This window comes from Scleropages formosus, chromosome 13 (assembly GCF_900964775.1).
Source record: "Scleropages formosus chromosome 13, fSclFor1.1, whole genome shotgun sequence".
In the NCBI taxonomy this organism is placed as follows: domain Eukaryota; kingdom Metazoa; phylum Chordata; class Actinopteri; order Osteoglossiformes; family Osteoglossidae; genus Scleropages; species Scleropages formosus.
This window is the reverse complement of record NC_041818.1, coordinates 27,243,880-27,385,624: the sequence shown is the minus strand read 5'-3', so window position 1 is coordinate 27,385,624 and position 141,745 is coordinate 27,243,880. Positions and strand designations below refer to the sequence as shown.

General features: G+C 50.5%; 4 protein-coding genes and 1 long non-coding RNA gene across 13 annotated transcripts in view; 4 read left to right on the top strand and 1 right to left on the bottom strand.

Annotated features, from left to right (window-relative positions):
- Positions 1-1,989, top strand: part of arhgef37 (Rho guanine nucleotide exchange factor (GEF) 37) — a 15,419-nt gene extending 13,430 nt beyond the window's left edge. For all 5 annotated transcript variants that reach the window (XM_029257531.1, XM_029257530.1, XM_029257529.1 and 2 more), the window contains one exon: positions 1-1,989. This exon is cut by the window's left edge and continues 191 nt beyond it. In XM_029257531.1, the coding sequence (XP_029113364.1) occupies positions 1-19 (19 nt within the window). In that variant the 3' untranslated portion in view covers positions 20-1,989.
- An 18,655-nt stretch (positions 1,990-20,644) lies between these two features.
- ppargc1b (peroxisome proliferator-activated receptor gamma, coactivator 1 beta) lies at positions 20,645-64,891 on the top strand. Of its 3 annotated transcripts, XM_029257190.1 has the most exons (13): positions 20,912-20,968; positions 35,615-36,055; positions 51,945-52,133; positions 53,209-53,430; positions 55,539-55,661; positions 56,093-57,101; positions 57,930-57,975; positions 58,230-58,297; positions 58,662-59,223; positions 60,319-60,370; positions 60,546-60,664; positions 60,794-60,924; positions 61,522-64,891. In XM_029257190.1, the coding sequence occupies exons 4-13, from the start codon at positions 53,263-53,265 to the stop codon at positions 61,611-61,613; spliced, it is 2,370 nt and encodes a 789-aa protein (XP_029113023.1). In that variant the 5' UTR covers positions 20,912-20,968; positions 35,615-36,055; positions 51,945-52,133; positions 53,209-53,262; the 3' UTR covers positions 61,614-64,891. The 3 variants fall into 3 exon arrangements, with proteins under 3 accessions (XP_029113021.1, XP_029113023.1, XP_029113022.1); XM_029257188.1 differs by lacking the exon at positions 35,615-36,055 and having other exon boundaries at positions 20,645-20,968; XM_029257189.1 differs by lacking the exons at positions 20,912-20,968; positions 35,615-36,055 and adding an exon at positions 39,215-39,515.
- Positions 64,892-67,928: 3,037 nt separating this feature from the next.
- Positions 67,929-81,815, bottom strand: pde6a (phosphodiesterase 6A, cGMP-specific, rod, alpha). Its single transcript, XM_018733333.2, has 22 exons — positions 81,342-81,815; positions 77,283-77,435; positions 77,019-77,108; positions 75,212-75,352; positions 74,954-75,028; positions 74,442-74,506; positions 74,223-74,289; positions 74,051-74,098; positions 72,839-72,988; positions 72,368-72,511; positions 72,050-72,115; positions 71,814-71,960; positions 71,254-71,361; positions 70,593-70,702; positions 70,265-70,352; positions 69,915-70,015; positions 69,671-69,778; positions 69,403-69,466; positions 69,087-69,161; positions 68,741-68,824; positions 68,321-68,489; positions 67,929-67,972 (listed from the first exon to the last, which is right to left on the bottom strand). Exons 1-22 carry the CDS (start codon positions 81,813-81,815, stop codon positions 67,929-67,931), a joined length of 2,571 nt encoding a protein of 856 aa, XP_018588849.2.
- A 2,028-nt stretch (positions 81,816-83,843) lies between these two features.
- Positions 83,844-90,247, top strand: slc26a2 (solute carrier family 26 member 2). 3 transcript variants are annotated; one of them, XM_018733194.2, is made up of 4 exons: positions 83,844-83,948; positions 87,002-87,595; positions 87,813-88,552; positions 88,767-90,247. In XM_018733194.2, the coding sequence occupies exons 2-4, from the start codon at positions 87,026-87,028 to the stop codon at positions 89,539-89,541; spliced, it is 2,085 nt and encodes a 694-aa protein (XP_018588710.2). In that variant the 5' UTR covers positions 83,844-83,948; positions 87,002-87,025; the 3' UTR covers positions 89,542-90,247. The 3 variants fall into 3 exon arrangements, with proteins under 3 accessions (XP_018588710.2, XP_018588711.2, XP_018588708.2); XM_018733195.2 differs by having other exon boundaries at positions 83,866-83,948; positions 87,006-87,595; XM_018733192.2 differs by lacking the exon at positions 83,844-83,948 and adding an exon at positions 84,791-85,306.
- Positions 90,248-98,852: 8,605 nt separating this feature from the next.
- LOC108922878 (uncharacterized) lies at positions 98,853-117,598 on the top strand. The gene is made up of 3 exons (XR_001965171.2): positions 98,853-98,950; positions 116,710-116,853; positions 117,087-117,598. It is a non-coding gene; the product is annotated as an uncharacterized LOC108922878 (long non-coding RNA).
- Positions 117,599-141,745: the final 24,147 nt, after the last annotated feature.

The window sequence follows — 141,745 nt, the reverse complement described above, 5'->3', positions numbered from 1 at the left end:
CACAGCCCCTTTCTGCTAGACCGTCCCCAAGACCGTCTGGCTCCGCCTCTGCTTCTGGCCCCACCTCTGTTTCAATGTGTGGACTGTGAAGACAACTAACTGACAGGGTTGGGGTTGTGGCGCTTGTCCTCCTGGAGTGGCCCTGTTTGAGATGAGATGAGATGAGATGATTGCTGGTCCTGCTTTGAAACAGGTCCTGCTGAGCTGTCTTGCTGGGCCCGCGAGGCCCTGGATCGGCCTTCGTTTGCATGCTGCGACCCCGGTTCGCTCCCACGGGAACGTTAACGGATTCACTACCGCCTCGCCCCATTACTCAGCTGCTTTTTCACCGGCTGCACCGAGTGCCCAAGGGTTCGAACGTTTCCGATTCTCCTGCAAACAACGTCGATTTCCATCATGGCTGTGGTCGCTAGGGCAGGGAGTCATAAACTTCACTGAAACGGTCGAAGATGGCAGTCAGCATTTGGAAGTTGGACGCGTGGAATTATTTTTAGTGGCTTGGATGTAAACATAATTGTTGGAACAAAAGAACTTGAACGGCGGTCGCTGTGCACCAACAGCATTTCCCCGCATACTCTGATCTGATGGAACGCCATTCCCTGTGGCAAACACCTTTCCCCTCAAGCTCCAGTCGAGTACCTCGGAGACTCTTCTGTGCTGTTGGCACTGGTGTAAAGTCACAGCAACAATGCAAGAAGAGAGCATCCTCCCTGGGGTTCTGTTTTTGCTCGTGTATTGTGCCGCTCTTCCACTAGGGGGCAGCGCACACCCCTTCATTACCGCAATCAGTATTATTCCCATCCTCCTGTGTTGTGCAGCTTTAACAGCAAGAAATATTCATATTCACCTCATGATTGACCTTCTCTGCTGTGACTGGAATGCCAAAGTGTGTGCTTAGTGCGCATGTCTCATTCACTGTACCCCTTTACTGTACAACTTATTTAAGCTGTTTACTCCACGTTGCAAAGGCAGTTTTCTCCATTTTCACTGAAATGGGGCGACGTTTGATGTCGTTCTTAATTGCCAAAGAAGCTAAACAGTGTTTCATTGCACCGTTTGCATAAATGAAGGTCTGTTTTCGGCTGTCGAATGCTTGATAAAAAAGGCCGATCGATGTGAAGGATGACGGTCTGAGCTAAGGGAGCCGAACGAACGCAATCTTACTCTGTTTTTTGACATTTATTAGGCTGGTTCAGTTTTTGTTGTTTGCACACATTACTTTAACCTGACTTTTGTTTCAAGTGCCATGGTAATGCAATATGCAGGACGGCGTTCTGTTCCCCGGACAGCGCATCCACTCAGCACCCGCCCGCACTAACACATGAGCTGAAGGCGGCCCACTGCCAGGCAGAAAATGTAAACTTCCTGGTGCGTCTGATGTTCTGGAGTGAGAGATCTGAAAGTGCTATAAATAAATTCTTCTCTTCGATGAGCTAAAAATAGCTGTTTGGTCAAGCTGCTGGTGGGAGGACCCCTGTGGTTGAGTTCCCCCTGCTGGACACTCCTGTAACTGCAGCAGGATTGGTGGGCATCCTGGATGTGGTGGTGGTGGTTTTTGGGGTGGGTGGGAGCTTTGCCACTGGCCCAGTGAAGACTAGATCTGCATGGGGAACTCCGGCTAAAACTCCGGGGAGCGAAAGCACAGTTTACTTTGGGAAAACAGCAGCGGAAAAGGGAGCACCTCCTGAGCTCAAGGGACAGGGCAAACCGATCCGTTACCGGGATGGGTGGGGTGGACAAGGCAGACGTCCACCGAGAGACGCCGAGTGAGGCCACGTTCAAATTTTCATGCAAGTTCTCAAGAACGGAAGGGACGAGTGGCGTTTCCTGTGAAAGCAGCCATGACCGACGTCCGGCGTCTCAGAACCGAGCGCTCATTTGTGTCGCGTGGCACGTGTGTGAACCGCTTCCTTCCAGCCCTTCAGACGCACGTTAACCTTTCCGTAGGCAGACAGGTTTTATGATTTATTTATTGAATAAAAATTTTGATTGTCGGAAATGCTGAACGGAGAAATTTTTACCTGTCGAGTTGGACAGCGTGCGTAACCAGACACCTTTGGTGGGCTGCTAATCTATTCTGACCTGGAGGAAAAAACTTCACGAGGCAGATTTTCCTGGGACCGGAATGAAAATGTAGAGCTGCGGTCGCGTCTGTTTGGTTCCGCGCTTCCTCTCACAAGCAGATCACCCTCTGAGGGTAAACCCAAAACACACGCGCACAGATTTTTTTGATGAACCCATGGCGACTAGGTGAGCTCTCTAAGGTCCAAGAGAAGCTCCATTCACAACATGGAGCACATGGAAGTCTTAACCACCTTGCTACTGTTTCATTTATTCATGCTTTTAATAACCCTCCAGGTTATTAAAGATTAATGCTGATTTAAGGTGTTATAATCCCTGGGAGCTGGAGACAAAGCACCCGAGGGTCTCGTTCTGCCTGCTGCCGCCCTCCGTTGTTCCTCATAATTCACACGAGTGGACCGTGAAGCCGAACGCTCTTGTGTGCGTGCGCCGCCGTGTGTAAACCGTGACACGGCGAACACGGGTGTGGACGCGTAACCGTGGTTCTTGTACCAAGGGCCCCGCGACACCAAACCTCAGCGGCTCCGCGAAGAACGTCCGGTTGTAAAAGGGGGAACCTAAGGTGTGCGGTCGCTGGAGGAAAAGCACCTTGATAAACTACGGCGAACAAAAAGATGGAGATGGAACGAAAGTAAGAATGTTCAATTTGTACTGTGTTTCGTGTCTGAGATGGATTAAAATACAGCCCAGTCGGCTTTCGTAAGAATATTCTGTTACGTTACAAACAAAGCATTTTGTAGACATTTCATTTCACCCTGGTTTACTTACACACCTTGTAGTAAGTTCATGGTAAAGTAAGTCCCTGGGATAACCCAGAATATGCACTTCCCCCATGTGACCCCTTGTCGGTATCTCGGTAAATCCGGCTCTCTCTTGAGCCGTGTACCCGACGCCGCTATCGTTCGCACCGGTGAGACGGGCGTGAGAGCCAAAGCGCTGATAGCAAGTGATGGTTTGAGCAGCTTAGCACTTCCTGTTATCCTGTGCCCCACCCACCACCGCTCAGGAAGCCGCTTAAAGCCTCTGACCTTGAGGTCAGGAGCTCAGAGGGAACGGTCACCGGGTTCAGTCGCCTTGACAAAGCTGCCATGTGCAGACCCCCCGTAGGTGTTGGTCGGATCGAGTGCCAAGAACCGCCCGCTGCCCTTGGAAACGAGCGCCAAAAACCACCGCGGTTGCAGGCGTGAAGGCGCCGTGCCGCCAATCAACAGGTCGGGCTGTTTTTAAAGGGGTCCTGGGCGTTCGGACAGATGGTTTCTCATGGCGACGGCGGACGGAGAAGGAACTGGCTCGATGGAGAACGAGGATGCAAAACAAAACAAAACCATGGTGACCAAACCGCGCAGTCACACAGCACCATGGCGACACGGTTGCGCTGCTCCGCAAAAAAAAACCAAGGTGCGAAGCGGAGACTCGGAGCCACCGCGAAGAAAGCGAAACCTGTCACGAGGCCGCCGACCTACCCAGGAGCTCAAGGTCGGAGCAGCGGCGCCACACGGCCGTCCCGCGGCGGGGCAGTATGGTAAAAATGTCAACGGTTAGGGCGGGCTCACGGGCCAGGGTAGCGACGGGGTCAGGGGTCACCATACGAACCTCCAGAATGCATGGAGCTCCCCGGCAGCTGCGCTACTGCGCCACTTAACTTGCCCACAGCAAATAAAAGTGCCAAAAGCACCTGTTGTACATTAATGCAGCCCTACCCTCCTCCCTGTACGTGGGGGGATTTGGGGTACCTAATCCTGCCCGTTACAGCTGTTCCGGCAGACAGGTGTCCTTCACGCTGCCCGTCTGTCCCCCCGACGGTGTTTACAGCACTCCCTCCAGCCCACGTTAATACAGCTTGAATCTTTACATATAAACAGAGCCTGCGGAGGCTTTCCCACGGTAAACACGGGGTGCCGTAAACAGCCCGGCAGCAAAGAACAACGGAAACGAGAAGGAAGTTGTGCAGCTAACGGTTAGGAACGTTCGAAAAGCAAACACACTGCCTTTATTTTACATTTCAGGAATGTGGCAGAGCTCGCGTGACCCATCGTAAGTAGTGTATCTAGCAGTGTAAGTCACCACGGTGAATAAGGCGTGTGGCGGATAACGCTACAAGGCGTTCATTGGAAGTCGCTTTGAAGAAAAGAGTCTGATAAAAAAATGTAAATCAGCAAGGTGTCGCAGGTGAAAGAGTACGGTACGTAAGCGTGAGAAATTCCACATCCAAATCTGAATGTGCGCTGTTGTCAGTCACCACTAGGCGGAGTATAGTGCAATTTATTGCAAACTGTACAGGACAGATGTGTCCCATCATTCAAGCGTTTATGGCGGCCTAATGAGGTTCCATGGTCGAACGGGCAGTCAGTATGTTCCAGGACCGAATTAAGCAACGCGATGCGCTGAAAAGCTCTCAAGTTAACGACACTCGTTCGGGTCGTACGCTCGTCCCTCGTAGCCGTGCGGGAGTCCGTCTCCGAGGGAATGTCGGAACGGTGCAGCGGTACCGCGCTACAGCGTGAGATGCGCGAGAAGCTGCAGCCTCTGTCCTTGAGGCCCGAGCCGCACTACTCTCAACGCTTCAGCTGCACCCTAGTACAGGCAGTCCAGGCTACATCCAGCCAGGTACGGGCCGTCAATGGAAAGCTGCTCCGCACCACGGCCGCCCCAAAGGGCCTTAATCCTGATTTGATTACATCACAGTTGATTGCAATCGAGGCCAACTTTCCCTCTAGGGAACAGGTCTGCCGAGGCGAGCGCGGTAACTCTGGCGAACGGCACAGCCGTAGAGGCCCCGCGGGGGGGGGCTGCCGTCAGACGATCTTCACCCGGAAGAATCACTCTTTCATCTTGCCAAACTGCGCCGTTCGGAGGTAACCAGGGTGATCCTGCAGCGTTTCCAGGCCGACACCCTGCAAGGTGTTTGCAGGAATCAGATGCAGACAAACTCGTTTGGGTACCTCCTAGGTGGCAACGTGTGGCACATGATACATGCATTCAGTGCAACAGACAACGCGTCCCTCCCCCGGTCCCCCATCCCTTTGTCTGTCTTGTTGTAAACAAGGTGTGATGATCTTCCATTTACTGCTTGCGAAATCAATACCGAATTACTCTCGCTGACGGCCTGGGCCAACCGTAGGCTTTCGACAGGAACGGTATGGATTCTGGACACGTGATAATGGTGGTCGAGGGGTACTGGGCCACCGGGGGCGGGGCAGGAGGCACGGCTCTGCGGAAGCGATCTCTGCCCCGAGCTTCACTGGACGGCCAGGAGATGACTGTCACACGTGCTCGCTGTCCACCAGGTGGGATGCTGTGCACTTGCCATCGGAGCTTTATCTTCTTACCCCCGCACGCATTCTGCTTCCGTACCTCCCGTGCCCCGTGTCCGGGCACCGAGGGGCAAACGACCGCTGACAGATTCGCAGCCGGATCGTTGCGTGAGGTGCGAACAGAAGCGGCTCCGAAACGAGGAGATCGGCGTCCGCGTCGGCGACGCGTCCGCTGCCGGTCGTCATAGGCACCGGGCGCCGACGGGCACGAAGATGACAAACATGCATGAGGATGCACTCGATCGCACTCCCAAGTCAGAGCGGGATGCCGCGTTCCTGCTGGAAGCGTCCCGTGACGACGCGCGAGTGGCCCACGGACTCTTAGCGTGTTCTGCGAGGCAAATGCAGCCGTAACTGGTTGCTGAGCTACACACATTAAGCACGGCGCGGGTTAACGTGCGGCGCGCTCCACGTTTTTAATGTCGCTTGGACTCACGCGCGTCCTTCGTACTGTGGCTGCCGGCACGCCTCTGGCGTGCGTGTCCGTGTGTGCGTTTGCGTGCGTTTGCGTGCGTTTGGGTGCGTGTACTCCTGGCGCTGCACAGTTAGCGCAAGGCGAGCCATTATCGAGGTGGGTTTATCCTGTCCACCCCGATAAACCGGTCTTATAATCTTCTCCGTCTGGCTTCGTTAATCATTATATCTGCAGATAAGATGTAGGCACTGACCCTTTGGAGTCAAAGTCACCTGGAAGGAGAGTTTCCTCTTTGGCAGCGGGTGGGGGGGCGACTCTCTGTTCAGCGCAGGGCCGCCGTTACATGCAGTCAAGCAGGAAACGAGGCTTCGAGCTCGGTTTAGTATCGAAGATCGCTGTGGATGAGTTCCCGGGAACGAAGTGTCCCATACGAGAAGGTCTAAGAGCTCTGCGGTTGGCCTACCGTGGCCTGAGGTGCCCACTTATACCTTTACATTTTTTCTTTAATCCGTGCAGAAGACGCTTTTTTCCAAAGTGACATACAAGTGAGAATAAACAGAAGAGAATCAATGACAGGTGATGGATTTTTGGTGCAGGCGCGCGATTGTCGAAACATAGTCAGTGCGTCCAACACCACGGTTTTGCCGACACCCATTACGGAGTAGCTGCATATAGAATTGATATAGCTATTAGGAGATCGTGATCGAAGTCGGTCCAAAAAGGGATTGGATCTAAGACTCTAGTTGAAAGGGATTCAGCAGCTCTGAGGGGCTCATTTCACCAAACCGGGGCAAAAACCAAGAGCTTTCAGGCTTTACATTTTTGGACCCTTGTGAGTGAAACTACCAAGCGGCCAGAGATGGAGGAGGGCAGCATTTGGGCTGGGTGCAGGGAGCGAGCAGGTCCCGCAGTTACTGGGATGAAGATCCTTTGACCATCTTGTGGCCCTTATGGTGTCCAGTGAGACCTTAAGGCATCTCGCTGTGGGCTGAGCGTAAGGCTCCAGAGGTTGACCCGGTGTGGAGCTGCTCTGCGGCCGTCTGTCTTAATCGAGTCTTAATCGAGGCTCCAGCTCCTCTTCAGCGAGTCCGATTGGGGTTTCAACTTCTTCCTTCCCGGAGAAGTCGGGGGAAACGATGACACGGGTGACTCACCGCCGGAGACACAAGATGTGTCCGTCACGTCTCAGATATTACAAGACTTCTCTATATCTAATCTTGGACAGGACGAGTGACACAGCGTTGAGCGTCTGGGTGCGTGAAGGTGCGGGAGCTCAGAGAGAGTCGGCCTGCGGCTTCTCCTGAAGGGGTCTCGGTAGGCAGGAGGTTCAAAAACACAGAGACGCGTGCCCGTGCGTGTGGGACGGACGCTGTAGGGACTCCACCGTTCGTGTGTGACGTGGGGGAGTGCTGTAGCTGTGCTCCGCATTCGCTCTGCAGCCGTCTGCAGGTGGGGCCGGGTCCTCGCACCCACGCCTCGCCCGGGAGTGGGGTTCGCATGCGGCCGCGCCAGCGCAGCGTGACTGCAGGCTGAGCAGCGTTAGCACAGGGGCCTGATAAATCATTCACAGCCCAACTCTATTCTTATCTGTAACCTTTCAGTGGGCAGCAGCTCCACTCGGGCTGAAGGAGACAGGAGCACGGTGGGGTCTGGTGTTCGGTAGGTATTTATGGCGTTGGAAAGCACGCCGAGCTGAACCTCGGAGAGCCCTCCAGATGCCGTTCCTAAAGCGCAGGTCTGGGCCCACGACCGCCGCGTAACGCACGGCTCCTCGCCGGCCAGGTCACATGATGATGGGTCACACGGTCCACAAGCGCCGTCCCCCAGCGACTCGCTCTTTCTGCAATTATAAATACCCCGTGTGAATTTACACCGTCCTACATCTTCAGTGGGCTTTGATCCCTAGAACGCCATCCCCTCCTGGACCTGGGCGGTGAAACCATCCTCTTTGTGTTGAACGCAACCCTTCTCACGTTACCTGACCCAACTTCTCGGGCGGCGCCGGTGCGCGTCTGTTAGCGACATGCGCTACGGGAGACCGCGTGCCTCTCGCACAATCGTAAACGGGACCGCAGCGGTCACATGATCGTTTACACACCATGGCTGTCAAAAGGTGCAGCTCAGTGGCTGGAGGCAGGAAACCCTGGGGGCTGCTCCGCTGTTGAACCCTTGAGTGACGCACTGGCGCTGACGTGTGCGGGTAAGCACGCAGCTGCCCGGGTTACCGTCCCTTCGAGAGCAGCAGTATGAGCCCTGTCGTGTGGCGCAGCGGGATGCCAAGCTGCCGTGTCGCCGGAGCCCCGGAACGACCTCCGGACACACACACACTTAGAGGTTTTACTTTGTGACACAAAAGGTGGAAAACAAGAAGGATGGATGGGCTGCGATGGCAGCACCTGCCAACTGTGAAGTGTAAAGGGTTAAAGGGCATGAGGGCTGCTGTTTTTCCCCGCGCCATCCATGTGTGTGCGCTAAACACACAGAGACAGACTTAACCTTGTCACTTTGTTCTCAAAACAAGTGCACGGCTGGAGAAGCGCTTGGCGGCCAGGCGGGAGCACACGGGCCTCGTGGGGGTGGGGGTTTGTTTGGGATTCCTAAGAGGCAACTGTCAAAATGGGCAAGCGGGGGCGACACGTGCTCTGGATGTTGGCGGAGGGTCAAGGGTGGAGGTGACACGAACGTGTGTTCCAACCACGCAAAACACAGATCCTCCCAGTTAGTTCTCTGGACATGAAGGCTGGTCTGGGCTTTGACCGTCACTGAAGGCTCTGGGTCCAAAACCAACTCCTGCTGCAGTACCCTTGAACATGGTACTTACCCTGAACTGACGCAGTGAAAACTCCTCGGCTGCAGCAATGGGTAAATCACTGTAAGTAGCTCAGTGTACAGCCCCCACACTTTAGGGGCAGCATGTAGTGTACTGGCTGGAGCAACTGCCTTCAGATCCAAGGGTGTGCAGGTTCGAATCCCACCTCCTGCTGCAGTAATTTTGATCAAGGTACCTACCCTGAATTGCTCTGGCAGGAATTACCCAGCAGTACAAACGGGTAAATCGCTGGTGTATTTCGCTCTGGTTGCCGCCCACAGGTTAAAAACAGTAGCAGATCCGCTCCATGAGCCGCCTCAAGAAACGGTCAAGGCTGCTAAACAGTAGAGTTGAACCAGTCTCCTTCACACACGCTGCTGCACGATGTATGAACTTCGGGGACAGCGCCCTCTAGGGGAGCGGTGAAGCAGCCGTTGAGCCCCGCGAGAGGTCCCCTCCCGAGGCAGCTGCTCGTCACGCGGGATCGCCGCACCACGCGAATGCAAATGGGCCTTAAAGGTCACCCCGAAGGCAGCTGAGCCCCTGATACGGAGCGGCACCCTTGGAACGCGCGGTCGGTCGAGCGGAGCGAACCTCCCGCGGTCGCCGCTTGTCCTTGACGCAGAGGACATATGCTTTCCTGCTACGCCGTAAGCGGCCCCTCGTCGACTTTCGACCTCGAGCCGGCCTGCAATAAGTCGGCGTGGATGAGGAATAAAGCACCTGGAGGAAGCGGCGGCGACACGCTTGACTTACGTTAATACCCTTTAGCCAACGCTGCCGCTACGACGCGACCCGGTACGTTAACAGCACTCGGGTACAATGTAATACACAAAAATAACAGGCGGTACAGTTGTAAACTTCAACAAGCACAACGGTTTAAGAGTCGAATCATCCGATACTTTCTGCCTAAACAATGGTCTGGCAGCCGCCCTAAACTAATAAGAGTAGATTTGCGCTATTGGACAAATACATGTTGGCGCAGCGGGTGGTGTCGCCCTCCCAGAAGGCTCTCTGCTCTGGGAAGCCTGTTGCCGGACCAATGCAACCAGAGATAAGGGTGCAAGGGCAAACAGTTGGAGCGGGGGGAGCACCGCGCGCGGCACTTCGCCCCCCACGTCCGCCGGTAGCTCGGCCAATCGGCAGAATGCTCTCCGGCTCCCGGACCAAACGGGGCAGCGACGATGCTCAACCCTCTGTTATTCGCTCACTCGGACGCTTGGGTCTCGGTTAAATCGCTAATCCGTTCACGGGGAGAGGAGTGAGTGAGACTCTGTGTGTGTGTGTGTGTGTGTGTGTGTGTGTGTGTGTGTGTGTGTGTGTGTGTGTGTGTGTGTGTGTGTGTGTGTGTGAGATAGAGAGAGAGATTCCACCCTGTTGGATAAACGGAAAAACATCTGACTTTACTAACTAAGCATGACATTGCAGATAACCTCTACCTGGAGGCTAGAGAAGAACATGGCCATACGGTTAAGGAATTTTTCAATACATATAAGCAACAAGCGCATAATCAGTTTTTTTTTTTTCGGAATATAGCCCTTATTAATGCTCACTTTGAGACATCGATCTCGTCACAACTATCTACATTTTGCCATTATGCTTTTCTCCACATCCTCTTTGTGATTTACCCAGTTACCAAACATGGTAATTTTGTACGGTATCAAGTCCGGGTAAATGCCTTTCTCATGGGTACTACAGCAGGAGGTGGGATTCAAGCCCACCACCTCAGACTCCAGAGGAAGCACCTTAAACGCGCGCCACCGTTAGTACTCTTTAGAAGGTGGCAGCAGGTGGCGTAGCGGCTAGAGCCAGTGCCTAGAACTTGAGGAACTCGCATTCAAGTCCCCGCTTCGGCCGCCTGTCCTTGACCGAAGCATTTACCGAGTTGACGGAGTAAAAATTACCTTAATGTATAAATGGGTAAATCGGTGTTAGTAGCTTAACACCAAGTTGCGCTGGAGAAAAGCATCAGCTGTACGAGTAAATAACTAGCAAAATTTACTATAAAGACTACATTTAAGCAAAAGCATGCCTTCGCAGGAAGATCACACTCCCAACCGGCAGCCTGGTTTCACACTTCTGTAGAAGACTACGAGGACACGCGGCTGACTGAGCACACCACCACCGCAGCACAGACTTCCCACAAGGAAGTACACACACACACACACACATTTTCAGAACCGCTTGTCCCTTACGGGGTCACGGGGAACCGGAGCCTACCCGGCAACACAGGGCGTAAGGCCGGAGGGGGAAGGGGACACACCCAGGACGGGACGCCAGTCCGCCGCAAGGCACCCCAAGCGGGACTCGAACCCCAGACCCACCGGAGAGCAGGACTGCGGTCCAACCCACTGCGCCACCGCACCCCCTCTCCACAAGGAAGTAAGCGTGTAAAAATGAAACAATCGAGGGTTGTGCAATAACACATGAAAAGCAACGCCTGCATGATGCAATCTCTGCCTCACCGTTTGACTATTCTTCATTAACGGCTGTCCGTGAACCAGTTTTACAGTATTTGCCACCACGCTTTTACACTGCTGGACCACTGGTCCACATATTTCAGCCTGAGCACAAGCAAAGATGTTCGCACTTGGATGCTGCATTTCATAACCGCTGCGCCCCCCGCTGCCCTGCCAGGGTGGCGGCACAGAGGCCAAGGGAACGGGCCTCCCGCTGGTTGAACCTCACCGCTCCTTATAGTCTGCAACGATGGCACAACGCGGAAAAAAGGGGGTTTGGAGCAGGAGAACGAAGGGTGGAATCGGCTTTGGTTTGCAACGTTCGGCATCAGTCTCTCTGCTATCTAAAGAACAGGGTTTTACTTAACCGGAAGAGTGTAACGCTGTTTTTCCTTAACCAGACCGATCAGTCTGAATTTCCACGTCTCTCACATGGGTTTCCGATGATGGGATACAGATTTTTTGATCATACAGTAGAGCAGCTCATGGGTTAAACAGCATTCGTACATCCATCCGTTATCATAACCGCCAACCCAGAGCAAGGATGGGGAGGTTCAGAGGTAGGGTGTACCCTGGACAGGAGGTCTAGCCATTACAGGGCAGCCACGTACCCTCTCGCACACAGATTGAGTCACCGGTTCACATGAAACACGCTCCTTTAGACTGTGAGAGGAAACCAGAGCACCTGGAGGAAACCAAAGAGAACACAGGACACCGTGTAAACTCCTCACATGCTGAGAGGATGGAAGCCTGCATCTGAACGTGCGGCACAGGAGGGCTGAGGCGCCAGCGCTACCTGCTGCGCCGCTGTGCCACGCTCAACAACGTGTAATTTGGTAATAACACAATGTTCCAACACAATCGGAAAGCGAACGAGGACGGCGCCGTAGCAGGGTGTGACAGCTGCAGGGTCCAGCTGTGGTTCACAGCGGAGGGAAACGTGGGGAGCCGAATTTTGTTGTGTCTGCGTGACGGTGCAAATCCTGTGTACCTGGGGGCAGTTCCACACCCCGCGGAGATACATTCCGTACGGATCCCGACAGCTCACTCGCCCTGTTCCCCCCTCCGCAGACTGAAACAACCAGTCCGTCCTGCCGTGCGAACGCCGCGTGCTCCTCTATGGGAAGTCAGTAATCCCTGAAGGAAGGCCCATATTCCACCGTGGAGGGGAAACGGTTTTTTCTTTGGGGGGGGGGAGCAGGGCAGGGGGGGGCCCTGCCACTGTTTCTACGCAGATTGGGGAGGTGGGTCCACCAGCCACAGGTCATCGAGGGCAACACTCCTGACAGATGTTACCCCCTTGTGGGGGGTCCCGTGACCACAGCACTAATCGTCAGGGCCGGACACACGTGTCACAAGCAGTAACTCAGCACAGTAACACGCTCCTCTTTCTTGCCCCGTTTCCTTTGTCTCCTACAACTCCTGTCTTGCACACACACACACACACACACGTTCTCCACGCCACTAAACCTGTCCATCACCACGTTACCGCGGTCCTTCACTCTCTTTCACCTGCTCCCACATCTGCTTCTTGCCTCATCCTTTCCTCTTCTCCCCTCCCAGTCCAGCCAGCCCCTTCATCCTACCCCCTCAACCCTTCACCCCATTCCCAGGGAAAGATACCGGCTGTGGGGGGGGGGGGGGGGGGGGATGCACGCAAAGCCACAGCTTTGCCCCTCCCACTTGGTGGGATCCACACACTGGCGCTGCAGTGGCTCCAGCGTGCGAATCACAACATCCTCACGTTGTTTCTTGACTGTCGTGGCAACGGGGCCTGAAACCCACCCTCTTACCGGGAATATTATGAATCACAGCAGGGGGTATGGGGGATGAAGGGTTGCATTTTGTTGACTACTGTACTCCTCACTTGTGAGGATTCATATTGGTAATTCAGAGCATAGGTAATACACACACACACACACACACACACACACACACACACACAACATGGCACTATGCTGTCCTGGATTGGCTCTGGAGTATTGGGCTAACAGCTTTCTTTAGCATGACCTGGATTATGTGGGGACGAGTCACAAGAGTAAACGAATTTCAGATTAAACGACGCGGGTCACGGATATTCTCGCCGGAGGGGAATGACGACGGAGCGTTGTTGCGTCCCGATTTGGCGCCGCCGCTCAGCAGTTTGGTAATCGCCGAACGGCTCGACTCCGCTGCTCTGCACAAGGCCTTATATAAGAGCGTTACGCAAGCACGCTTATTTTAGCGGGCGCTTTTCGTTCACCTTCTCCTTTGAAGTAACCGGCGCCCCCTGCGAACGGCCCAGCCGCAGGCAGCGCATCTCCAGCGCCTCCCCTCTCCGCGATCGGACCGCGCGGCTCGGGATATATTTAGCCGCTGCTCGGCTTCGCTCGCTCCCTTTGTGAGTCTGGCGCAGCGACACGTCACGGTTTCATAATCTTTCGGGCAGCTGGTGACACTAGAGCGGCAGAGAGTGCCGACCCCCGGTCAGGACCGCAGGCGCGAGTCGGGGGGGTGTCCGCGTCGCTGCCTTCGATCGGTTCTCATCCCGGCCCGTTCAGGGCGCTTGCTCGCAGGTAACTAAATTAGAGATGGGAGGGCCTGCAGGGATCGGACAAAAGACGCGGCTTCGGAGTCCCGGTCACCGCGCACCCGCGTGCGCCCTGGGGGCGGGGCCTCCGTACCTGCATCCGGTGGTACGGTTAAGCAGGCCGAGGAGCAACCTCCTCTGATTGGCTGACTGCGCCCACTTCCTCGTTATCATTTACGCAGCGATGGAAGTGCATTCGTGTCACGGGGGTCCGGTTTGTTTTCCCTTCTGGGGCTCAGACCCTGCAGCAGCACGAGCCGAAAGGCCGGTTACACGGAAAAACGGTAGCGGCAGAGCGTCGGGGAGGGGAAGGGGTGAAGATAAAACAGAGCCACCTTGGCTTTTCTCTCCTTCCACCTACCATCCATCCGTCCGTCCGTCCGTCCCTCCAGATCCCCCCCATCTGCCACCCACCCAGGTGCTCCTGGCGCTTCTCAGCCTATATTTATCTAGGAGTGTCCACCCACCTACAGTCCTTGGAGCCGGAGCTCTGCCCACCCGTCTTTGGCGCATTGGCTGCGCTCTTGTGCATGCGAGTGCGTGTTGCCCGTTTGCATTTGTGCCGAAGGGATTTTTTGCGTGCGTTCAACCATGTAAAGCCTTCGAGGTCTTAAAGCTCACTGAGTGGGATCGCTGTTTATTACGGGATCCGCAAAGCATTCCCTCCCCGCCGCCAAGTCCAGGGACAGCGAAACGGGATGTAGCAAGAGGGGTGCGGGCCGCCACGAATCAGTGCTCCCAGCGGAGCCATGATGGAGATGGTATGGTGGAGGCAGCACAACTGGGAGCTCGTCCCTCCGTCCTGAACCTACTGGGGCCTGAACCTGGTCATCACACTCTGAGTGTGTGTGCGAGTGGGCTGCAAGCTCCACCCACTGCAGGGACACGTGGACCACAGGGCATCTCAGAGCCCCAGTTGAGGACTGTCCAGGAAAGGGTGTGACGTGGATATGATATTTCCGCGGCTCGTTCTGTACGGGCACACAAACAAACGTGGGATAAACAAGCCCAGAGGGGGTGTTATCTAGACGGCGGGTTCCGAGTCTGCTGAACGAAGTGCCAGAGCAAAGGAAGTGGGTGGGCGGGAACGGGAACCTCACCTTAAAGGCCTCCTTATAGCTCCACGGGGTGTAATCTGGACTAAAGTGTGTTCCTGTACCATCTCTGTGTGTGAGCGCAGACTTTGGCCTTTGCTGTGACAAACACGCCCTTCACAGGTCGAGCACGCTGACACTTATTTCACCTCGATGTCAACGCAACACCAGGCCGAAGGTGGTCCGGAAAGAATGGCCACAAGCCCCGCCCCTTTGGTGGCCACACCTCCAACCCGCCCACCCTCCCAGCACACACACAAACTGGTTCTAGGGGGTGTTCCAGGCCTCGTTCCTGCAACATGTGCCGCCCGCCCGGGAAGACGCCATGATGAAGGACCACCACAGCAAGGGACGGTTGCAGCTGGACAGGAAAGACTGAGAAGATGAAGAAAAACGAAACGATAAAGGTCAGGACCTCACGCAGCACTTAGCTCAGGTGCATGGCCTTCCTCGGTGTAGAAGCTCCACCCAGTAAAACAGAGGTGCCCCCCAAAGACGGAGCAGCTTTACACTCCCACTGCGGTCCACGTCTTCCCTTAATATAACGAGCTGGAGTATGGAGACACCAGGGACGATGGCAGAGAGATGCATGCTGGGACAGTGTGCTGTTTAGGGGAAAAACGAGCCCGCAGCACAGGGACGCTGGGGGTCTACGGACCTTACGCCAGAGGTTAAGGGTCACCAGAAATATGTGGCATGTAGAGTGGATCAGAGTAAACTTTGGTCCCCACGCTCCCCCCCGGTGTTTTTCCAGGAGTCGCCGACTTTAAACCCTTTATCACCTGAGAGACTCGGTGCCACGGTTTGTTTAACCAGCACGTCGGTTAGGGGTGTCGCGCACAGCGGAGCGAGAGAGTGAGCGGCAGCGAGAGGAGGAGAGCAAGTGGGTCACGTGATGCACAGGCACATGTTCGCCAGGGGTACGAGGCCCTCGATGCAGCCCGATGCGGGCTGACTCACTCTCTCGCTCGCTCGCTCTCTCACTCTCCTCGGGCTCAAATGCCCGGCCACAGCAGCCAATCACAGAGCTCCGAGCCCGGACTACTTTGCATGTCGGTTGTGCCGCCCCCAGTCCCCCACACCAGGCTGCTGCGGCTCAAACGTGGCTCAGCGGCTCCGTGAGGGTAAAGCGCTCTTCTGTGGACACGGCTTCTGCCGAGCCGTTAGTCTTCGCTCTCCACGTTCCTCTCCAGCTCATCGGTCCTCGATAAAACAGACTGCGTGTCGCTTAGCGCAGCAGGTGTGTGTGGCGATGCCCCTCTGCAGCGTCGCCGAAGCGCGTCCCCCTTCCAAACACCTGACACTCAACACTGGGATTAGAGATTCGGTGTCATTTTTGGCGCTGAATAATCACCCGCCGCCGTTTGACACGGGATGGAACCGGCGACTGACGGATCTGCTGTCAAACTGAACCAACGGGAGTTTGACAAAACAGTAACGGGGTCGAACTTTGGGATTTCAAAGCCCGAATAAACAGAGTCGCATTTGACGTGCGGATGAAACTGAATTTCCGCACAGCGGTGCTTAAGGGGGACATTCAGGCCTCTTACTCATCCAGCAGTGACACACAGACGCATGGAGTAACCGTCTGTCCCTCTGTCCCGTGTCTCCTTCCCTCTCTGACTGCCTGTCCTTCAGTCTCTGTCCGTGTCTCCCTGTCTCTCTCTCTCCTTCTGTCTCTGTCGCTCTGTATCTGCCTGTCTGTCTGCACCCTTCAGTCTTTCCCTTGGTCTCCTGCCTGCTTGTCCTTCTCTCTCTTTGTCCCTCTCACGCTCAGCCCACACCAGCAGATACAATCTCGCACCATTTATTGCAGCTGCCTTTGTGAATGGGACTATGCTGTCGTTTCCAGATGTCCTTTCGTCACGCTTTAGAGAATCTCCCTCTGTAGTCGGGTCTATTGCCACGAAGATAAAATGTTTCTGGTTATTTAAATGTGTGTAATGAGTAACCTAATATCATTTCTCCACACCCTTACTGGACTTTACCATGAATTTTCCAGGCCTATTATGGGTGACAGTGTTGGACTGTTGACTGCTGAGCGGCGCTCAGATGAACCTCGGCGGTGTTACACGATGCTCATCCGTAATTCCACAAACTCTTCGCCCACGAGGTACTTGCACGTACAAAATGACATCGCCTTGCTTTTCTGAAAGTGTAAAACAATCACATATTTAATGCCTGTAAAATAATTAAGTTTGCACGTCCTCAGTGCAGAAAGTAATACGTACGAAGAGCTACCGGTGACGCGCGGAAGCCAACAATGCTCATATTTCACATGGTGACGGTCAATCGAATGGCCAGATTGAATCCAAAAGCCGAGTTAGACCCCACAACCTCCACCTCGCTTCAGCAATGAACGCGACACAATTAGCAATTTACGTGAATGCAAAACAATCGCTCACAGCGCCTAGTCAATAGTCTGAATATCATTTACGTACATTAATGGGCGGCGACCGCTGGGTTGCGGTTAAACACGGTAGTTAAACGCAAACTGAAGGACACAAGAGAGGAAAGTTCCGGTTTAGCCTGAGGCCAACGTGAGAAGACGCACGTCTCAGGAAGAGCTCTGGTTTCAGCTTTCACTTATTAAAAAAAAAAAAAGAAAAAAAAATTACTCCTGCTAAAACATATAGGAGTGGGAATTTCAACAGCCGTTTCAGCTGACCAGTACTGGTCTGCGCGATTACATCACATGGTTCCCCCACCAAAACGGCGCTGTTCTTCAAAGTGCTGCACGCACTGAAAGTGAAACAAAGCGGCACGTTTGAAGCATCCAAACTTTCCAGAATAACGCAACGGCCCCGTCTGGAGTCCCTTCCTGAAGTTCGACAGCGGAAGCTGAGGTTCTGATCGAGCAAATACCGGAACTGACGGTTGCACAACCAGCCCTCCTATCTGCTATCTGCGCGCTCCGTGCGTTCACCCCAGGTGGACCAGCACTCGCTTCTCAGCGCCTGCCCATGTGAGTCGGTCCCTTTCCCAGCAGGTGTTTCTGGCCGGAACACGACGGGCTCGGGAACGAGGGCTGTCGTGCTTGTTAGAGCAGCGGCGCGCACTGATCAAACGGTGGCGGTCTCTCCTTCCTGGAATGAGGCGCGAGCGCTATCGACCGTTACCCCGGCCCCGCTAGGGCTGAGCGTGGTCGCCGTGTCGCTCCCGCCCTCCGAGCCTTTCCAGATCCGCTGACGTGACGGGCCGAACCGGGGTGTCGTGCTGACTGGCAACCGGCGCCGGTTCCAGGCAGAGGACTCATTGTGTGAAAAGTGGCCTGCCGTGGACGTCCAGGACGCGTCGCCGCCTAGGGCCACAGATGAAATCTCCTCAGCAGGGGGGCAGCCAGGTGACGAGCTCTAAAGAAAGTACCGGAAAGAGCTGGAAACAACTGTCGTTTGCGGTTTTTCAGTTTCAATGCCCAGCTGCGCAAGTTGATCTCGGAACTGGCGCCAACGGAGAACCATCTATTCCGGATCTACTCTACAGACGCTCCTCTACTTACGATGGTTCGACTTACGATTTTCCTAAGTTACGATAGTGATACGCATTCGGTAGAACCTGTACTTCAAATTTTGATCTGTTCCCGCACTTGCGATATGGGGTACGATACTCCCTCCTGATGCTGGGCGATGGCAGCGAGCTGCAGCATCCGCTCAACCGCGCTCGCGGTCTCTGTAACGATCACGCCAATGAGTGTAAACAACCGACACTGCGTTGGCATCGCTTTTTTTATTTTGTGTTTTCGCATCCCATCGTGTCTGCTAGACGCCCATGTGTGTCTCCTGCTTAAATTTGCCCAGCTGTAGGCCACGGTTAGAGTTCTGAGCACGTTTAAGATAGCCTAGGCTATGGTGTTCAGTAGGTGCGGTAGCGTATTCTTTTTCGACTTACGATTTTTCCACGGGACGTAACCCCATCGTTAGTCAAGGAGCATCTATAAATCATTACTAGCGTAAAAAAGTATGTTTTTTTTATTCTAGAAGTTTCTGCAGGAGGTCAAGACGCACAGTACATAAAGGACTGAATTAACTAATTACGTCTGCTTATTTATCTAACACTTCTCTCCAAAGCAATTTACAGTGTAAAGCTGACTACACTCATTTTCTCATTTACACAGCACTACAGGAACTACGGCAGGAGGTGAGATTCAAACCCAGGTTCTCAGAGTGCAACCTGCCTCCCTAATTAAATAAAAGGCTACAGGTACACAGTTCTAGGAGGGATCCTGCTGTTGTACCCTTACTCGCCATATAGCCGAACACACAACGTGCTGCTGTGGATTGCTGCAAAAACCTGCGAAACAAACACCGCCAACTTTAATGCTCTGGTTTCCTTCACCATTTGAGCGCACTTCCTTCTCGTGCCCAGTCTGTTAATATCACGACGGATGTTTACAGCCCCGTAGTCTGGGTACGAAGCACCAACGAGAGCGGGACGCACTCAGCGCCACGGCGGCTAATCTGAGCCGAGGGGTCGGAGCGCGAGCGCGGCAGCTCGCCCAGCAGAGCACCTCCACGCGCCTCATTGGCCTCGCCTGCAGACCTGGCTAAGATTACACGACGCTAATGCCAGCCTATGCGGGTTATATTTGGAACATCCCTCTTTGAGTGGGCGGCATTTCTTTGAGGACAATGACAAATGTTGCTTGGCGAGGGGAAGGACAAACGGAGGGTGTTGTGGGCTGGAGAGGCAGGTCCTCCTTGAGGTACATACCTCTGAAAACACTGGCTACTTTGAGTACGGTTTTGACTAAGAAAATTGTGGGCATTGAAAACAGGCGCTGGGAAAACGAGCGCATGCCACGGATCTTTGCGCCGTGCTGGACGAGGGATTTTCAACAAGCAGGAAATCTGCGTCCCTCTTCCTCCTAACACAGCCCATCGGCTCGGGCAAAAGGGCGTGCGGTATTTTAATGACCTGGACTTGTTACGTAACATTTGCACTCTCCAGCCCGGGGGGGTCCTTCTGTTGTACATTAATTCATTTAGCTGATGCCATTTATACCGCGGTATTCTTGAAGCGATATGGTGTAAGGATCTTTCTCAATGACGCTACTAGAGCAGCAGGAGGGATTCGAACTGCTACCTCCAAGTCCAATCGCTCTAGTCACTGCGCCACTATATCGCACCATCAGGTATCGAACGGAACGCGAACTGCTTCAGCGAAGCACACGCCGGTATGCGAGAAGTGCGCGTGCAAAGCACCTGTGGAGAAAAGTTGTCCTCCTGCCAAATTCCACAACGCAGAAGGAGCAGAGCCTCAAACACGTGAACGGAACACGCAAAGAGCGGTCAATAATGACCGGCCACCGGCCACCACCCACCGAACAGGCTGAGCGCGGCCGACACCGGCTCTCCGGCTCGACCCTGGTCGTGCCCAGAGCGCATCCCACACAGCGCCCTTCCAGGTGTTTCCTCACACCTGGATCTTGCAGGGCGGGCCGCGAGCACGTGACCGGCGGGTGAGCTCGGTGAAGCGTCATCGGCGCAAGGGTCCGGCGCAAAAAACACTCTCAAGTTCTACCTGCTTTCGAACCTCATTTACGCACGCAGCGTTAACCCCGAGGAGCGGTGCACTGCACCCCCCTTCCTCCTCGCAGCCCATCCTTAAAAGGATGTCAACAGCAAGCGCTGCTGCTGCTGCGTGACAGTCCTAAGTGACTGATGCGCGCGGTTTGCCTTCTCCAGAAGCCTGGTGGACGCATCTCGATCAGGCGAGCGAGGTGTCAGGGAGACGAATCCCCCGCTCGTGACCGTGCCGCCGTGCTGCTGCATCGAGCGGAGCCGCGCGCGCCTTTGCCGTATAAATGAGTCATCACGCGCCCTGCATCCCGCAGTCTCGAGACGCGCGTCCTCGGGCTCCCTCCGTTCGGGCCGCGCGGACGCACGGCCACCTCAGAGGCACCGGCGCCGGGGCTGGGGCTGCTAACCGCGAGCCCGCATCCGCGCGCTTCAGTGCGTGAGCGTGTCCGGAGCGCGTCGAGCACGACCCTGCGGCTTTTCTGCTCCTGCTCCTGCTCCTGCTTCTGCTTTCAGCCGTTCCGGCAATGCGGAGTGCCGCCCTCTGCCGGCGGTGAGCCGCCAGCGCCGCTGCGTCGTACCCGCGCTATAGCCGGCTCCGCACGAGCTCGCCGCTCATTCCCTGGAAGATGGCGGACGGCGCATCACTGCTGGATGAAGAGCTCTCGTCCTTCGTGTTCAGTTACCTGACAGAGAGCTCCGGCAGCCAGGTGAGTGTCCCGCGCAGCCCGCGAGCGCCCGAGCCGCTTTCCCCCGCTTTTCATTTTGCACGCGGCGGGCCGCTGCGCGAGAGTGTGTGTGCGTGCCGGCATCCGCCTTGGCTTGGCTTGACGTGAGGGAGCGCTTCACGTGGGGCTCGGAGGAAACCTGACTGTGGCTCGAGCTAACGTGCAGAAAGGAGTGTGTCTTCCGCCGCGTGTTTAGTGTGTTATTGCGGCGAGACCCCCCGCTCTGCGCGCGCCAGGACTCCGAGGGGTCGCTCCGCTCCGCTCCTCCACGTTTCGGGGTCCCGCGACACGTGGGTGGTGACTGACTTCCCTGTGCTCTAAGTGTGTAAATTCACACACACACGCGCGCCGCGGTAAGTCACACTTCTTCAGATATTAATGACTATTTGATACGGGCAGCGAAGGAAAAGTGCATAATTAATGATGCAATTTCATTTGGAGGGGAAAGCAACGTGGCGCGAGCTGGGCGCACTGACACCCCGTGACTGACTGACACTGACAGTGCTCGGTGTTTTACAGTGTTTTCCACCGCTGCACTTCTACTGTTTTTAACGTCTGTGCGCCCAGGTTGAGTGTTCTGCGGTGTTACTATGGCTCTGCATTACATTGGTACTCTCTGCGTGGTACTGTGTTTTACGGTGTTAGTATTCGGCGTTCCCACGGTGACATTTCCACGGTATCGTGCACATGAAATGAGTTAGACAAAAAAACCAGTGATGGGGGTCAGCAGTTTACTACATTGGACTACAAACACACAACACTCTTTGGTTGTCTTGATGACAGCGACTCTTCCTCACGATTCTTTTTTTCCTGATTCCTCTCCTCTTCTTGTTTTCGTAACTCTTTGCGTAACGGGCCGTTACAAAACCCTCCTGCTGGACCGGAATGCGCGCGCGCGTGCGTTCGCCTGCTCTCACACTGACTACCGGTGTTTGGTGACACCGGTGAGAAAGTCAAGTTCAACCCGGTCACACACTCTCCCGGTGTGTGTGTGTGTGTGTGTGTGTGTGTGGGAGGGAGGGACTTTGATGCCCGCACTTCTATTCTGAACGTTTCCGCATTTTCTTGAGAACACGTACACGGCTCGGTTGGTTCGCTCAGTCCGCCTCACAACGCCAGAGAGGCGACTTTTTTTTATTTTCTGTCCTCGTTTCGCGCCACAACCAGCCGTTTTACTTTCTTTTACCTCAACAGTCCGTGTGGAGGAAAGTGCTCAACACGGCTCTTCGTGGTGAACTCCTTTGTGTTTTGTCAGTCCTCCACGGGGACGCTCTGTACTAGGACGATATTACAATTTAAATAAATGGTCGATTACCCGACGCAAATATTAACAATATCGTTTAACGCCAGTTTGTGTGTCTGCGCACGCGGCAGCGCTCTACGCTTTTAGCGGGCTCCGCTCGCGCGCTTCGTAGTACTACTCAGTCCTCGTGACCCCGCCGCGTAAAGCGGGAGCGCCGCGAGGCTCCGCAGTCACGCGCTCGGCGCCCCAGTGGGCGGTGCCTCTGACGTCCGCAGGGTCGGAGCCTGCGCGCGCGCGCGCTTCCCGTCCGCTCTGCACGCGAAAGCGAGCGGTTCGCTGCGCCCACGTGTCGCAAGTCGACGCGAACAGTCCGCTGCTCGTTATTAGAAGGGAAAATAACTTCTGGACAGTAAAATGCGCGTGTAGCCCTGTTGAATATTTCAAAGGCCTTTTCATCTGCATGGCGATCAGATGTGGTGTCAGAATCAAGTGTGTTCAGGTGAACCTGCGTCGCTCTTCTGTCCGTGTGGGGTCAGATCCTCGGTCCTTCCCATCGTCCCTGTCCTTGGTCCTGCTGTCCGCTCCGCTCCAGTACTGTAGGCCGGCTCCCGCGGCACCTGTCCAGTCCCGCTGCGGTCGGGAGCGCCGCAGTGCTATGTGTTCCGCTTCCGTGATGGGGGCTGAGTCACCTGTGTTGTGAGCTGACCGCTCGGTCCCCAAGCGGTCATCTCTGAAGGAATGCAGTCAGCGATGCTGCGGGTGGAGTTGAAATACACTGATCCACTGTTTCTCAGTCCTTCATAATCTGCTATTTTTACTGTGTTGTGATATGGGACAGAAAGGGTGAATTCAGACTAAACGGGTGTGTGTGCATGTGAGAGAGGGAGAGAGAGAGACTGGTTTAAAGTGCTCCTGGGCCTGACCAGCAGTGTGCCAGAGAATAAATAATTCCTTGTAAAGATGCGCAGGCTGCATTTCCTAAACGGGCGAACCGTTACCATAACAATGGCTTCGTTGGAGTGCGTTTTCCACTCCAACGGTTGTAACACCTGAGTGTGTAACAGTCCGCTCTTTGATCTGTACTCAGTCTTGAAGGCACGGGAAACACCTCCTTTTCCTGTTGCCGTGTCCTTGTACTCAGCTGCTAGAGCTCAGCATTGAGGCTCAGTGCTGCCCCCTGTTGATGTCGACTGTGGCTGTGCTGACCGAGACCTTCTCTTGCTCCCCAGAACTGTTGGGGTCCTCGTGGGGGGGACCGCGTCCTGCACACACTTCCCACCGTGGGGCTCCGGAATGAGGAGCGCGAGGAAACGAGTATCAATAATTCATACAGAGCAGCTTTGTGGCACGATAACACCGCTGGCACAGAGCGTTTCACTCTGATTTGAGCTGGAGATGAACGTAACGGCCAAGGAACGCTCCTGCTTCGGCCCCACCTGGTCTTCAGTCGTTTTTACAATGTGAAAATTTAGATCCCGAGTTTGGGTGCGAGAGCGATGACGTCATCTGCTTTGGGAGGCAGGGCAGATGCTGCCATCAGAAGCCTGGTCCGGATTCCCGAATGGGAAGCAGCTGAACCTGCAGGTGTGCACTGATTGGACCTGAAAGGGACCGTCGACCATTATCGCCGGTCTGTTCCCGAGACCGCCACCGAACTGCACTTTGAACATTTTGCCTGTTGGATGTGAAAAAATAATGAAAGAAATGACATAGATGCTGATAATATACAGGCTGCTGACGTTCACATGGTCGTTTCTCCCGCTCATTAGCCTTCGCTGTGTAAACATCCACCACCGCTCTGCCGTCCGGATCTTTGCTATAATTAAGGATGTTTCAGCAGCGTTTCCGTCCATTAAAAACATAACGACTTAATCAAACGCCACGAAAACCCCGAACCACTTAGCTAATTTTACATCACAGAAGGAAAGAACTGGTAAAAGTGTGAATTTTACTTGAATTATTTGTTTTTTTTTCAAGCCTGGCAGACGGTCCTGGTCCCAGATGAAAATGAACGTCTGGCCGAGGGTGGGCAGAGCTCCAAATCCGCATCAGTTACACAAACAGGAACGTTTCCGAGCGACTCGCACACCAGCGGACCCCTTGCGTGATCAAATCTGTGCCGACCGCCATCAAAGCGCGGCGACTGAGCGCCGTCCAGGGACATTAGATTAATGTGCGCTTTGCGGACTGCAGGCGTGGGACCCGCTCATCCAGGGAGCCCCTCTCTTTCCAGGTCTGTTGGGATGCGCGATACATGCAGGATGTTGACCGCCAGTTGATAATTGGCTCTCAGTTCTTTACAGTCTTTGCCTCCAAAAATCATTTGTATCCAACTGATGCGCCAAATCGGACCGAGGGCCAGTTAAGTTTTGGAGGCATAAGAAACGGCAACATTTTTCTGCATTCCTGCCAGGGGTTGTTAGGGTGCTGGAGGGACTTATTAAAGACCTGGTACATGGGGCAATGGGTCTGATTAGATGGCAAATACGTCCAAATTATTTGTCCAGCTCCATCCAGGGCGACCGCAGCAGCGTTCGTTTCTTGCATCTACAGGAGTCGACGTGCCAACCTGTTCAGGAATGAGATTCCTCGCGATTTGCTCATCGCTGCTTTGCCGTCCCAGGCTGGTATTGCAACGGCACATCTCCGCTACTCCCCCCTTCGCATCGATAAATATTCAGCAAACAATTCTTATTGCGAAGAAGGAACAGTACTTCAGCTCTTCATTATAATTTTACCGTGTTGTCGTGGCATTGCGTGTTCGCTCCGCTCTTGATGCCATCACACTTTGCTCGGCACATGGCCTCTTTGGGAACAATGGAAACGAAGATACCGCAGCAAAATATCTGATTGCGATCAAATCTGCCTTGTCACAGTGACAGTAGTATTCGTAGAATGTTGTGGGTGCCACACTTTACCTTATAGTACCATAGTAGCGCTTTAGCCAATCAACACGTTAATGTCCACGTGTCAGATGAGGGATTACAAAAAGATGACAACAATGTTACTGAGTGTCTGTTGATGGGACTTTCTGCTGAAACAGCGTGGCAGATGCACAGGAAACCCCCCCCAACCAATCAATATTCAGAAGTGGTTAATGATTGTTTTGGGGGACTTTTGCGCATCCAATACAAGCGCTACGTCATGACCCTGCTGGGAATGAAGCAGTTTAGGATGGAGCTTCACAGCAGCATTAATACAGATAATATCTGTCATTTTGGTCACTCTGGGTGCACTAGCTGCGGTGGGGTGGGGTTGGGGGGGTTAGATGTGGTTCAGGTTAATACCAACAGCAGCACACACTTTTCTGCCAGTATTTCTTCGTTTGCATTTACAGTTTTTCATTTTTCTCCGAAGCCGCTTACGATTATGTACATACAGTACTGTGCAAAAGTGTTAGGCACTTAGGTGTTTCACAAAAGTATTTGTTTTAGATGCTTATTTAATGTCTTCTGCATTAGTGTCAATGGGAAAGAGCATATTGTAGATTTCCAAGCACTTCTTTTTGCAAAAAGTTACAGTATTACAGTAAGGGTTTTGTATGTCGTTAAAGAAAATACACACACACACACGCTGTCTGAAACCGCTTTTCCCAACCGGGGTCACGGCAAACCGGAGCCTAACCTGGCAACACAGGCTGGAGGGAGAGGGGACACACCCGGGACGGGATGCCAGTCCATCACAAGGCACCCCAAGCAGGACTCGGACCCCAGACCCACTGGAGAGTGAGACCCGGCCAAACCCGCCGCGACCCCCTTCGGGACAAGCGGTTGTTGGCGATGGATGGTTACTAAACTTTGTAGGAAGTTTATTAATTAAGAGCATTATTTTTGGAAGCATTCTCACTTTACAGCTTTTTCCCCCCAACCAAATGCCTAAAACTTTTGCACAGTACTGTATTTCTGCAGCAGGGTCATTTTAAACAAGTCTCTTGTTCAAAGGTACTACAGCAGGAGGTGGGATTCGAACCTGGGACTTTTTGAAAGGCAGCAGCTCCAGCCACCACATCACCTGCTGCCGATTTTCACGGTTAAAACAGCGGACTGTTAAATTAGTTGGGTTCACCACGGTTGATGTGATTGTAAAATTTTAGTCAAAATACCTTACAATTATGATTGTAATTATCGGGTGCGGGGGGGGTCCCTTGCTACCCCCTGCTTTGATTTGCGGTTTGCTGCACCTCCTTGTTGCGGCAGCCACTTGAGCGGTCATTCTCCACCAGGACCCCCGTGTCTCTCACTACCGTCCCCGGAACGTGTCTCCAAGTCGGAGCGTGCAGTACCCCCATGGGCTGCCCACAAATTACCCCGTGTGTTTTTCAAGCGCCGCTCTTGTGTCGATGGCGGTGAAAATAGCTCAGAGCTGTTGCCAGGAGCCCTTCGCCGAAGCTGATCCGTCGTCATGTGCGGATACAAAGCTTGGGCGGGCTTTTGCTGCTCGTGTGAACCGCTATTTTTAGCTCGACATCTTCCATATCAAGTAGTAGAAGACGCGTGTAAATTATAAATAGCACCAAGGTATTTGCATAGAGTGACACTGGATCATAATTTTGAGGAATGGTTTATTGCCGTAATGTTGATTCCCTTCCTGTGTGATGAATTGAGAGCCCTTGAGTGTTCGGAGTAGAAGGTTGTTTTACGAGCCTGATTTTAATGCACAGTTGTGTTGTTTGCGTCTCCTGTCCAAGTGTAGTCGTATGTTTGCCGAGTCATTATGCGCTGCTAATGGAGGGCTCTTGGAGCGGCGCTGCGCTCCCGGCCCCGGGACCATGGGCTTCGCGATGGCCCGCGCCTTTGGCTGAGATGCCGGCGCAATAATGCCGCCTCACGTTTGCCAGAGACTCTGCTGCCGACCCGGCATACCTCTGCAGGGTCATCGGAGCGTTATTACGGCGACCTTCAGAGGACAGCTCCAAAGGAACATCCTTGAAGTCAGTTAATGGGGGGAGAGATGCTGCAGATGCACTGCAGCATAGGTGATGGTTCAAGGAAGCCAGGAGGCTGCATACCAGTTGTAGTGGGTGTCTCAAATCTGGAGACCCCCGCGGGACCACTGGAGGAGCACTGGGAAAGGGACCTGAGCTCAAGCAGATGCGATATCTGGGATGTGAGGTAGGAGAGATGGAGTAGGGCATGTGTGGTCGGGGACGCTGGGCGAGGAGATGGAGTCCAGACACAGTTAGCGCTGGCTGCCATGGGCCTCCTGTCAGCCCCATAGCAACCGGAAAGTTTCCATCGTAATGAGGAGGCAGGTGGGGCCGGGCAACAGGCACAGCTTACTGGCGCAGCTCCACTGCAGGTGAACGGACTCTCTCTCACGAACACACACACACACAGTCTGCATGATCCATTCTCACATATGCACACATATTCTCTCCCTCTCTCTCTCATACACACATCCTGTCACACACAGCCCTACCCCCCCTCCCCCCCCCAGTGGGAGTGACCTACTTCAGCTGTGGACCAGAGGCTTGGCGGGCTCAGCCTCCGGTAGCGTGACTACAGCTCTGGAGCTTTTCCCTCGTATGTCGACTCTTTGACTGCTTGCTCACGTCGTGACCCCTGTGCCTAGCTGCTCAGAAAAGACCCCCGCCATTGGCTAACCCACCATGTCAAACCTGAGACAAAGCAGGGAGAGGGAGGGACTCATAGGAGGTGCAATATGGCTATAGGCTGCTCTCGGTGTCCAACGTATGGATACGTCCCCCTTATGCATGGACGTGTCTCAGATGGACTTTTCCTTAAAATTTGCACTTTAATATTACCGCGTTATGAGGACCGACTACCATCGGGACTGTTTCCCATATAAAGTCTTACAGTTGGACACATTTGAGCTTCTTTTGCCTTAAATAGGGTTTAACAGCTACTTTTTCCTTTATTAGTTTAACTTTGAGTGCCTCTCCCCCCCCGACATGTACTGGTGTGCTCTCGTTGGCCCTTCTCCCAGTCACAAGGAGAGAGCGCTGAACTCTGTCTCCGAGGTCTCAGTCCAAGTGTTTGCGCATGCCGACGGGATACGTTTCAGCAATTGCAGGAAAAGCGCCCGAGCTGGTTCGTGCTCCATCGCGTTTTTATGCATTTCCTCGTCATCGGAGGTCCCGCATTCTCTGCGTACTTCGTAGTTTGCGGTGCTGCCCATGCAGTGTCCCGGGGCCTCGTTTTGTCCAGCAGGAGACGGCCCCAAGCTTGGCTCACCCTGTCGTTTGGACACCGCGTCCCGTTCCGTCGTTGAATAAATCAGGAAGACGGGCGATTGTGACACCGGCGCGCTCGTCTCTAATGGCAACCGCACACAGTCAACCGCCTCCGCTGGGCTCCCTCCAAAAGTGAATCCGCTTTGAGAGCAGAACAAAACCGAGCTCTTTCTTTGCTGTACTTGATGTTAGATTGAGTTCGTTTCCCAAAGACGAGAGAGGTTTCGCTTGAGAAGTTGAACGTGCCTGCGCGCACACGCATGCTCGACTGTAAGGACCATAATCGGTAGCTGTCTCCTGGATTATCGAAGTTCTTTGTATGTCTGGTAGATGTGTCCATCTCCAATCGCGTCAGGCTGAGCGGCAGGTGAGAAGACCGACCGCCACGGGGCGTCAGGAGGATCGTCCACACCGCTCGGTCTGATGACTGACTGAATGTGCAGAAGACGTTTATCTACAGCTGTTGTCAGGAAACGGGTGGCCAATAAGGCCGGACAGCCTTGGGGGGGGGGGGGGGAAGCCGTTCAAGCAAGAGGAGGGGCTAAGAGCGGCCCAGACCACACCTCCATCTCATGGACAGAAAGGAGTTTTGCAGATTGTGGCTGTTTTTGAACTGTACAGTTTTATGATTTTGATGTGTAGTTTTGGCACTCAGCATTTTCAGTTCTGTTTTGCCGGTGAACTCGATTTGGGTTTGTCTGTTTGAATTGAATTGAGCTTCATGCCATTTTTTTTTTTTTTTTTGCATGATTTTGTTTTAGGTTTAATTTATTTGTACTCATTCAGTGTAATGGTAATGTAACCTGTAAGTTCATCCCCCCTCCACGTCGAACTTCAAGATTCTTTGGATCAGATGTGTGGGACTGGCTGGCAGCGGATGAACGGGGAGGACCCAGTCAGGTTCACTCACTCGCACAATCTGTCTCATGCCAGTTACATGATGTCTGTTGCTGACGATGAAGGTCCCGCATCCGTGTTTCCATCCCTCTGGGACTGCAGTTCCTACTGGGGTCCAGGTTCCCGCTATGGGACGGATTATAGATCTGAGTTCAGGTCTCCCGATGAAGCAAAGGACCGGACTGAAGAATGTGATCCTTGGCTGTGGAGCGGGTGTGAGGCTTCCTTAGGGGTGGGGATAACACCACGTTTCCAGCACTGCAAGGGCTTTCAGGAACACGACCACATGTCCAACCTGCTGCCTCCGATAGGCACACTGTGTCTTTGCAGGGGGAGGCGTCCCAGCAGCAGATGTATGGCTGATAGCAGTTGTGGCAGTTGGGATCAAGGCCTGCTGGGAAGTGAGCGCGCTCTTGTTTCTGTTCCGAAGCTTGGGTGTTGCACAGTGCTTGGGGGGGGAGAAAAGCTTTTTCCAGAATTTTCAGATCCCTCTGGGCGCTGGTTGTAGCTAAGCTGCGGAGGATTAGCAGCTCTTGCATTTCCTCACTTATAGCACTTGTGTCCCAAACCCAAGGCTTTCTGATACTGTCAGGGCACTGCACCTGGCACACGCTTTCTGCGGTGACCCACTAAGGCGTGAGCTGGCGTGAGCTGGCGCGAGCAGGAAGTGCACTGGAGTTGGCTGGAGGCCGTGGGAGAGAATCCTAAGAATGGCAAAGCTGGTAAGCCGACCTCTTCTTGGACAGCAGGCTGCTGGCTTGCATAAGAGACTCTCACACCTTGGCACAGGTGCCCACAACCTTGGCCCATGGCGGAAACCCTGCTCTACCTTTTACTTTACCACTGCTCCACCCAAAACACACTCCCATCTGCAAATATCTCCTTACTATGAGTATTTGACCACACGGTATGAATGCAGCACACACCCCTTTGCATGGGGCTACTGCTAACGTATGGTCTTTGAATGAGGAGGGGGGTCATTCTGGGTACCGCTGAGTATGTCCCCAGTGCCGCTCAACCCTGCGGCGGCTATTATGTGACTGGGGAGCTGCCCCCCTCCCCCACGTGGGTAGACTATGTCGGTGCAGTGTGGCGGCGATATCCCCCTCAAACAGCTACACACACGCTGACCTTTGCCCTCTGTGGGTATGAGTCAAACCAAGTGGAAGGATTCCCTCCTCATCACACCCCCCAAAATACACAGAAAGGTTGCACGGTCGGCGCTGGTGGTCCCAAAGTTCCTCCCCTGTCATGTTTACAAGCCATCTCCTCCTTGGGCAGGGAACCAAGGGCACTGGCTGTGACGCCAAGTACAGTTCAGTTGCTCCTGAGAGCAGTGCAGGGGTTCCGGTTCGCATTCGCTCCTCCTCTGCAGTTGTTCTCGCTTTCTTGCCTCTCTCTGACACTGGGTGTGACGGCCTTCGCGAGCCGGTTCGAGAAATGACTCGTCCTCTCATGTCAATTCACTGCCGAGGTGGCCGAGGGATAAGATGACACAGTGCAGTAGTCGCGAGTTGACTCACGTTCGCAAGCGACGAGCAGTTTCTCGCCATCTGGCGTTCGGTTTGTCTGCAGCCGTGTTGGAGGAGGCCTCGGCTGCCTTTCCTCCGGCGGTCAGCGCCGACGGACGTCTCCGGCACGCAGGGCACCGATTGCCGTCTCCCAGGGCCACTGTGCACGGGGCATTTGGTCGATCGCGGTTTGTGGAACTTAATTTCTTCTTGCTTTTTCCGGGGAGGGTTTCTCTTGTATGTTCACTTCCCCCCGGGCCATCCTCGCTGTGGAACATAACCCGACCTTCGTGGAGACGGCTCTGTTTCGCCGGCCTGTCTGGAAGGCAGGTCAGCACTGGGTTTGGGTTTCCACGGTGCTGCAGTGAGGGGCTCGGAGTAGCTCGCACACCCTGTCTGGAAGCGCAAGGTCACCCGCGATGCGTGTATTATTTACCGTGCTCCAGCGCTCCAGCTTTCAGAGCCACCCCGGCCGCATCGTGGGGGTTTTGGGTGAGGGGGAGGGGATGAGGCAGATCCAGTTTTAACCTGACTGTCGAATATTTACTGCAGCCTCTGCGGAAATAAAAGCCTGTCTGGTTTTGTGCAGTGTGCTGGATAAGAACTGCGACCCTTTGGTCACTCCCAGCATCGGCGGGTCGGTTTTATGCCTTGAGGGCCCAGTAAGTTTCCCATGTGGTGGTCCCGTTGTGTGGAAAGCAAGGACATCACTCCCGCAGGATTCGGGGAAATTTAGTGAAACGGGAGTGCGATGCGGGATGACAAAGCCCATGATTTCTCTCAGATTAGTATGGTGTGTGTTTGTTCGTTCGTTTGATTGTTCACCGTCCGCATGAGCGAAGCTACAAGAGTTGTTGTCTGAGCGGCTCAAAGGGAAGATGCTCTTTCATGTGGCACCTGCGACGTTCAAAGCGCCGCTGCCTGCTGGAAACGCCACTGTTTGTCACGCACTCCTAGCCAAAACAGCAGGGTCGCGGCCCCCAGCAGTCCCGCGTGTGAGGCCCGAGGAACTCGACTCTCGCGGTTTCGTTGCAGCTCTAGAGAGCGACACTTGCAGCAAAACAGAGGAACTGAGTCCTCGCAGCAGCAGCTGACTTGGTGACGTTTGGCGGTCTCACTCTTATCGGTCCTTTTAGCCCAAATAAGGTGAAGCGGCTGCATGAAGTGCGCGGTCACGTGGAGCCGGGTCCCGCTGCGCGAGCATCCCCTTTCTATTTTTCACTGCTGTTTTTACCAGGGCTATTCCGCTGTGTAAACAGCTCTGCAGCTGTAATCTCTTCCCATCATTAGGCCGGTCGGGGAGAGGAATGAGAGTCGGCCCTCGTGGTGATGTTCCTGCGTTTCCGATGGGCCTGGGGGACGCATTCGTGTAACCTGGGTTCTCTACAAGCCTGTGCCAAGCCTAGCCAAACGCGCCCCCTGGCTTCTGCGGTACTGCGCTCGTTGAGGATGCGGCTGATTTTGGATGGTATCGGACGCCGGAAAGGCACGATCTCTTTTTGGCCACTGGCTGTGGTTCCCCTGATAGTTTCACCTCAGAGGCTTGCACTTCCTGTGTCGCAGGGGCTGTGGCGCCAATGCCTCCTGTCGATGGCGGAGGTGTCGCTGACGGCGGTTTCCTCGCTGCGCTCGCAGTTTGGTGTCCAGGACCTCTTCTCTGCTGTTTTGCCCTCTTCTGTTCCTCCTTTTCTGACAGAGACCCCTGTTCTTGCCCTTTCGCTCACCAAAGGTAGATGCCAAAAGCATGTGCAAGAGCTGTGCCCCACAGTCCGAGGCTTGGGAAATGGGGGTTAAAGGCGAGAGGCACGATACGAATTGCTACAGCCGGCGTCGAACAAGTTCATGCTCGAGGAACTTGCCCTCTATGGCCGACGCTGACGATCGCTAATGAGGGAGGGACGTCAGCCAGGGGTTTGCGGACGTCCCACAGGCTCAGCTCCACCCTCTGAAAGGCATCGCGCCCAGTGTGCGAAAAGCACCACCCGAACCCCAGCCAAGCCGTTGCTCCTGGGGTGCACAGATTGTGAAACGCCGCTCTCCTGCGCCTCTTATCATGCCACGCAGCCACTCCTGGAGAAACGGGCACTGCGTAAATCCTGCCGATTATTCATTCCTGTTGACACGTCGACTGCATCCCGATTTGAGATTGAGGAACCCTGGTTCCCTGGCAGAAGGGGGAGGGCGGGAGGGAAGAGGATCGGACCGGCCGGCGTCGAGGAGGCAGATTGACGGCGTCACGCATCGCGCTCCCAAGGACACCCGGTCCCTCTGCCCAAGCAGCACTGAACTGAGGTGAGCGGGGAGCACTTGAAGGAGGCGTTACCGCCAGGTCAGCATGTCAAAGCATATTCCAAATACCACTGTGCGGGAGGCGGCGCTGTTGACATCGACACGAAGGCATCCCCCCCCCCCTTTTCTTTTTTTTTTATTCACTGCCCATGTGCTCGCCTGAGCTTGCAGGATGGTCGCAGAGGAGCGGCAGGGAATGCAAACGTACAACTGCCCATGTGAGCCAGCTGGAGAAGTGTGTGTACTGCGTGTACGGCAGGTGTACGTGGCACGATGGTCACCTCTCCTTCCTGGAAGTGGCGACATGCCGTTTTCGAGAGTAGGGGCGGAGTCCGGGAGTGTCGGCCCGCTTCTCTCTGCCTCGCACCAGGGTTCACCCCATCCACTGTATCAGCAATGCTCCTTGAACCGTCCCGAACGGTCGGGGTCATGTGATCCGTTGTTAGTGCGACTTTGTAGTAGTAAGCAAATATGTACCGTGTGTGACTGCAGCACTTCCTCCTGAATGTTTGAGCTGATTGTTGGACTTGTTTGTGCAGGGACTCTAATCACCATAATAATAACAATAATGGTGGTGATAACCTTATCTGGAATGTTCCAAGGCTCCACCCTCCCCCCCCCCCACACATACACACCTTGTCTACTCAGTACTGTTTGACCTCCATTGGAATTTATTCTTATGCTCATGTTGGCTGAGTCCCACCTTCTCTTTTTCGAACCATTTCTGTTCACAAGTGGTCATTGTGGTAAAGGTTTGAAAGATGCCGAGTCAGGCGCCTTGCATCCTGGGTCACTCGGGTGTTCATGTAAAGCAATGAATTTGTGGGGCGGGGTGAGGTGGTGGTGGTGGTGGTGGTCTGCCAACATGAGAGATCTTGATGCTGATGAGTGCTGTAAGCCACGACACAAGGGGTGGGGGGCACAGGGGCACAGCGAGTAGTGCTGCTGTCTCACAGCGCCTGGGTGGTGCGAGAGGACGTGGGTTTGATCTCCTCAGTCTGTTTGGAGTTTGCATGTTCTCCCCTTGTCTGTGTGGGTTTCCTCTGGGTGCTCTGGTTTCCTCCCACACTCCACAGACATGCTGTTCAGGTTCCCCCACAGTGTGTGAGTGACAGAGAGAGTGTGTTCCACTGATGTAGTGACTCAGTGTAAGTAGTGTATCTAGCAGCGTAAGTCACCACGGTGAATAAGGTGTGTGGGTTGATAACACTGCATAGAGTTCATTGGAAGTCGCTCTGGAGAAAAATGTCTGATACATAAATAAATGTAAATGTTGTTTGAACCTGGTGAACTGGTAAACACGTGTCCTGCGTGGATTTATCACACACACAGAGCTATCATGTCTAAGTGGAGAGTAGTGGAGATGGCTTGTGCTTCATTGGAGGAGCCTGTGTGTGTGTGTGTGTGTGTGTGTGTGTGTGTGTGTGTGTGTGTGTGTGTGCGCACTACGGTTGCCATTTGCATTGTGGACTTTGTATTGACTTTATTGGCTGCGGACTCCATGGCCATTGTTACGGAGCCCTGTAGAGGTTGTCTCAATGTGGCCAAAGTCCTTGCGGCTCACCTGTATAGAGATAAGAAAGTGAAAGTGGCTCTGCTCTCCACAAACAGCTTCACCGCAGCCCGATGCCCCCTTGCAGCTTCACGTCGAGCTTCCCTTCCACTACCGCTCCAACTCCAACAACGGCAGGAGCGCCACTGTAGCACTTTGTAGCCAAAGGTTTGAGTCTGCAGGTTGAAGTAACTGACGGGCGTGAGCAGCAAAGCTGTTAAAAAAAAAAAAAATGGAAGAAGACATCGGCCAAAGTGGAGAGACGAGCAGAGTAAGCTTAGGATGCTGAAACGACTCACTTAAATTAACGAGATCAATACGCAGATGATGACTGTGCTGGAGCACAGGCCTCGTACCGCGGTCAGCAGACAGAGGAATGAGGGAGCAGGATCAGCGCTGGGGAGATGGTTGGAGCGTCTGACATTTTATTAAGGTTTCCACTGTGCTATGTCTGCACACGTACATGCTTGCACAGGGCGCACGTAAACACACACACACACACACACACACACACACACACAAGCAAGCAGAAACAGGCACAGTCTATCTCTCCTCCCATCAATGTGGAGGAATCCATACAGGTTGCATCACCTAAACAGTGTACAGATTTGGAAAATCACTGAAGTAGCATGACTTGGCCATTTTTTTGTTTTATAGTTTTCCTAGAACAAGCCAGAAACAAGTAAACAAATATAAACAAATGGAATCCTCAGTGGACTCGCATAATGGACCTGAATTGCCACTGGTTTCTTAAACCGCAGCACTTGGTGCCTTGAGTTTAGGCTCAGGCTGTTTGTGTGTCTGAAGGTCTCTCGCGCTCTTTTCTTTTTTCTTTTTTTTTTTTTTTTTTTTTTTTTTTTTTTAAATGTATAATGGTGTTCAATTTGAATATGTTGGAATACCCTGATTCCTTTCACTGATTAGAATGACATCTGTGTCACAGGGGGAGGAGTCGCAATGCGACTGTTGGGCTTGTTTGACACCGTGGTGGAGAAGGCATTGCTGGAACACACTTCTCTGCAAATCTGGGCCGTGCGACTCTTATGGGCCTTCGGGGAGGAGGAACACTTCCGCAGCATTTCTGTTGCCTCCCTGCGGAGGGCGTGTCTCACTGGAGACGGTACTTCTCCCCAGTCGTGACAGCCAACCTCGTGTCCTTGTGGAGGGTGGGGGGCACCTTGGCAGTAACTGGTGTGTCAGCAGTTTTGCACAGGCAGGTGCGTTTCCCCATGGGAGAATGGTGCTCGCCATCACTATGGCAGCGACGGCATCGTGGAAATCGGCACAACATCGTAGGCTGAAGACGAAGAGGCAGCTGGGAAGAGTTGGATCGTAGGAATTTGCCAATGGCACCTGATCAGCGGGGCAAAAAAAGGACGCTTGGGTACGTCGTGGCTTCTTCGTTCTTTCTCTCTCTCTCATTCACTCACTCACTGTCACAAGGTGCCCCTCAGGTCAGCAGTTCCCTCAGACTGAAAGGCGTGCAGATGTAATGAATAATGAAAGTACCCCACTGCGGCAGCGTGAGGGTGGGCCCGCTCTTCCAGGATCTGTGCCAGATGGGATGGAGATCCCGCCCCCTGGTTTGAAGGGGTGTGGCTTAGAATTGAGCTCCCCGATCAGTAATTAAAGTACATGGTTCTTAATTAAGATTCTGCCAAATCGTCACGAGTGGTGGATCTGGCAGTCATTCTGGAGGACCTTTTTTTGTGTTTTCCGCTCACTGAAATTGTCAAGTGAAACAGAGCCTACAAGGAGAACGTGTTCTGTGGGTAATAAAAATGGTTTAAAATTCTTGTCTAATTTTGTCATCGAGACAGAGCCGCAAGTGTATCTCTATTGGAAATTGTGTTTTTATTGCCGTTGTTCCCTCCACCCACTGCCACGTGTTCAGACACCCTCACCGCCCTGCCGAGCGTGTGCGTATTGCTGGGTTCCGTGAGGCACTGGGGCGAAGCGAGCGGTTCGGGGTGCGATGGTTGCCCGGGTATCTGTTAAAAAGCAATTTTAGCGCTGCTTCACGCCGCGGCAAAGTCGTCCAGTATGAACCTTCAATTCGCAGCAAGAGGCCCTTGTGTTCCATCAGTTCGCTTGTGAAGATCTGTGGGAAAACTCTGAGAAGACCTGCAGAATTTTTTTTTTTTTTTTTTTTAAATGCTTACGGTTAATCTAATATCTCCATGAGCCCAGCCCCATTCAAAGCTCTATCCCTCCCGTGCCCTTGAATTTTTGTGCACCTCTTGTCTTTCACTGTTTTTCCTCCAGTGTCAAGGTGGTGTGTTGGCTGTGCGTCTGGAGGCCGATGCTCCACTCGGCATCCTTGGTTGCCACTGAACTGACTGCTTGCTTGGGAGATGCACCAGTTGACCGTGGTGCGAGTGTTTCCCCCGTGGGACTGGAGTGCCATCGGTGCACCATGCATCTGTGTGAGCTGCTCCATTTGGACTGGTTGTGCAACTGGACGTATGATATTCTTTTTTTTTTTTTTTTTTTTTTTTCCCCCCCCCTCCTCTCTTCTCTGCTGACTAAAGTTACCAAGCATATGTGTGTATTGGATTAGAATTTTTGATCTGAGAAAATTGCATCCCTAATTTCTCTTGTGTCCCCTTCACTTAGCAACTCTGAATCATTTATGGCCTGGTGGGAAGGCGAGATGGCATTAATTTGATATCCCACTGGATGAGGAGTCGGTGTCGAGGGGTTTTGGCTCCTCTCCAGACTGGGTGGGGGGCCAAGGCTCTTCAGCACCTCTAGTTTGGTCTGGGGGAGTCTCATGTGGGACCATGGTATTTACCATGCGTTTGAAAACAAAAAGGCCTGACCTTTCGGAAAGGAGCAGTGCCGCGGGTCGTGCAGCAGGAGGGTCCCGGGAGATGATGGCAACCTTTTTGAATTCGCAGAGAGTTGTCCCCCCCTCCCAAGCCGACTGAGAATTTGCCAGCTGATGATGTCGATTATGGCACGTGGCATTCTGACGCCTCTGCTGTCCACGAGGCCTGGGCTCCGGGCGACGCACGCGCACTTATTCTCCTCTCGAGCGAAATGCAGCGCTGACCTATTTCACGGGACAAGAAGAGAAACACGGTGCTCGGTGTTCTCCATCTTCTTTTTTTGCAGCTGAACCACGCGTGATTTTTCGGTTAACGTGGCACCCCTGCATGTTTGCATCTGACAACGCCGTGCTGTTTAAGTGTGCTAATGCTGTTTAAATGAGAGGGTGTTGCCCTCCAAATGGGCCCTGACTTCTGTTCTTGTGCAGTGCAGTTATAAGGAAACTTTTGCAGGACTTCAGGGCATGACAAGAATGTTCATCTGCTTTGACCATGCATGCAAGCTCGGCTTTTAAAACAACACCCGGACTATCCAGTCCCCCCAAGGTCCACCGCTGAGCACAGCAGGTAGTGCAAGAGCACAAATGTGACATCCAGCAGCACAAGAGAGCGGTGTGTCACGCTTGGTGTAGTGCAGAGGAGTGGGGTAAGATTGGGGTGCTGATACAAGCAGGACTCACTTTGCATGCCATTCATACACTCAACCATTGTCAATGATCGCCTTACCGTGGGGTGCGATTCAGAAGAAAAGGCACTGACCTGGTGGCCTGCCAAAGGATTAATCACACTTAGAAAAATAGGTTCAGTCAGCTTCAGCTGGAGCAGAGTTGAACCACTGTGTTTTGGTCAGCAGGAGGTACAGGTGTGCGTGCTACTGGGCAGCTGTGGTCCACCTTGGAAGAAAGAACCCTGGTCCTGCATTAAAGAACCTGGTTTCGTGTACCAGGCAGTCAGTCTCAGTCCACATAGATCATGGTTCATAAGGCACATTGTCATCGATGGGAACGTGTTGAAAGCACCTTCGTCAAGTAGCGGAAATCGGATTCCGTTTCGGCCGTCTAACGCCAAACGTCAAGGGTTAGAAAAACCCAGGCAGGGCTGGAATGTGTTATTAAGAAGCTTTCACTCCTGTTATTAAGGAAAAGGTCAAGGATTTAAATTGCTTAGTAATTAATGGAAAATTTCTTGAGAGGTAAGTGTTCTGTACAATAGATATTCAGTCTGTGTTGAGATTCCAATTTAAAGTGCTTTAATTGCAACTATTCAAAGTTTTATTTTAAACAGATGGATGCTATTCAGCATAAATGGCAAGACACTGTAGATGCCCCAGTAATCATGTGAGTTCATGTTCGTGGTCATGATGAGGGTTGCTCACAGTACGACAGGTGACTTATATGATTTTAAGGGCACTGAATGTGAATGTGGAGAGTTCAAATTAGAAATAATGCCATTTGGTCTAAAAGAGGAAACTGGCCCATCTTTGGCAGTTACTGTGGGATGCCGTTGCCCCTTTTTGCTGCGGGTTGGACTTTACGGTACTAACTGTTGAATACAACATGCACACAACTGGAGTACTGACCTTGAACCTTGGGATATTTAATAAAAAAAAAAAAAAAAAAAAAAAACTCCATGGATTTTATTGAACTCATTGGATATTTCACTTGAAGCTTCATCCAAGGACAGTAATAAACCTGCTGGAACTTTTAACTTTTTGCAGACATCCCATATTAATTGCAGCTAGAATGGAGATGTCCTACGGGCTGAGGTGCAGAAGGCTTAGCGGGAGAGATCCTTTGCATATTATTTTATCTGGCCTCACACAGTCCTGCTCCATGCTGCACCTTCTCTGAAATGGCTAAGGCAGCAGAGCTGGCAGATGGCAGAGCCTCCTGCCTCGACATTTGCGGCGCAGGATGAGTCATCCATAACTTCAAAAGCTCTCCCAGAAAGACCCTTATGCAGGAGAGCAGTCACGACTTCCTCACTACCGACATGCTGATTCCAGCAGAATGGGTGAGTTGGGATAAGCATTGCAGGGGAGCGTCGAGAAGGTCAGGGTACAGGTTCTGGCCAGCTGCATGCCTGCCGTGGGAGGCTGCCAGGGAACGGGCAGCAGCGATGAGATGATTCTTACGGAAAATTATGTCTGCTATAACCACGATTAATGGCGTTCTGCTTTGTTCATCCTAAAGTGTTTATCTGAGGGTGATGCTGTTTCCTGTCTGTTTCCATGTTTTTGCTGCATGGTTTATGCTTACGGTGTGTGTATTTGTGCAAACCTCCCAGTTTGGTGGCAGTCCATTAGGCCAGCATTTCAAGTTTACGCACCATGTTGAAACTGCTCCTGCAGGGGGTCTTCATCGTAAGCTGACTTGTAGCCAGTGGTTTAGACTGGCATAGTTCCAGGTTCCCAGAAGGTTGTCGGGTAGCGGAAGTGGGGTTCTCGATTTTGAGCCTGGAGCCACCTGCTCGTAGGGCCACAGGAGTGCGTGGGGGTGCCGCGGTGGATCGTTCGGCTGTCTGTGCCGTCACGTGTCTGGAAAACTTTACGAGCCGTTATTTAAAATGTCAGGGCAGAGTAATGTGGGTCATGTGGGTGTCGCTCACACTGTGTTAGTGTTAATCAAACAGCATTTGCACTGCGGGGTCAGTCGATGCCTATCGCCTGTTTTAAGGATTTGATGAATGTATTTTCTAATGTGAAATGTCTCTTGGGATTGCTCATGTTGGTTATTGTTTCCACCCCTCCACCCCCCAAATTACACCATGGTAGCTCTGCTTGTTTCAGCTGTATGCTCCCAGAAGCACTGGACACTCGTGCAGAGTGGTTGGGGCACGCGCTCCAGATCTTGTGGGTCACGATGTTATCTCTGTGGAATTGCCAGGGCTTAGTGGATCTTTTGCCTCTGGGAGCAGCGTTTGAACAAACCCATTGAAGCCGGGGGTATTTAGGACGACCCTCCATGTGGATGTATACAATTGCTGGGGGGATCTTCCGAAATCCCACTAGAGTTTAACTGGGAGCGTTGCTGATAGACTGACTTCTCCACTTACGAACAGAAGCGGCATCCGAAATCTGTCTGTGACTTTCCTTGTTTGCGATGCCGAAATCGCTCTTGCCTCCGAGTCACAATCAACAGAAGCTAAAGCTGGACTTTCCTCATGTTACATTTATTTATCTATCGGATGCTTTTCTCTAAAGCGACTTCTAAAAACTGTGTAGTGTTTTCTGCCCACACACCTTATTCACCAGAGTGACTTACACTGCTAGATACACTACCTACACTGGGTCGCTCATCCATACATCAGTGGAACACACACACTCTCTCTCTGTCATTCACACACTATGGTGAATCTGAACAGCATGTCTTTGGGAGGAAACCAGCACAGACGTGGGGAGAACACGCAAACTACACTGGCTGAGCGGGGATCGAACCCACGTTCTCTTGCACCACCCAGGCGCTGTGAGACAGCAGCGCTACTTGCTGCACCACCATGCCGCCCGGAGTATTTGTTGGTTTGTTTCGGTACCAATCACATAGAGATTTAATACACAAATACTTTGTAAGGCTTTTTATTTCTGTTCAATTTCAGCTGCAAAAGTTCAAACTAAAAATTACTGTAGATAAACTTTCTGTCCACAACGTCCTATTAAATGCCAATTATTTTCCCATTCATTCCATTAATATTTGCAGCATTCATCATCTTGCTATTGATCACTGATGCTCAGGAACACCGAACACGAGCTGTACTCACTGTGGGCTGTGAACACTGAGCTGAATGAGGGTGGTCCCACATACTCATTCTGTTTGGGTGTCTTTACTGTTCCTTACTTGGCACGATGGGTAAAGACGAGTTGCACTCAGTGGATCAGTACCTTTTAATTTCACTCACATGGTTTTCATAGTATTTCAGTTGTGAAAGTATTGTTTTACTCATTTGTGTTGTGTGTGTGTGTGTGTGTGTGTGTGTGTGTGTGTGTGTGTGTGTGTGTGTGTGTGTGTGTGTGCTGCATATACAGTATATGTAATATACTGACATAGGAAACTTGGACCTTAGAATAGTTTGCAATGGTCATGAGAAGCAGACCAAAACATATTTAGGGATTTAGGACAGATGGATATTTATGGAAGTTAGACTGGCAATAAAACAAATGCTTTCCTATGCAGATTAATAATATGTAGATATGAGCTTTAAACCCACACACTGAAACCACTTGTCCCAATCAGGGTCACTGTGAGCCGGAGCCTAACCTGGCAACACAGGGCGCAAGGCTGGAGGAGGAGGGGACACATCTAGGATGGGACACCAGTCCATTGCAGGGTATCTCAAGCGGGACTTGAACCCCAGACCCACCAGAGAGCAGGCACAGGCCAAACCTGCTGTGCCGCCACCACCCCCACCCGAGCTTTAAACCATCCCCGCTTAATTGATTCCCCCACTACAGCACTTTGTATGTTTCTGGATCACAGGAGTGGCCTACAGACCATATATAATTTAAAAAGATTTGGTGCCGAATGCTTATTATGTCAAGGATCTGTACATATTTGGTATTTCTATTCTTCAGGCTCATGAGTAAGTGTTGGGGCTTGATCAAAGAGCCAAAACAAGATAGGAGGGCAGTGGATGATTCCCTGGAAATGTTTTTTTTTTTTTTTTTTTTTTTTCTCTCCCCCCCCCCCACTGGGGGATTGAGCAGTTTTTGGTCAGATTTTTGTTATGTAAATTTTCCAGCACCTTTTTGATCTGCCTTTATAAGGAGCCCTTAGTCAAGATGGGTCGGGGCAAAGCTTTCAGAACTACTACATGTGGTATTGGTTCTGGTGCAGTGGTTAAGAACCTGGAATTCGATGGCTTTGAAAGATTCGGTGACCAACCAGGATTTGCAAAGATAAGATTGGAAGTTTTCGGAATCATTGACTTCCTGCCGTGGAGTTGGAGGCCGTCATCATCATTGTCATCCTCACTAGTGCCAGTGTGACTACTGTATCGATTTTTTTTTTTTTTTTTTTTTTTTTTTTGTTATTATTAAAAAACGTTGCTGCCTTCAGAATTGTGCACGTGCTGAATTGCCTGAGTGAAGATGAAAATTCATGGATATGTTGTGAAAGTTTAGCCTAAATTCCTCTAGATATACATGTCTGTCAGGCAACTTGAACATGTCATCTGATTTTACTATGCATCCCTCGTCTGTCCTTTTGACCTTTGAGTTCTAGTTGAAAGTTAAACCTACAACTTCAATCACTTCTAAGGTTTCAAAACAACCCTGTACAGCAGGCATCCCTGGATAACCTTCAGAGATGCTGTTCTTATTTCCTTGCCTTGCTGGTGACCGGCAGAGTAAGAAACCTGAGATGAAGAGCTGCTTGGAGAACTGGGCTCATTTTTGTGCCATCGCTGTACTCGTTCGACACACACCTCCCCCTCCCAGCAGCCAAAACACACCCAGCAACGGCTCCGACGAAGGATGGATCGTGGAAACCTGCTTGCGTCAGTTCTCCTTCCCTTCTTGCTGGTGTACCGTGCTCTCCTCAGGGAACACTGGGGCGAGAGCACGAGACCGCCGCTGCACAAACCATGTCCATATTTAGACTGGGAGGCCAGCTGTGTCGCGGTGGGCTGCTCCCAGGATGACAGCCCTGCTTTGGGGCCGGATGAGGAGGAGCTGGAGGAATTGGCCTATGTGTCCTCAAACACTGCCTCGCCACGCGTGATCAGAGAGGCTTCTTGTTGGAATGGCACAGCCTCGTGTGGATGATCTGTCTTCTTTTTTCTTGACACACAGTTAAGATAGTTGAGGTGGGGACACCACTGGCACCTAGTGGTGGTGTGAAGACCGTTACTAAAGGGCCAGAGCCAGTGGTGGGACCAGTGATTGGAGAAGTGGTAGAACTAAGAGCAGAACCTCTGTCGATGTCACCAACATTGAAACACGATGTTTTCTGGAGCCCAAGTTTCAGGGTTGGTCTGGCCCTCTCTACTCTTCTAGTGCGTGATGTGCTGTACACCATCTTCTGCCAGGTATTGTTTCTTGGTCTTTTGGCTAAGATCAAAGTGCAGTACCACCTTCTGCAAGGCTTACATCCATCAACCCATCTGTCCACGAGACTGAGAGAGCGCAGATCAAGGACATATCCAGGACACTAGGTTCCTCTAGCACTACAAGAATCAAGGAGGAAAGGATTTTTATTAAATTATGACCTGCTCTCCTGTACGGCCAGCTCTCAGACAGGCGTTGGCACCTGCATGTGAATGAGGGGCCTGGGAAGATGCCATGTCCTTTGCGCCAGCTGCCATTCCTTCGTTACGTAGAAACTTCCTCTGTAAAGTCACACTCCAGAGGTGAAGGTCTGCTAACAGGGGGTTGGTAGATAATGAACATGATGTTTGTGATGATCCAACAACTAGCGCCCCAATCCCCTAGAGCAAAAGACGAAGTTCAGTGGACCTTCATTCCTAGTAAAGCACTTATTGCCTCTCTCTTCTCCTTATAGGTTCGTTCACCTTTTGTCATTACTATCTGTGGATTATGCTTTAAAGAGTAAATATGAAAAGAAGATTGCACCTTCAGTAGGTCGATGGATTCCTGTAGTGAAGCAGAATACTTGCCCTTGCTTGTAAACTTGCGGTATCACCTGCTTACTCCAAAAATGCACCCACACCCTGTCATGCCATCCCGGTGTAATTGCACCTGTGACTCTAACTCCAAGGGAAGACGTTGAGCGCTGTTACCTGCACGGATTGAGGAGTTGAGGACACCGGACCGCTGCGGTGCACTGTAAGCCATTACCCAACAGCACAAACGTGAATGCGTGGCTCCGAACTCTTGACTTTTCGACGCGTGTGAGGGATCGCTTCTCTTCGTTTCCGTTAGGTACACCTGCCACGGGACACACAGACCTTTGAGCGCTCGTCACTGAGGAGCGAGTAGGAAAGTGGGGCCGTATGGGTTCAGCGACGGTGATGCCTGCAGGTTTCTATGTCCCCTTTTGACCCCAACACTGCAGTAACGCATGACCCCCCCCCCCCCCCCCCCAACCCACAATCTGCATAACCGGAGGAGTTCTTGTCGACCTTGAGCTGCTGATCTGCGGACAGAGTGGCACCTCATTCCAGGAATAAATAAGGTTCCCGTTAACCCTTTTCCAGCAGACGAGCTCTTTGAGGGCTATTTGGTATGGGTGGGGTGTGGAATAACTAGAGCAAAGTGGAACTGAGTCGGGGGCAGCAATGCAACCTGTTCTTTTTGTCTACCAGGTTGGGTGAATACGTTGCGACCCTGCTCCAGGATGTCTGATTGTTTAATTTTAGCCAGGTGGTGTCAGATGTTCACAGGTTTTCAATGGGAGATAGCTGAAGCTCTGAGCTCACCAGCTCACCGTGAAGATAACGGGACCTCTTTCCGGAACTGGACAGTTAGTTTGTACGGGAAGGCAAGGAGCCGTTCCAAAATCCGTGTGGATCCGGGCCCGAATGGCCGCCACTGTTTTCACACGTGCGCTCGGGGCCTTTTGCGTGGAACCCTGTGGCGGGATCTCGAGCGCTTGTGCTGAAGAGGGGAATGCAGCTGTGGGGCTCCGAGGCTGGGAATGGGGGCCAGAGGTTACGGATTCGCCGTGGAAGGCAGAAGGAGAAGAATTTGATACCGCTATGGCCCCTGCGGAATGAGGAGGCGGCAGCTCTGGGCAACTGCATATGATAGACGTTATAAATTGACATCCGGCATCAGCTGTTGAGCGTCAGAGAGCGAGGAGTGAAACCAATCCAAATCACAGTGAAAAAAGGCCGCTCGGGGGCTGTTTGTCGGTCGCTTATTGTACAGGTTGAAGAGAAGGCAAAGCCTCTCATCTATTTCCAACAGAAATTTCTAGAAGGTGAGGCGTGGCCCTTCCGGTTCTTTGCTCCGTCTCGTTACCTGGCCACCGCGGTGAGCTCGCCCTGCCTGACTGAACAGTCTGACAGTGTTTGACAAAACGCTGCTGCAACACGATGAGGATGGAAGCCTTACGGATGAGGAAGCGGTGCTGAATTTCAATCTAGACACGTAACAATGAGGTTTTTTGGTATTTCTTGTCCTGTAACTGAGGTCATCCTAATTAAGGCATTGACCCATGGTGAAAATCTAGCTGACTTCCGCCCTTCTTTGCTTCCTGCAGACCCATTCCACCCCCACCACTCCTGCTAATCTCAGCGGGGCTCGCCAGTGATCCTCGTAGTAATAAATTTTATTGATTATGAACCGCCTTTGGCCAGGTCCCCCCAGGTCATTAGTCAGACGCCATTGTGCTCAGACTCAAGAAGGTTCGGCTTTGGTGGCCAGTGAAAACGGGAAACGGGAAAGGTCAAAAACTCTGGCCGCTCTTCACTGTAGGGGTCGCAGACCACAGGGCTGACGGCCGACTCGGGGTGTGCATTGGTACAAAGATGTGAGCCGGAACAGACCGAAGCAGGACCTCAGTGTTGGCGCAAGAGGTGTTTCTTGGTCCTGACGTCTGCGGACGGCGTACTCGTGGAGTTTCTCGCATCGACTCGGCGCTCGACTGCCGTCTATCTTCTTTGACTCAAAAAGTGGCATTATCTCAGCCCTCCACCTACTTAAAATAGCCGCTCATTATTCTCAGTGATCCTGTTAAAGGCTTATGTGTACGGTCACTTCTTAAAAGCCCGTGGGCAATCGAGTGGTGGCAATTAGAGGTAATTAGCTGGCAAAGTCTCCTGTGACACCCCGGGCCCCCGTTTGTCGGAGCGTGGGAAGCACACGATACGCCCGACCCATTCGGACGTCCTTCCCGTTTGGGGTGCGCGCCTCCCGAATGTGGACCAACCGGTGCAAAGTGCACTCTTTGTGACCGTTGGATGCCGTCAGGTGATGTCGAGGCTGCAAGCCCTTCGATTGGTCGGATTGCTCAGGGATCGGACGCTTGTAGCCGCGCTCCCGGTCGGCGGATGTGACCTTGTCCGATCCTCGGGATGGCAGCCTGACGGGAGATGCCGCAGGTCTTTGGGACAGAAAGAGGCGAGGGACGGACCGCGCCGCTACCTCAATCTCGTTTGCAGGTAACCTGTTTTCCATTGGCGTTCCTCTGCAGACGCTTCTGCTCAATGGACTGGCGGCGACCCAAAGCCCTTTTTCCAGGTATTGAATCCGATTTCATATCAGATCCCATTACCAGCAGTCCTGGAGAAGGCAGGGGTTGGAATCGGGGAGGGGGGGGGGGGAGGGTGTGTCTCTGACGTGAGCCTCGTCCACCTCGTATCTTAATGACTCCGCTCAGTCTCCTGCACCCTTGACTCGCGCTTGATGCCCGTCCCTCTTCAGAAGATGCAGATTTATCTCAAATGCCAGCCTGGCAATAATTACATGGGATCGGGTTCGCGTTTGGGGCCGAGCAGCTTCTTTGGGTCCAGTACGAGAGGCATGGCGTGATGGTTAAGGAGCTGGACTGGTGACTGGGTGGGTGATCACTGGAGGAGGATCTGGGGTTATTGATACTATTGTCGTCGTGCTCTTCACCGATATTGTCCGCTTATTGAGCCCAGTCGCTTTGGTGCTGCTGAGATATCAGCTGTCTGTGTTTTAATCATCCTCGGAGGGGTATGGGGATAAGAATGGTGTTCTTTCTGGTGGATTAAACCCGAAGGCTGAGATGTTAACCTGAGGGGTGGTTTGACCAGACTGCTGCAGGGGAGTAACTGAGGCCAAAATGGGGGCTCAGTCAAAACAAAAGCAGTTTTTTAATCTAAGCTTAATCCTAGCATTCATAGCTTCTAGGACGTCACAGCACGGGAAAAACTGGGACGGCATTTACCCCCCAGCCACACTGCCTTAGGGAAAATGAGAAAATTGGCCAGATTGCTCCGGTTATCGATGTGCAGTTTCTGTTCAAATGTGCTTCTTGCCCGACCAGCAGGGCGGCGCAGTAGGTGATGCATTTTGGCAGCAACAGATTTGATCTGGAAGAGCAATTTATAGTCCTATTCCTGGGAGCAGAGAAACAAGGCTGTCAATATTAACCCACCCCAGTGGACACACACACACACACACACATATGTATGATGCAGGCAAGGCTTTTCACACATTCTTGCTACTGAAAATGCTGCCAGAATGGAGGTGGGGAAGGGCCTCACTACTCTTAAGGACTCTGTGTTAAGTAGTGAATATGTCAGTCAGACAGACAGACACACACCCTCAGAACCACACAGCCTCTCATGGATAGCGGATACGTTTTGCCAAAGGAGCCCATTGTTCTATTGCCTGCAATGAATACTTGACTTTTCCATAAGTATGTTTAGATTTCAGGTGTAACACTTCTTTGGAAAGTTCTTCCTGCAAGTGCACCTTCTCGGGTAACCATGAAGCAGAGGAGTTTTGAGTCCACAGGTCATCTTTACACTGTTGTGCAAAGCTGCCACCCCTGCTTCTTCTGCCGGGTGTTTCCTCACTTCCGTGTTTTCTGCCCACGTCTGTACTTAGCACCACGAGAGTTGCGAAAGGTGCGTTTGAAACACAGCCAGTGGGGTGTATTGGCTGCTGGAGGGCAGGCCTCGGTCACACCTGCGCGCGCGCTCTGCGATAAAATGCCATCGTGCTGCCGACTGGCCTTGCGGAGGCGCCGTGGACCACCTGCCAGTCCATTCCCGCAGCAGACTGGCCAAGATCACTTTTTCCATTGCACCCTTCTGTCCCAGTTCCTCCTTAAACTGACCTGTTTCCGGGCGCTTCTGGGTAATTTGGATTTTGGGAGACTCGTGTTAAGCAGCACAGGATAATTGAATTTTATCGCGTTGCCCAAGTGAAGCGAGTGACGCCGAGCTCCGCCAAAGTCCACACTCATTGAGAGGGAAATCGGATCACCGCTCTCCGTGTCTCCCTGTCTGACGTGTTTATCTCATTAGTCGCCACAAACCTGGAACCATGCGATGACCCCTGATCTGTGAAATTTGGAAGGCGAGGGTGAGATGGACGGGCTGTGATTCTCTGCCTTGAACGGAGACATTGCTAAGGGTAAGAGTTAGTGGTTATAGATTGTATTTGATGAGTAGGTGTAGGGGTTGGGTTGGGTTAGGGTTAGGGTTAGTGTAAGGCCTTGCTGAGCAACCAGAGACCTCCAGTGGCAGTTGGGCTCAGTGCTCCTGAGGCATCTACTCTTCCTGGACTTGTCACTGGGCTCGAGGGTGGAAACACGATAGGATGGATGGAAATACCCAGAGCGGAGGGCAGAATGTCGGCGCGATGACTGACGGGATGCCTCGCAGAAGGTGTGGATGGAATAAAGGGGAGCAGAACCCATTGGCGTCTGGCACGCGCTGCCTTTAAAGCCCCAGCTTGTCACAAGCAACTTGTGTAAGAGGCCGTCATGAGACCCGGGATAACGGCTATATATAACATACCTGCGATAGCGACGAGCTCAGCGGGACCCGGGAGCCCAGATAAGAGCCCATTAGCTGGCAAATGCTTGAGATACTCGGCTTTATTAGATCTGTGTTTCCACACGAAGCCTGCCGGGTCCCGAGATGCCCCTACGACAGGACCACCGGCGACGCCCTGCCCCCACAGCAGGCTGAAGTAGGATCTGAACGCGGCGCACGTGCGTCATGAGGCGGGGCTAAGCCTGATTCAAACCTGAGCAAGCAGATCCTTCTGAGCAACACCCCCATCCCCACCCCCAGGCCTCCTAAGTCCGTCCAGCTGATCCCTTCATTGGGACAGCAGAGTCTTCACTGGGCAGGTTGGACGGGGGCCAGAGCAGGAGTTAATCCCCCCGTGTCCCCTGGCAGCGTCAAGGTGGAGCACTACGCCCCCACCCCACCCCACCCCATTCCTCCAGCGCACATGTTTCCAGCAACCCTCTTAAACATCTCGTGTTGTGATTGGGTTTGTTTAGTGGAGTGACATCTTGGCACTCAGCTGCTTTGAGTGCGCAGACAGGAAGTTTCAATAATCTTAGGTGATGAGAAATGGACGAGCGGTAGATGGCATTATCCCCCCCCCCCCCCATGTAGATTTGTGTTGTCTATGTGGACGATACGGTCATGCAGAGCAGCCTTTGGAGCGTCCATGATGGTGCCCTCCTACACGCACTACTGGCGCGTTTCACACGTCCCTCTCTGGCCGAATTGACCGGGACCGCAGATTCGGAAGAACGGCCGAGAATGAGAGGTACCATAAAAGCTCCCGAAAAGCCCTTAGCAAAGTACTTAAGCGGAACAGTCTCATGAAAAATTGAACGTCGGCGTTGGCCTGGAGAGCAGCTCTGCTCTCTCTGCTCTCTTTGCCAAAGCTGCAGCATCCATCTGCGGTCTTTGCACGACTTCTCCTTTTTTTCGCGTGTGGACTCCGCTCCTCACGCAAGCTGACGGCACCACAGATGCGGGTCGTGCCGTTATGACTCGGCCTCCGTCCTCACTGTCGCAGTTCAGTCAGAACAGAGGCTGGTTCCTTTCTTGGCTGCTTGATGTATTGTCTGACATACCGAATGTATGGCACACAGCTATTTGGTCACGGGGACCAGCGGAAGAGTGACTGTCTTCCCGTCTTCGTGGTTCTGCACATTCTCTTTGAATTTTGAAGCTGCGGATGAGCGGTCTCAGTAAACCCGTCCGTGCAGCCCTTGGATCCTCTGAATGCATGTAGGAAATGGTGACCAGCGAAATACAGCTCATCCTTTACGGGAAGGCCGACGTCGGGATGAGGGAGTACGCCGGGGGTCCAACGGGAGCTGCCAATGAGGCCGATCTGGTCAATCTGGTCGCCGGCCGTTGTCGGAGCAGCTGGACGTAGTCAGGGGTGTGTGGTCAGCAGCAGGTTTCGGGGCTCACGTCGGTGTATCGGCCGAGTCATCGGCGCGCCCTCCGCCCTTCACGGGAACCACTTCCTGTTGGTTTTACGGAGGGCAGTGGTAGCCGTGAAGTGGTTCTGCACTTTCGTTGCACGTGCAGGTGTGTGTGCATGTGGGTGAGAGGGAGAGAGAACGAGTGAGAATCCCTGTGTGTGTGCCTGTGACCTCAAACCTTCGCAGGCCAAGGATGTTTGTATTGATTGATAAGGAGGCTCTCTGTAACGGAAAGGAGACGAGTGAGATAAAGAGACCGAGGCGCTGGGGAAGGAGAAGCCGTGTGCAACTAATTAATTTTGTCTTGGGGGGGCAAGCTAGTGACGTCCTTGAGACATGAGAGCAGGAGGAGGGGGAGCATGCCAGACCCTGGGATTGGGGTCCTGTGTCTGTGGTCTCCATGGGGACAGACAGGTGAATGGTGCTGAGGGAAGGTGGTGGCAGTAAAGGGGGTAGCTAAAGCTGGGCGTCCTCTCATCTTCTTGAAGACAAAGTTGTTTGGACTTTTGTATAAAACCAACAAGAATAAACAAATGCGAAGAATAACTGTTGCACTTGGTCGATCCTGGTACCACGGGGAGCATCACCTTGCAGTCAAAGGACCCAGATTTGAGTCGTATGACCTGCTGTGATACTTGTGGTCACGGTACTTACCCCGAATTGATTCGGTAAAAATTACCCAGCCATATTAAATGGTAAATCGGTGTAAGTAGCTTATTCAGTGGCATCGAGTGACTGGAGGAGGGCGCTGGTGCCGTTGCTGCGGTTTGCGTGATCGCTGGTTGGATAATGAAATAAAAGGGGCTCATCTGCACATGTGGTAGAGTGTGTGTGCCTGCGCGTGTGTGAACGAGACGTCAGGTCTGGTGCGGGTCTTCGTGGAAGATTTGTAGCAGGGGCTCCGAAAAGTGGTCCTGCTGCTATATCTGGCACCAGTTCTGGGCTGCAGGATGGGTGAGGGAGGGGCGGTGGTGGCAGCATCATTCCCCTGGCCCCTCCTCACCCAGCTGTGGACAATGTGGACGCAGCCCAGTCCTTAACAGCAGGTCGTTCTGCTCTGCCTCCCCCGCTATCTGTCCCCTCTTTGCTTCCCACCTCCCGAGGAGGTCCGCTGCCCCCGGAATGGACTCCTCGCGTTACAAAATCTCACTTTCTTGTTCCGATCCAGTGTTTTCACCGTACTAAACACGAGTAAAAAGAAAGGTCGGTTTCTAATGAAAAAGCTGGAGCTCGTAAAGCGTGACGTAGGAATGCGTTCAAATGCAGGTGCTCAGCGCCAGCTACTTGCGTGGTGTCACACACGAGTTGCGACACGGTGTGTCTGGCAGCTCGCTTGTTGGCGAGGACTCCTGTCCAGGAATGATGCTCGTTGCCAAGGCAACGTGGGGTCGAGATGCTGAGCAGGAGTTTATAGCGCGTTGTTGCGCAGTCATCCTCTTCCATTCCCTTGGGCTCTCGCGGTGTCGCGGGAGCAGACGCTCACTAGGTGGCATCGAGTAGATGACGAACACTTGTTTTTGTTTCCGAGTGTTACTAAAGATCACCTTTTACTGACCTTTGGCTCACAGACCAAACGTGAACCCCCTCCTTTGTACCTCTGTCCCTGCAGTATGAGGAGGAGGAGGAGGTCAGCTCGGACCGCCTCGACGTGGACTTCCCTGACATCGACCTCTCGCAGCTGGACGCAAGCGATTTTGACTCGGTCAACTGCCTCAGCGAGCTGCACTGGTGCAACGACCAGTCGGATTCCTCTCCCGCCTCCATCCAGTACAGCACCGGGGACCCGGAGCTCTTTGAGGTGAGACCTGAACCCTGATATTGGACCCTGTTCGCTGCCGGTAGATTTGGGATCGTTTAGCTCTGCAAGAGCAAACTCACATTTACTTAAACATCGAGTCATTTGTCAGATGCTTTTCTCCAAAGCGATGTACAGAGTGAACAAGTGCGTCAACAGCAGACAAAAAACTTTAGACACAGGCACAGGATTATGGACATGCAGCTTGTGTGTCTGACACCATCATGATGCTGGTTCACATCCCTCCAGCAGCTCTTATAGAAGTGACATGCATTTGCTAACTGAATAGATAATCACAGCAGATGGTGTTGATAAGAAGGATTCAGCAGCTCTGAGGGGCAGAGGGACCTTCATTCGACTGCACCTGTGGAACTTACATTCCCATAGCAAATGCATTGATAATCGTAGCAGATGGTGTTGGACTCATTTATGAAGCTGTCAAGAAATCAGGAGAGGAGTGGCTGTTGAAGAGATGGGTTCAAGACCCTTCTTGAATGTGCAAGGGATTTGGCAGCTCTGAGGGACACAGGGCATTTGTTTAACCACATTGGAGATAAAATTAGGAACTGCAGACTTTGTTTTGGACCCTTGTGAAAATCACCAAGCAGCAGTTCCTCAGGAAGGAGTCCCCCTCCCCTGCCCCTGGCTGTTTCTAAAGAATTTCGTCTTTCGCCTGGACCATATTATGTAATTTTAATGTAGAGGGTTGTTCTTTACCATTAAGCCTTAATGCGCCTGTGCTCCAGATGCCCTGTCAGGTGAAGCAATCAGCCCTCAATGCAATGAATCCACCCCTATTTACTTGCAGTTCAGGGTGGATGTTTGGATGTTTCGACTGGCTTCCTGTGCAGGTTTGAGCCACTGTATCCAGGAAGGTCCAAGGTGTCAATATGATGCTGGACCCAGAGGACACAACGGTCTCATGTCTGGGTCCATTCACCTTCTATTCACCTTGGATGTTGTGAAGAGTCCCTCTAAAATGAGCCTGGACCCATCTATCGTAGACCAGCGACTTCCTCCAGGATGTCACAGCCCTCGTTGCTGAGCGCTGACTGTCGCTCTCTCCCGCCCCCTGCAGATAGAAGAGGAGAATGCGGCGCTGCTGGCCGCTCTCACAGACAGCCTGGACGAGATGGTGGAGGACGAGGTGGGGGGTGGGCTGTGTGGGTTCCCTTCGCTGGGTGGGGGCCCTGAGGATGAGGAGGATGAGGAGGAGGAGGAGGAGGAGGAGGAGGACCTCCCTCTGGATAGCGAGCCCTTCGGCAGCTCGCTGAGCCCAGAGACAGAAGACCCGTCTCTAGTAAGAACCCTTCCTTCCTGTTTAAGGTGGATGTGGATGGGCCTCTGACTACCCCACAGCTTGGGTATGATAGGCAACAAAGGTCTGAATTTTTCTCATTTTGGCCTCTTTTTTGTGTTCTTTTAGCGACCGTTCTAATAAGAGCGCTTCTTCCAGGCAGATGGCTGGAGCTCCGCAGTGATCCCGCCCCCTCTGCCCCTAACGCTCATTGCTTGCTCTCCCCGCGCCGTTCCATCTAGTCCTTTGCTGTTCCCGTCCCTCTATCCTGCTCTTCCTCCCCTTCCATTCGTCTCCATTTCTGTCTCTGAGAGATCTGGATGCTAGCGGTCGCCATGCTGTTACCATGTCTCCCAGGTTTCTGCCCCCCCCAACCCCACCCTGCTGCCCCTCCACTTCACATCATCACACTTTGTCTCCCGGAATGCCACGCCCCCCTCCCTTCCACGTCTCTCATAGCCGTGTCTCATTTGTCCACAAGTCTGCTGCCGCTAACCAAACATGTCGCTCCTCGCACTCATCACCTGCTAGAATGCGGTTTATGGGGGGGGGGGTGAATTAAAAAAAAAAAAAAAAAATGCTGCTTAAGCCCTTTGCTCAAATCGGCGCAGAAATGGGGAGGGAGGGGCTCGGGGGTGGGGGGTTAATATACTTTCTAATGCGGGTTTGATGTCGCACAACTTCCTGTCTCGTTCCCTGTTGTCTCAGAGCTCCTTCAAGGACGTGGCCAGAATTCATCCTGGTGTGTGTGTGTGTGTGTGTGTGTGTGTTCTTAATTACAATTTATTCTGGGATGGACTCTGAAATTAAGGTTGGGGCTGAAAAGGTTGAGAAAAGGCACTTTGTGTGCAGGTTACAAAGAGGCCTTTGTGTCTGTGCCACCAGCCCACTGGCTGGGTACCTACAAGGGTTTCGATTCTCTTCAGCACTTACCAAACCGCGGTAATGGCAGGGTAACGTGTACGCGCTTAGATTGGACCGGAAACGCCCCGAGAAAGTGACTCTTTCTGGAATTAGTGAAAATTAATGGTTCATTAGTGCATGGGGTGCGCGTGCGCACACACACACACACACACACACACACACACACACACACACACACACAGAGTGACTGTCCCGTCCACCTGGAGCCCTGAGACTCACTGCAAACTGTATGAAAAATGTCAAGTGTAGGTGTGTCACACAGATGAAACGGGGGCCACCTGGGGGGGTCTATGTGTCATCGCAGAAATGTTGCTGTAATTCTGTGTTTAGCTGGAAACTTAAAGCACCTAAGTGGGTTGGGGGGTGTGCGGGGGCTCAGGGCTTTCTGCATTCTGAGCAGCTGTTTGCGAGGCATGGCGGACCCTCGCAGAATGCCGATGTGTCCCCTTTAAGGGAGTTTCTCCCGCCGACAAGTGCTGTCTTACCTTTGTGCCCCGCGACTCCGCTGACATTCCTGCCTGTGAAGTGACGTCATCTTACGAGGCCCGATGAAACGAGCCTTTAATGCGCACTGTTTATCCTCCCCCCCCCGCTGTCACATGCAGAGCCCCGCCCCTCTCGAGTGCCACCGCAGGCACGACCTTCATTCTAATTATGGGGGGTCTTACTCGGTGACAGCGACTTTGGGTGCCATCTGCTGGTGGCTGCGGTAACTGCGGCTCGGCCCACATCGGAGGAACAAGGGCCGCATTGAGCGGGCCGAGCAGTGCGGGGGGTTCGAGTGCATCCTTTCACAGCGCAGATGCACACCGTACCACACCAGTTTGAACACGGGTCTGGGAGCCCCTGGTGCCTCTCACATTTCTCAATGGATGCGGGGTGGCGGCCAGCCAAGCTGGCATGCGCACTGAATGGCACCCGTTCAAACTGCCTCGTTTTGTTTTTCCGGAACGGTCTCGGAGTGGATGCCTCCTCTGAGCCGATGTCACGCCAGCGGACAGACAAGTCGCATCTCGCCCGCTGGCTGTGTGTGAGGCTGGGAGCCGAGGGCGCTCACTCACAGGCAGGGAAGCGGTTCCGGGTTGGGGACGGTGGTGACGCGTTGCCGATGCTGTGCTGCGAGCCGAGGAGGCCGTATCCCTGACTGACGGCTCTTTCCGCTTCTTCTCCCAAAATGTGCCTGGCAGCTGAAAAAGCTCCTGCTGTCGCCACCAAATGTGCCTGCGGGCCTTGATGCACAGAAGCAGGGCGGTGCACGTCTCCATAGCAACAGGAGCCAGCACCCCAAGCTCCTGAGAGCATCGGTTAAGGTGAGTGGAGACGTCCTCCCTATCTGTGCTCCTCCTTCAAGGAGCTGGGGGGTGTGGAGGGGGGCAGGCGTTGGGCCTGCTAAGGAGATTAAAACCAGGACAGCCAGGTGGAGAGAGCCCGCAATTTGTCACTGCCTGTCCAGCAGGGCCCTGACAGGTAACCATGGAAACGGTTGCAGAATTCCCCCCAATGTCAGGTGTGTCTGCAGACACGTGGGAATTTAAGAGGAGAGGACCTGCTCGACGCACTGGTCCAGCCCCAGCAGGAAGACGGTCCAAAGTCAGATTATTGCAGTTCGATGGATATTACCATATAGAGGCAGAGCTAAGCACTCAGTACCCAAGGGGCTTCAGAAATTCTCACATACAGAGCATAAGTGCGGTTTCCACTCTGATGGGGTGGTAACGGCCGTCTCTCTGTCCGCTGGCAGGGCGTCAGCGAAACGGAGCGAAAAGCCCACGCCGTGCGACCTGCCGGACCCCAGTGCACTGAGCTGCACCGTTTCCTGATGACGACACGGGAGGCCGAGGACACGCCCTCTGGTGAAGAGGACAGTGAGTTGGAGCTGGAGGACGATGAGGAGGAGGAGGAGGAAGACACGCAAGAGTCCTCTGGGAGCGAGGATGAGTGCCATGCTGTGCCGCAACCCGCGGAGAGACAGTTTTCCTCGGAGAAGGAGCTGCGCGGCATGGTGGAGCTCATCAGCTACATGCACACGTACTGCCTGCCTGGCCGCAAGCAGGGTGCCGGGGAGCGGCGGGAGCGCGAGTGCCCGGGCATCAGCGTCAGCATCAGCGTCGCTCGCAGGGCTCGGCATGACTGTCCCCCGGCCCGACCACCCCTGGCCAACCAGAAGCTCGCACCCGAGGCAGCCGGAGGCGCCCGTCCGCGGCTCGCCTTCGTCCGGCGCCGGGAGCTCAAGGGCCACTCCCTCCTGCGGGAGCTTCTGGAAACGGTCCGATCTTTTGACGTGAGTAAGCCTTATAGACTGCAGAGCCCCCCCTACAGCCACGCTCGGGGTGCCACCAACAGGCTAGTGCCGGACAGAAAAGGAGAGGCGGCCAGCACACGACCTGCCAAAGTAGAGCTCAGAGACTCCTCCTCCAAAAGCGCCGTCGGCGATGTCGCTCCTGATCCCGCCTCCGAGGCCGAGCAATCGAACCCGACGTGGAAGGCCGCCTCTGGCGACGCCTCTTTCTCCGTCAGGCGCTCCCGACGGCTCGCCTCCTTCCCTGGCCGTTTCGCCAAGAGAGCTCGGGCAGGGGTTGGACTGGGACGGGCGAGGGTGCAGTCACTTTCAAGTCGGTGCTGTGAGGAGGCGGGGCCTGCGAAGCAGCGCTGCACAGAGCTCTCCCCTACAGAGAGCCTTTTGCACGGAGATTCCTGCTGGACTGAACCCCAGAAGAGCAAGGATACTGAGTCTCCGTGCAATCAGAACGGTGAGCTTCCCAACAGAGGGGTGCCGACCCCCACAGTACACCGGCTCCTCAACGTACGGGCAGTCGAGATACAATTTTTTGGGGATACAAACATTTCAGAGTTTAATTATTTCTAGAGTAATTTTCATCCCTTATCTGTTTCCTAAACCTGTTGGATCTTTATTGGATCGAAAGTGACCTGTGTTTACCTTCCCGTCCAATAGATGGCAGTAAAGAGAACCAAACAGAACAGGAGTGCAGGACCGTCTTGGTTCAACTCACTTGCACGGTGTTTGCCGTTCGTGTGCGGAGTTGCTGAGTGTTGGTGATTAATGAACGTGAAGGATGCTGTACATGTTTAAAGGAGGGCTCGATGAGCACTCTGGATTGAATATGAGTTTGTGAAGACTACGTATTGCTGTCAGTCATTTTAAATTAGTTGGAGTTTAATGTTAATAAAAACATAGACAGAAAACATGTTCTGTTTCTTATAGCTGTGTCTGAGATTTTTACAGAACCAAACCAGACAATAAACTAAGGGGTTTTACTATTACATTTATATTTATTCATTTAGCAGACACTTTTCTCCAAAGCGATGTACATCTCCCCTAAATTATTTTTTTAATGTTTTTTTTATTCTACTATTAACTTTTTATTGATTGTCTCTTGGGGGTTAAACTTTACAAACGATGAGTTACCTACCGACTTACGAACTTGCGCTCCCAGTCCTATTTCTAAGTTGGGGAGCCAGTGTACTGCGGTCCTTTAACACCCAGCCCTCCGGTGTTTTGCATGTGTGTCCTGCCAGCTGTAACATGCTGCTAAGGTGATGTGCTCTTGTGTTTGCAGAGAAGCGCTCCTGCCTCCGTCTGCCGCTGGCCCCCAAATCGACCGGGTGGGTGGAGCACCCAGCATCGCTGAGCTCAGCACCAGCCTTCATGAGCCACACTTAGACTCAGAGCCTCATGAAATCAGGTTCACACTCACATTCTGGTGAAAATCCAGCAGCACAGCCCTGCAGGACTGCCACGGCACACATACTGTGCACCTAACTTGTGTCAGTGGATTGAAAACGTAATGATGACGGTGACTCTCTCTCTCTGTCTCTCTCTCTCTCACTCAATCGCTCACTCTTTTGGCGGTGATCAGAGAGGCGCAGTACTCCAACAAGCCCTTTGAGCAGACGACTGTCAGCGTGGAGCTGTGTGGCACAGCGGGTAAGCTGAGCTCCGCATTCATATCGACTGTCCTTGGCGAGACTGCTTGGGTCACGCCCACGGTCTTCTGGTCATTTTGGGCTCCTCGTCTGCTGCTAAGTATTTATTTATTCGCGGTACAGCTACGATTTTTACGCAACCTGACTTGTGAATAATTGGGGAATGTCTCTGTTATTTACTGTCATTCAGGTATTTAGTCTTCAAATTATGTTTTATTTATGATAGTGTAATATTGGCATTAATTTCCGCCGCCTTAAATATATTAATGGTGAATAATGGTCTGCGTTGGGACTTTATGTTTGATGAACAGCTGGTGTGAGATGGCACTTGGAGGTCGACTGATGATGTGCAATTTTATTTGCAGGGCTCACTCCGCCCACCACCCCTCCCCACGAGCCCTTCAAGGCCGAGGGACGGGCCGAGGCGTGCCCACGGGGGTCCTGGCTGTCGCGGACACATTCCCGGAAGCTTCCGGAGCAGACGGAGCTGTATGCCCAACTGCGCAGGATGGGCCAGGCGGGCGACGGGGGCGCGGGGGGCCCCATCAGCTGGTCACTTGGGGACCATGACTATTGCGTGCAGGGTCTGGGGGACGGTCTGAGGAGACCCCTTGATGTGCTTCACTCCTCTGTCCGAGTGGAGGAGAAGGAGGGGGCCAGGTCAGCAGAGGGGGAGCGCACTGGTACAGACCTGCCCCAGGCGAAGCTCCTCTCCAAAATCTCGGATCCCCCAATGGGTACGGACAGCAGGGGGGGGCGGCGCCACACAGCAACACCCCGCTCACAGTCGCCCCAAGCCTTATCGCCCCGCAGTGCAGATGAGGGAGTAAACCACCCTGCTCTGACCCCCACCACAAACCCCGGTGACTACGCCCCCCTCGACTCCTGCTGCCAGCCCCCCTCTCCCAGCAGCCAGCTGAGTTTCAGGTAATGTAACCTAAAGGTATGATTCTTTATATACCCATCCTTCACTTAACGGGGTCCTGCGCAACAACAAAGCATTCCAAAGGCTTATATGAAATACATACCCTATCCTCGTACAACAGGATTTTTATTCAGTACAACAGCATTTGTGTCTGGTTACGCAAATGGCTCACTTCCATATTTTATTTATTAGCTATTTTATTCACGCTACTATATTTGACTGTTTGATAGACACTGCTTCTTCTGTATCGAAACCAATTATTGTACACACTTCCTGACGGACTCAACCAATCACAGCACCGATTATGGGAAATGTGAAGACATGTTAGGAATTAAGTGCAATAAATGTGATGAGATCCAGAGAGACATTATGATGAGTACCAATAATAATAAATAGCTGGTTCTGCTATTTACGCAATTAAAAAAAAAAAAAAAAAAAAAAAAAAAAAATCTGTAACTTGTGACAAATTAGCAAAGGTGTCTGGTTTTCAGCATGAGAAGAAAGATGAAGAAAAAGAGGAGAAAGTAGAGGGAGAAAAGCAGGAGAGTGTTGCAAAAATGAGAAAACTGAGTGTCAGCTTTTAATATTTTGGATAAATGATAGGATTGAATAATTTTACTTTCAATTCTCATAGAGAATATTAGTGTCGTCATCATCATACACAAGAAAAATAATGTTTTATTAATTTTTGGTGTTTTATTTTTCCTCTGAGGGCATGGTGGCGCAGCGGGCTTGGCCAGGGCCTGCTCTCTGGTGGGTCTGGGGTTCGAGTCCTGCTTATGGTGCCTTGCGATGGACTGGCATTCTGTCCTGAGTGTGTCCCCTCCTGCCTTATAATCCTGTGTTGCCAGATTAGGCTTCGGTTCGCGCAACCCGGCTTGGGACAAGCGGTTCCAGCCAGCGTGTGTATTTTTCATCTGGATAATTCGACCCCCTCAGAACAGAGTTTCACCCAATGTGGTGATTTTTTTTTTTTTTTTTTTTTTTTTTTTTTGGCGCACGGAATTAGCTCTGTTAGGTGGGGATGGGTACACATCCTGAGGATATCGTGCTCCCTTTCGAGCAGCAGCTCACCTGGTCCCCGTCTGTCTCCGCAGCTGTGAGAATTCCGAGACGTGTCACGGAGAGGAGCAGAGGATCAAAACTTTCGTAAGTCACCCGTCACGGGGAGGGGAACGAAAATCCTTCTTCGTGTTCCTTTCAACTGATCTGAACAGAAAGCACAGGTCGTGCGGGTTGCTGTGACCGTGCCGTATGTGCGGTTGGTGCCCGATGCGAGTCCGCTGCTCGTCTCACTCTTTGTTTCTGCGTTGTCGTTGCGCAGGATGACTGCCAGGTGTTCTACATCCACAACCTGCCGTCAGGCATCACGCAGGCCATGCTGCGGCGGCGATTCGGAGCTCTGGGTGAACCCAAGGAGTGCAAGATCGTTGTGAAGAACGAGTAGGTGCCGCCTTCTCGTCCCTGTACCGCGTGCTCAGCCTCACGTGCCTCTCCTGCGAAAGACGGAAGCAGAAGCTGGTGATCTGACTGAACCTTCCTGACCACTTTTGTGCCCTTGTCTCCATGCAGAGAGCGCTGTGGGGTCATCACCTTCCGGCACCCCCCCAGCGGTCCGCGGCTGCGGCACAGGTGGGAGCCGACCCAGCACAATGGTGGGAGCTCGCCGAGGAGGTTCGGCAGGAAGCGCTACATTGATCTGGGTACGTCCCGGAGATCCAGCAGGCCGAGCGGCCTGTGGACAGGGTTTCCAGAATGCCTCAGGTTGACAGTTAGTGCTGTCAATGGAAACAAGGGACAGCTGCGTGTGTAGTGGTTAGAACTGCTGCCTGTGAACCCAAAAGTCGCAGGTTCAAAACCCGCTTCCAGCTGTTGTACCCTAGAGTAAGGTGCTTACCCATAAACGAATAAGGGAACCTGGGGCAGCAGGTGGCGTAGTGGTAGCAGAACCACCTTGCTTTCTACAGACCTGGGTTCAGATCCCTTGCTCAAGGTACTTTTCCTTGAATTGATGCAGTAAAAATGACCCCACTGTGTAAAAAAAAAAAAAAAAAGACCGCTGAGAGCGTAGTGGATAGAGCTGCTGCCTTTTGATCCGAAGGTCACGGGTGTGAATTTCGCCTACTGTTGTAGTAACCCTCAGTGAGATACCTACTATTAATTACTCCCGTAAAAAAAAAAATCTGTTAAACAATTGTACATATGTACGTACATACACCTGAATGAGGCGGGATGGATCTCAGGTAATACCGGTGTGCCGCCGTGCCCTGACCGTTGACTGCGGCCACGTGTTTCTGCAGATGAGGCAGGACCCGGGCCTGTGAAGAGCAAGTACGACGCCCTGGACTTTGACACCCTGCTGAAGGAAGCCCAGAGGAGCCTGCATCGCTGAGACGCCTTACAGCCCCGCCCTTACGACCCGACTCGCATCAGTACCTCAACCAAGGCACCTCCTAATGTTTACATTTTTAACATCCGAATAAGAAACAAACCTTTGCCTATTTCAGCCGAGGATTTGAGGAGGGGAGAGGAGGGCTCATGGGAAAATGGGGGGGGGTTGCAAACACAACTAAAGTACTCTAAAAAACAAAAAGCTGCTTCCTGTGCGTGCTCATGACATCATTGCCCTGCTGAGAGAGGGCGGGGCTCTGTAGCAGACCGCCGTGATGCGCGCCTGCGTCTCGTCTTTTTCCCAAGCCCCTTAGTCACTGCTGGTGGAAGCGAAAGTCGCACTCGCCATCTAGTTGTTATCGTGCGTACGTGAGGAGAATAATGAAAAAGAAAAAAAAAATCACGAAAAAATAACGGCTTCATTATAGGAAACTGGATGTAAAACTGTGTCACGAAAAAAGAAAAAAAAAAATGAATGACAACTTAGAGTTTACAAGTTAAAAAAAAAAATATATATATTGTTTTGTAAATTTAGTGCTTCCTTGATTTCATCTATGCACTTGTAATGAGGTGGTGATGTTCTCTCTCTCTCTCTCTCTCTCTCTCTCTCTCTCTCTCTCTCTCTCTCTCTCTCGTTCCGCTGTGAGCCGTGCTGCTGGGGGCTGCGGCTTCCGGAGCTGCCGATCCCTCATTAATGATGCCGAGTTCCACCGGAGCCTTTCGGAGATAACCGTTTGCAGCTGTTGGAACGTGAATATTGAGCGGAACGCTTGGGATCGCTCCCAGTGGTTGAGGGTCCCTGACAAAACACCTGTTTCGATGAGCACTTTTTTTCTTGCAAAAGAACCGGCATCATTTATTGCACGCAGCCATGCCTATATTACCGCCAACTGCTCTTTATCGTAAATTGGTTGCCGGAGTAGCTAAAATATTCAGGGTTTTTAAAATTTTATTTGCTGCATTTTACTCTAGTGATGAGCACTTAAAAGAAAATGGACTGGGAATTTGTCTGTCTAGACAGTCCACGAGACGTGGGATTTAAGGAGGAGGGAACGGACCTGCGGAACGTGCAGTTGTCTGACCCTATCGAGATGTCGTCGTGGTCTCGGTGATCTCCACCTCTGATACGATCCTGATATATGAGATGGCAGTTTTTTCCAAAGGTTTCCAGGGACAACGTAGTTATTTGAAATGCTTCCGAAAATGAGGTGCGCTGTACTTAATGTAACAGCAGCTGTTTTCACTTAAAATTATTACAGTTTTTTTATTGTGGGGCAGCAGGTGTCGCAGTGGTTTGAGCTGCTGTCCCCCTCTGAGAGGAACCAGGTTCGAATCCGCTGTGCTGCTCTCCTGAATTGACACAGTAAAAATGACCCTAACGTTAAATGGGTCAATAGGTATAAGTAGCCTAACGCTGCAAGTCGCTTGGGAGTAAAGTATCAGAGACATGAATTAACAAAATAGTTTATTTTTTAATTTCAATTTTAAATGGTGGATCTGAAGTTATGAGTTGCCTGTAGTCACAGACATGCGGTCCCCAGCGTCCTTGGCCGCGGGTTTTGCTCGCAGGCCCCACGTGCCCGATGAGTTTGAGGCAGCGCCGGTCTTCTCTCTTGGCCTCCGGTCAGTTTCCACCTGCCCCGTGCGGCGGCGCCTCTTGCTCCCAGCAGCACAGCCGAGGGCCGATGCTCCCGCGCCGCCTCCGTACCGAGTGGGCAAAGACAGCGCACATGTGGCGGCGTGAGAACATTCCAGAAGTCCCTCATGTAGAGGAAACAGAGGGGTATCTACCTCGCTTACACCTCTCTCTCTCTCTCTCTCTCTCTCTCTCTCTCTCTCTTGCTCGCTTGCTCGCTCAGTGCTCTTTCAGACAGGTGGGGGTCACACATTCTCTCTCTATGGCTTTGGCTAGAAGCACTCACCTCAGTGATAAACTCTAATTGTCTCTGTGTCTGTTTTTGACTCTCGAACGTATATCCAGGTGTGTCCGAGTGTGTCGTCTGTTGTCTTGTGGCGTGTCTCCGGGGGGTCGCGGAGGCGGTTGGGGCCTCAGGCGGATGAGGGGCGGCGATGAAGGCTGCACCCACCCCCCAGCAGGTCTTTCGCCTCGCACCCAGGACCCCCCGAGGGGACCCCGGGGGCCGACCCGCCCCTTTTTCTAACTGACCGTCCCCGTCACTCTTCTTTGTACGATCTCCTCTTCTGTAACACGTGAATCGAATGTTTACATCGCTGGTTTCTCCCGCTTCTTTTTAGGATGCACACTAAGTACACGGGCGCCTTATTCCGCATGGGGACACACCCTCTTAAGGACGCTATGGATCACGAACGCAAATATTGAAACATTTTCTATGTACTGTAAACGGCAGTGGGTCGTTTCCTTGGCGACTGAGCTGAGTGGGTGTTTGTGCTTAGTTTGCACGCTACTAAATAGTGGCAGAACGTGCAGGTTTACATGATATAATCTTGTTGTAATGGCTTATATACGGTGTGTGTATATACAGTATAGATCTTTGCCTAGGCTACACATGAAGTTCATCGTGCTGTGCTCGACAGCGACCTCTAGGTGTGGTCCGTTGCGCTAATCGCTGGAGGCTGCAGAGGGCGACGCTCGACGCGCGCAGGAGCGGAAGGGAATCGGCTTTCAAGTGGAACAGCGGCTTAAAGCAAAAGAGCATCCCTTTATACGTTTTTCTATGAGTTTGTGAATATTTTTTTCATAGTTTTTTTTAAAGCAACATTTGCGATGCAATATGTAATACGTGTCGGAGTGGGCCCTTCCAAGAAGCGAAGGGCTGTTCGAGGAAGTTTGTGTTTATTTGATGAATCAGTTTAACCTTGAGAACAAGTCACGGGCTGTAAAGCGTGGCGCCGGTGCAGACGACGACAAGGCACGCGTGGCACGGACGCGCTCTTCCGCACCGAGGCGCGACACGCGGGTTCGTGCATCCGCCGCACTTTCGCAGTCGTGTAAATGGCCGTCGCGACGAGCAGCGCTCAGTTATTTTCGCTTTCGTTTCGGTGTTTTGGGATGGGAGTGCGAGACGAGCACCGAGGCCTGTTCGGGTGCGGGCCGGCTCCTTGCCGCGGTTACCGTTGAGCTGGCGCTTGGAGACGGATGGAAACTTCGAACCCGAAAATCTCACAAGGAGAGCCTTAAAATAACGGGGGGAACGAAGCTGTCGGTGGCTTTTAATAACACAGATTAATCTCCTTTAAAATCCTACGTGTTTTATTAATTACTGACGTAATTAAAATTTTCAATACAGCCATATTATAAACAGTATATACATATATAGATATATATTTGTGTGTGTGTAGATAGATGTATAGATGACTATATAATTTCCTATAGAAATATTTGATGTTGACCGTTCTCCTCAGTGTTGCGAGCACTTTTTCCACACGTTTCGAAGACGGTAGTCAGCCTGCGAAGAGCGGCTGGAAAATGATCCAAATCGAAATACTTCCAAAGGGAACCCTGCGCTTTGGCAACATGCCTACAAGTGTCACGACTTCAGAAATCCACAGTCTTTACCAAAAGAAAAAAACTCCCTTTAGTGTCGGAATGTCCCACCCTACTGGTCTGGACACGTTGCTGACAGACTGACTTGTTTGGCCTTCGGTTTTCGCTTTTAAACTTGACAACGTGGAAGAAAGACGACATGGATTCCCTGCAGCGCTATGGAAGTTTTTCTCTTTTTGCAATATCGAAACGGTAGATTTCACCCACTGTATCATAACTGTTTCACACCATCGTCCAAAAATGAATGGCTGAGTTGTGACAAGCGAGAATTTTTTTTTAGCCGAGTGTGAGTTTTCTTTCGTTGCCGTGACGACCAGCACACGCGATGCCGTTTGAGCCCCTCCCCGCTGTACACTGTAGTGGTCCTGGGTTTTGCTGCCTCAAGGTCAACTGAGTGGTGACAGAATCAATAAAAAGGGCATAATTTTTTTTTTTTTTTTTTTTTAAATGTCTATTTACATCTAATATCTATCAAATTCATAACCTGATTTTCCTTTTTTTAAATTTTTTTTTTTTTTTTGGTATACAGTACTTGGCTAGTAAGATTTTCTATTTTTTACATATGTTTGTTTATTTTGCTTTTAATTTTTTTTTTATTTATATGCTACTTAGTTTGGATGTCTTTTTCCTCTCTGTATTGTGTGATTTGATGTCTTGAGAATGTGGAGAAAAAATGCATTTCAGTATTTTTGAATTGTTAAAATCTAGTTTCATAGATAATTTTACCAAAATAGCTGAAATTATCTGATGTTATAAATTATATTTTAATTCATGTAAATAGTTTTAAAAAGAAGACTATGGCTTCCTTTTAAACAGAATACATTTCTCTTGAGAAATTGTTTACATTATTAAACTGTAGAGATGTTCCTCATATACTGTAAAAAGTACATATATTCATTGATTTGCCTTCAGAAAATAAAAATCCTAATGAACCACAGAGCTTCTTGTAATCGTTTATCAAGCACTAACCACTCTTTAATTCTTTTCTGAAATTAACTTGCTATGTGTGTATGAGCATATATTTCACAGTAAATATACTTCACTTTTTTCATTTTTCAGATATAATTGCTGTAAGAATGTTAGCCTTTTGGAGAAAATGATCGGCGTTAAATACAATATTATGCACTATAAACAGTACATGCATATGTTAATTTCATATTTTAATTATATTTAAAGTGGTTAAAAAAAAGTACAGGTTGGGAGGGATGTGGGCTGTGACCCTGGCGCTTCCGGGCACCGGCTCTTCCTGCGGACATCGATAATTATGAGGCAAGAAACGCCCTCCAGTCGCAGCTCTTTATTTTACATTTCATGTCAACGCGTACAAATCCGACCGCAGTCTGCTAATATTCTACAGAAGCTCAGCTGTGTGTATACGGGGGAGTCGTCTTCATGCACGTGACTAATCGTAACGATATGCGAGAGGGTGGGAGCAAAGCCGTACAGATTAACGCCGGCTGAATCATAGCTGGTCTTAATCTGTCTAAAGCTTTTTGTTTAAAAAAAAACGTGAGGTGCTTTCGCCAAATGCTGTTTGTCGCCGTTCTGTCGGACGAACTGAGCCGCCTGCTGAATGGATGGATGCAGCCGAGGAGGTGAACGTGGGCCCTTCTTGGGAAGATCTCTGGACTGCCGATCTCAGCAATTCTGCCCTGCCAGGTAGCGCACACCCTGATGAAGATTTCACTCGCTCTGCTTCACGTCTTCCCCCCGAGAGACTACGGGCAATTTTCCGCACCGGTGGGCCGTGATTCAGCCGTCACCACCAAGCGGCTTGGATCCCAGCTGATCCCTGCTAATAAAACATGCCGGTGCGGGCACGGCTAAGTGGCTGCTGGGGGACGGCTCCGGCGCGTGACGACGCCGCTGACGCCTTTAGATGCGTTGGCATGATGATGCAGCCCCCCCACCCCCCTGCCCCGGCCCTTCAGTCCTCCAACGAGGCCTCCTCTCCGCTCATAGAGGCTGCCGCTTCCCTGGGGGCACGGCCTGTTTGGTACGCTTCTTATCCAGAGAACTCACGCAGCCGCTGCATTGACAAACGGCAACGCCGCCATTTGGGTTCGGCGTATTTAGCGCAACCGCAATTCGATTGTTATAGTTCAGCAGAAGGTCACCGGATATTCGACAACGGGCTCAGTTAGCAGGTCTCAGCGGCAAAGCAGCGATTAATGTGTGGAAATCATATCTCTAGATGCCATTCTTGGCACCGTCGCTCTGAGTCTCGTCCGCGATTCTACTTTTTTCGAATCGTGGCCTTCAGTAAAACCACCGGTGACAGCGAGCCGCAGAGTGTGGCAATCAGAGACAGAACATTCTGGGCTTCTTACACCCACAGCTTCCTCAAAATAGCAGAGAAGCCGAAACCATCTCAGGTCCCTCTTCCATCCTAATTTCCCATGCAAATGTATTCATTATGTGTTAATCTGCAGGATTCCGTTCTACTGAAATGTCTAACACCAAACCCAGCGGGCAATTTGTGCGAGAACACATGGAGAAAGGAAGCCATAATAGCATCAGGGCTGGGTTTTAACACTGCTGCTGCGTGCCCCTTGGGTGGAGTCGCTGCCGAAGCCCAGCAGTGTTGAACATCTACACACACTCTATTTGAAACACTAAGCAGTGGCTGCGTGTCATCGACGCCTCCCGCTACTGCACTGCCATCGATGTGGCCTTCTTCACGGAACCTGACGGAGGGGCTGGAGCCAGACAAAGAGTTGGGCAAAGTGTGTGTGCAGACCAATGGGGCGGGGTTTGCTGCAGTTGACCCTCCCCACATCCTCATCTTTCCTACTGCACAACGCAAGTCTTGGACTGGGCCTGGGGTTGGCTTGCTGCAATGAAGAGAAGATGGAGTTGTCAACGTTCCATCGCTTCCGTTCCAGCCACCAAAAGACACACAAGGCAGAAAATGTTCTTCATTATCTCCACCCCCATTCGATGTTTTTTCACCCCACAAAGTTTGGGCAGGCTTTTTCGCTATTGCCAATTATGGTGGCAACACAACGGTTCGTTGCCCCCTATAATGAACAGGACACAGATGACTTATCCATTAAAAGCCATTACAGAGGAGCCTAACTAAATGTTCTCGATGGAGCCAACTCATTCCAAGGGAGAATTTCATAGATTTTCATGTGGAGCCAGAGGCCGCACTTTCTGTTTCCTGTCTCAACCTCTCTTACCCTCCTTTGCCGCAGCGAGGGCGGCTGCCTGCTCTTCCTTTTGCTTCTTGGCCTCCTCCAGTTTGGCCAGCTTGGCCTCGTGCTCTTCTTTCAGGGCGTTCCACTCCTTTCTGTTGTTCAGCAGGCGCTCCAGCATGGGTGTGATCTCCACGTGGAAGCGGGAAAATTCCTGCAACAGAGCTGGAGGTTAGGGGCGGCCGGTTGTGATGGACCGTTGGGGTAAGCCACACATCTTCGATACCACAGGAACCCGGTTGACTCATTGACATGGGGGTGGTCTCTTTCTGGGAGTGAGATGTCTCCACTGGACCATGAGTCAGACAGATGGAAGCTTACCAGGCAGGTGACACCCAAAGCAGCAATGTGAAGTGTGGTCGGAATTATATCTCCAAGTGGAACTGCACCATAAGACTCGCTCACCTTGTAGACAAATGTGCAGACGAAGTCGATAAAACCGCACTGCAGCTTGGGCAACTCAGCGGCCTTGTTCCTGTCCATCATTGGCTTAGGGACAAAAAGGGGACTCCCATTAGTTAGATCACGTGGTCAGAAAGGCAACTCTCCGAGCAACACGCAAAGGGTCTGAGCACCCCGCACAGTACTTTGAAAATCGATATTGTTGTCAATGCATCTCCACGGACAGCTACGATCGAGCCGACTGGGTCGCTATGACCTTCCAACCCTTTGCGCTCAGATGTTCTCGCCTCTTTGTCCCGTTCCCTCTTTTGCTATTTTTCTCCCTCTCTTTTTTTCCTGCTTGACTTACAATAGGCTGCTGCTCCAGCACAGTCCTCTCCAGGTCACCCTGCTCCCAAAACTCTTCTGCCACTGAGAGCGCCACCTGAGGAGGTACAGAAGAATAGTCATACGCACACAGAACTGTTACAAGTACAGCATTTGTCCGTTGATGCAAACTTCCAAACATACACTGTACACACCACTGGCCTGCAGCCCCATTGGAATGAGACTGAAGCACATATCTCAGAGCCTTAGTATTTTGGTGAGCAAAAGCACAGAGATATGGCGAAAAACATAGAAAATGATAAATATCCCGAAACCGCAATAGGGATGGTTGACTCCACCTTGCTCTGGATCTCCCAGGGTTTGGCAATGGCAGACAAGTCGCAGGCTGTCATCATCATGGCCCTGCAGTGAAGATGCCAGAAGGACAGCATGAGCAGAGTGGTCCCGCTCATGAACTGTGTGAAACCAAGCACAAAGCAATGGCTGGAAAAAGCTGAGGACATCTTCTAAAGGCTGTAGATCCTTCTACATACTGTAGTTGTGTTGAACCGCAATGACTGGTGTAATACTATGTTTCAACGAGAGTCCATTCAGTGTGAGACCCACATTACAATCTCCTTTCTTGTGGTTTCCAGCATCATGTACTTTGTCCAGGAGTCCCAGTCATCGTAGTTCTTGGACTGGTCCACGATCTTCTGAAACATTGCTCTTTTCCTGTAGTTTGACAGAGAGGCACAGCTGAGGTTCCCAACCCCCCCGATTCCACAGAAACAGCTGCACGCCCTTGGCCTCTTGACAAGTCATCCCTGCCTCCTGTCGCTCCTGTTTCCCGCTTATGCTGCTCACTCACTTGAAGTACAGAGCCAGGTCAGTCGCTATGATGGCGATGTCCATCAAGTGGATGACATGCTCGTGCTGACGCCGATTCAGGTTTTGATAAATATTCAAGTCCTGAAAAATGAATTAAACCATGTGTGATGTACACGTGTGATGCATGCATCTGAAGTAGGGAACGAATGCACACTCATGCGCAAAGACACACGATAAAAGCAGTGGGGAACTTGCTCTGGAATATCTGGACTTGATGGCAAGGATTGGCTGTCAAGATGAAATGCTGGTACCATCTAATTGTCTGTTTCCCACGACTGGGAGCAACAACACGGTCCACCAGGCCAAGCATCATCTCTCTCTGTGCCTTACATCATCTCTTAGGAGCGTCTTTCCAAAATCCAGATGGTGCCTCTCCAAGATAGAGGAGCCATGGAGCTTGGCCAGGGGGTTTCCAGACCTGTGGACAGAGGGGCAGAGAAGGCGCTGAGGATGCGATCGGCCCTGGGCATTGGGACACTGGGGATGAGGTGCTGCCAAAGTAGACTGGTTCTATGGACCAAATTGTTATGGTCAAACCCGTGATACAATTAAGCAATTAAGTGCAACTGGTAATAACTGTTAGGTCCGGTCACAAGATATGTATACATGCACTGGACCGGAGGGACGAGTAGCTCTGAATCAGGGGACGAAGACTTACTTCATCTGATAGAGGTTGTTGGTGCCTCTGTGGTCAATATCATGACAGAGTCCTGCTGTTACCATGGCCATGGCCTCCAGGTCTGTGTAATACCGCTTCAGGTCGCCTGTCTAATTGAAAGAAATGGCATCAAAGGACGATCCAAAGAGAGCAGATCTAGGTGAACCTGGGATTCCTCCTGGGCGATGTTCATCCTATCCCATGTAAACATGCCTCCTGGGTGGATGAGTTATATGTCTATTTGGAGCGGAGTCTAAGGGAGCACAGGCAGGGCAGCCCAAGAGCGCTAGGCACGATCCTACAAGACTCACTTTAGCGTCTCGTACAGATCAGCCTGAAAAGCACATCCGTTATTCAGAACCATATCCCCCAAAGACCCATAATTCCCAGAAAATTGTTCTTTTACGTAGGAGCCACAAACCAGTTAAACATGGCATGATTTTAATACTTTTATGTGGCCGTTTATTTTTTCGTGGGGTAACTGAGGTGAAACACCCTATTCTACGGTACAACGATGTGATGCTTTCAGCGACTGCCAAGCTACCGCCTATTCCTAAGTGGTGTCTTTCCTAAGTATTAACCTGACCTGAACCTACTCAGATTTGGAAATCAGGAAGGATCAGATGTATGCAGGGCGATAAACTGAGTAGGCTGTGCTCACCATGAGCAGCGTGAACATGGTCTGTCCCACGTTGAACCCGTGTCTCCAGTTGTGGTAGGTGATCTTCCTGTAGCCCTTGCTGACAGAGTACACGAACCGTACTAGCGTCTAGAAAATGGGAAGAAGCAAGATCTCCACTAGCAGTCATTTGTCAGCGTCAGGAGTCAAGCAAATGTCAGCTCCTGCTGTCAGTTCGTCTCACCTCCCGAACTTGAACCGAAATACCTGTGCAGCTTTGAGATTCCGCGCCTCCATTAGTGGCAGGATATTGTTATGACCTCTTGTGACTCCTTAAAGATTAAAACTAAGAACAGTCTGAATGACGCAAATCGTTTACCGGAGTTTCAGACTCAATATCAAGTGTGTGTAGGTTTTACAATCACTCCTCCTATTACTCACCCCCACTTATGTGTTTTTGCCATTTTTAAGAAATTATAAATTTCCAAGTTTTTTTTCCTCCATGTTTTCATTAAACATCTATTTCAGTTCCGTGTTTCTGGGAAATAAAAACTATAGCCATTGCTTTGACTCCCTGATTCTTTTCACGAAGATGATCTCACCTCCCGAGGGATGTGGAACTTGTCCACCACGCCCAGTTCGTAGTACATCTTGATACCGCACTTGACCAGGTCCAGCTCGCTGAATTCAAAGTCACAGAAGTGGAACTCGAAGATCTCAACGTCTTCAGAATCTGGAAGTTCAGCATCCTGAGGAGAGTGTATAATAGCGGGGCATCAGCCAGGCCGAAGGGGAGGCTTTCATGTACAAAGTGGCCGAAGAATTAAATTGTCGTTACCAGAATGTCCTCAAGTTCATCTTCATCGCATTCGTTCGGTTCCTTGTCGTACACCTCACGGGTGTTCTGGGTATAAAAACAGGAAATTATCTTCCATCCTGAGTCTTTTGTTTTGTCCTTCATATTTAGTGAGTGTGCTGTATACTTGGCTGGATTTTGCACAATTTCTGAATAGGTTTTCCGATATCATCTCACATATGTGCTGTTTACAGGCTTCAAATGGTTCAGCACACACATAATATAGTGGTATCCATTAAAAAATTCATCCTTGTCTGACTTCATGAGGCTCTACTGTGTATTTCCCAGATGTTAACCTACCAGGATGTTCTGAATCTCATCCTTCCTGCACTTAACGTGGTAAAGGACCATGTCCTGGAAAATGTCCTTGCGATTTTCCAGCTTGTTCATCTTATCGTATGTGTCCGTGTTCAGAACCGACCACCCCAGGAACTGAGTGAGCGACTAAAATGACAAGAGCATCATGGGTATTAAAATGTCCATTTCGGAGCGTTTGCCATGATTCAGGTAACAAAGAGCTTTAATGGGATTTCTAATGGATTCGGGGAAATGCTGAACATACAGTGAACTCAGGTGAAAAAAGAAAACTCTGAGAAGGCCAGAGGATTGTTAAAAACATTGCTGAACCACAACAGAAAGTTGCATGGAATCCCTTAAAGAAGCACTGAACTTTGAAGAAAATTCAATATATGAGCAGAATACCATCACAGGTGACCCTTATACCTTCCTTTGGGGTACACTGATTTTTATAAGCACTGAACTCTGTAGCACCTCTATGAGCGTCTCGTCCATTTCGTCAAACGGCTTCCCGTCCTTCCTGTTATAAAAGGTGGCAACACCCACAATCTCCTCCTTTTTGTTCACAATGGGAAGGGACAGCACATTCTTTATGGTCCAGCCTGAACTGTCCAGGGGTTCTTTCTGTGAGGGGCAAGAGCAGAAGCATGAACGGTCCGTCAAACACCATAAAATGACCATGACTGTGCTCCTGTAATTAGACCGATTTAATGAGCTGCAAATGTGCTGTGAGGGTATCAGTTCATCTGTTTCTATGTGTCTATAAATTTAATATTATAGTTAAGTTTAATTTCCAAATTGTACTACTCGCTGGGACTTTGACTTACAGACCAAACTGGGACCAGAGGTGTGTTCACAACTTGATTTGCTAGTAAGTCCCAAGTCAGTTTAACCATTCAATCACAATAAGTAAAAGCCTAATAATACAGGTGTCCCTTAATTTATGAGGTGGCTAGATTCTGAAAATATCTTGGATCTAGACATAACAAAAGTAAAAAGAGTTTCAAAGATTTTTATTGTAATATTCATTTCTTCAGGCTACCTGAAAAATGAAAGTTTTTCAAAATAACAGGATAAAATTGTATAATCTCCCCAACTCCTATTCAAGGCCAAATGTTGGCCGATTCATCTCACAAACATTCCTCATCTTGTTATTTATCAGTGACATGCAGGATTATCAAACATGAGGAGTAAACAAGCTACAAATGAAAGAAGTGGTATCAAGGTCGTATTGTTTAGTTGTACTTTACTGCCTCTATTGGCTGTAAAAGGTAAATGCAGGTCATTTGCTATGTTACAGACAAAAATTTTCGAAAATAGATAAGTGAAGAAAATGAATAGAAAATTCATAGAAGTAAATAAATGTACTGGAAGAATACTTCTGTCTGTGAAAATTTTATATTTTAATGAAAATAATTGGATAATTGCATATTCTTGGGTCATATATTTAATATCCGTGGTGTTTAGTAGCATTATGTCAGATGCCTGTTAATTAGTTTTTTAAAGTTACGTCTGGGACTGAGGGCAGCAACGTACTTTAAGCTATACATTTTACGGTCGTTTGCCTCAGTGAAATTCACTCCGTGTCTTTGTTTGACCTCCAATGAACTGTGGTTGTTAAACTCATTGGTTTCGTTCGGATGTCCATCACCGGTGCGGAACGGAGGAGGAGTGAGGTGATCTTACCTGGAATTCAAAGAATTCGTCTTGCGCAGCGTTCATAATGTTGCAGATCTGTGGGGGAGCAACGGGACACAAAGAGAGATGCAACAGCATCCGTGGAATTTCACTGTCCCACCATGCCCCCTTTGTTGGGATCAACCCCCCGACAGCAGCTGTCCGACGAGCGGCTCCTCACCAGTCCAGTCTCGGCCACGTAGGTGGGCAGTCCGCTGACGAGGGCCCAGTGATCGGCAGGTGGGTTCCTGAGAGACGTTGCGGTCACACATTAAACGTGGTGCTACCTGAGTAACATTACCTTGTATTGACAGTTGCGTTACACATTCTACGGTGCTACCACTAGACACCAAACCCGGCGAAAAAGAGGAGAAGCAAAGAGCGATGTTGCTCCACTCACGGGATTACTTTGATGTCCTCCTTCCCATGTAGTATGTAATCGATCAACTTGTAAAACACAATTTCCTGAAAGAAATTGACATCACGTCAGTCCAAACCAGTCATCCTTGCAAAGCCTTGAACCAGGGGTGTCCAACCCATTTTGGCTCTTCTGCTTCGGTCATTATTGTGAACGGGTTTGAGGGCCATGCGTATAAAAATCACACTGTCTGTATCTTAAATTTCTAAGTGTGCGTCTGACTACAACTGTATTATCGTGCAATCCAATATATTATACAGTACTTACGGTAGGTATAAGATGTGCTAATAATTTAACAAGTATTTTTGCAGGCTACGTGTTGGGCACCCTTTGAAGAGCGCTCACAGCGGTAGGGCTTCAATAACGCGGTGAAGATACGCTTGTGCACTTTGCCTTCCGGGCTCTTCTGTGCGTTCATGTGTCAAGTGCGTGCAGTTTCAATGAACGGGTGGGTGTCTCGGCGGTCACTGAACTGCGGCTGGAGGGTCACTCACCCTGCCGTCCGGGGTCTTTGGACCATCGTAAGGGGGCACTTCCCCCATCAGTACGGGCCACAGGTCGAAGAACTCCTGCAGGGACGCGGTAGTGTTAGAAAAAAGAGTCCAAACGTGGTCCGACTCAGCTAGGACTAGGAGAACCGAGGAGCTTCTGGGGAAGCAAACCTCCGCTGAGTATTTCGCTGCTGAAGGAGCGTGACACACTCGAGTTTATCCTTTCCTAACTCCCCACCCCCCAGTGCAGCACGGTCACACCTTGGTCTTGGTCATGTCCAGAAGGCCCACGGAATAGCGGTCGCAGTTGAGGAATGCCCGTACGGTGTAAAGGGCTTTGTGGAACTGCCGCTCGATGTCCGTCAGCTCCTCGAACACTTTGCTGGCTGACCACAGCAGCACCTAAAGGTGAGACCATAGGTGAGATAAAGCAAGAGCTGAAACAGCAGTGGGGATGAAACCAGAACCTTCTAGAAGAAGTCCATGGCAACTGTGACTTAGCTTTCAGTTATGTGTTCAGACTCATTGTCTTACCGCTGATCTCAGAACTGGAGACTCATCAGTCACACTGGAAGTCCTCCACGTGGAGGTGTGTCCACCTCAGATGTCCAAAGCCTCATTTGTGTCTCCAGTGTAATTTTTTGGGTGGAATTTTCTCCCCAAACACCTTTATTTAGCTCCATACCACAATGTGTTGCTTTTAAAATGAACATGTCCACCTGAGTGTGGGTGTTTCGCTCAGCGCCACGGGGCTGTGTGTTTCGGAGGGAAAAAAATGCAGGTGGTCCTTGACTTATGATATTGATCCGTTCTGATGACCTTGTCGTATATCGACTTCATCGTAAGTCACACGCAGCCTTACACTGTATTATATCAACCACAGACAAACGTAATCAATCAACATGCATGAATGCTGTGCTGTATAATGGGGCTTTGTGTTTTTTTTACTAAATTCACACATTATTCATGTTATTATGATACAAATATAGAATCATAGTAATATTACTGTAGTGCAGTATTATATTTTCATGCTACACTATTATTTTTGCCATCATTCCTAAATCTGCTTTCTTTTGCCTTTTCTTTTTCTGCACCACAAGAAAACTCACATTTTACCTTGCTGGTCGACGTACAAAAAAGTAGCTTAAATGGAATCAGAACAAAATGTTGTGTAAATAAAACACACTGACTGAGTCCGTAAGAAATACAGTGCCCTGGGACAGAATGGCCAGTCAATAGTATTGTACGGCAGATGGAGCGGGCAGCGTTACATGTATGGAACAAATGTAGGAGCTCAAAAAGTTATAGGACAAAGGGGGCGCGGTGGCGCAGTGGCGCAGTGGCGCAGTGGGTTGGACCGGGTCTTGCTCTCCGGTGGGTCTGGGGTGCGAGTCCCGCTTGGGGTGCCTTGCGGCGGACTGGCGTCCCATCCTGGGTGTGTCCCCTCCCCCTCCGGCCTTGCACCCTGTGTTGCCGGTTTAGGCTCCGGCTCCCTGCAATCCCGTATGGGACAAGCGGTTCAGACAATGTTCATAGGACAACCCTCATATGTCTGGATGTTCGTAAGTCGCATATGCCAACTTATGAACTTATTAACATTCAGCGACAATGCTATACATAAGTGTAATTTGACCTGAAAGTCTATTTTTAATATAAAATGTCCATGAGGGCTCCAGGGTTTTTTTCTTCTTTGTATTTTGGTTGGAGTTGGGAGTTTTTTTTTTGTCTCTCCCCTGTGGCTTGTACTTACAGCTTTAAAAGATGGTTATTATAGTAATTTATGTGTAGCTACACTTCTATTTGTGTTATGTGTCGGATCCTTTGTCCAGCGCTCTGTGTTATTGTGTGAGAAGAGAATATGTTGTAAGTCCAGGACCACCTGTATAGAAAAATCATCATCGCTCCGGTAGAAAGCAATCAAGTGTGTCGACCGATGGGAGGAAGAGCTCCACTAAACACACACATGCGAACACACACACACACACACAACATCCTACAGGCAGCTGAATCCTTGAGGCCTGAAGGATGGCGCCACCTGTGGGCGGCACTTCTTTCCCACGGTGCCCACCTGCCCTCTCCGGGTCTCGCAGTTGTGCAGGTAGTTGAGGTGGAAAACTCTCAGCACGAGGTTCGCAAAGTCCAGATACTTCATCAGCGTCTGCAAGAAACAGAAACGCAGGTGTTACCGCACGTATTATCGGTAAAGAACGATTGGAACCCCTCTAATGGTGCATTTGTGGTCCATTATGAATGCGCCCCCATCGGCTTTGCAAGTTGCACCATGGGACGTGGGATCTAGCGGTCCCCGAAGGCGGGGGGTCGTTCAACGCACCTCCTCGTCCTTCTTGGTGAAGCACGGCCCGTCCACCTTGTTCACAGCCATCATCACGGCCACCATGTCCTTGCCGTTCATGACGGGCGTGGCCAGAACGTTCTTGGTCTCGTACTCGGTGAGCGTGTCCACAAAGTCGCTGAAGTGGCTGCTCTGTGGGGGGCGGGGCAGATCATTGATATTCACTCGTTAGTCTGCCGCTCTCGTCCTACATCGATTTGAGTAGCGGAGGCCGTGATCCGAAACAATTCACATATGGAACAATTTACCAGGTTATGCATCTAACAGACACCGCTGACCTGAGAGCAATTTTACGTCACTGTTATGAACTTTGTACCTTCATCATGGATACAGGAGCAGCCCTTGTTGTGGGATTTGAGCACACGGACCTACCTGTGCTACCTTAACCACCAGGCCAGACCTTAACCGCCAGGTGTCGTTCCCCTTGTTGGGGGGTTTGGGGAGGATCAGGCCACTGTGGAGGTGCTGACCTTTCGCACAGAGTTTTGACCTTCCGCCAGGGAGACGGCTGTCCGAATCTACAAGCTCCTCCCCATCTTGTCCCAGAGATGTAGGGCAGGGGGGATTTGTAAATCTGCATTTTTATTACACATTTGTTAATCCACCCATTATCCATAACCAGGGGTCCAGTGCAGGGCTGAAGTGGTCCAGAGTCTACTCTGGAAGCAGCGGATGTGAGGCAGGGTACACTGTGGACAGGACACCTCTCCATCACAGGGCGATCACACACACACACACAAACACTACAGGAAATTTAGTCACCAATCCATGTGAAACACATTCTTTTGGACTGTGGGAGGAAGCCAGAGCACCTGGACGAACGCGTAAACTCCACACAGACTGAGGTGAGTTCAAACTGGTGCCGACACCCAGCCCAGCCCAGCCCAGCCCAGCCCAGGAGCTGCATGGCACCAGTGCTACCCGCTATGCCACAGCACTGTCCTCGCGCATTTACACAAAGGCACGTGATGCTGTGGATTCGGGTTACAACAGACTCAGGAGTGATAATACCTTCAGCAGATGGCATACAATTTTTGGATCATCACTCATATTATAAAGAGGCTATTTCTTTCCCCTCCCTCTTCCAGTGCAGACCTTTATAAACCGTCACCCTGGACCGTCACTGTTGGATTGCGGTTGTGATCTACGGTACGAAGATGCCGCACTATTCTGCTGACATGGAGAACACTGTTCTTGGGCACGACCTCTACAGATAATCCAGGGTCGCTCTAAATCAACTCGGATTACTGCGCTATAATCCCCCGACAGCCAAGTAATGCTCCGATATCCCAGCATGCAGTGGGGCCAGAGGGCGTACCGTGAGGTATAATCACAGAGGCCTTGCAGCGCAGGCTCACGGTCACGCTGCTCAGCGCGAGACACGCGCTCCTCTCTTTTTGTAGGGCGGGCCTGGGGCTGGACGCCCCGACAGCGAGGCTGGACCTGTAGTCAGGGCCGGTTGTGCGGCAGCGGCCATAAATGGGCAACATTCAACAGAAAAGCCTGAATAGACTATAAGTTCCATAAATATGTTTCAGGCAGAGTTTATGGAATCCGTGGGGGTTGTTGCACATCGTGATTGGGCAGGAGTTGCGACACCATCGGCCTTATTGAAACACAAATGATGCATGAAGGTGCCGGGTGGTGGCAGGTTCAAGTCCCATTGGGTTACAGTGCTGCACCTTCCAGCGAGGCTCATAAACGCAAATGGATTCCATGAACAGGCTCCCGTATGAATGGAAATTGTATAAAAGCATGAGCCGTGTCACAGGCTCTCTACGTAAGAGGGTCCATCAGACAAATAAATTATGTAATATAATAACTGTCGCGCCAGTGCCGGTGCCAGCAGCACTAATAGGAATCACGGGCCATTTCACAGCCTTGGCGGCGGACAGAAGACAGTTACACTGGTTTTACTCTGTGCTATTACTATCCTTACGAGGGCCGGGTGGAGAAAAATAGAACATGCAAATGAGCGCCTGCTTGTCCGTGTTTTACTACAACACATTATTCGTTTATTCTTCTCACAGTTTTCACCAAAGCAGCTTACAATCTTAGCTTTGTATACAAATCCGCTTACACTGATTTACCCATTTCTACAGCAGGGTAATTTTTACTGTATCAGTTCAGGATAAGTACCTTGATCAAGGGTACTACAGCAGGAGTAGGATTCGAACCTGTGTCCCTCAACTGAATGGCTGTGGGTGTAAGCACTCCCCCACTGACTGCCCCTTAAATCAGGCACTGTACCCCTACACCACCAGTAGGTGGCGCAGTGGCCAGAGCTTCCACCTTGTACTGAAGGACATAGGTCCAAATGTCATCTCCTACTATAATGCCTGGCCAATGGCAGTAAAAATGTACAGTAAAAATACCCTGCTGTATAAATAGACAAATGCGGGTAAAGCTGATTATCTAACACTGAGTCACCGTGGACAAAGCATCCAGATATTAAATTATAAAGGTACTACAGGTAATATATAAAGGTAAAAGTCATTTGTTTACTGTCTTCTGCTTTCTCTATGAAATGCGCTAAACTAGGCACAAGACCACACACGTGAACGGCTTTCTCTGTCGATGGCCCCATCTCTCACTCCAAGACCGTGTTGGATGTGGGGCGCGGTCCTTCGCTGCTCCAAACACGGTCACGATGGACAGACAGGGACCACGGAGCCAAGTGTGCTGAGCATGGTATCGAAAGTAGAGTGGGTCGCTAACAAGAGGCGTCACTGCGAGAGCTGCTGCCCGCAGCCTGATGGACAGCCGGGGGTGTTTGAATTATTCTGGAACGTGTCCCTGTCCACCATCGCCCTCCGCTCTGTTTAAACCAGGAGCCCCTGGTGCAACAGGGTGCAGTTCATTGCCTGTTGGGTGGAAATACAGCTGAGCCTTTTAAATCGGTGCCCAGAGTCCAGAATTCGCCACGCCTAGGGGTTGGGGTCGGGGACGGAGTTGGGGACAGGGAAGACACCGGCACAGGTGCTTTGTCACCAGGAGCTCAGATTATGGATCACCTCTCCAAATATTTGGGGTAAGGAAGATAAGCACAGCGACGTCACTAATCCCTAGTGGCCTGTGGAGCACTTTTCTTTCTTTCTCCCGCATCCCAGGTGCGACCGTGCAGGACGGATCCTGGAAGGACACGTTAATCGCAGCCCCCCCAGTCAGCGAGAGCGTCGGTAGCAGCAGCGTCACACACAGCACCGGCTCTAAGCATCGTGGGATGGGGCTGCTCGACTCGTGGAAGAATTCTCATCAGTTTCCCACAGCACCGTGCTGCCTCTCTGTGGTGGGAAACCAAAGTACTGAAATTCACCATGAATTCCTACAGTGATGATAATTGTTATTTTCGTTCACATTTATTAAGCTGACACTTCTATCCAGTTTTATATAAGCAACTGTACAGCGATTTGCCCATTTGTAGAGCAGGGTATTTTTACCGCATCTAATAAGGGTGAGTACTTTGATCAAAGGTCTCACGTCAGGAGTGCGGTTTGAACCGGGGACTTTCAGATTACAAGGCAACAGCCCCAACCACTGTGCCACCTGCTGGCCAAAAGACTTCATCCCATATATATAGAGCCCACAGTCCCTTAGAAGGCCCGTTCCTTATCCAATAGGCTGGGGGGCAATGAGAGCTCTGGAGCCCCAGAGGTTTATTTTTCTCCTCTTATTTTTTTTTTATTTGGGAAGTTTTTGTTTTCCTCTCTTCGGTTGTCAGTTGTCTTCCTCATGAACCCAAAGCTAGAAAATCGATATCTGTGTTTGGCTTTTTCTTACCTCTTATCACCATGACTCTACATGTCCTCAGCTCTCTGCGTCACCTTGCTGACATCAGCAATTTATGAACGTAAATCGAACTAATTATGAACGTAAAATGAACTGGACTTCGTGAACCTTTTTTTCCACTAAACCGCCCATTAGCTGTTCAGACGTCTGTCGTTTCCCACTTTAGCCAGTTAAATATTCGGCTTCCTATGGCATGGAAAAGCAGCCCCTCCAAAGAGAGGACTCAGCCCATGTGGCTGCCGCCTTTACCTGGGTCACATCCGGCACATTGACCATCTTCTTGACCGTGGCCACGTGGCCCACGATGCCGGTGTCGAGCGGGTAGACGATCTCGCTGTCGGGGGGCACGAGGCACTCCTCCAGCGTGGCGTCCTTGTGCACGTTGAAGATGCGCGTGGCCAGCTCGGCCGTGCCGTTGCGCTGCCGGTACATGAAGAGGCTCATGCGGTCGGCGTGCAGCAGGAAGCACAGGTTGCGCATCAGATTGAAGATGGCGCGCTCCATTTGCAGGTTCTCCTGCAGGTCGCGCACCAGTTCGAAAATGATCTCGCTCTCCTCCACGCTGTTCAGGGTGTGGAAGGTGCTGTAGTCCACCTCGGCCTTCTTGCTGCCCAGGATGTCTGCGATCACCTGGGCCCGGAATTTGGAGTCGTAGTAGCTCTTCGCAAACGCCGGGTTGCTGTCCAGAAACTTCTCCGCGATGTCTTTGTCCACCGCCGCCATGGTGACGATGCTGAGGGCTCGCTGTGTTTCGCCGCGCTGGCCAGCTGTATGGGCTCTCACCTGTCCGTCGGGGGTGTCCCTCGCACTGATCCTGCTCTGCGCGTGTCCAGCGGCTGAGAACCAGCAAGGATTAATGGGATTGTTTTAAGTGGCACAGCCACCTTCATCCCGTTACATACCGGGATTAGAGAACTCATGCAAACGCCGGTCGTACCTGCGGCCGCGAGCGGACAGAAGGCACACAGAGTGGGGGTGGCCGGGATAGATCTCATAACCTACAGGTGCGGCGATGCAGAAAAGGCTTCTGAGCAGAGCAGAGGCACCATTAGCAGCACCCACAGCCCTTTACTAGATGCAGACAATGTTTATATGATTAATATGTTCTTTGTACAGCATCTCACGAAACACAGCGTCGCCTACCCAAAAATTATACTTTTTTAAATTAATAACGAATCTGTTTCCTTTTGGAAATATTTTCATCCTGCAATAACACACACTGCTGGCATTTAGCTGTACTACAGTGGCAAAATTAAAAAAGAAATGTATTAATTACAGTGCTTTTATGTTCAAGGGAGAATATGACAAAACATATGATACGGAGGAAAAAAATAACATTTTGAGCCCTTTAAATGTTTTGTTATACAGCATATATAGATTAATTTAAATATAGACCTATTACGGACTGCTGTTCTGCTCAGGGTATACCCTACCCTATGCCCTATGCTTCTGGGATGGGCTCTGGACCACCATGACCCTGTATTGAACATGTGGTTATTGATAATGAAGGAAGGAATTAATTAATATTTAAATACAATATTTTTGTCATCCTTGCACGTATATGAATTGGATGCCATATTTATGAAACACATGGCAGTAAGTTTGGTACATTTTATGCCTTGACACCGGGAATTCTGACTGAGCTCTCCCACTGGAGAGGCACCGAACCACTGGACTCCATCTGCTGTGGAGTAAATCACAGTCTATTTGGACAGTTTGTGTAGATAACAGTTCCTTTTCGGTGGATACAGAGGCTGTGAGGGCAGGAGCAAGAGCTGCAAAAGTCTTTTTAACTGCGGAAAGAGGTTCAACGGCTCACACATATGATACTGTGGTAATTGTTCGTATAAAGAAAAAAACTGTCGGAAGGTGATCGGGAATCACCTGTTGAGTTTTATGCAGCTACGCATGTGATGAACATTGGTGCATATAGTAGTGGAAAGAAACAAAGTAACTACTTAAGAATCACACGTCTGCAACTTTGTCTCTCTTTCTCCTAAGGTAACCCCTAATGGTATTTCTCTGAGACGTACGTCGCTTTGGAGAAAAGCGTCTGCTAAATGAGTAAATGTACGTAAATGTAACGTAAAGACCCCTCCAAAACAGAAAACCTACGAAAATTCCCCATGAGACCGTGAACATGTGACAGAGCAGCGCAAGTAACTTAAGTTTACATTTAGAAACATGTGATGGTGAATAAACCGGAGTGCTTGCTGAGATTACCTGGGTCCCACAGTGAGACCCGAGGTGTTACCGCACCCACCCCCACAAGACCCCCCACAAGACCCCCCCCAAGACTCCCCCAAAACCCCACCCGGGCTGTGGGCATCAGTGAGGTTCAGCATGGACTTCATCGCTGACTGACATGTGCTCAGTGTAACAGCTCTGAACCAGGGGTCACCCTAATGTCACAAAAGCCAAAGGTTCCTCCATTGTGAGTCCATCAGAACTGTAATCGTAACTTTACATGAAGCATCGAACAACCCACATTGTGTTTGATGTGTGTTGTCTACAAGTTTGTACTTCTGTTCAGTAACAGGATTCCAGCAGTAGCTCCTCTCTTTTCTTTGCGCTTCCATTTCAAAAACACTGAAACGGCCTCTCTTCCTGTCCACCAATCGGCTCCGCGCAGCCGTGTACACGTGACGCGGAAGTGACCCCACGCTGCGAGCTTTAACCGGATGTGATGTAACGAGGGCTTCACGCCGCTTCTTTCTTTTTTTTCCTTCTTCTGGGTCACGTGACGCGACATTGTCACGTGACGACTGCAGGGAGCACCTCCTCCGTGCTCGTGTGGCTCGCGAGCGGGGGAGCGGAGGGATTCGCTAATGAGCTCTTCGCCGAGCAGGGCTTGAGGTAAAGATGCTTTTTTTTTGAGCGTGGCGAAACACTGTTAGTTGTTGTTATTGTCATAATTACCGTTTTACTCCCGTTGTATATGTTGTGTCTGCTAGTTGAATTTTGGAAGCGAAGCTGGAAGAAGTGCAAGATTTAAGAGCGCGAGTCGAGCGCTTCGCACCTGAACTGAAGCGGAGTTTGTAACGACGTCACGTGCACATTTTCCACAAACAAATCCATGATTTTGTTTATTATCCTTTACTAACTTACTTAACTGATGCTTTTTGACAGCAACTTACAACGTCCGGTCTGTACACTAAGCTACTTAGTGGTTTTAAGCAGTTAGGGCATTTTTACTGCAGTAAATCAGGGTAAGTAACTTGACCAAGGGTAATTACAGCAGTGATTTGAGTCCAGATCCGCGACGCTGCGGACAGTTTGAGTTTCTTAACAACTGTGACACAGACCTGTAGTTGAAGCTCTGGAAAAGTTGAGAACAGTGTGTTAAAAAAAAAAAAAAAATACTGTTAGCTGGTAACTTTGTAGCCCATCACTCAGTTGTGGAAACGGTTTTTTAAAGTGATAATATTGTAAAACAGTGTTTTTTTTTTTTCTGTGTGAGATCATCTGTGACAAGTCAAGTGTGCTTTCTCCTACACGCCTTTTGGGGTTGCACATACTCGTTTATCTGTTTTAACCCACAGCCCCCACCCCCAGTGAAATACTTGCAAAAAGTCATCAGTTACACATTTGCACATTAGTCCTTTTTTTTTTTTTTTTTTTTTTTTTTTTTTTTTTCCCCCCCCTGCTAAAAGCTGAAGTAAGACATTTCGGGGTGAAATTTCAAGCATCGCGTTGTCGAGCTGGTGCTCAAAGAGGCCTTTGTGTGGGGCTATGAATGGGTGCGAGTGTGCGTGTGGAGTGGTGTTCACTTAAAGCAGCGTATCCATGATTCTGCGAGCTTGAGGTAGGTCACGCAGCCCTCCTACAGCCTCCTGAAATATGCCGCATGTTCAAGTGCAACAGTGTTTGTTCCCCCAGAAGGCCATAACCTCAGGTTGGGTTCATCCATCTACATTCACATCCTCCACTGCACCCTGAAGGACCCCATTCATTGAGGTACGGCGCACATGTTTTGTACAGTGGGTCCGTTATCTAAAGCTGAGGTGGTCCAGCTTCATGCAGATTTTCCGCAGCCCACGGAAACGCTGCGTTCAAGTGCCGCGGTGTCCGTTTCCACCACGGGTTCATTATCTGGGACTGAAGGACGTCCTGCTGTGTCTGCTGGATTCTGGGAGAATCCGCTGTTTCGCCGTGAGAAGCACGTTGTCGTGGATAGGAATCCCTCTGTTCCACAGCATCTCGGAAGGTCTTTGGTAAGACTTGTCGTGAGTGCGGACTGTTGGTACGCTAAGTTCTCATCCGGAGTAGAGATGAATACTTGGTTCGCTGCGTTTTACGTCATAACTCTTATGGAACTTGATTCGTTTGGATAGTGAACCTGTTTTACTGGTTGTGCCTCTTTAAAGGTTTTCGTTGTCAAATCCATTTTCCAAATACACGTTTGGCGAAGCATTCGCTGGTTCACATGGTTGAATATTTACCAGAGTGGTTTAGACTGCTTTTTTTTATTGGACTGTCAGTTGTTTCCTAAGCGCCTGTAAGCTTTCAGCCTTCACTTTGAGCTGCAGTGCTACCTGCAGAATTTAGCTTTTATTGCCTTGTTTTTGTGGAACAGTATCGCATATCTCATGCATTAGTCCTTAATGTTTATTCGCAGTGAAACTGTAGCTTGCATTTAACGTCTTAGATAATGAAAATCTGCTTAATTTGTTGCACCCGTAACTGTAAAAATCCGTTTTTTTAAAAGGACATCCAGGGGTATGTTACCAAACCAGAAAATTCCCTTTTGCAAATCCACCTTGATAAAGGCTAAGGTTATATGTTTCGGAAGAACACCACCCATATTTTTGGTAAAACAGAAGAAATTTCTTTGTGTAATTAGTTATAAGACTCTATGATAGTGTGTGTGTGTTATGTAGACAGAAGTGTGTTAAAAGTGTGTGCCGAGACTAATCTGACACTTTGTCTCCAGTGTCGCTTCTTGGGCAAAATGTGACTGATAAATTTTTGTTACCTTGCATTTCTTATCAGTTTAAATATTTTGCCCCATTTGTTGATGAGTTCTTAAAACTGTCTTCAGGTGCTCATGCCATATGTTTATGTAACGAGCTGTGGAACACCATGACCTTACACTGGGCAAGCAAATAATATATTCGATGTCCCTGAACTCTGACACCAATGAGTATAATTAACTGAACTGCAATAAAATCCACTGAAGTGAGTTCATCTCCGATTGAAAATTTAAAATTTATTTAGCCTACTTTTTGAGGCATCCCTTAATGCAACAATATAGCGACACACAACCAGTATCTCAATAGACCTGTACCTGTTACGCAACCAAAGTCTTAAATCATTTATATATGTTAAAAAAAAACTACTAAGACTGAATCCACCATAGCTCCTTGTGGGACAACATTAGTTGAGCTTACCTTTTATAACATTGATGGTGCCCGCAGTCCTTTATTTGTGAAAATTTGCTATCAGCACTTGAGTCACCAACAATTGAACTGCCATTGACTGTGACCCATATCAGAAGACGAAGTAACTTTTTTTTCTTACGTAATGTATTGTGAGGCCCGCAAAGAGTGCTGGACATGCATTTTGTTCTGGTTGGAACTTTTCAGCAGGACATATCTCGAACATCCTCCCTGAGGAATGAACCTGCAGCGCAGGAACGCGCACAAGTCATTTTATCCAGCGTGCTACAAAATTGTTTGTTGTAGAAATGCTTTAAAAAGTGTGGAACCGATTTTGAATATGCACACCTGTTGCACTCATGCGCAGTGCTTCAGTTTCTAGGCTTTGTGATTCATGTTGTGAAGCAGCTGATGCCAGTTTGCTTGCAATCACAGATCTGGGACTTTGTGCCCTGGCTAGCTGGCTGTGCTCATACTCGATATGGGTCCCAGACTCATTTATAACCCAGCGCTGCTTTTTTTGTGTGTTAGCCAGCAAGGGCAGAAGTGGCCAAAATGGCAGATGAGGACCAAGACGGAGTTGCAGAGGATGACCTGACCACTGTTGAGCCACATGTGCCCTTTGTCCTGGAGGCTTGGGAGAAGGAAGAGGAGAGCTGGCGGATGCTAGTGAGCCGGAAGCTCAGGAAACAGTGTGCCTGCAGTTCAGCCCGGACCAAAGGGCTGCTGCTGGGCTTCTTCCCAGTGCTGAGCTGGCTGCCGCGCTACCGCTTCCGGGAGTGGCTGCTAGGGGACGTGATGTCGGGTGTGATCGTGGGCATACTGCTTGTGCCTCAGTCCATTGCCTACTCCCTGCTTGCGGGCCAGGATCCCATCTATGGGCTTTACACCTCCTTCTTTGCTGGCATCATCTACATGGTGCTCGGCACTTCTCGCCATGTCTCTGTGGGCATTTTCGGGGTGCTCTGCCTCCTGGTCGGGCAGGTGGTGGACAGGGAGCTTGATGCGGCTGGATTTAACGTGTCTGCTCCCTCTGGGAACCTGACTGCAGGGCTCGCCTGTGACCGCAGCTGCTATTCCATCATTGTAGGTGCGACCGTCACCTTCATGGCTGGAATATTCCAGGTAGGATTCTGGGAGTGGGAATGTTCAGGAACAGTTAAGTTTAAATGAGACATTTCATGTTTGTGACAAGTATCACTATTTGTATGTCTCGTTGTCTCTGACATGTCAGATTGAGTGATAGATACTGCCTTTAATATAATATAGTTATATCTCCATTTTTATAGACCTGTATGGTTGCAAGAGTGAAGTATGTGAGATGCCTTTCATTGTGTTCCAGGTGCTAATGGGGCTTCTTCAGGTGGGCTTTGTGTCTGTGTTCCTCTCCGACGCTCTCCTCAGCGGTTTTGCCACAGGTGCCTCCCTCACTATTCTGACCTCACAGGTGAAGTACCTGCTGGGGCTCAATCTACCCAGAGCTCAGAGTCCAGGCTCCTTGATTAAGACCTGGGTCTTACTGGCCCAGAACATTGGCCAGACCAACATTTGCGACCTGGTGACCAGCTTGCTATGCATGCTTGTGCTGGTACCTGCCAAGGAGCTGAATGACCGATTCAAGGCCAAGCTGCGGGCACCCATTCCCTTCGAGCTCTTTGTAGTCATCGCCGCCACTCTGGCCTCCCACTTCGGCCACTTTGAGGAACGTTTTGGCTCCAGTGTAGCTGGCAACATCCCCACGGGCTTCATGCCTCCCCAGCTGCCAGCCTGGTCCCTGATCCCCAACGTGGCTATGGATGCCCTTTCCATGGCCATCATTGGCTTCGTCATTACTGTCTCGTTGTCAGAGATGTTTGCCAAGAAGCATGGCTACACAGTGGTCGCCAACCAGGAGATGTATGCCATTGGTTTCTGCAACATCTTGTCATCCTTCTTCCGCTGCTTCACTACTAGTGCTGCACTGACAAAGACGCTGGTGAAGGAGTCCACAGGCTGCCAAACGCAGCTGTCATCGCTGGTCACGGCACTTGTGCTGCTGCTGGTGCTGCTAGTCATCGCGCCGCTCTTCTATTCCCTGCAGAAGTGAGACAACTCGCCTTTGTGTTCATTCTTATAACTGTCACTTCCTTTTCGTTATGTTTATCATTTAGAAGCACCTGTAATCTGTAGTGTCAGGTGAAATTCCACTTGTGGTTTCACATTCTGGGCTCTTACAGATCTCAATACCCACGTTTTAATGATTTTGTTCTCTGACAGTATGAGTTATAGGAGGTTGTGTTCAATGTTTATGTTACAGGTGTGTCTTGGCTGTCATCATAGTGGTGAACCTTCGGGGGGCGCTCACCAAAATCTGTGAAGTGCCTCAAATGTGGAGGGTGAACCATGTGGATACCGCCACCTGGCTCATCACCATGGGAACCTCTGCTCTGGTGAACACAGAGCTGGGCCTGGTTGTCGGGGTGCTCGTTTCGGCTTTCTGTGTGTTGGGCCGGACCCAGCGTGCTCCTGCCGTGCAGCTCGGCCAGGCTGACCTCCCGGAGCTTTATGAGGATCTGGCCTCCTACAAGGGGCTGCACACGCACAGGGGGGTGGTGGTCTTCCGCTATGAGGCCCCCATTTACTACGCCAACCAGGTCCTGTTCAAGCGAATGCTTTACCGCCGTGTGGGTCTAGACCCACTTGTGGAAAAGGCTCGGCGTATGAAGCAGGAGAAGCAGGACAGGAAACGGGACATGCTGAAGCCAAGTGCCGGGAAGAAGGAAGTGCCCACCTGTGTCTTCCTCCCACAGCACACCTCATTTCACACCCTGGTGCTGGACTGTGCGCCCGTGCTCTTCTTGGACACGGCCGGGGTGAACGCACTGAAGGAGGTGGCCAAGGACTACAACGAGCTGGGGATCCGCCTGGTCCTGGCCCGCTGCAGTGCATCTGTGCTGGACTCCCTGCGCAGGGGGGGCTATCTGGATGCTGAGGCTGAGGGCCCCCCCAAGGTGTTCTTCACTATCGGTGACGCAGTGCAGTATGCACAGAGCCTGGCGTCGCAGAACGGCAACTGTGAAGCTTCCTGCTAAAAAGTGGAAGGAGGTGGCATGGGGAGGGGGGAAGGTTAACAGTTGCACATTACATGCATTAAACCAAAAACAGATAATGTATTTATAATGATTAATTTTAATATATTTATGCTGTACGTCTATGCATACGTCCAGAATGATGTCTCTAAACTGGTTGTTTCAGCACAGTGGCTAAAGAGCTTGAGCAAGGATGTGAAGGGTTATTCTTTTTCTCTTCTTTTCCTGGTTAAACTGAATGGGGTTCACTGTGTGTAGGAGTGCTTCCTCACCACTCAGGCCCTCTTTCCATCTTTATGTTCATCTCCAGTCTCTGCTTTTTTACCCTTGTCGGTCTCGTTCCACTTGAACGTAGGCGGTCTGGACCCCCTGTCCTGCCGAGACGTGACGCTCGGCTAACGGCCTTAATTAAACGGTTCTGGCTGAATGGACTAAGTGCTTCCAGAGATGGAAACCGTGTGTGTGCTCCAATCTCCCTCAGCCTGGTTCAGGGAGCACTGATTTCCAGTCTGCCCGCATCATTCCCTTTACATAGCAGCTTTTATAGCTGTTCTGCTGCGATCGTCTTGCTGGTTCGTGGGCCACAGCAACAGCAGACCAAGCAGAGTCCTGGAGAAACAGCGGTGAATGTGTAGTTGCTTCCGCTCAGGTGATCCAAGGGTTAGAAGTGGAACTGGTGGTGTCTTTTTTTTTTTTTTTTTTTTTTTTTTTTTAAACAAGGACAGAAATGGAGGGATGGTGTCCTGCCAATGTTCAGTGCAGTTGTCTCTCTAAATACTTTGCTTTATAGAGTACCTCAGTGTGTTGGTGTAAATAATGTGTTCACCAGTAGGGGAGGCTTATTCCCTTTGCGTAATGTTTAGTGAATAGCTCTAATTAGACATTCACTGTTTCCCATGTGATCGTCAGTGTGTTCTAATGTTTGAAGGTGAATAATATGAATTATGGTGAACTATAGAGGATAAGGGAAGATGCAGACTTTGATGTGTGTGTGTCACTATAATGTGGACCCTCCCAGTACTCAGGACTGAGCTCAATTCACCATTTACCTTCCCTTGCAGAGATGCAACTTGCTCTTCTTTCTCTGAGCTCAGCCAAATGGAATCGGGTGCCTGTAAGGCGTGTTCTCAGTAAAAACTGTAATGTAGGTGTTCGGCCGTGTGTGTGAGTGAGTGAGTGTGTGAGTGAGAGAGAGAGAGACAGCAGGCTCTGTCCAGAAAGGCAGCATTAAGGAACAGAGTACACTGTTCCACAGCTTCCATAGCAGGCTATTCCAGGAGGCTGTTGGGTTGGACATTGTCTCTCAGCAGCAGCTGCTAGGGGGCCCCTTCCTGTCCAAATGCTACCTGTAAAGAGAGCTGTGTGTTGAAAACTGAGGTCTTATTTGGAGTCGGGGTTGCCATGCAGTGTGTCGTTTACAGCGTGGACAGCACCGTGCTTTGTGTCCGAACACACCCGTCACATTTCCGTCTCGTCACAGAACAATCAATTGGTCGTTTACACACAGTGCAAAGTTTGTGCTACATGTGTCGTACTGTGTCAGAGGTGACGGGGACCTGGGGGGTAGATCCCCCCCACCCCCCCGTTCATTAATTTTAGAAATGTTTGAAGCCTGCTCTATTTCAGAGTGGTTCTATGAATGTCTTTCACTTATCACCATATTAGTGATGCCAGTGAGATGTGTAAAATTAAAATTTTGACATTTGTTCAACCTAAAAGGTTGTGCTATTTTTCAGGATGCTGGTTAAATATTTTCGAAGGTTAGTTCAGGTGCGGAAGGGTGTTTGGCTCTGTCCTCAGCGCATTGTGTCAGAGTGCCATCGAACCCTTGCGGTGACGCTCCACTTATGCTATTTCTTTGCTTTATCTCAGCTATGACTGTAGAAAACAGCTGGGCATCTGCAGGAGGCAGCGCTGCTCTTACTGCCACATGGGACACGTGTTTGCACTTGTGTTAACAATGCAATTTCTGAGGATACCAAATATGCAAAATAGTTTGAGCAACTTTTTATTTTTTCACTCTTGTATCTCAGCTGAAGTCAGTTAAGCTCACTGTTAAAATGTTTTTTGTGGTGGTGGTGGTAAACACGGTGTTCCTTTCCCCTTTGCTCCAGCCGTTTGGCTGTCTGACCACAGCTGTAGCTTTCACGCTCTTGCAAAACGAGCTTCTCCTTTTCACAAGTCTCCTTCAACGGTCGGGTCACAGGTCTCCACGGCGATGCTTGTCAGCACACCTTGTGCTGCCTGGAATTCCTGCCGGGACATCGCCTGGGTGGTTGTGCAATGCAGGTTGGCAGAGTGCCACCGTACAGTCTGTGGCGTACGCATGTGATGTACATGCCTGTCAATCTTTACCCATGTTTTACTGAAAGGTGATGAAAAGGACAGGTGTTTGCTATTTTATAGTTCCGTACTTTTGATGTATTCCTTCTTGGCTTTGAGGGCAGATAAATTCGTTTACCCTTAGAACCCGAGCTGCCAAAGGCGCGATGCTCCTCTTAGAGGGACACAATGACTGTGTCTCCTCGCTGACCAACAGCACAGCGTCCTTGTCAGGGATGGGTGCACCGAGACAATTCTGGATGGAATAACTGACCAAAGCATAATCTCTTCACACTGGAGGTGTTGTAGTCCTATGTGTGTGAGTGTGTGAGAGTGTGAGAGAGCTGGTAGTACATGATGATGGTGTCTTTCCTGGCCAGACACTGTTTACTGAAGTGCCTCTGAATACTGTCTTCATCTCTGCCAAATAAACAGTAGCTGCTGAATGTTTGAGCTTCGCAGTCCTTTTTGTGACCATTGACAACAACGATGCTGCAACCCGTCCTCCATCTTTCCCAGCTGACGCGAGGCCCGGGACCGAACGAAGCTGAAGCTCGGACCACGAGCAGTCGGATCGCTGGGGTCTGCTTTCATAAAGGAAGATGTTTGCTTGAGACTTTCATGTCTGCAGCTATGTCTCCTTCTCTCAATGTAATGCATAAATTGTACTTCTGCTGAGATGTACGTCGCTTTGGACGAAAGTGTCTGCTAAACGAATAAATGTAAGAGAGGAGGTGATGCAACAGACTGAGGTGATAAACACACAGATAACTCAGCTGATGAAACATGAATGTTTAGCGGTTTATGAGCCCCGCCCCTGTACGATAGTGCTCTCGCTGCGCCTTTACGGCACTGACCTCAAGTGACCGATTAGTCCCTGTTAATAGTTTGACTCTTCTCTGCTGGTCGGTGTGGTGCTCACCCACCGCTCTTGCACTCATTGATCAATTGATCACCATATTAATGTATAAAACGGTTTGTGGGATGTTTAAGGTGTAGTGAAGGGCAGCAGCAGGTTTACTGGGGGCGAATTACCGGGAAGATTTCAGTTTCGGGGGGGCTACTGTTGTACCTTGGAGTGAAGAGTCCAAAGGATATTCGGCTCTTCCGGCAATGATCGTAAACAATAAAACCATGTTTATGGCTCAGGTATCAGTTTTAATGATGAACTTAAAAAATACCTTTAGCTGGGAGGAGTTGGAGCCCAGTGCTGACGGCCAAGGAAAGCAGACAGGTCCAGGCTGGTGAAAGTCCAGGAACGAGTCGAGAGAGAAGAGAGCACTGCGGTCACCCTGTTTGCCCGTCTTTTCTCAAGATTGTTGACCATGTGCCCTTAGTGAGTACGGAGTCCAGTACAACATGCTTCTTTTATCTTGTTTCCAACCATGGCTCTGTTCCATGTCCAAGCACAGATGTGTCCTCATTTGTGCGTCCGTGATAGTTCCACTTCCTGTACTGCGTGATGGAACAGGTTGTGGAGTCTTCACCTTCTCAGCACCCAACAGCTGATACCTGACCTTGGCAAGTGTTCTGACTGGGTCCTGGGAAGCTGCGCCGGTCAGGTCTCCCTTCCAGAAGGTTCTCTGATCACGCTTGTGATTTTCCTGGTAAAATGCAGGTAGGTTTAGGGGCCCCACTTTTCATCTCCCTGTCTATCACCTCCCCCACATGCTGGCTCTAGAAGGCTCTCTGACCACCTCTGTTGCCCTGATAGGACAATTCATAGTTAAATGTTAAATCATAAGATGTTTTTGCCTTTATTTTTATGCATCATTTAGTGCAGGACCTCCCAGTTGAATTTGCAGAGAACCAGTAGAGGGCGCAATTGCTCTGAGGATAGCAAATATCTGCTCCAGACCCCTGGCTGTTCATGCAGCTGAACTTCCTGAAGGTGTCAGTTATTGTAATAACTCCATATAAAACTGTACATTTTTTGTAGGTCTGTTATTTCAAAGCCCCATAAGTTATCACTCAAATGACCTAATGAGCTACGACTCATTTTCTCCCTCTCTTACGCACACACCTCCCTTTAGTGCTTCTCTGGATGAAGGGTTACCGCCGTGGCTGCAACCTCCGTTCTTCATTTTGCATGCTTCACCAGGTTTGCATGTGTCCTAATGCCAGGGTCCCGGGTTCGAGATCATCAGGCTTCTGCCCGCTGTGATGCTCAGAGTGCCCAACACACTCCCTTTAGGTCAAAGTAAACATGCGTGGCGGGAGGGCCGTTCCGCTATTTCAGTCCCTACCTTAGAATTGACGTGTGGCGACTCGAACCCGGTAACCGGTCACCTGGAGGCAGCGCTCCTACAAACGCTCTGTTCCTCACTCAGTTTTCACCTCAATGGTCCCGTGATGGACTGGTGTCCTGTCCAGGTGGTCCCCCGTCTCCCGGGACGGACTCTGGGCCACAGCGATGCGGCGTTGGACAACAGTTACTAATAAAAGATGACTGAGTATTTAAACACTGTATCTTTGCTCCCCCCATATGTGTCACACGCAGAGTCCCACACACTCATTGTGCTGCCCAGGTATGCTTCCTGAGACTCCTCCCGCCAAACCCCGTTCTGCAATTAATCGCTGATTGTCTCTGATGGAGCGAACGCCTCGGCTGCCAATCAGCAGGTCCCAGCGCGACACACACACACACACGGGGACCGTGTGCTCGGAGCAGGTATACATTCATCGTCATTACTGCTATTGTTCTGCTGTCTTTCACTGAAGTGTGGAGGATGCCTAATAGACTGAACCGCGCGCACACACGCACGTGCCCAGAATTAAATACAGGGTGTCATTGAAGGGGTGGTGAATAGCTTTGTAAGAGGTGATCTAAATGAAAGGCTTTTCGGGTCTGTTTCCTCATCCAGGTCCAAGAGCTTCTGAAATGACTTCTGAAATGTCTACAGATGCGCTTCTGGTGACGAGATTGTAAAATAGCCCTAACGTGCCGATAGGGACGCGTAGTAGCGGGGTAAATGGCAAACTTATTACTTTTATTGCAGTGAGCTTGTTACTGCGGGTAACGCGGGGGGGGCAGCCAGGCCAGCAGGGGGCGCAGTGGTTAGAGGCATCACCTGAAAATCAGAAAAACTTGAGTCTGAATCCCACCTCCTGCTGTAGTACCCTTGATTACTTACCATGACCCGATAACAGTAAAAATTACCCTGTTGTATAAATAGATAATAATGCTAATAATAAATAGCACTTCATTATCCGCTCCTGTCCATTCTGGCATAAATATGATGTATGATGTCCATTTTTGCGTCCACTGTGTCCTGCAGCTCAACTCGACCAGTTCGTGGCCCGCACCGTAAACGCACGCTCGGATTTGAGCGTGCGTGTCCACGTGTCGAGACCCTAGAGGACGTGTCGCCCCTCCGCTGCAGGGTGTGTGAGGCTCCCGAGAAGTGTGTTGCGGACAAAGCGTCCGAGTCACGCGCACGAATCGGGCCGTGCGTGCGTGCGCGCGCGCGCACACCAGCTGTGAGGGCCGCCGGCACCACCTGTCCACCCAGAGCCCGTGTGTTTGCAGGGATTTTCCAGACTTGGGTGTTGGATCAAGAGCCCAGATTGCGCTGCTAGGGGACGTGACCCCACGGCAACTGGTGCGCGAGAGGAGATGAGGCGGCGATCATGTCCCTGCTTTGTACCAATTTGCTCCTTGGTTCGATGCCAGCAGGTAGGGGGCGGAACGGGTTTTATGGCAATGAGCCTCAAGCCACCGCCTTTAATTAACGGGATGTTATTTTCCCTCGGTGGGGGGTCCTGGCAAAGATATTAAATGTTTTATCAGAACTAGCATGTTACTTTCAGGGATTTTCATTAATTTATTTTTAGGGAGCAGCGGGGGGTGTAGTGGTTGAAGCTGCTGCCCTCAAGCTAGTGGAGCTGGGTTTGATGCCCCATGTCCTGCTGCAGTACCCTAGATCAAGGTACTTTATCCAGAACCGATACAGTAAAAATTACCATGCTGCAGAAATGGGTAAATCACTGTAAGTAGCTGTCAGAAACGTGGATATGTGTCAATGTCAGTCTGCCACTTGAGCCCTCAGTCACGTGATGGACAGGCGGCACGCGAAGGTGCCCTTTACTGCGTGTAATTAGCGTGTTCGCCATCTGCTGAGGAAGGTCACACTTGTCCTGTGTCTCATTCCTGGTGGTCATAAGTTTCTTTTGAGTATAAGTGCAGTAAAACTTGGAACCCTTCTGCCTCCCCCCGTCGCGCCGTCCGCATCGAAACCCCGAAGGTCGGTCAAGGCACCGAGTGCTGTACCGGCAGCCCGGGGACCGTTTGGGAAGTTGCCATGGAGACGGGTTCTCGGATGGAGGAAGGCGCGAGGCTGGAGAGGTGTCCTGGGCACGCAGATGAGATGGAGCCTGGAGGAGGGCGATCTCTCACAGCCACGACGACACAAAGTCTTGAACCGTGGGCTGGGAAAGCACCTCTACCACGTCTTCCTCTTTCTCATGGTCACAGATGGGTTTTCTTTTTCCCCACTGACCTGATGCCTCGTTCTCCAGGTGATCAGAGGCAAACTGCAACCCTGACGCTTCGGACACCTTCACCTGCCAGCCAGGGTGACCCCCTCTGCTCACAGGCTCCCAGTTCCAGTCCGCGCCCGTCGGACCCTGGGTCACATGACCGACCTCCCTGTGGGTGTGGCCTACCAGGTGAGTGGGCTGCACAGATTCATTTGTTTTCCCAAACTGAAAGGATTTGCAGCTGGACGGGTGCAGAACAGCCTACTGATGAAATAGTTTAATTCACTCATCCATCCATCCATCCATCTGTCCGTTAATTCATTCATCCTCCCATCCATCTATCCGTTGATGGATTCATTCTTTCATTCACTCACTGAGTCATCCATCCAGCAGGTGGCGGTGTGGTTAGAGTCGCCGCTGGCTGTACATTCAAAGGTTTGGGTTTAAATAGTACTGCTGTAGTACCCTTGATGGAGGTACTTACCCTGAACTGACACAGTAAAAATTACCCAGCTGAATAAATGGGTAAATAGTGTAAAGCTGACTAACTGGAAAAGGGCGACAGCCGATTGAGTGAATGTCCTGTAATGTAAATTTCACGACCGCGTCATTAACTGCGTTCGTTAATCCGTCTCATGCGAAATGGACCGTTTCCCTGTGTCTTTGCTCTTGAAAAAGGCTCCCAGGTGCGGTTCTCTGAGCGGCGCCGCACCCCCGTCCCCTAAACGAGACGGTGCCGTCGGGGTCGCGGCGGTCGCTCGCCGTCCGACTCCGTACCGAACTCCTCCGTACGTCCCAAAGCGCCAAGAGTGCCGGTGCCTTAATGACAGCGGCTGGCGCGTGGGATCCCGACCTGGTTTGTGTCAATATTCGGTCTTGCAGCGGACAGTGGAACGGGGCCCCGGGGCTGGGGCTCCTTCCAAGTGCCGCGCAATTAAGAGGAAAACATCTTTAAAGTGTCGTTGTGCGGTAACTTTAGCGGTGCAAAAACAAGGTGAGGTTTACTTTTCCTTCCGCAACGATCGCTGCGTTTTTTTTGTCCACGTAATTAACTGCAAAGTAAATTCCAGCAGGAAGGGTTATTACTTCGAAATGTTGTTGCAAGCTTATTATTTTGTTCCGCAATTTAGGTTCCGTGTAATTGACTTTTAAGGAGAGCAGGACACAAAGTTCTGCAGAAGGTCTGATTAAGGCCCACAGGAACTGGAAGTTCTGGCCACTGGCACACAGACCCACCCCACCCCTCTAAGGGCCAATGGAAGAACCGCAAGGTTCAGCGCCAGCAGGGTTACTCTGGGGAGGAAAGATCGACTTTGTTCCCTTTCTTTCTTTCTTTCTTTGTCTGAAGAGGGGCTGTGATTGGCTGCTGATGGATCAGAGATACGTTTTACCCCAGAAAACAGCGCCGATGTTACATTTTTGCCTGCGCCGCTGCCAGGTTTCATCTAAGACCTCAGTGCAGGAGATTCGAAAGTACGGAAAGCCATAAATAGAAAGACTTTGTTCGTTTGTTCTTTACATATTGCTTTCCTTGGACACAGATGAGTTCTGCGGCGGCCCAATAAGGACGGTACGTCTGCCGGGGGACAGGGCTCGGGTTCTGAAATGAGAAATTCTGCGTGCAAAGCAGGCTGTCTGGGCTTCGTTGACCAGGCATGTGGAGCCTGGTGTGTGCTCAGCTCAGAGGGGTTGCGTTTGTAAAAGTAGTATTTTCCCCAAAATTGTCTGTATTTATACTTCGTTTTCACCTGCTACGTAATCCTGACCTTAAACCTATTCCTAACCCTAAGCCTATTCCTAACCCTAAGCCTATTCCTAACCCTAACCTTAGCCCCAATCCCAACCTGAACCCTGTCCTTAGTGATGTGGAAACAGCAACAATTCTGCCTCATCTCCTGAGCTCCACTTGTATTATTTAAAAATGGTAACGGTGACCAAAAGATGTGCAAATTCTTTAAAACAACAGCTTTCTTCACATTTGATGGATCCTGATGCTGTCTAGACCCGCTGCCCTGGTGTCTTTATGTGGCTCAATAAATAGTTTATTGATTGCTAGAGCAGCTTTTGGAGCGTTGATGCAGAGAAGGGTGTGGGCGCATCCGTTGCTCGGCTCATGTTCCTCCACCCTCAGCCCTCCGGTTGTCGCAGCCGGAGCTCCAGGTCCACGTATGACCATCGGATCCGGGGGATCCTTCGGTCCCGAGGTGGGACAACGCCTGTCCGTCCTCGTCCAGCCTGGACTTCTGAGGTCAGACCTGCGTGAGAAACACGCAATTTTTCCACGTGCGTGCGATTCGAGAGCCGCTCCGCATGCAGGGCTGGTTGCTCGCCTGAGCTGCGTGGCAGAACTTGCCTCGAAGTCCAATCAGATGTGCGCTGAGCCGCTGGTCGTTATGACTCAGCAGGTCACGTCTACGAGACGGCGGAAAAGATCACGCTGAGATTAAGATCCTCATCGGCAGAGTTTAATTAAATTCGTCGCGGTGCCTTCTGGCTTCCGTGGATTAAGACGTTACTCTTTGTCCTCTGGACAGCTTTGTGGAGCACCTCAGGTTGAGGACCCCGTCATGGGAACGACAGGAGGGGCCCTGCCAGCTGCGCAATTCAGTAGGTAAGTTAAAATGCTGGAAAAAGGCACCTCACTTGTAGTTGTTTAAGTGGAAATTCAGGAGGGTTAATGCAAGTCGTGACCCTGAACTGTGACCCTAACCCTAATTGTAATCCTAACCCTAAACCATCACCCTAACCCTAATTTTTACCGTAAACCATCACCCTAACCCGAACACTAACCCTTTTATTTTCAGTAATTTCAAATGTGAATGTACCTGACACACAGAGAGTATTTTTTAACATTTCATATCTGTATCATGGACTTTCACAGAACCTAACCTATGAATTAACCTGTGAATTGTTGCCCAACGTGTGAATTGTAAAGTGTTTATCCATTGTGACGGTTGAGAAGGTGACTTTGGACGTCCGGTGCCTTGTGTACTCGTACCCTCGGGAGCTCCTTTGTGGTTGTTTCCGGAAGCTCGTTGCTTCTGCCTAATGTCTCCGACCCTCCTCGCTCAGGGATCCCAAACGCCCTTAAAAGGGACTCCCTCTTGAGCTGTCTGAAGTTTTTATTCCTGGCGTCGCAGAATTAATGTGTACATTACTCACAGTTAAATGTCACCGAGTTTTAATAGCGCTCCGTCTGTCCGTCCTCCTTCGCTGTTTACCCACATACGCTTCTCGGCCCCTGAACCTAATTAAACGTGACATTTCAAGCATGAGGTGCACAACTAGGGCCAAATGATTATGTATTATGATATATTATCTATGTGTTATGATGATGAATGTTATTCATGAAGCACATTTCCACATCAGGTAGCCAATCTGTTCAGTTACAGAATTATATCTGCAAAGAAATATTGGGTTAATTCCCTGAAGAAGCGCCGTTGAAGTTCCTCGATAAGAACGTCTTCGGGATGTCCGACCGCAAATTTCGGCGCTCGGTGGGTGCCGTCGGTCAGACGAGGACGAGCACGCCGCTCTTCGGGGACGTCTGGGTATGGAGCGCGATCACTTCATATTAACTGTGATTATGCGACCCCGCATGGCTGTGTGCCGCTCGGTTGCCGCGGCGCACAAACTCTTCTGGTTTAGAAAAGAAGGCGGGAGGAAGAGGCTCCTGTTTGCGGTGTCATTAACAGTCTGGCAGTTAGATCCAATACCCTGGCGGTGCAGCTGTCCCGGTCGTCACACCCCAGCAGGAAGGAACTAGTTGCGACAGGGTGCTTGAGGACTAGGGGTAGGTTGACGGCTCGCCGGGTGTACCTGAACGGGGAGGAAATGCCACAGGGGCGACAGGGTACGATTACGCGGAGCGGAGCTGAAATGTAATAACGGGGATGATGAGGGGCGAGGGTTGCGGCGGAGGACCGGGCTCTCGGCCCCGCACGCAGGTGGCAGACAATCGCACGCGTTCACACACGGTGATCCCCCAGTACGATAGCCTCTTATCAAATCCCCCGCGCCGATACGCTCCGAAACGCCTCACTTCCGCAGGATGAACGCGACCGATTGCGGGGAAGCGGAACGGCGACGGGAGCCGCACGCGGGGGCGTCGCCGCGGGGGGCACGAGCGTCACTGACGCTAAGGGCGGAGCCTAAGGAGGATGCTGCCGGGACGGCGGGTTCCTGCTGAGCGGACGCCACCCGTGCCGAAGCTGCCGGCTCGCTGGCGCCCCCCACTGGAGCGGCGCTGCATTTGCAACTTGTCATTCGGGCGACTCTTTGGGTGCCGATCTAAACTCCTTGAAAAGGCCGAAACTTATTCCTTGGAGGGGCGCAGCTGCTGAGATCTTTGTTAATTATTTTTTCCTGGGCGACCGTTTGCGAGGCGGTTCTGCGCTCTTTCTATTACCGGTCCACGTTTCGCGGAGACCGCTGTGAATCCATGGCAACGGCGAAACCGCTGGTGTGAGCGAAGCAACGCTTCTAACATGTGAACTGTGTCGTCGCCTCCGCGGCGCTGGAACGAGGCCCCTCGTGGACTACCAGCGGGGTGCGTGGGGGGGGTCCTGTTTGCACCCCCCCCGCCTAAGATCATTAATCTGCTTAATGTCACAGAGACAGGAAGTTGTTGGTTGGCAACCGTGGCGACCGGTTTACTTTAGCATCCCATAAGTTTAAATTTGTCACGGTAAGAGAAGCACTTAATTTACACCCGAAACGTCAGGCCAAGTGACCTGCCGGACGGCTTCTGTGAAGAGAACGGAGAGGTAGCGATCGCCAGCGCCCCGTGCAGCCGGAAACCACCGCTTTGGAAGCGCGAAGAAGGATGATCCGACGAGACGTTTCTGCGCATTGATGCGCACTTTCTTGCAGGAAACATTTGCTGCAGACGATGCCTTCGGGCGGCCAAAGGTGCTCCCTCTCATTTAGTCATTCTGCGGTTTTGCACCGGACTCCCTTTCATGCTCGCTTCTCAAGCGGCACGTGGGCCGAGGCCCCGTTCGCGATCCGCCGAGAGGCGCGGAACTAGCGCGGCGGGGTCGTGGCTCGCGTCGACGCGTCCCGGAAGCAAGCGAGGTCAACGGCGGAGGGTCAAGGGCGGCGGCGAGCCGATCCCTTTTTGGGGTCACCTCATCGTCTGTATAAACACACCGCTGATACTTTAAACGCTCCGGTTAGGCCGCTGCCCCCCTTTCTCGCTTTCTCCGCACCGGCGATGCGTCTCGGAAAGCGCCGAGCCCTGCGCGCGCGACAGTCGCGCCGATTCCCGGGGGCTGCGGCTCTTCTCTTATTTCTGATTTCTCATCCATGAAAGAGCAGAGTCCATTATAAATAAGTAGTCATGGTGAAAATAACTGTGAGCATCTCCCTAAAAATGGCAGAGAGTCTGTGGGCCGTGTAATGCGTTTTTATTTTAAGGTCGCCGCGGAGGCTTTTACCAAAAGTGGCTCTGTGTACAGAAAGCTGGGTGACGTGACAAAGTGGGGCGGAGGATTCATGGGAACCGGTGACCGTCTCCTTCGGGAAACGTCCTCCTGGGCCGGACGGGGCGCTTCCGCACAGGATCGTTCCCCCGAAGGGCCCCGTGGAGGGGAACTGCTCCGATGCCGTCGTGACCGCGGCCGGTGCGGTACCGCGCCCAGGATGGATCGCGAACGTGGGGTTTAACTACCGAGGACTTTTCTCGGGGACCCTCCTGCGCGATGACATCGGCACGATTCGCCGAGCTCACGCTTTTGCAGCTTCCGAGCAACTTGCAACCTGCCATCTTTGGGTCCGAAGACAGCGGCTCTAACCGCTACGTGACCAGGCGTTCCAGCTCCTTAAGTGCTTAATGATGTCATAATTTTGCTCCTCCGGTGCAGTCTGGGATCTCGCGGGACGGACCGTGCGCTCAGCCGTCTCCTGGCCCGCACGGCTCGCGGGTGTAACGCGCCTTCCCGACAGCGCGCGGTGCCGCCGGTGCGCGTTGCAGGCGCGACTCGCTGTCCAAAAAGCGCACGTAAGGAATCCGCAACCTCAGATAATGTGCACTTCTACTGACTTAAGATGTCCGGCATTTTTACACCAGGTCTTTGCTATCTGAACTGAAACGAGTGGCACAAAGCAGAGAGGAGAAAGTTATGTCAAAAAAAAAAAAAGCCACTGCCATCCACATTAGTCACAGTAAAAGTCAAAGATTTTTTTCCAGGCTCAAGTGGACGTTAATTATTGGGGTTTGTAACAGTGTAAATAAAGAGGGCCGGAAGGACGAGAAGCGAGGCGAACCGCGGCGAGGTGTTTTCGCGAGATGTTCCTCCCAGCTGTGTTACGCAGAGCGCTGAGCAACGGAATGAAAAGAGGCAGCTGGTCTCCGGAGCAGAGCAAGCAGAACAGCGTAAGGGATCAGAAACGCAGAGATGCTCGAGTGAACAGAATGGACATGAATGAAATAAGGAATGAATGTAGATGAATGAGAAACGTTTAGAAACACAGAAGGGTGCCGACACCGGGGCTGAAGGACTCCGTGGGCTCTTTCGTCGTCTAAAAAAAATTCGACTTTGAATTGAATTTGAGTGAAAATTTTAAAATAGGCTACATTTTAATATGGCTCATCATGCACGTGCGTGACCGTGACCCTCGCTTAGACACGCGGTTACCGACAGCGTTGTTGTGGCGATGATTATAGAGTCCCTGCCTTTGGACTTGCAGGTTGCGGGTTTGAATCCCCCCGTTCCTTCTGTGCTTCCCTTACCCTGAATCGCTCCGGTGAAAATGACCCTGTTTGTAAACGGGTAAATCGCTGCAGATTACGGCACGCTGTCGGCACAGCGCAAGTTGCTTTGGAGAAAGCGGCTGCATCGTGGGACCTGAAAGTAGCTCCCGTTTAATTTGCTGGAGACCTGCTGCGTGCATCGCCTGTCTGAATGAGTTGTGTTCCGAAACCCAGAAGGGACTCGTATTGATCACGTAGATGCTGTGCATTAGAGCCGGGTTTTCATAGGATGCTAAAGGCAGAGAATGTCATTAAAGCACTCTCAGGGTCAGTGTGGTCCCTTGGATGCCTGCGGGGGCTCATTGGGGACAGGGGTCAAGCGACAAGGACATGTATGTGAAGGGGGTCACCTTGGGCAAGAGCTGGTGTTCTGGAATTACTGCGGTGTTCGAAATCCTATTTATGAAAGGAGAGGTGGGGTTGCGTGGCACGGTCTGCCGCTTCTTCCGTGGAACAGATGTGGTCCCTCGGATCGGGTCCCGCGTGCGGTCGAGGTACTCGAATCGAGCAGCACCTGCGGCGCGGCGTCCCCGGCGGAGCCGGAGCTCCACGCGAACCTGTCGTAAGCGGGCCCCAGGGGACGGGGAGGAAAGAGGTCGTATTTGCTGTACAGTTTTCTCTGCTCACGTGAAGCTGTGCTCATTAGGTGTAACGAAAGGCCCCACCGTGAGCCGCGCCGCTTTGGCCACTTCTGTCCAGGTTATACTGGTTAGATCAAGGTTGTGTGTGTGTTGCCTGACCAAGCAGTACTGAGCGTTACTCTTTTGAAATGAACAAATAAATATTGATAAAGTTGTAATATTTACACTGACAAATATTGGACATAATGCGTACCTGGGATCTCCAGTCTCGCTAGAAGTGTCAAAATCTCAACACCTCTATATAATAAATAATATACAATATATAATTGGGCAGCACGGTGGCACAACGAGGAGCGCTGCTGTCTCACAGCACCTGGGTTCGATCCCCGCTCAGTCTGTATGGAGTTTGCGTGTTCTTTCCGTGTCAGCATGGGTTTCCTTCGGGTGCTCTGGTTTCCTCCCACACTCCAAAGGCATGCTGTTCGGGGTCACCCATGTTAACACAGAGAGAGAGTGTGTGTGTGTCCCACTGATGTATGGATGAGTGATCCATTGTAAGTAGTGTATCTAGCAGTGTAAGTCACCGCGGTGTGTGGGCTGGTAACACTCCATAGAGTCCATTGGAAGTCAATTTGGAGAAAAGCATCTGCTAAGCAAATAAATGTAATATATGTAATAGCATCTCTTTAAACTGTACTTATAAACAGTTATGATGTGCACATGGTCGTAAAAGTGTTTTTCCTGCCTCGCCGCCACGTTGCTGCAATATGATGTTCACGTTGTCTCCTGCCAACCGGCAGCCTGGCAACACCCCGGGGAAATTGCGTCCTGTGTGTAGTGCACACCTAGAGTTTTAAAAAGCGGGTAAAAAAACAGAGCATCATCTCTGAGAATTTCTGCTATGTTACAAGGTGCTCCGAACAATTTTCTTACAAAATATCGGTTGCGACCGCTTCCCCTCGGCGACTTCCCTCTAATGAGGTGCGTAGCAGACGTTTTGTGTTTAGTGCATCATCGGATCGGCAGGGGACCGTTTCTGCGATTTAATGACCTTTGAAGGAGACCCGCGGCGGGTCTTGTTGGCGCTCACACGCCCGCTCCGTCATCCTGGTCTCTGCACCTGAGTTGCTCTGCAATGGAGGAGCTCGGTAGCATCAGATAATTTTGTGTGTGTGTGTGTGTGTGTGTGTGTGCGTGTGCGTGTGCGTGTGTGTGTGTGAACGAACACGCTGACGTAGGTTCAGACCACGGTCCAGCAGCATGCACGGCCCAGTAGCCGTAATAACGATCGATAAACAGAGGCCCGCTTTGTGGTGTTTAATGTGCCACCGGCCTTACTGGAACCCCGTGACCATGCGTGACCGTGTTTGCATCCCGACCGCAGCAAGACTCGAGTCATTAACCACACGTGGCCATCTTCTGCACACAGGCCCGTGCTAATCTGCACATTCCACGAAGCAGATCGAGAGATCGGGAAGTGCGCCCATTAGAGCTTAATATCCTTCTGCTTCTCTTCTGTTATAAAAAAAAAAAAAAAAAAGGAGCTCTATCCATAAACAACAGTTAGTTCCCTCCCGGGACATGAACCAACAACCTTCTGGCTTCAACCCAAGTCCTTAATCACCCTTTGGCCTGAGCTGTGCTGGTAGGCTCTCCCCAGACTGCTGCCATCCACTCTCCGGGACAGAGTGTGACACCGCGCCAGATGATGTGTTGACACACCCACGGCTGGAGACGGGCACTCGCACCTTGAACTCGGTAAGGGTTTGTAAGGAAGAGCTCTGATCACACTTTTGGATTCATTCAATCCACATTTTTGTAGTGTGCTTGCTCACGCTCACACACACACACACACTAACAGCATATGCGTTATGTACCTACCGGCAGATGTTTGGGTTTGATCCACGTCCTGGAGCACGTCACACACACTGCTGCGTCTCACAGGACCTGAGTTTGAACCCCACGTCCTGCTGTCATTCCTTTAATCAAAGTACTTACCCTGAACTGATGCGGTAAAAATGACCCCGCTGTGTCGATGGGTAAATCAGCGTAAGTAGCTTAGCGCGCAAACCTGTCATTTGAAGCAAAGCGAATGAATGATAACGAATGAAACCTTTGACATGTGTGTGTATTGAGTCATGACCTTGCTGGTTCAAATCCCAGAGAGACCTCCTCCTCGTGCCCTTGGGAACTGCGTTTACTCCACGAGTCCAGCTGTCCAACAGGGTAAAGCGGCCACAGGCCGCAGCGATCTCTGTGAGTAGCGGTGTTTGCTAAGCCTCCGACAAGAGAATCCGGGACCGACTCCACGACTTGCGATCCGGAACGTTCCGCCGGGCTACGATGGCAGTTCGGTGCCTTGCGCCTCGGTGACCCTTGCGGAGAATGCGGGCGCTGGAGGAAGCGACGCGGTAGCGGGAGTCCTTCCGGCCGAGCAGGCTGCCGTCCTGGCGTCTGTTCCGTTACTCTTAGTGAAGCTGGGGGCCAAGCGAGTCGCGCCCGCTCCATCCCCAAGAGCCGCACGGCCGTCGAACTGATCCCCGTATTGACTGACGACTCGTTTCCCGTCGCGATAAAGCCGCGAAAACGTGATCGGATTAGCTGCGTCTGCGCTCAGACGGGCTCCGTCGATACCTTGGGTCTCGTTCATGCTGTCGGTTCTGCTTCTGTTTCGGTGCGAGATTAACCGGCGAAATCTCGGCGTCAGAAACACCGAAGGAGAAAGTCTCCCTTTTAACGAAGCAGGTTATTTAAAGATTTTAAGGGTGTGGTTAAAGTACACGAGTGCGTAGCTAAAATGTTCACCGTGCAGACGCTCATGTCACTGTTGTCTGCTTTTTTAGACACTTTCCCACCTTTATTGCAACTTATATTTACTTATCAGACACTTTTCTCCAGAGCAACTTCCAACAAACTCTATTTAGTGTTGTCAGCTCACATACCTTATTTACCGTGGTGACTTACACCGGTAGATACACTGCTTACACTGGGTCACTCATCCATACATCAGTGGAACACACACACACACACACACACACACACACACACACTCTCTCTCTCTCTCCGTCACTCACACACTATGGGTGAACCTGAACAGCATGTGTTTGGTCTGTGCGAGGAAACCAGAGCACCCAAAGACTTACACTGCTAAATACGCTACGTACAATGGGTTCGATCCCCGCTCAGTCTGTGTGGAGTTTGCATGTTCTCCCTATGTCTGCGTGGGTTTCCTCCGGGTGCTCTGGTTTCCGCACAGGATAGCGATGGGAACAGAAAAAAGTTAACGTTAAAAATAAAACATTACGATCTTGTCTACCGGAGTAAATGCACTCACTTTGTCTAATATATGTTATTTTAGAAAATTTGGGCTTGTCTTATAGTTGGTGTTAATGTTTTATGTTTTTATCAGCACTGCACATAGTGGCTTTACAGGTTAACTGAATAAGTCTCGACTGATGGCTTGAGTTATTTTTCTCTCCATGCCTGTAATATTTCATTGTGTGTGTGTGTGTGTGTGTGTCTATGGGCAGTGATGCTATTCTGTGTATGCTTGTTGACACTGCATTCTAGTTTGTGAATTTGCAGTTGCATGTATTGCTTTGTGTGTGTGTGAACAGCGAGGAGCCCTATGTGACACATGTATCAGCTCTAATCTCCAACACTTGACATTTTAGCCCCCCCCCCCCCCAACCCCGTTGCACCCTTGTGTGATTTTTACAGCCCACTTCCCAGGAGTGTCTGCAGCAAAAGTCAAAAGAACTGAGTTGTTTTTCTGTAAATGTGGCCCATTTCATTCCAACCCACTCTGTGTCAACGCTGGAGCTCAAGTGTGGCCAGAAAGCGTATCTGGTCTAAGTGGGAGACTCTGGGGGGGTCGCTCCTCCCATTAGGGGGTCATTATATATAATAATAATATTATTATTATTATTATAGAGTGAAACGTCCCATCAAGGGATCATCAGGTACATTATTATTATGAACTGTACCCATCTACAGTTGGCATTTCTGAGGGTCAGACTCTGGTCTTCAGTGTAAAGGTGCGTGTTCGTATGCAGGTGGTTCCTGAGACGGAGGCGTTGCACACTGTGCTGCTGCTCCCCTTTCTGCAGTAAACGGTCTCGGAGTTACCCTTTAGGACAGAGTAAAGCAGTGCCGCAAGTTTCGAATCGAGACGGAGCCCGTACCTCGCTGCACCGCGGCGACGCGCTCCGAACTGGTGTCTTACAGTCAATCAGTGGGGTCCGGTGGAGCTCCGAGCCGATTCCTGAGGACAGGATGTGTGTGTAATCTGCATAATTTGCATATGTAATTAACTCGCACAATTAATATTGCAGTCAGCAGGGCGGAATCACAGTTAGGGAGCTGGTGTGTGATTGGACTTTGGTGCTCGGATTTTGTGTGTGTGTGCGTGTGTGTGTGCGTGTGTGCGCACTAATGGAAAAGTGTTGCGTTCCCTTAGCCGACTTTGGGAATGTTTATGCCGACATTTATGAAATGTTTATACAGGAACCCCGGGCCTGCGTGACCTCTGGGCTGTGTGATGTATGTTCTCCCGGGGTATGAATACGGAAGTTGCGGGTGCATGATGGGAGATCGGGCGTGTTTTTGGAAACCTGCGGAGCCCCACAAGTACGGTGTGTCTCAAGACCCGAAGATCCTGGGAAAACTATACAGCGACCCTGTGGGTCACTGCGAAAGCCGTGCCTCGGCGGAGGTCACGCTGTCACACTGGTGAGATGGATCAGATGCCGCCGCTCCCCCATCTCGCTGCCAGGTCTGGGAGGAAGATGAACTCACTCTAAGTATGAAAATATTTGTCTGAGGAGGGAGAGGAAGGAAGCGGCGGTTGCTGTGAGCAAATTGTAAAGACTGAAATCGGATTCGCTGGAAAGAGGGGAGAAAGTGGTTAAACTGTGGCTCGCTCGCTCACTCACTCACTCACTCACTCACTCTCTGCTCAGGACTGAGACAGAACGTTCGTACAATCCTGAACTCCAGCTGTATCTTGTATGAAGTGCTGTGAGGGAAAGTGTGTGTGTGTGTGTGTGTGTGTGTGTGTGTGTATGAGTGAGAGTGAAAGAAAGAGAGAGTGTGTGGGACCTTAAACAAATGTGGCTTCACCTTTCCACGCAACATTCGCAGGCGCGTGGGCCGCGCTCCAGCACCCGAGGAAGCAGCTGGGTCGTCCGAGGACCCGCTCCCCTGAATCCCGCTTGGGTCTCGACCCCGGACCCGGGCCCACCTGTCCAGACGCTTGGGCCAGCTGTTCTCTCACCCCCGCAGCTGGCAGACGCGGAGGTGTACTTTCCTCCGGCGCTTTCACTTTCGCGACACGGCGGCTCGCCCGTTTGCTGTCTGGACCCCCTGCGGAAAGGCGAAGGCTCTGCCATCGATCAGCCTCATGGGCTCGCCCGTTCCTTCAAGCTAAAGAATGAGACCCACAAAAATTGAGGGAAAACACTCGCTCTCTCGCTCGCTCGCTCACTCAGTGTCAATACCTTCTTCTCCGACGCGAAGTCACGGAGGTCCAGAGTCTATCCCGAAAGCATAGGGAAGGAGAAATATAAGAACTCAATGATGAGCAATAACAAGAGGCCAGCAGGCAGCATAGGGATTCGAACCTCTACCCATGGACTTGAAGAGCCCAGATTCGAATCCCACTCGAGAGCCAAACGAATGAAAATGACGTCTCTTGATTCGAATGACCATTGATCGAGGTGCTCGTCCTGAAGTGATGCAGTAAAACTTACTGTGTTGCATAAACGAGCAAATTGCTGTAAGTAGCTTAGTGCACAAATCTGTGTGGCCTCTGCCAAAAGGTGACAGAAGAAGAATTAATTTTTTGAACATTTTCATACCTTTGAAGTGGCCTTTAATTGTTGAAAATGTTACATTTATCATTTATCTGCATGAATGTGGCAGAAGCTTTTCTCCAAAGCGATGCGAAGCAGAGTAAACAAAAGGTCAGCATCAGCAACAGACGAATGCAGATATAGGATTATGGACACAGTCACTGTGTCTGACACCACAATGTTGTTGGTTCACATGCCTCCAGTAGCTCCTGTGGAAGTGACATTCAAAGAGCAAATGCATAGATAATCCTAGCAGATGGTGTTGGACTCATTCGTGGAGCTTTCAGGACGGAAGTGCCTTTCAAAGATGATTTGAGACTCTTCTCGAATGTCGGAGGGATTCAGCAGCTTTGAGGGGCACAGGGAGATAATTCCACCACACTAGGACCAGTCCAAGAACCTACGGACTTCCGATTTTGGACCTCTCCGGGTTGTAGCCAGCGATCAGATCCTGTAGGTATCAGGTTAAGAGCCACCAATGATCTTGTTGGCTTTAACCAAAATGTTGAACATTATGCAGGCAGCTACAGGATGCCAGCGGACACAGACGAGGGGAGACTTTGGGCTGTGTGATGTATGTTCTCCCGGGGTATGAATACAGAAGTTGCGGGTGCATGATGGGAGATCGGGCGTGTTTATCGGTGATCGGGAACACTTTAGCATGTTCTCCCACTGCGGCATTCTGGATCAGCTGGAGAAGCTTTAAACTATTAGCTTTACATTATTGGCTCATCAGGCATGGAGACTCTGGATCCATTATTCATGAGAACAAAAGTGGGCAGCTTTGCTACGTTGCTATTTTCAGAGAGTTATCAACTGGAATACAACGTGCTGCATCTCCACAAACGGCCAGAGGGAGAAGCAGCTCCAGCCGTGAAGGAGGATTCACACCTCCATATGGCACAGAGTCTCAGAAGAGCCCTTTGGGAGACCTTTCCGGATCAATGCGGCCGCTGTAAGTGCCCTGCTGTTCATTATGAGCCGGCGCCTGGGGATGACGAGCACTTTCCGCGCAACTCCACCATCGGTCTTTTGAATCGATGAGCGGCGGCAGTGTTCCCATCACTTCCTCTGTCGTTCTCCAGGAGGAAGTGAATGGAGATAGATAGGTGGACAGGTAGGTAGATAGTGCGGTGCACAGCACTCTGGGTTTGGGTGAGGCGAAGGAGGAGACACAGGTATCGTTCATTATGAACTTTTTATTAGAACACAGCACACAGAGAAATAATGCTCTTGGGCCGAGGTCCCCTTTTCCTCAAGGACCTGTGCCTCAAGCCAGCCTGCTTAGCACCCCCCGGGCTTTCACTCCTTCTGACTGGGAAACACAGTCACCCTGTTATTTTACATTTATTCATTTAGCTCACACACTTTTCTCCAAAGCAACTTACAATGTTAAGGTTACAATTATTTACCCATTTTCATAGCTGGGTAATTTTACTGGAGCAATTTAGGGTAAGTACCCTGCTCAAAGGTAGTACAGCCAGAGGTGGGAATGAAACCTGCGACCTTTGGACCCAAAGGCAGTAGCGCTAACCTCTATGCTATCAGCTGTCCCCGTAAGTCCCCCCAACGGTTGAACACTTATTTACAATTTTCCCATAATGCAACTATGTACAGTAAACACAGTTCCTGCTCTTGATAATGCAGGTCATTACAACATATCTAAATAGATAGAAAGCACTCCCAGGACTTACCTCTAGGAATGGTGGTGTCTTCAGCGTGCCCACAGTAGACGCATCTCAGTCGCCCAGGGACGGGACCCACACCAAGGGCCCTGGAGGGGAACCAGATGGCTGCACCACACGATGCTCTCGACTTTGAGTAAATGTGCTGATTGTTTGACGTTCAAAGATGCCGGTCCTGGTGCACCGTGCGCCACCTGAGCTCTTCATAAATTAGCTGCGATTCAGCCGCGTGACTCAAATCACGTTCAAATAAAATGTGACAGCTGAGGTCTCGCTGTCATTTACTTGTTGTCAAACCAAATCTGCATTATTCTAGAAATTGCTGAAATACTGGAAAGGTCACCTCAGGTCATCTTCAGTTTCTCCAATGAAAAGAACAGCAGTCCATCTTATTCCAATTAAATAGTTATTACAGCAGTTACAGTATTTTTTTTTTTAAGGCTTCCAGTAATTACAGAAGTAGGGCTTTGTTTAATCTGAATGAGGCTCAGTACGAACATATTCAGTGTAATATATTAAGTATATTTTACCGGGGTAAATTAACAACTAGAAGTTTGCTAAGACCAATAAAATGTAATTTTTTAAAAACCCTGTGTTCTGGTGGCACAAGTGGTTCGGCGGGAGCCATTCAATCACGTTAATCAATGAAGGACCGGGCTGGAACAAAAGCCACATGTGTCAAGGATGAGCAGCTTCATGCTCTGGTGTCGCTGTGGACACATATGGTGTCTGTCCACAAAAAAGCGTTAAAAACCCTCAGGAAGTAGCCCTGTCTGGTGAAGTACACCGTTTTGCTTCATTTTACCATAGGAAGGCTTCACGGGCGCGGTGAGCTTGGATGGGTCTTTGCTCCTGTCGAACAAATTTAGCACAGACCGAAAATGAGTCGCATCACACACATTTAACCGGCTTTGCATTGCTTTTCAGGAAAACAAACACATCTGTTTCCCACCGAAATTGTGGTGTCGATCCGCATGCAAATTAGTGACAATCGGTCACAGGAGGGAAGGAAAGACGCGCGTGCGAAAAGAAGGAGATGTTCGTTATGGAGATCCAGACCGGCCTCTTTCCAGGCTCGCTCCTCTTGAAGTAATTAGCCGTTAGCTGCCGTTAACGCTCTCTTCCACATGAGTCATCGTGAGCGCCAGATGAAGGCGCGGAGCCGCCAGCAGGTCGGCGTCACAGCTGTCATTTTCCCCCCTGTCAACAGCGCATGGCTGTCGATGGGAGACAGGAGCCGTAGAGGCGGATGGAGGAGATCATCTCTGTCGGAGACGCTCTGGAAGTGTCCTCAAAGTGCTGCTTTCTCCAATAAGTTCTTTTTTTTTGTGGCCTCTCCCTCTCTCCACCGCATCGGTGCTTTAGAGCACAGCGGATGGTGTGGACGTCGCGCTCGGCGACAAGTGCCACGCGATTTGGACGATCGAAGGACCGCCGTGGGGTTTGAGGACTCCCATCATCCTGAGCTGAGCGGCGCTTTGACATTTCCATCATCCTCAGTGTCCTCGGCACCATCGTCGGGATGCCACTTCAATCCCGTGCTCGGCTTTCACGCCGATCATCACGGCCGTGCTGCCCTCGCGATGCTCACCCCGCATTTCTATTTCTTTAGCTGAAACTTTTCTCCAAAGCAACTTATCAAGCTACTTACCATGATTTGCCTGTTCAGACAGCTGGCTAATTTTCACTGTGCCCAACTGATCTAGGGTACTTCAGCAGGAGTTGAGATTCAAACCTGGGCGCTGCACTGCAGCCCTAACCACTGCACCACCTGCTGCCCCTGAGCTGAAATCTGTATCCAAGGCAACCTACAAAATTGGGTTTATACAGTAATATTAATTACTACAGTTTATCCATTTATACAGTGTATTTAATGGACATATCTGTAATTGCAATCAGCGGTACCATAGAAAGTATGGGATTCGAACCCTCGACCTTCACAGAGCGAGACATCAGCTGTCAGCGCTGCGTCGATGCTCCAGCGCACCAAGCGGGCTCCAAATTACGCCCCGTATCTCGAGCGGTGCGTGAGGGCCGGAAAGACGTGCTGCGACGTTCACATGAGACGTGTGGCAAGAAGAGGTGAGAGCGCGGGGCCGTGCCCTTTGACCCCGGCGCTTTAACGAGTCGCCTGCCTCGGGCTGCCTATGGAAATGAGCGCCCATTAATCCCGGAGCGAGCGGCCGCCAATTTGGTGCGAAGGAAGGGAAATGCGAACCTGTGCGGAACTTGCCGGAACACAGGCGAGGAAACAAAAGCAATTTGCGCAGAGGCGGTCGCCGCTCGATGAGGCCGCTTTCGTGTGTTCTCGGTCGCGCCGGGAGGGTGCCCGGGGGTGGGGGGGAACGGACAGATGGGTGCGTGCGCTCGGGAGAGATGATCAAAGCCACATGTTTGTCCAAGGATTCAGAGCACAGAGACGCGGTAGTGTCGCACCAGGCTGTGTGCGCCGCTTCCCCAACAGGCGTGGCGGAGGAAGCTGGCGTGACCCAGCGTGCTGCTGTGTGATTAACGGGTGTGCGAGCGGATCGCCCGACGAGATAAAGGTTTCGAGCCCAACGATAACCGGTGTTCCTTTGCCTTTGCAGGGTATCCCTGGGGGTTCCTGCCCCCGTACCGGGCATCGTATCCCACGGATCGGCTCAACATCGCTATTGCTTACTTATTCATCACTATTCAACACCTGTCCTATTATATAATAATAATGACAACTTTATTTATGAAGCACTTTTAATGCAAATGTTGCTGCTCAAAGTGCTTTACAAAAAGAGAAAATGAGCTGTGATTAAGAATTATAAATAATTGAAAGTAATGAATAAGTAAGCCCAAGTGGCCTGAAGGAACCACCACTCAGATGCATAGAAGTAACATTTAAAATGTTAATTACAAGGAGAATTTTAAAATTCTCTGTATTTTCAGTGGTGTTTTAAATTGAAATGATTTGTCTTTTTAACGAATCTGCCTGTCTGATGGTCTGTGGGGATTCGTTCCATCGTTTCGGTGCAAAGTAGCAGAAAGTTCCCTCCCCACGTGCAGCCTTCGCACTGTGAAGTACAGGCAGTCGCCGGATTACGGACGAGTTCTGTTCAAAGTCCGTCTTTAAGTCGAATTTGTATGTAAGTCGGAACAGTTCGTATCTAACGTCACTTAGTCAAATGTTTGTCGTAGTATATAGTATATCGTGTACCTTTCTATGAAACATCAACCATAAAGAAACACTTCCAGATACACTAAAACATCTTTAATATAACAGTACAGTAATAATAACAATAATAATAATACAATGTAATGATCATGATAGCAATAATAATAATAATGCTAATAATACATGTAACTACTGTATTTATAGTAGCGAGAGGAGGAAGAGGAGAGTGTGTGTATGTGTGTGTAGGTATAAAAAACATTAAAGAAACTTTAATGTTCACTTTTCCGATGTTCGTTGGTGTTTTACTTTTTTCCAGTCACTTTATTATTTCTACTTTAGTTTCAGTCGTGATCATTTTACTTTTCTTTGAAGGATCATCATCACACTTTGGTGTCATGGTTAGAAGGGTAAAAACAAAAGAAAGTCAAATACAGTAGTAACACATGAGACACTGTTAAGAGCAACGTGGTCCGACTAAAAAGAAGGAAGTCCTAGTCCTACCTCAGGCTCACGCGCCGACAAGCCGACGAACCGCTGTAGATGCGCAATGTTTCATGCGCGTCACAAAGAAGCGCAGTTTTTTATTACGAATCATTGCATGTAATTCGAATTTTTAATATAATAGGCTTTACGGGGGGTTGTTCGTAACTACGGGTTGTATGTAAGTTGGATGTTCGTAACTCGGGGACTGCCTGTAGTTTAATTGGGTGTCATTACTTTGACCAGGTGCACTGGAACAGGGTGTGGGATTTGAACCGCTACGCCACCTGCAGGATCACCTTAGCGGCCCTTACAACCTTACCAGGGTACCTGTCCGGATACGAATCATGTTCGCAGGCCCGTTCGCGTTTATTAGGTGCGAGCGCACAGGTGTACAAACGGAGCGCCAGAGCAGGCCCTACGGGGGGCGCTCACGGGCCGAGCTTCTGCGTGCGACGCCTTCACGCCCCCGGGGGTGGCGGTGAAGGAAGCGGTAAGATGCCGGCGAAGCGAACCCCGTTTGCTCACTCGCTCAAACAATTGTTAATTTTATTTTTGTGCCAAGCGAAAGGGGATATTAGTCACGGTGGAAGAAAGCTTCCTTGCGGCGACACCCCTACCCCACCCCACCCAACCCAACCCCCGCTACTGGCCCAGATGGCTCTTTTTTTGAAACGAAGGCCCCCCTCGAAGGGCCACACGCGCCGCGTCTTTAAGAGCGTGTAAGAGGTGCGTGTTCTATTTGTGGAAGTTAATAAAAATGTCTTATGAGAAGCTGTGACGATTGGCGGGGATGGTGAACGCCGCAGAGTCTCATGCGCACGCGCACGCATGTACATAGGCGCCCTGTCGCCGCTGGAGCGTTCAGCATCCTTTCTGGGTGGAGCTGCTGAAGTTCGCTGTGGAAATGTCACCGACGCCGAGATCCGGGAAGGAAGAAACACGGGAGAGACGCGGGATTCGTGACCCTCGACACGGTGCCTCGGGGTTCACGAAATCCTAAACCGTCCAGAAGGACCGCGGTAAAAATAGTGTACGGCCAAGCAATTGACCCTGCGAGGTTTCAGAAAAAAGTACGAGAGGAGAATATTTCCAAATGTATCGCAGGAAAACACTTTTGAAAGGTCAGGGGAAATGGAATGCGGAGCTCTGTCGTGTGCGTCTGGCGGCGCGACGTGACCCTGGGGGGCTGGGGGGTTGGGGGGGGCAGTGATTTTAGTTCGGTCCGACGTTTCTCCTTCGGAGGCGAGAAGCAGCCTAAAAAAAGGTGACAAGGGGTTCGAGAAGCTCGTCTCAGTTCCCGCAGTCAAAGGGTTACGTTTCACATGGCGGCCAAACTGAAGAACCAGACACTTCAACTTTTACTCCTGTCTGCTTTGTGCTTCTTGCTCTTATTTTTCAAAACTGTAATGTTGTAATTAAGAATAATTGTAATTGCAATTACTAATAACAAACAACTGCTGCCTGGGAATATTTGCAGCGGGAGATTAGAGCGAGAACTGAAATAACTTCCGTTCGTTCAACTGCCCTTGAGATGATGTCCGTTGTGGCTGAGCACAAATAAGAGTTTCTCCGGAAAGTTCTGTCCTCCGCTCGCGTCCCTTCTCACTGTGGTTGAGTCCATCCGTGAGGTTGCTGCTCTTCTTCTTCCTTAAACTTTTCATCTTCTTCTCAAGGAAATTCGATCTTCTCACGTTGTGTCCGAAGCGCGACGACCTCAGTCCCGTCCTTTGAGCCTCAGTGCGCCGTGGTCTCATTTGAGCCAACGTCCATCCGTTTGCTCCCCGGCTGCCCACGGTGTCCTTAAGAGTCTCCTTCGGTTCAAATGAGTCCAAGTTTCTCCTGTCCTGCTTTTCAATTGTCCACCTTTCAGATCCAGACAGCGCGATTGAAATACCATGGACGGCACGGACTGAACATCTGAGGACCTTCTCCAGATCTCTCACTCCAGCCTTTGGGATTCCTTGTTCTACACTGAGCCCGAGACAAGAGCCGTCAACAGCTTCCACATGAGCAGGTCAGTGTACCGTAGTAAAAACAGGGTATAACTGAAGGAAACGCATCCAGGGCCCACAGTTGAAATCCACCGCAATGAATGATCATCATCTCACTCTACTTATGAATAAAACCCACCAGCAGAAGCCTGTTAACGTGCTGTGCTGAATGCAGATCATTGCTTTCGCTGTTGCCTCGCTTATTTAACACAGTCGGCAAACAGCGGCGCTCGCTCACACCCCCCCTCCCCCCTAGGGCTGTGGCGTCGGGTGCGTCGGAGCGGAAGTTGAGGAAATTGCCGCGGACCGGGGCGGCGCTCCGAGGGGCCGCCAGCCATGAGGACGTCGAGTAAAACACCTCCAGCATCGGTGTTCGCCCGGGAAACACTCATCCACATTGTCTGGTGCTTTCATCTCTGTTACACACACACACACAAACCATGAATCGCATCCATTCTGCCACTCGTCCCTTAATACCCTCACTAGTATGCCAGGAATGGCGAGGCCACCTTAAAGTCGCAGTCGACCGTGAGCGGCTGTTAATGAATTCGAGCCCCAAGTTGCCTCGCAACGTGGAGCATCAACCAGAGCATCGATGTCAGCGCTCACATCGACATCTCAGATAACACAAATAGATGCCTGGGAGATGAATGAATGAATGAATGAAACTTTATTAATCCGCTAGTGAAACTCCTCTTGGTTGCTGCATGGTACAATATTTACATTTACATTTACATGTATTAATTTATCAGACACTTTTCCCCAAAGAGACAAACATCTCGTAGAAAATACAAAGTCTTCATTACATTAGGAGAAAGAGACACTTGGATGCAGACGTGTGATTCTTAAGTGCAGTTAGTTTCTTTCTTTCCACCAAATGAACCAGCGTTCATCACACGAGTAGCTGCAAAACTTTATCCTAATATCAACGATTCCTGATCACCTTTCTGGTAATTTTTTTTGGACATATATATAAACATTTACGTTACATTACAGGAGTAGCTGTGTAAAGGTTTTCTGGGCATGATCTTCAAGTTATAGAGCATGAATATTTACACCTTACATGAACTTAAGAGATGATGGGCCAAGTGAGTCTGGAAGAGGTGAGTTTTAAGACCTTTTTTAAATGTGGACAGGGATTCAGCAGTTCTGAGTGACAGGGGGAGGTCGTTCCACCACAACGGAGCCAGAACCGAAAACCTTAGTGCTTTTTCATTCGTGTGCAGGACCACCAAGTTGGCAGAAGTAGAAGAGCGTATCAGTCTCGTTGGGGTGTAGCGCTTGATCAAGTCCTGTAGATATCTGGGAGCAGTTCTATTGACGTATTTGTGGGTCATAACCAGGGGCCATAATAAGAGACGACCGATGTCACTTGTCATTACAGCCCCCTGTAAACGAGCCTCTGCTGATCACCATTTTCCCGCTTTAGCGGCTGCTTGACCGCTGAAGGGCACACGGCGGAATGTGGGGCCTCCCAGCATCCTCGACGTCTACCTGCTTCCGGCTGCTCGTCGTCGCTCTCGCACCAGCTCATCCCGTCATCGTGACCATTTCCATCTGGGATGGTGTGTGTTTAAAGACATCCCTCGAAATGTGCACTTGCAAACATCCCATCGTTCCGCTTGAAATGTGACGTGCGGTGCCAGCTGTGGACTAACTGGGCAGCAGCTTCTTTCGGACGGACGGATTAGGATGGGAAGCGAACCCGCGAAGGCTGGCAGCCCGTGCTGTGTGGACAGCAGGCTCTCACCTGAGACCACGTGTCCACTGGTTACGAGTCAGACCGCGCAGCACTGGCATAACAGCACTATGGACATAGTGGCTCAGGACACCGACGTGTAACCTGAAGGTTTCCAGTTCAGCTCACAGCTGGAGTCCTACCGTGGTACCTTTGAGTGAGGAGCGAAGTGCTCCGGTAAAATAGCCAGGTGTCTCAACGAAATGATGGTTATACCGTAAAGTGTGCAGCTGACCTTAGCACAAGTGATCATGGAGACGTATCGTACGTGTGCGGAGCTCGTGGCCCCTCCCGGTTGGAGCTGCTGACCCCTGGAAGACGATGCCGTGAGCTCCAAGCGGCCGTGATCGTGCACCGCGCCGAGTCGCCGAGGCAGGAAGCCCTCCTTGCGCTCAGTCATTCCGCTGGGTTGCCGTAGTGATCCGCAGCACGTCTTTGATACGCGACACCTAGAGACCCCCCTCCGGTGGGCAGTGTCCCGCCCCGGCAGGCCGCTGCCGGTCCCACGGCGCGTAGCGAGCGCAGGTGCGCGGCCGGCGTGTGACACGGCTGAGAGACGCGGCAAGAGAAGTGCCTGGGACTTGCCTGCCTGCTGGGTCTCTCACCGGGTCGTGAACTCATGCCTTACCGGCTCACTCTTTATTGGCTCCCTTGTTATGGGCTGATTTATTACCAGCTCCCCATGTTAAGGGCTCACTGTTGGTACTCTTTTTACAGGCTCACTTGTTATTGGCTGATTTCTTACTGCTCCTCTTCGTCGGCTCACTTCTTATTGGCTGTTTTGTTACTGGCTTACTCTCTGTTGGCTGATTTGTTACCAGCTCCTCTTATCGGCTCCCCCATAAAAGACTCACTGTTTATTGGCTCACGTTTTACAGGATCACTTCTTATTGGCTGGTTTGTTACTGGCTCGCTTTCCATTGGCTGATTCATTACCCGCTCCTCTTTACTGGCTCCCCATAAACGACTCACTGTTTATTGGCTCACTTTTTACAGGCTCACTTCTCTGTTGGCTGTTTTGTTACTGGCTCACCCTCTTTTGGCTGATTTTTTATCCGATCCTCTCTCTTGGCTGACCCATAAAAGGCTCAGTTTTTATTGGCTCTCCTGTTAATGACTCACTCTTCATTGGCTCAGTCATTACAGGTTCACTTGTTACCAGCTCATTTGTTATTGACACACACACACACAGTACTGGCTCACTTCTCATTGGCTGTTTTGTTACTGGCTCACTTTCTATTGGCTGATTTGTTATCGGCTTCTCTTTACTGGCTCCCTGATTGAAGACTCGCTGTTTATTGGCTCACTTTTTACAGGCTCACTTTCTGTTGGCTGGTTTCTTACCTGCTCGTCTTTACTGGCTCCCTGATTGAAAACTCACTGTTTATTGCCTCACTTTTTACAGGCTCACCTCTTATTGGCTGGTTTGTTATTGGCTCTTCTTTGTTGGCTCCCCCATTACTGGCTCACTCTCTTTTGGCTGATTTCTTTTATCAGATCCTCTCTCTTGGCTGACCCATAAAAGGCTCCGTTTTTATTGGCTCTCCTGTTAACGACTCACTCTTCATTGGCTCAGTCATTACAGGTTCACTCGTTACCAGCTCATTCGTTATTGACACACACAGTACTGGCTCACTTCTCATTGGCTGATCTGCTGTTGAACCTTCTTATTGGCTTCTTCAGGACAGACACACACACCTTGGCGTCGGGCTTTCGGATGCAGCAAAATGCTCAGCGGGGTGTGTTGGTGTGTAGATGTAGGAGACGGGCGAGAAGCTCAGCGCTTTTCCCAGTCTGTCTATTTATCGGAGTCTATTGATTACAAAGTGTAATTACGTGTAGAACGGAAGATGACGCAGCGCAGTCTTAGAGTGCAACAGGCAGGAAAAAACAGAGGGAAGAGGAGCAGCTTGTGTGAAAAATCTAGCTGCTTTAAGTCATTAACTGTGCCGCCCTTAATCACTCCGTCGTTTCGAAAGCACCAGTTGTGGACCGCAAAAATGAATTCGGACGATGCTCTCATTCGGGGCGGCGCGTGTGATCGCAGACGATACGAACACAGGGCGGAGAGCCGAACGAACCCAAAGAAATTCTACTGAACAGTGCGATAAATGGTATGGGGGAATATCACTTGTTTTACAGACAGTTAGGGTACAATAAGCTTAAGAACAATGTGCGGATAAACGGGAGAATCGCGGTGCTGTTACAGCGGCGCGAGAACTGGGTGAATGAATTGAAGGCATTAAACAAAGCATGCAGGCATATGAAAAAGAAACCAAAGTATGAGCAAATGACTCAGTTCAGACGCATCCTCCCCCTCTTGTTCATCCAGCATCCTTTGAGGGGTGTGAAGTAATGGTGTCATAATGTGTGCTTTCAACTGAGTGAAGATACAGCCAATGAATTCCTCTAATAATAATAATAATATAACAACTTTATTATCATTATAAAATATATTAACAACAGCTAATAATAATAATACTAATTTTCTTATCATTATAAAATATTTTAAAAACAAAAATATATAAATAAATATACACACACAGGCTGAAACTCCTTTTCCCAAGCAGAGTCGCGGCAAACAGGAGCCTAACAAGGCAACACGGGGTGCAAGGGACACACCTGAGACGTCTGGGATGCCAGTCCATCACGAGGTACCTCAAGCGGGACTCGAACCCCAACCTCGCCAGAGAGCGGGACCCGGCTAGGCCCGCTGCGCCATCGCACCCCCTGAGATAAATAAACAAATAAATATTATTATTATTCATTTAGTTGACACCTGTCTCCAAGGTAACGGAACAATGTAAGGTTTGCACACTAAACTTTATGCAGGATCATTTTTACTGCATCAGTTCGAGGTAAGTAACTTTCTCAGGTGCTCAGGGGCGGTGGAGCTGGGATTCGAACCCAGATCCTCCGAGGGCAAGGTGATGGCTTTAACCCCTACACTTCCTCGAGAGTGAAAGTTACACCTTCTTCGCCGTGCTGCTGCAACATTCTGCATTTGCTGCCGCTCTCATTTGGAGCGGACGTACAGGAAAGTGCTGCCGAAGTTTAATAAAGTTTGTTAGATAGCAACAGGAAGACACCAGGAGGCTTGAGGTCCCAAGCGCGCGTAACTGCGTGTTGAGGGTCAACGGCACGGTGCGCGGAGGCCGGACACGCTTGGGTCCAAACCCGAGCAAAGCATCGTGACGCGTTGCTGCCAAGCCGCTCTTTTCAGCTGGGTTTCATAGCGGAGGAATTCAGGCTAAGTACGGCACATTTCTCAAGGGTACGGAAGCGGGGGCCCTCCTGGGACTTGACCCGCACACCTTCACGTTTCAGTATTTAACCAACACGTTACCTTCAGCTGTCACAGTGCACTGGAGCACAGGCCGCTGAGCTGTTTGGTGTTTCTCACCCTGCGATCTCACAGCTGCCCTAAGAAGAGGCCTAATTACCCCCCTCGGATCCTGACCGGTACGTGCCCCCGCCCTTCCGCCCCGTGGGCCGACCTTCCTTCGGCCGAGAGGACGCCCTGCAGAAACGCCGCCGGTCCGTCGGCGGAGCCCTACGGGAATCGGTCTTCCGGATCCCTGGCGCGGCGATGACCGTCGCCGGCTTCCGAGCAGCCCGACAGCTCTTAAAACCCCTCCTCGCTTCGAGTGCCTCTCTCTGTAACATGATATCATCATACAAATGTCATTTGGCCAACCGGAGGCAGCTCGAGATACGAACAATTTCCATCAGTCCTTCCCCCTGTGGACGTTACTTCATCTTTACAACTAATCGCTCTCATTTATTTATAACCCATCTAATGTCTCGTGTAACTTTTATCGTGTTTCTGTGAAAATGTGGTAAATGTACTAATGGCTATGGAGAGGCTTCTCGCGTGCGATGGAGAAAAGGGATGTTGCAAAGCCCGCGCTTTCCCCGTACACGGCGGCCGTGGGGCGTATGGAGCGATGACCGTGAGATGTAATGCTCCGTGTGACTCGCGCTGGGAAACGGCCCCAGTTTGTCTCGAGCTCCGAAAAGCCCCGTAATGAGGCCCATCTTACTCAGCCTGCCAGGAGACGGGGCCTTCCGGAAAACACCAGTATAACTTCGTTACGCGGCTACGCTCTCGCTCGCGTTCCGCTTCCGGTCACCAATCGCGCAGCTGGCGAGTTTTTTCGGCTCCCTAAAAATATCACCCGGATATATTTGCGTAAAGGAGAGTGCGGCGCACGTGGCTCGCACCGAAGACTCGAGCGGTGCTGAACACCATACGAATAAAATGAGAATAAACGTCCAGGAACCTCATCGTATGAACTGGCATTACATCCTTCCTACAAATGGACAGATGGAATACAGTGCAGTAGACAGGGTCATTATACAGGGCTGAGATGTGTCTTTTACTGTAGGGCGTGCAGAAGAAAGGGTATTGAGCTGCTCAGGCATTTATGAATTTTCTCATATTTATCATTACAATTTATTAATTTATCTGCCACCTTTATCCAAGGCGACTTATACTGTTTGATTATTGCATACCAACCCGCAGTTTACCCATTCATGCAGCTGAGTAATTTTTACCGTGTTAGTTTCAGGTAAGCATCGTGATCGAGGGTGCTACAGCAGGAGGTGGGGTTCGAATCCCAGCACTTTGACAGTGGAGTAGTGGCTCTGACCACTGCCCCGCCTGGGGACCCCCCCACCCCACATGACTGCCAGTACTGGGCTCACTTTTAGGTCCAGGGACTTGGGACAGATGCTCTCTTCTCCCTGTCTAATGACTGCATGGCAGGTGAGAGGTGACAGGAGCACAGTGACCACAAACCCAGAGCAGCTATGATGATGAAGATGCCTCTAGCCGAAGCCCTGGGAGGAGTCGATCATTTTCCCCGTCCTCCCGCAGCGATGCTCCCCAGCTCCACTAATCTCCGAAAAGCCCCGATTCAAAGGCGAACCTTCGCGTGTCGTTGTGACGGTCGCTTTCAGAGCTGTGAATTCGCATCACGATTTCCCCGACGCCCCGCTTTCCCGAGACGGGTCTGGGCCATGTTTACGTCCATAACGTGCGCGCTTGAAAGGACGGCAGGACATCTACATGTCATAAGGGTGGTTATTTCCTCCTCGCTGCTGTCAAGGAGGGAAGAGCAGAGCGGGAGCGAGATTTCGCCGGGTTGCCGCGAGTCCCTATTCCCGCCTGCATGTTTGCGTGCGCGAAGACGCGACGAGAAAACGAGAGAGCTCCTCAAAAAGTAGACACCGCACCATCGAATATGGCCGTGCTCGGTGCAGCGGTCGCCACGTGTTTCCCGCGACTTCTCCTCGGCGAGGGACCAGGTACCGACGAGGATCCAAGACGACGTCAGCATCTGGGGAGAAAAGGCCCCATGAGCTTCTCGGGTTCTCCGCCTTCTTCTGTTGACTTAAGAAACCTTACTTACCATCCAATTCGCACACAGCGTGATGGAGGAGGGACTTGACACGTACAGTAGCGCCGAGCCCAGGGTTTCACCGGGTTTTTACTGCAGCGCAGCGTAGGCCGTACCGCAGACCCCGTGCGATTCATCGTAGCCGACGCGGGGTGCGAACTCCGGGCCGATGAGTAGCTCCCGAGAAAATGAGAGCCCGGATGGAGGAGAAGCTTGGTTCTGAATGCGGGTTTTACTCTCCAGTCTCATTTATCTGTGCATCTTCAACAGAAAAGGGCAGGAAAACAGCAGTGCCAGGAAGGCCTTTGCCGCCCACAGCCTCGCAGTCGAGATTTCGCTCAATTCAAGTGCAGATGAAGGTCGAACGCACCTTCTCGTGTTCACTTTTCCGTTTCTTTACAATCCGCCGGATCTTCGGGGGGGATCAGGCTGGGGAAGAATGGGACTGCGTGTCGTCAGGGTCTTAGAGGCTCGGTTCTGTTTACGCACCGCCGCTGACTTTGCCGTTCCTCTTCAGCGCCGCAGCGGCAACATCCCAAATGGAGCGAAATTAAATTAATGAGCTGCCAGAAGCGCTGAGGTGCCGAGAGGGAGACGTATTGTATGACCCCGCAGCGACGGAGCGGGGGAGCGCTAAGTGCGGTTCGAAAGACCTTCGTAGCGCTCGGAGCAGCCGGCGTCGTAGGCGACGAACCCCTCTGGGACGAGGTCATCCATTTACCCGCGCTGCTCTCGGAAACCAGGTGACCCCGGGTGTTGTTTTGGACGACGAGCAACGAGAGAACACCCAGCTGCATCATTTATCCAAGGGAACGCAGGTCGGTTTTCTTCATCGGAGAGGCGAGGGTCACCCGGCCGTACCGCGACACTCGTCTACCTTTGACCGCTCGGTAGTCCCGCTCACAAGGGGTGCAAAATGAAACGTTTGAAGGTGCTCAGTTGTAGCTCCAAAGTGGTGGAAGGAGCCCCCGCTTTCCCTCAGCGCTGCTGAATCCCTCTCAACATTAGAAAAGGCCTCAGAACCCACAATCTCTTTTTGACCCACTTCTCTCCACAAACATATGTCTGCTCGATAAGCTTGCGCTGCACTTGCTTCTTTAAAGAAAGTTTCATTCCCATTAATTCAACAGGCAGCTTCTCGTGCAACGTATTCCTGAAAAAAATTGCCACGTCGGATTCACTGACGGATGGCACGGCGGCGCCTGGGTTGCGTGAGAGAACAGGGGTTTGATCCCCACTCGGTCTGTGTGGAGTCTGCGTGTTCTCCTGTGTCGACATTAGTTTCCTCCCACAGTCCAAAGACATGCAATTCAGGTGGATCGGTGATGTTTAACTACCAGGAGTGTGTGAATGTTTGCATGCGTGGCTACCCTGTGGTGGACCGGCATTCCATCCAGAGTGCACCTCCACTGCAACTTCACAAGCACTGCTTTCAGGACAGGCTCCAGGTCACTACAGTCCTGATAAGGACTTAAAACTGGATGGATGGATGGATGGATGGATGGATGGATGGATGGATGGACGGACGGACCGAACATAGTATGGCTCAGTATGATGTTCAAAAAGTCTAAAAATAAGAAACTGGAGATGATGAATTACTAATACAAAGAAACAAACCGTTAAATTTGATTTGGATTAATTGTCTGGATGGGAGGTTTAAGAGAAAGTACGGAGAGAATAACATCATAGAGGAGAACCTGGGCAGCACCTCCCGACAATAAACGCGAAGACAGAGCACCGCCGCGCATAACTTAAAATCCACATCAAACAGAGACATCAGACTATAACTCCAAACTAGAACAGCTGCTTATTTAGTATGTAGGAAGATTTCTGGGGGACTTTCACTCTCATCTCTCTGTTCTGGGGGTCTTTATTTTTTGCCTTATATAAGATAATTTATATTTTAACTAATGGCTTGTGACTGTTAGATTGTCTCCCTGAGATCCACAGCTGGGGAGCTGGATGAGGTGAAGTCTTTAGATTTATCTCTGCGAAACAAAATATCTGTGCGATGCAGCCAAGAGCAGAATGATTGAATCTCTACCGATGTCACTGGGGTCAGTTAATAAACCATGTGCTTTTCTCAAGGAAGTAATATATGAATTTTTTCCATTATTCCCCATTCTGAATGCAAAGAGGTGGTGCAATAAAAGCCCATTGTCCTATATGGAGATAACACTGTATGTCTTGCTGATTTTGTCTGTACATGAGAAATTTTACTCGCCACTTTCAAAAAACATGAAGGTCTGTTCTTATAGTGTCTTTCAGCTGTCCAAGAGGACTGTTCAGTTTGGTCCAAGACTTCAACTTTGCAAAATGCAACCTCAGTGTATGAAGATGTGCTGGTGATGCATGTGGCACCGGCATGTTCAGGACGTTTCGCTATATAGCGTCCTCTAAAATGCGGGTCTTCGACGATGCCGACGTTTATTCCCGTGGTTCACAGCGAGCACCATGCTGCGTTGGAGGGACCATTCAAAGGAGTGACCTGAAGTGATGCGATCAAGGATTCGTAATTCTGAATTATACATTTCCAGAAGTAGTGCTGCAGAATCTATGATGTTATCAAGTGTGGGGTTGGAGTTCGCAGAAGCTTTTATGGAATTAAGCTACTTTGTCAAAGAAAGATCAGTTACCAATTTGCAGAATGCGTTCAAAGCACGGTTTTGCTTTATTTAACCAACGGTTGGCACATTCGATCTGGAGAAGCATCGCTTCGTGTCAGCATCAGTCATCTGTGAATACCTAATTGCATGAATGATTCAGAAGGCTACTAGAAAAGGTGGTGCCACCTTGCAATTGAAGGACCCAGGTTTGGAGCCGCACACCTTCTGTAGGACCCTTGATCGAGGTACTTACTGTGGACTGTACTTACGGGACAGCTGGCAGTGAAGTGGTTAGGGTCGCTGCCTCTCGACCCACAGATTGCAGGTTTGAATCTCACCTTCAGCTGTAATACCCTTGAGCAAGGTACTTACCCTCAACTGGTCCAGAAAAATGGCAATGGAAGGACCCAGGACTCCAGTAGAATCACCCAGCTGTTTAAATATGTGTAAAGTAGCTTAACATTGCAAGTTGCTTTGGAGGAAAGTCACTTGTAAATAATAGAGGAAAAAATACTCAGCTGTATGAATGGGTGAAACGAAGAAGAACTAGTGCTGTAAGTTACGTGGAGAAAGTCAGCTACATGAATTATTAATAATTCCTGGTAAGCGTTAGTAGGGGCATAAACTGAAATGAAGGATTTTTTCGTGTCAGTGTCAGGTGAGGAAAGCAGGCGGTAGAGACTGGGATCCAGACAATAGCCCTGGACGCTGCTGAGCTTTCAGGCACGTCGGTGATGCAAATTTTTCTCCACCGCTGTGCTGTTCTGGTTCCGTCATCTTGGCCTGTCGCTGCCTCAGTTATTGAGCTGCTCCGCGATGAGTGTTTTTCAGCTTGATCTCCTCTGACATGGTGTGGATCACGCCGGCATGAATTTTCAAGGGTTTCCTCTAATGATTCCAGACAGGCTGGTGCTGCCTGTCCTGACCATCTCCACTTGACAGATGATCCACGAGTACAATGTTTGGATTTGAAATGAAGCAGAATCTAAAATCAAAGTCAACAACAGGTGGCACAGCGAGTAGCGTTGCTGTCTCACAGTGCCTGGGTGGTGTGAGAGGATGTGGGTTCAATCTCTGCTCAGTCTGTGTGGAGTTTGCATGTTCTCCCTATGTCTGTGTGGGGGTGCTCTGGTTTCCTAACACAGTCCAAAGACATGCTGTTCATGTTCACCCACAGTGTGTGAGGGACAGAGAGAGAGAGAGAGAGAGAGAGAGAGAGAGAGAGTGTGTGTGTGTATGTGTGTGTTCCACAGATGTATGGATGAGTGACCCAGTGTAAGTAGTACATCTAGCAGTGTAAGTCTTTGGGTGCTCTGGTTTCCTCCCACACTCCAAAGACATGCTGTTCAGGTTCACCCATAGTGTGTGAGTGACAGAGAGAGAGTGTGTGTGTTCCACTGATGTATGGATGAGTGACCCATTCTAAGTAGTGTATCTAGCAGTGTAAGTCACCGTGGTGAATAAGGTGTGTGGGCTCATTACACTACATAGAGTTCGTTGGAAGTTGCTTTGGAGAAAAGTGTCTGAGAACGAAATAAGTGTAAACAATCAACATCTAAATCAATAAAGTGAGTGCAGGCACAAAACCAGCAGTGCAGGTGGAAACATAATAATGTTGCAGGTCAACATGACTCTTCAGAGGATAAAGGACCACACCTGACCAGGTAACAGTTCCACAGGTTCCCAAAAAGGTAGGAAAGCAGTTATGTGAGCAGCACCTGGTGAACTGGTCTGCGACATCACCAGTTATAGTGTCCGTCATGGTGACCCATGGAAGGGGGCCCAGCGTGGGGTCGTGACCCAAACCCAGCGCTCCTAACAAACAGTACAGCTCCTCCGGTACTCTGCTCACAACTTTTGTGTTCGTTTAATTCATTTTTGTGCATTTTTCACTCAAAATACGGCAAGCCCTGTAAATCAGTAGGACATTACATTTGCCATAAACCCTTTAAGACAGGATTGACTCCTCCGCTATGGAATGTCTCTTTCCTAAGTACCCCGGTGTCAGCTCTCTTCGGTAAACTATTTTCATAACACAACTCATAAAACTTCACAAGCGCGGAGCGGTGTTGCACGAAACCGCCGAGGAAGCGTACAAGTAAATAAATGTTATACTATTTACAGTTCTCTTTGTATTACTCATGTGCTATTAATAGTGAGCAGCGATATTTCTTTCTGTCCACGTCGGAAAACAAACTTGCCTGGTTGCTTTCTGCCACAAATGGACCAGAGATGCCCCAACACGGTTAAACCGGACGCATTTACATCTCATGCTTGCAGTTGCATGATGTTTACATGATGCTCCTAGTGGGAATGCCAGGGGACAGTGTGTCATAAAACACCACTCCAAAAAGGGGCTCTCGAGAGGGTAATAAAAAGGGAAAAAACAAACAAACAGATCATTTTAGGGCAAATAAGATTCTTGTTTTCCTTTGAAACCGAAAAAGAGGCCAGACGATGGGTTTCTCGTGACTTTGGCTCTGAGAAACTTGGGAAAAGTCATGTAAATTGTGCCGAATTACGGCAGGCTCCAGGGTTATTTGCTCATACGGCGGTTTAGGACGTGCGTGCGGAGTAATCTGATTTACAGCTCTTATCAGAATAAGACATTATAGAACAGGGATGCCAAATGAAATTTTATGCTTTGCTTACTGGGTTTGCAGCTCCTTTCAAATTGCGGTAACTGGAAAATCACTATTCTGTGTTGCGGTGGTGCTTTGAATATGGAGTGAGGTGAACTCGACCGGTCTGACGTGGCACAAAACATGCGGCCACAGAAATCAGCTACCGTTTTGCCGACTGAAGCCGGCTTTACTTTGCTCCATGTTAAAGTGATTCCGAGGAGGGGATCTTCTGTGTTCGCGCTCCGTGCCGAACCGTTTCTCCAAGGAGAAAAGTGTAGCGGTCATTGTACTAAGTCAAATATTCATTTTGTTACTTTTTCATCATAAATATTGAGAGAAACCTTTCAGATTGTTTTAAAATGTTCCTTTAATGAGATTAAAATGTTGAGTAATTCATTCCCAGGAGCTTCTTTTTTTGGTGGGTAGTGCAATTAAATTTCATTTTTAGATAAAAGGAAATCAAAATAGTTTTCATGATGTTTGAAATATTTTTCAGTACTTGGGCCAAAATGTGAAAATGTTTTGCAAAAGAAAAGGTCTTTGGTTTGAATCCCACGCCCATCGTAGGACGCTTTTACCAAGGTACTTACTCTGAATTAACACTGTAAAAATTACACTGCTGGAAAGATGATTAAACCATTGTAAAGTTGGTTATCAAGCATTGTCAGCTGGCTTTGATACAGGTGCTATTCAAATAATAATAATAATAATAACTGTCTATATAGGTAGAATAGGTGACCCCAGTGCATTACCTGATTACACCCAGTGTTTACCCACGTTTGCGGTATTGTCCTTCTGATCTCCCGGCGATTCCATTAGCGTTTGCTAGCGAAAATGGGAGGGACGATTAAAACGAGTTCAATGAAGCAGACGTTGCTGAGCAAGATGGTTTGCGAGTTCATTCAAATTCTGTTCTATTTGTTCCCAAAGAAAGGAGCCCGGCGATCCGCTCAGAAAAAAAAGTGATACAGTGTCTCGCTGCTCTTTTATTCCTTAAATTCGATATTTTCTGAATCCATTCATTCTGGATATGCATATTTCATAAGAGGCTGCACAGCAAATGGGGCAGTTTTCTGTGTAAGAAATGCAAAATTTGTGTTTTTATAGAGTCGAGTGTCTTTTGCAAGAATCACGTACTTTCCTGTCCCTTTTATGCTTGTGTATTTACATTTTTCATGGAGTGTTGCAGTCGGAAAGTACAAAAGTCACTACAACCAAACCAATTTTCTTTCTCACACACATTTACATTCATCTACCAGATGCTTTTCTCCAAAGCAACTTCCAACGAACTCTATCTATTGTTATCAGTCCGCACACCTTATTCACCGCAGTGATTTACACTGCTAGATACACTACCTACACTGGATCGCTCATCCATACATGTGGGTGGACATGAACAGCATGTCTTTGGACTGTGGGAGGAAACCAGAGCACCCGGAGGAAACCAACACAGACAGAACATGCAAACTCCCCACAGACTGAGCAGGGATTAAACCCCCATCCTCTCGCAACACACACACACACACACACACACACACACACACACACACACACACACACACACACACACACACACACACGTTGTTTAGGCCCTGCTTCCAACAAGGTAAGCAGGTAAACTTGTGGTAAAATGTGTCGTTTTGTGGACGCTGTAGGGCTGGACAGGTCAGTGATCTGGAAAGCAATACAAACATGGTAATATTCAAAGTTTTACAACATTCACACGCCTGTACCTGTGCCTCACGTGTCATTTCTCGCCAAGAATGATATTTTCCAGCAATCATCAAAGCCAGTTTCAAACTGCTGGAAAGGAACTGATTTCTTTCCCCAGAGATGATTGATTATTTTCCATTTTTGGCAAACATGAGCACAATTAAGGACTTCAGAAGAACTAAGCTGTTGATTATAAAATAAGAAAAGTATGAAATATGTTGGCCAATTCACAGAGCTCCCTCTGAAAGACTTTGAAAGCTGCGAGGACCAGCGATGTTTTCAATAGCTGTTAGTAAAAGTTATAGCCGAGTACAATGATATTTTATGTGCCACTTTCCTGCAGGAAATGTTTCCATTCTGTCTGTTTTCTTTCTTTGCCTATAAGTGTGACTTTTATAGCGTGACATTTTTTTCATCTCGCGTTATGTTACAGCCTCACTGGCTGGAAGTTTACAGAGGAAATATAAAATGAGTAAAATATGAACGTGAGCACAGGGACAGTGTGGCATCGGTCCACAGGTGCTCTCACTTTATACACAGCAGGAGTAAGGGGCAGAAAGGGAGGGGTGTGACCGGCAAGGGTTAAGACCGCTGGGGGTGTGGACTTTATGGGTTATGACCATCGGGACAACGAATGCTGGGGGCTATGAACCGCTGGTGGTCAAACTGCCTACTGCGGGGTATGGTCACTGAGCGCTAAGACCGCTGGCGAGGTGTGAACGTTAGAGTTCATGAACACCTGGGGCTAAGACCACTGGGGGGTGTGGACAACGCTCCGTTGATTCTCCTGGGTGACTTCAACCTGCACGTCGACGACGTTCATCCAAGCGGCCTTCTCTCGCTCCTGCAGTCCTTCGATGTCTCCCCGTCCCAGTCCCCCGCTACTCACAAAGCAGGCAATCGCCCCGACCTCGTCTTCTCCCGTAACTGTGGCTGTCCCGTCCTCTCTGTTCCTCCGCTCCATGTCTCCGATCGTTTCTTCATCTCCTTCCAACCCTGCGTCACCACAAATCCCTCTCTTTCTTCTGTACCCATTGTCACCTTCCGCCGCAACTCAAAATCTCTCTCGCCTTCCTGCCTTGCTCTTCCACGCTGTCCGTTCTCCCTTCTGCCGCACGATTCTCGGATCCATCAGCAGACGATACCACGAATATTGTCCTCTCTGCTCTACCTTCCACTCTTGACTCACTGTCCACTCTCTTCCAGACCAGCATCCCCCGGTTCCACCCCATAACTGACCGATACGTTATGGGCTAACAGCAAAAACTCCAGGCTGCAGAGCGACGATGGCAAAAATCCAAGACTCGCTTGGACCTGGATGCCTACAAACAACTCTTAGCTACTAGGCTAAAACTACCTTCTTCCACAAGAAAATAGAGTCTGCAACTAAAAAAACCACACAGACTCTTTGCCACCATCTCATCCCTATTGTGTCCTCCACCACCCCCTCCTCCTTCATCTCTCACTGCCGATGACTTTGCTTTGTTTTTCAGAGACAAAGTCAATGCAATCAAACACAAGTTCTCGGCATCACCTTGCCCTGTTCAACCTGGACTTCCCTGTGAAGTCATGCTCTCTGAATTCAAACCGCTCTCAGAATCCAAAGTCTCCGACTTCCTGACATCACACCGACCCACCACCTGCTCGCTAGATCCGATCCCACCGTCACTCCTACAGACCATCTCCCCACAACTCTGCACCTTCATCTCTAAGATCATCAACTCCTCGCTCTCCTCTGGCTGTTCCCAGCTGCCTTCAAAACTGCTCTCATTTCACCTCTGTTAAAGAACCCTCCCTGGATCCCAACTCAGTCCAACACTATTGACTGGCCTCCCTCCTCTCCTTCCCGTCTAAAACTCTAGAACAAGAGGCCTGTGATCAACTGTCTGAATTCCTCACCTGGAACCATCTCCTTGATGGATATCAGTCTGGATTCAAAGTTGGTCATTCCACAGAGATGGCACTTCTGGCAGTGTCTGATGCTCTCCACTCAGCTAGAGCCGCCTCCCTCTCCTCGATCCTTATCCTTCTCGATCTGGCTGCAACATTCGACACTGTCAACCACCGGATTCTACTCTCCTCTCTTAGTCAGCTTGGAATCAAAGGTGTGGCACTAAGATGGTTTGAGTCCTACCTCTCTGACAGATCCTACCAAGTAGTCTGGCGGAGCTCCCGTTCTTCTCCTCCGCCTCTCTCAACTGGTGTCCCGCAGGGCTCGATACTGGGTCCTCTTCTTTTCTCAATCTACACCTCCTCCCTCATTCTGGTCATAGCTTCCCATGGATTCAAATACCACTGCTATGCTGATGATACCCAGCTCTTCCTCTCCTTTCCACCTGGAGCATCAGACATTTTCGCACGCATTGCCGCCTGCCTGTCGGACATCTCTGCATGGAAGTCTGATCACCACCTCTAACTCAGCCTCTCCAAAACAGAGATCCTACACCTCCCAGCTGGCTTGTCTTCCTGTACTGATCTCTGGATCAAACTGGACAACTCACTCATTTTGCCTACCTCCTCGGCTAAAAGTCTGGGAGTGTTGATATTGTTGACTCAAGTCTGTCCTTCTCTCAGCACATCAAAGCCTCAACCCAGACCTGCAGATACATCCTTCATAACTTCCGTAGGATCCGTCCTTACCTCACAGCTGACTCTGCTCAACTACTTGTCCAGGCCATGGTGACATCTCGTCTGGACTACTGCAACTCTCTCCTGTGTGGCCTTCCTGCTGCTGCATGAGTTGTGCTTGAATTGCCAAAGCGTTCCTATGTATCTCCTCTCCTCGTTTCTCTGCACTGGCTTCCTATAGCTACCCGGATCAAATTCAACACTCTGGTTATTGTCTACAAGTGCATCAATAGAACTGCTCTCAGCTATTTACAAGACTTGATCTACCGCTACACCCCAACCAGACCCCTTTGCTCGCCTACTCCTTCTCGCTTGGTGGTCCCGCGCACGAAAGGTAAAGCACGGAGATTCTCGGTTCTGGCTCCGTTGTGGTGGAACGGCCTTCCCCTCTCACTCAGAACTGCTGAGACTGTGCACATTTAAAAAGGGCCTGAAAACTCATCTCTTCCAGACTCCGTTTGCCCATGATCTCTTAAGCTCATGTAAGGTGTAAATGTTCATGCACCGTGACTTTCTGATCATGCCCAGATAAACCTTCACACAGCCGCGACTCCTGTATTGTAGGTAAATGTTTGTGTATCTCAAAAAAAAAAAATTGTTGGAAGATGATCAGGAATCGTCTATTGAGTTTTATGCAGCTACTCATGTGATGAACATTGGTATATATAGTGGAAAGAAACAAAGTAACTTTACTTAAGAATCACACATCTGCAACTATGTCTCTTTCTCCATTATTTTTCCCTAGATGTATGTTGCTTTGGAGAAAAGCGTCGGCTAAATAAAGAAATATACAGTGAGTAAATGTAAATATTGGGGGTATGAACACTCAGGGTTACCATCACTGAAACATATATCCACGGGGGGGGTCACTTTTCACGCCGGAACCAAACACGCCGTTATTAATTTGGCTGCTTGTCACCTGGCCGAGCGCGTCACCTAAAACGTCTTTCCTTGAGCGGTGCGCGCTCCCGCGCTGCTCGTCCGCCGTGCTCCCGCGCTGCCGCCCCCCCTCACCCGGAGAGGAGAGGAGAGGAGAGGAGAGGAGCGGAGCGGAGGGGAGGGACCGGACCGGGATGGGGGCGGAGGTTGGGGGGGGGGAAGGTGCGCTCCGCCAGGGGAAGGACTAGGAGAGCAAAAGCGCTCGGCGCGCGATCCGCGCAGCCAGTGATCGCGGGACCGCGTTCCGGTGCAAGAGACGCTCCCGCACCGCAGTCACCCTGTCTCCCCGTCCACGAGATCCCGCTTCGGCTCACACGCGCGCGCTTGCGCGCTCGCTCTCTCGCTCGAACCCGCAACCCGGTCCCCCCTCTGCGTGTCGTGGAGCTCGTGGAAAAGCGCGGCAGTTAGAACCCGGACTACAGTGAAGTACTTAATATTGTCATCAATAATATTAGCGCTTATATAGATATCTTATAGCTACACAGATATTTGAAAAGCTCGTGCGCGAGGCAGTGCGCGTGGCCCCGGGCGCGCGGTGAAGATGTGAGTTGGTTCGCGGATCGCGGAGCCGGAGCGCAGGGCGCGCACCATGAGGAGCGGCAGCGGCGGGAGCGCGCGGTGAGTGACACTGTTCTGTACCCGCTTCTAACTGATCCAAAGCTCTGAAAAACATCTGCACTGGAGCCTCAGCGCAGCCTGGCACGTTATTATTATTATTATTATTAGTTTTGTTGATGAGAAAATTGATTCAGTGGAAATAATGTGTCATGTTATTATTTACCAGCCTGGGTTACGAACAGAAAAGATGACATTCAAATAAAAACTTTTTATAAATTCAGTATTATTCAATATTGAAGTCTTGTAGAAATGAGCACATGATTATTATCATTGCTGTTGTTAATAATAATAATAATAATAATAATAATAATAATAACTTCACTGCTTGCTGGGCTGGAAATATTTTTGCAAGAGTTTTCCTTCTTGTCTCTGATGACTCTCACTAATTTGCATATGGTGAATTTGACCTCCCTCGAGATCAACAGGTGCTGCCGATCAATAACTAGTACAGTGCTGAGTTCATACTGTATTCGTGCTCCTGTCTGTACAGGAGTGGCAGCTCCAGATTTTTCCAGCTACTTGCTCAATGCATGATTGTTATTAAGGTAATGATTCAGTTTCATTACTCTCAGTTATGAGGTGTAAAGAAAAAGTAAACGGTCGTAGTTACAGTCACGGGGGGGTCTGTCTCTCTGTCTTTGTCATTAGTTGCCCTGTGGTTGTTATTGTCGGTGTGTGTGTGTGTGTGTGTGTGTGTGTGTGTGTGTGTGTGTGTGTGTGTGTGTGGTTAAGGTGTCTGGATTGAGAAAATCATTTTGGAGTGTGTCGTATTTCAGTCTTTCTCTTCTGTACTTGTTGAACTGAGATGGCTGGATCAATATTAATATTTAATGTTTGGGCTGGTTTCAGTAAAACATGATGTTTTACACTGACACACAGGTCTTTTCGGTAAGTGTCGCTCCAGTTACAACCGCTCTGCAGTATTTGTACTGAAACCCATGTGCTGTGTGTCGTTTCCCAGTTACTCCCCAGTGGTAAACTTGGCCATGCCTTTGATCTCGGTCAATGTGGGCCTAGCAAAGGGCTATGAGCGTTGTGCCCCCACCTGACCGTAGATGCCTTTGACTGCACGTGCACATTGGGTGGTGGCCAGATGACCCCCCCAGGCGGAGGGTGTGTTTACGTAAGAGCGGCAGGTCGATGTGGTGCTGCCTCCGGTCGCGGACGTACCGGTGATGGACGAGGAGCCCACAATGTCATCGGGGGAGTCGATGTGCGCGTGGCGGAGCGGGAGCTCGGGTGCGAGGCAAACATGAGTAGAGCCCAAATTTAAAAAATTAAAATTAAAATTGAGTCGAAGTTGTGAAAGGTGATTCACATATATGGTGGTAAACTCATGATACTCCTTACAGTGAAATGTCCTCCTGCTGGGGCTGGTGAACGCTTTTCGTTTATTGTCACATTTTACCCATTTGACGCTTGGGTCCAAAGTGCCGTACAACTCAGATTAACAAAAGTTCATCGGCCACAGACGAAGAGCTTTGGACACAAACACAGGACTATGGACGTACAGTTTGTGCGTCTGACACCATCATGTTGTTAGCTCACGTTCCTCAAGTAGCTCCTGTGGAAGTGACATTCAAATAAAATGCACAGATAATCATAGTAGATGGTGTCGATGGGAGGGATTCAGCAGCTCTGAAGGGTAGAGGGATTTCACCCACCTCTACCTATGGAAGTTAGATTCAAATAGCAAATACGTGGATAATCATAGCAGGTGATGAAGGACTAATTTCTGGAGCTCTCAAGAGATCAAGAAAGAAGTGTCTCTCAAAGAGATGGGTTTGAGAGATCCTTCTTTAGTGTAGAAAGGATTCAGCAGCTCTGAGGGACACAAGGAGCTCATCTCACCACAGTGGGGCCAGAACTGAGAACCCACGGACTTTAGATTTTGGACTCGCTGTGAGGGGGAAGACCAGGTGGCCGGAAGTGGAGGAGCACAGTGCTCTTGCTGGGCTGTTGGGAGCCTCAGGTTCTGTAGATATTGAGGAGCAGATCCGTTGATGGTCTTGTAGATCATAGCCAGAGCGTTGAACTAGAATTCGCAGCTACAGGAGGCCAATAGGGAGAGATACAACTCGTACCGCAGTATCCTGGGCCAGCTGGAGAGGCTGGATCGTGGAGACTTGAGGAGCAGCCAGGAGGTTTGGTATCACTGTGGGTTCGAGCAGCTGCACCTCAGACCAACACAGCCCATCTTTGGTGCTCATGTTTTCACTGGTTGCTCTGAAGGACGAAGAACCACACAAGTGCTGATGTGCTGCTGAGAACTTGCAATAAGTTGTCAGCTGTCCACCTTGGCGGTCCAGTCATGGTCCCGTGAGTACAGCTTGTTCTTGCCAGACGCACTTAGAGAAAGTGGCGGGGTGGGGTCAAAGGTCGCATTGCCGGCGTCCGCAGTGTCATTTTCCCGTGATTCCCGTAACCATCGCACAGGGAGGGGAGCTGTAAATGTGTAAAAGGGTGCGGCGTCCCGTTGTTCCCCAGGCCGTCGAGGAATGGGCACGGAGACGAGGGCGGCTGGGCTCCGTGGACCCATGCGCTCCGTTTTTACAACCCCAGGAACCTGAGAATATTAGCGAGTCCATTAGACAAATAACGAAGGTCCCCTGGGTCCACTTTGTCCAAGTTGTGTCAGCACTTCCACAGCTGGATGACCTGGGGGGGTCACCATGGTGCCATCACCAACTTTTTTGCGATGCAGCAAGAAACATGTTTCAGAAACTTTTTAACTGAGCTGAAAAACACTTCCCAGAGAAAAGAGGAGTGTCTCCCGACACGGATGTGAAGCTACGCTTGTCCCCGCCCCCCTGGGTCCCGGGTTCGATATAGCGCTGTACGAAAACAGTTTCCCTTTTGCTCATGTAAGGGGCCTCTTAGTCTCTAACTTTGGGTCATTTTTGCTAATATACCAATGAAATGGACAGAATAACAAGCAGCTGAAACTCCGCCCACTTTACTCACTTGACTCCACCCACCATGTGCCGTTTCACATGCAAAGTGTGTATCGGACAATAACTATTGCCAATAAATATATTGTCGCAAATATGGCAGAATATACTTCTGTGGTCATGTCATTGCCAGCAGCGTCTTTAGTTTGATGTTTTAGTGTCACTTTGTTGGGTCATAAACACAGTCTTTTTTGCACATAAGAAATAATGTAAATTTTCTACGTGTTTTGTGATAAAGTAGAATATGGGTCCAGTGTTTAGTTTCCTCCAGGGATTTGTGAAATTTCTAGTTGTTTTAATTGACAAAGTGTGGGGTGAAATGCTCCTTCAGCTTCCTTCAATATTAATAAAGTGTGTGCGTGTGTGTGTGTGTGTCTCTACAGTATGTATGTATGTGTCTGTACGTATTTTACTATATGCTGTTTACTCTATATATGTATCATAGTTGTATCGTATCATTATGTTTTTATTATTAATTTTTACATGTATATACTTAAATAATATTTATTAATAAATGTATTTCTTTGTATTAATGATCAGTAAATACTTATTATAAATATTACAGTATAAATATTTAATATGCAAGGGGGTGCGGTGGCGCAGTGGGTTGGACCGCAGTCTTCCTCTCCGGTGGGTCTGGGGTTCGAGTCCCGCTTGGGGTGCCTTGTGACGGACTGGCGTCCCGTCCTGGGTGCGTCCCCTTCCCCCTCCGGCCTTACGCCCTGTGTTGCCGGGTAGGCTCCGGTTCCCCGTGACCCCGTAAGGGACAAGCGGTTCTGAAAATGTGTGTGTGTGTGTGTGTGTATTTAATATGCAGCAACAAGTGGTTAAGGATCCGCTCGTTCTGCTGTCGTGTCTTTGAGCAAAGTGACGAACCCAGAAGGTTCCGCCCCCTGCGTTGTGCGTTGTTTTTGCCCAAAGGACGGCGTGAAGACTGAGAAATATGATCTCTTTATGTAAATACAGAGGAATTTTGATGTGAAACCCCTGAGGCATGTCGTGTCCCACGCCGGCTGAGCGGTGCTTGGCTCTCAGCGCCGCGCCGGTGACCTTGGGCCTTGCCGACTTAATGGCGCGTTATTCCCTCTGTTTTCATACGAACATCTACAAATGGAGGCGAGGATTTATAGTGTCGCTGCGCTCTGCCGCAGTTTACAAAGTGTGGAGCTGGAGGATTTACGGGGCACACATGGGGAGCTTTTAGAGTCATGTCACCTGGACGTTCAGCCTTGCTCCTCAGTGCTGCTGTCCCAGATGGGCGCTAGGATATCTACCCAGGGTTCTTGATTCGGGCCAAACGGGACACTCGGGGGTCCATGAAGTGCAGCTGAGCGCTGAAAATAACCCCGACTATGTGTACGAGAGTGAAAAAACACAAGAAATATAATTACACTGTGGAATAATACTATCGGAGGACACGGGTTATGCGTGCAGTGCATTGAGTGCAGTGTTGACGCTGATTAATTTGTGGGCATTGAGTGTGGGACGGGTCCCCGGCTTCCTCTGGGTTCTTAAAGGGGTCTGAGAAAAGGTCCGGAACCCTTGATCCGCGCAAAAAGGCGCCACTTTGGCCATTTCTGGAACCGAATGTTTGAACGGTGAAGATGGTTGCAGTATCCAAGGGTGTAACGGGAGCTCCTGGAACCCCCAGCCTTCACCCTCAGCTCAAAGCTCTTCCCGCCACCCGCACCTGGTTCTCTCCCTCTCGTGTCCCGGGATCGAGACTCGCTGCTCCCGCGCGAACGTTCGGACCACGTACGTGTGCGTGCTCGCCGGACTCCAGCAGAAGCGGGTGGGAATGTTTTGGCAGCGAAGCCGCCTGTCGCTGGGTCTGGAGACGAGGCCGCGAGGGCGTCCCTGAGCCCCTCCAGATGCTGCTCCTGCTCTGTCTTTGGACACTTTTATGGGAGACGGGGCGCAGGTCACTGTGCGCGCTGTTAATCACACCTGGGCCTCCTGCCTTAAAAATCACAATTACCTCTTAATCATGTGGAAATGAAAGGTCCCTGCACTTATTACTGGAACAAATGACAGCAGGCCGCCCCGCGGATGAGGGACTTCCCCTGCGACCGGATGGTCGGTGGTTCGCGTCCCGGCACGGGTTAAGCCGAAACGCTTAACCTGGACTGCTTTGTTGAAACGTCGTGCCGTATAAACGGCTAGAACTGTAAACTGTGCAGCCTTGGATAAGAGGCTCTGCTAAGCAACGCAATAATAATAAAAAAGACGGCGAGAAGTGCCGGAATTCTCCGCGCAGCCGTTTAGATAAGAGAGAAGCCTTTCTTTCCGTCAGGGATCCCAGGTGCGAAGAACGCCGATGGCTTCGCCTCTCTCCTCCCTCCTGTGACCTGCTTCAGAGCTCATTTCAGTCCGATAAACTTGATACGTATTCTTAATTGTAATTACATATTAGTATATAATATCTACAGTATTCCATATTCCTGTCTGCCTGTCTTTGCTGTTTTTCTGTCATTTTTTTATGTTTTTATTTAAATTTTGGTCATTTTTATTTGTGTTCACTAAATGTTTAGGAGAATAAATGGATTGAATTGAATTCATTTATAGAGTGCTTTTCTCACACACTGACAACAGACACACACACACACATTTTCAGAACCGCTTGTCCCTTACGGGGTCACGGGGAACCGGAGCCTACCCGGCAACACAGGGCGTAAGGCCGGAGGGGAAGGGGACACACCCAGGACGGGACGCCAGTCCGCCGCAAGGCACCCCAAGCGGGACTTGAACCCCAGACCCACCGGAGAGCAGGACTGCGGTCCAACCCACTGCGCCACCGCACCCCTGCTACAACAGACACAATACAAATAAAATGGTACATTACTACGATAACTATGTAATTATTAAAGCTGTGAAAAAGCAACTGGTATTACAGGAAACAAACAAAAAATCTCCCAACCGAAAGGAAAGGGATAAAAAACCTCTTGGGGATCCGAGTGCCAGTGTCGCTCCCTCCCCGGACATTCTGGATTAAAAAAAGACTTTTAAGTCAGTTTACAACTATTTATAACATCGTCTCTAGACGCTAATAAATCAATGGCGGCACTGGATGTACAGGATGTGAGGCACAGTGGTACAGCGAGTAGTGCTGCTGTCTCAAAGCGTCTGGGTGGTGCGAGAGAATGTGGGTTTGATCCCTGCTCAGTCTCTGGGGAGTTCGCATGTTCTCCCTGTGTCTGTGTGGGTGTCCTCCGGGTGCTCTGGTTTCCTCCCGCAGTCTGAAGACATGCTGTTCAGGTTCCCCTGTAGTGTGTGAGTGGCACAGAGAGTTTGTGTTCCACTGATGTATGGATGAGTGACCCATTGTAAGTAGTGTATCTAGCAGTGTAAGTCACCGCGGTGAATAAGGTGTGTGGGCTGATAACACTACATAGAGTTCATTAGAAGTTGCTTTGGAGAAAAGTGTCTGATAAATAAATAACAACTGGCTGAGGATCTGGTGTGGCAGTTTGCGTGAGGAAGTTAAAATTTCATTGATGTGTTTGCATTGAAACTGTCTGCAGGAGGCAGACAGAACTGCACAGTGTAACAACTCAGTGGCGTTACATTTATTTATATACTTACAATGGGTCACTCATCCACACATCAGTGGAACACACACACACTCTCTCTGTCACTCACACACTATGGGGGAACCTGAACAGCATGTCTTTGGACTGTGGGAGGGAACCAGAGCAC

Bases quoted from the DNA above. Each gene is read 5' to 3' on its own strand.
- ppargc1b (XM_029257188.1), top strand. From the start codon at position 20,888: ATGGCGGACGGCGCATCACTGCTGGATGAAGAGCTCTCGTCCTTCGTG. The intron at 55,662-56,092 runs GTGAGTGGAGAC...GTCCGCTGGCAG, and splicing joins TCCTGAGAGCATCGGTTAAG to GGCGTCAGCGAAACGGAGCG. The intron at 60,925-61,521 runs GTACGTCCCGGA...GTGTTTCTGCAG, and splicing joins GAAGCGCTACATTGATCTGG to ATGAGGCAGGACCCGGGCCT.
- slc26a2 (XM_018733192.2), top strand. From the start codon at position 85,061: ATGTTTTGTACAGTGGGTCCGTTATCTAAAGCTGAGGTGGTCCAGCTT. The intron at 85,307-87,001 runs GTAAGACTTGTC...TTTGTGTGTTAG, and splicing joins AGCATCTCGGAAGGTCTTTG to CCAGCAAGGGCAGAAGTGGC. The intron at 88,553-88,766 runs GTGAGACAACTC...TTTATGTTACAG, and splicing joins CTCTTCTATTCCCTGCAGAA to GTGTGTCTTGGCTGTCATCA.
- pde6a (XM_018733333.2), bottom strand. From the start codon at position 81,815: ATGGCGGCGGTGGACAAAGACATCGCGGAGAAGTTTCTGGACAGCAAC. The intron at 70,703-71,253 runs GTGAGCACAGCC...TCTTTCAATTAG, and splicing joins CCATGTTCACGCTGCTCATG to ACAGGCGACCTGAAGCGGTA. The intron at 68,825-69,086 runs GTAAGTCAAGCA...TTTGTCCCTAAG, and splicing joins TGCTGGAGCAGCAGCCTATT to CCAATGATGGACAGGAACAA.